The 144,179-nt window shown below is 39.3% G+C and overlaps 1 protein-coding gene across 2 annotated transcripts; it reads right to left on the bottom strand.

The window, feature by feature from the left end:
* Positions 1-37,218: 37,218 nt before the first annotated feature.
* On the bottom strand, positions 37,219-108,163 carry LOC148024856 (villin-4-like). Of its 2 annotated transcripts, none has more exons than XM_087694520.1 (22): positions 107,474-108,163; positions 107,268-107,361; positions 106,812-106,880; positions 106,431-106,658; positions 106,161-106,338; positions 105,939-106,071; positions 105,629-105,791; positions 105,408-105,540; positions 105,232-105,329; positions 105,001-105,156; positions 104,809-104,877; positions 104,160-104,228; positions 103,975-104,058; positions 62,725-62,853; positions 61,947-62,094; positions 61,725-61,735; positions 61,473-61,613; positions 61,264-61,389; positions 60,782-60,847; positions 60,297-60,714; positions 59,768-60,063; positions 37,219-37,487 (listed from the first exon to the last, which is right to left on the bottom strand). In XM_087694520.1, the coding sequence occupies exons 1-22, from the start codon at positions 107,521-107,523 to the stop codon at positions 37,374-37,376; spliced, it is 2,973 nt and encodes a 990-aa protein (XP_087550646.1). In that variant the 5' UTR covers positions 107,524-108,163; the 3' UTR covers positions 37,219-37,373. The 2 variants fall into 2 exon arrangements, with proteins under 2 accessions (XP_087550646.1, XP_087550645.1); XM_087694519.1 differs by having other exon boundaries at positions 60,297-60,708; positions 62,725-62,895.
* Positions 108,164-144,179: the final 36,016 nt, after the last annotated feature.

The following is a 144,179-nucleotide window of genomic DNA, read 5'->3' on the forward strand; positions in this document are numbered from 1 at the left end:
CAAGGGGTGGAGGCCATTGAAAGCTTGGAGCATGTAGAGGAGCCAACATCGGGTAACAATGATTGAAATACTGGAGTCCAAGAATTATTTGAGAATGAGGTGGACTCATCCTTTTGTGCTGACATGGCTATCGACCTTCCAGTGTATGTGGAGTTATGTCAGGAGATTGACATGGGACCATAGGGTACTGTATGTGGAGTTATGTCAGGAGATTGACATGGGACCATAGGGTACTTCATACTTGGAGCATTCACCTACTCAATTCATTGACAAATCGCTTATAAGGGTACATAAGATATGCATTTTAAGTAAGATCATTTTTTTAAGATTTATATTACTATGCTTCGTATGATTTATATTAATTATGCTAACATCAATTTTGGTCTGTGTGCAGGTGACCTTTGTGGATATTTAGATCATCACGATGAGTCGAGGGATGAGTGACGATGAGCTACAGGAAATCTTCACTCGTATGTCTCCAGATCAGATGGCGAGATTCAGGGATATGGCGGACTAGGAGTTGTCTCAGACACCATCAGACCGTTCTATTAGATCTACTTTGGTGCGCTCTGATGCTTCAGTTTCCAGCAGACGAGGTCGACTCTCCAGACTTGGGACAGACGGAGGGAGTAGTTCAGGGGGATGCTGCGGAGACATGGATGTAGTGAGCCTGTGATCGGCTCGGGATACAGGTGCTACTCCCCGCTCTCTGGCGGTTCGAGAGAGCGTAGCTCAGGTGGTTGTTGTGGAGGTACCGACGCAGTGTCTTCGTCTCGTCATTCTGTTGGAGTTGCGTTACCCGTAGGATTTGTCACACTTGTGAGGACGTCTACTCCAATCACTCCAACTTTTGCTCAGTCGTCCATAGGTGGCACCTCTATGGGTGCTACTCCGAGAGATTCTATCCCGGTAGGTATACTAGATGTACAGGGGTCTCCTGGATATGCCCAAGAATGTGGTCGCAGGTGGGAGAGGACCCATCTTAGGCATACCCCAGAGGGGTATGCCTACCTTGTAGATGATAGGTTAGGAGCCATCATCATGAATGATGAGGGAAAGAGGGTGATGGCTCGCATGAGAGAGTTGTGCCAACAAGTTTTTCGACACAACGTGTTGGTGGATCATTGGAAGAACATACTAAAGGGGAGCAAGGACTACATAGTAGCATCCTTGCATGAGGAGTTTCCGGTACCAGCCGTAGCAGATAGGTTTTTTCTACGGGCTGGATGATGGAGTGCATATGTGCATACATATCACACAGACGATCGAATGCACGTAAGGCACTCAAGAGTGGGGCTTCAAAGCCCGAGTGGCTAGATGCGGAAGGCGAGATGCGGAGGACTGGCGCCGACTCAGGGAGGAGGCTATAGATTCTCCAGGATGTTTGAAACAACAAAGCGAGGCGGCGAGGGCATAACTAGAGGCTGGAGTGGTCCATCATCTTGGGAGTGGCGGCCACAGGACATATCTTGAGGACTTTGTAAGTTTTTCTTTTGTTCTGCTTGTTTATTTTTTTGTAATATCCTTTGTAATGACAATCGTGTTTCTAACAGTTGTATTTTGTTTTCTTTGTAGCACTCCATTCTTCTCTCCTCGCTTTTCTTCTCTTTATCTCTCTCTCCCCTTTTCTTTTTTTCCCCTCTCTCCTCTCTTTTCCTTTTTTCTTTTCCTCTCTCTCTCTCTCTCTTAAATTTTATATTTTCTCTCTATAATTCTCTTTCTCTTTGTTCCCCCTTTTTCTCATCTTCTTTCTTTTTTGCTCTCTTTATATCTTTCTCTCGATTTCGCTCTGTCCTTATTTTTCTTTTCTTCTCTCTTTCTTTTTCAAGTTTTTTTCTATTGCTTACTTTTCTCTTTATATATTTTTATTCTCTATATTTTTTATCTTTCCTCTCTTCCCCTTTCTCTCTTATTTTCTCTCTCTTTCAAATTATATATTTCCCCTCTGTCTCTCTCTATAAGTTAAAAACTATATTAAAAATATTTAATTTAAAAAATACATTTCTTTTTCCTCTTTTCCCCAGCTCTCTTTGTCTTTTTCTCTTTCTTCTTATTTTTCTTTTAATCCTTATTCTTATTCTTCTCTCTCTCTCTCTCTCTCTCTCTCTCTCTCTCTCTCTCTCTCTCTCTCTCTCTCAAAGTGTGTAAAAAACAATGTCCAAAAAACTTTAAATTAAAAAATAGGATTTAAAAATATTTAATTAAAAGAAAATTTTAAATTAAAAAGTATAATCTAACACACACACATAGAGAGAGAGAGAGTTTTGATTCTCTCCTTTTCCCCCTCTCGAAAAATATTTAAATTAAAAACAACTTTTCTCTTTCCTCTTTTTTCCCATCTCTCTTTCTTCTTCTCTTTCTCTCTCCCCCCTCTCTCCTCTCTTTTCCTTCTCTCTCCCTCTCCTCTTTTTCTTATTCTCTTTCTCTTCATTCTCTTTTTAAAAATTTTCTCTTCTCTTTCTTTTAACTTTTATATTTCCTCTCTCTATAATTCTCTCTTTGTATTCAATCTCTCTCTCTCTCTCTCTCTCTCTCTCTCTCTCTCTCTCTCTCTCTCTCTCTCTCTCTCTCTCTCTTCTTATTTTTCTTTTCCTCTCTCTTTCTCTTTCAAGTTTTTTTCTTGCCATATATTTTTCTTCTCTCTATTATTCTCTTTCCTCTCTTACCCTTTCTCTCCCCTTATCTTCTCTCTTTTTCAATTTATATACTTCCTCTCTATCTCTCTCTCCAAGACAAAAACTATATAAAAAAGGGTTTAATTTAAAAAAGACCATTCTCTTTTCTCTTTCCCCCCTCTTTCTGTCTTTTTCTCATTCTTCTTTTTTTTCATCCTTATTCTTATTTTTATTATTCTCTCTCTCTCATTTTTCTTCTTCTCTCTCTCCTTTCAAAATGTGTGAAAAACAATGTCTAAAAAACTTTAAATCAAAAAATATTTTTAAAATATTTAATTAAAAGGAAAGTTTAAATTAAAAAGTATAATAAGAGAGAGAGAGAGAGAGAGAGAGAGAGAGAGAGAGAGAGGACCTAAGCCCTACACATGAGAGAGAGAGGGTGAGAAGAGAAATGTTTAATTTAGAAAAGACTATTCTCTTTCCTCTTTCCCCATTTTCTTCGTCTTTTTCTCTTTCTTCTTTTTCTTTTTTTAATCCTTCTTCTCTCTTTCTCTCTCTCTCTCTCTCTCTTTTCTCTCTCCTTATTCTATCACGCTCTTAGAATGTGTGAAAAAAATTACATTAAAAAATATTTCCAAAATATTTAATTAAAAAGTTTAAATTAAAAATTTTAATCTAATTGAGAGAGAGAACCTAGGCCCTACAGATGAGAGAGAAAGGGAGGAGAAGGGAGGAATTTAATTAAAAAGGGGAGGAGAGAGATAGAGATAAAGAGAGAGAGAGAACCTAGGCCTACATTGTGAGAGAGAAGGGAGGGGGGGAAGGGGCTTTTAATTTAAAAAAGGAGGGGGAAAAGAAAAGAGAGATTACACGTGAGAGAGAGGAAACGGGAGGGGATTTTAATTGAAAAAAGGGAGGTTTAAAAAAGGGGGTAGGTTTGGAAAGCCCTCGAAAGTTCGGGGCTTTTGGAATCTACAACCAAAATAATATAGTAGTAAGAAGTAAAATGAATATTTCCAGCGTTCAAAGTATTTTTTCCAATGATTTCAAGAGTGTAGAGCACTTTTTCTATGGTTTAGATTTTATTTCCAGAGTAGTAGAGTAACTAGCCAATAAGGGCTTATTTATCCTTACTATATATTAACAGGAGGTCGGGGGCTGGTGCCACGTGGCAGCCCCCAGCCTCCCCACAAACGATGGCAGGGGCGGGTGCCATGATAGCACCTGCCCGCCTCAACCTGCCTGCCTTGACGTGACTGCCTCAACCTACGCCTCAACCTCCTCCCGCCTGTGCGGCCTCGATCATCTACCTGGAAACCTCCTCAACTTACGCCTCGACCTGCTCCCGCCTGCGGCCTCAATCCTCGACCTGCCCCTGCTGCCCTCCTCAACCCTCCTCCTCGAGCCTCGACCCTCCTCGATCCTCCTTCTCTATATAAGGAGGTCCGTCCTTACTATCGAGAGCATGCCTGACGGAGGTCCGTACTTTGCAAACTGAATCAGGAGATTTCTGACCTTGCTCGACTGAGTTCCTCTGAAGAACGACACTAAGGTCGGAAGCCACCGGCAACTGAAGCAAAAAGAAACCTCTAATTTCAGCAAAAGGTACAAACACCAAGAACAGAGCAGAAAGGCCTTAATTTGTGTTCATATCAAAATTTGGAATGTATTAGGCCTTAATTTGTGTTCATATCAAAATTTGGAATGTATCTTTTACTATTCTAGGTTTGCTATACTTTTATATTGTTTGATTCTCATGGAAATAATAAATGCAAGGGAACATGAGAGAGAGAGAGAGAGAGAGAGAGAGAGAGAGAGAGAGAGCAAAAGAGGCAAAACTTTCATAGCCAACAAATGATATAGGAGGTTAGTAGATTTGTTCCTTTCTCAATGCTTCTTTGTGATACCTTCATGTAATAAGCTACCATAAAGTGGTCTTAAGTTCCTTACTAATAAAAAAGGGAAAAGAAAACTATAATGCATGGGAAAGAAGTGAGGAAATTAAAGTTTATTTAAGGGCAAGGGTTAGCATCTTGGGAGAGTAACCTTAGACCTTGGTTCGAGTTTCTTAAGGGCAAGTATTAGCATCTTAGGAGAGTATCAAAATTTTCTTCTTCTAATGATATAGCATTAGCATATAAAATTTTCTTCAACTAATGCTATAACTCCCGTACATGCACATCGTTTCAGTTATTAATGTACAGGAGTTATTGCATCAGTTATTAATGTACGTGAGTTATAGCATGGGAGTTCTTAATGTACAGGGGTATATGAAACGGTGGTTCTGTAGTCTATTGCACGGGAGTTATTAATGTAAGGATATCGTGTGTGTGTGTGTGTGTGTGTGTGTGTGTGTGTGTGTGTGTGTGTGTGTGTGTGTGTGTGTGTGTGTGTGTGTGTGTGTGTGTGTGTGTGTGTGTGTGTGTGTGTGTGTGTGTGTGTGTGTGTGTGTGTGTGTGTGTGTGTGTGTGTGTGTGCGTGCAAGTGCATGCGTGTGTATTGTGTGTATGCTATTGTGAAGAATGAGAGAGGGGGATGTATGTAGGCATGTTAATAATTAATGTGCATTATTACATTGCCAATGTTTATGATGCACTTAAATATATTTGACGTTACTCTCTAACATCATTTCCATTTTTCCATGCAGTTTTTGTACTTTTGCTTTCGTCATCAACTCTACTCTTTCATCGTCGTCAATACTTCTTAAGTGCATCTCTCTCTCTTTCTCTCTAAACTCTCTCTCTCTCTCTCTCTCTCTCTCACACACACACATAAAGTTATCATGTGTCTCATTTAAGTATTCATGTAGGCATCTCTCTCTCTCTCTCTCTCACTCTCTCTCTCTAAAAGTTATAAAAGTTAAAATTTAAATATTTTAATTTATTGCATGTTTAATTTTTTAATGTATGCATGTCATGTCTTTGATATGAAAGTGTGTTAATATTATTTCTTAATGTGTTTATGCGTGTTGTTAATTAATGTATTATGTGTGTCATTACATTGTTAAGGTGTATTACGTGTTTTTTTAATGTATGCATGTCATGTCTTTTGATATGAAAGTGTGTTAATATTATTTCTTAATGTGTTTATATGTGTTATTAATTAATGTGTGTTATGTGTTTTAGTATAAATGTGTGATAACGTTATTATGTTTGTGTTAATAGTATGTATTCATATGTATATATGTGCTAATAATTAATGTGTATTATGCATTTGAAAATGAATGTGTATTATTAAATAATGTATATTATGCGTGTTATTAATGTATGCATGTCATGTCTTTTGATATGAAAGTGTGTTAATATTATTTCTAATGTGTTTATGCGTGTTATTAATTAACGTGTGTATGTGTTTTAGTATAAATGTGTGATAACATTATTATGTTTGTGTTAATAGTATGTATTCATATGTATATATGTGCTAATAATTAATGTGTATTATACATTTAAAAATGAATGTATGTTATTGAATAATGTGTATTATGCATGTTATTAATGTATGCATGTCATGTCTTTTGATATGAAAGTGTGTTATGTGTGTCATTACATTGTTAAGTTGTATTACGTGTTTTAAGTGTGTTATTAATTAATGCGTGTTATGTGTTTTAGTATAAATGTGTGATAACGTTATTATGTTTGTGTTAATAGTATGTATTCATATGTATATATGTGCTAATAATTAATGTGTATTATGCATGTTATTAATGTATGCATGTCATGTCTTTTAATATGAAAGTGCGTTAATATTATTTCTTAATGTGTTTATGCGTGTTATTAATTAATGTGCTATGTGTGTCATTACATTGTCAAGGTGTATTACGTGTTTTAAGTGTTTGATTAATTAATGTGTGTATGTGTTTTAGTATAAACGTGTGTATTATGCGTGTTATTAATGTATGCATGTCATGTCTTTTGATATGAAAGTGTGTTAATATTATTTCTTAATGTGTTTATGCGTGTTATTAATTAATGCGTTATGTGTGTCATTACATTGTTAAGGTGTATTACGTATTTTAAGTGTTTGATTAATTAATGTGTGTATGTGTTTTAGTATAAATGTGTGATAACATTATTATGTTTGTGTTAATAATATGTATTCATATGTATATATGTGCTAATAATATTTTAATTAATATTTTGTTCATTTAAGTTTTAATTAATGCTTGAATACTTTAATAGTTTAATGCTTTTATGATGTCCCTCATGTGTGTATGGATATTCATGCTTTGATGTGGAGAAAAAGATGTGTCAAATATTTTCTCGACATAGTCTCATTGTGTCTCTCTCATGTATGCATAAATATTGTAATACTTTGGTGCGCCTAGGTCATGAAAGTATTCAATTACTTTTTAAATATATTCTCTCTCTCTCTCTCTCTCTCTCTCTCTCTCTCTCTCTCTCTCTCTCTCTCTCTCTCTCTCTCTCTCTCTCTCTCTCTCTCTCTCTCTCTCTCTCTCTCTCCCTCATCTCTTAATACTTTGTGTAACCATGGCAGTATGGAGCATGCTGAAACATCTGATGCAAGAAACAATGTCCATGTACCATGCATTGTTTTGTGTACTCCCAATGGACGAATGAATGTGCATAAAGCCAAAGACATGGCTAGGAGGAAGTCAGTACGGCGTGCCCTCAAACATGTCAAAGGACACAACACTTCCGTTGTATCCCTAAAGCTCCTGCATCGGTTGGGTGCAATTGAGAAGCAAATCAAGAGTTTAAACAAACGTCAAAGAGGTTCGAACTCCTTCTGTGAAAACTTTGGTGATTGCCTTCAAAGGATCGAAAAAATCCTGGCAGAAAAATATGAAGGAGGCTTGGCTGATGGGATAATGTTGCAAGACGAGATAGATGAAATAAAGGGCTATATAGGAGAAATCTATGAGTTGGTTCGCAAGCACTGGCCAGGGTGTGCTTTGGAAGACCATGCAAAAAAGTTGCGAGACCTTGCTAAGAGCAATAATCGTATAGAGGATGGAGTGTGTGAATTACTGGCTCAAAAGAATGCAAGCGTGCTTGCACCTGAGAGCATTTGCCTCAATGTGCATGTCACATCTCTAAAAGTTTGCCTCAATAGGTTCTCTGCAATGTTGAACCTATTGAATCGTCGCATGAGTTCATCATCCAATTCATAGTTCTCTTAGTATATCTAAGGATTTCAATAACTTTTTGTCGGATCCTTCGATAGATATGTCATTCTATTGTTGGGTTTGAGAATTTTCATGTGATTTGGACTTTTGTATCCCCCATGATAATGACATAATATGCTCTTTCAATTTATATTCTTGCACATGTAAGATTATATTGTTGCTTATGTGATGTTATAATCTTCAAATTTTATATTGAAATAGTGTTTAGAACAAATTTATCTTGAGGTATATCTTTGCTAAAGTCTTCCCTAAGAGATAAGAAGAAATTTTAGTACGCCTAGGTAAAAAAAGTATGCAATTACTAATATCAAAGTACCTTTTTCTTTTTATCTCGGGTTTTTCTCGACAATGGTACTTCCAACACATTCTGTGCCTAGAGATCGTGTATTATGTGCACGTAGGGAAATGCTCAAAATTACTAGACATAAACATAGGCACGTTGCAAGAGTTAGGATTGAATTACATGTTCGTGACCATGCAAGAGATATGTATGAACAACATCATGCAAATGGAAACTATATGGATGTTCAAATCCCAAATCAGCTATATCAAACCAATCAATTTCGCGCTGCATCTTGCTCTGCTGCTCATGATTTGGTATCCTTTCAGGTTCAGTTGTCTACCACAACTCGACAATACAATCCTAATGGTGGCTTGAGTGTGTGTAGGCAAATGCTTAATGTTACGAGAGCTGAACGTATGCACATGGCAATAGTTAGAACAGAATTACAACAATTGCATCATGCTACCATAGATAGAGATAGATACAATGGCATCCAAGCTACAAGTGTCCAAATGCCAGTTGCACCATTGTTGCCGTTGGAAGTTCAACCACCTCCTATTCGTCAAGGAGACAATGCAACTATCCACAATATAGATGTTGAGATGTTGGATAACCATGAATTGCTACCCTTCGGAGTGGGGGTACGTAGCACAAGTCGACAAAGAAATGGAAACACAAATAATCCAGATGGTGGATTAAGAAATTGTAGGCAAATGCTTGATGCTACTAGAGCTGAACGTAGACACAGGGCAAGAGCAAGAACGCAATTACAACAATTGCATCACACTACAACAAATACAATTGATATAAGTGCTCAAATGCCTGGTGCACCATTACTGTCCTTAGATGTTCAATTGCCTCGCATTATTCAAGAAGAGAATGAAGCTATCCATAATGCAAGTGCAAGTACTGAGATGGTACATGACCAGTACAGTACTCAAGCTCCTATATTTCTACCTCAAAATGGTGGATTTTGTTCAATTTTCCATGACATGCCACCTAATTTGGATATTCATCCATCAGTAACAATTTTGCTCTTCCAAAAACCAAATTTGCATGCAATTGGTACCCTTTGCAAGGTTTGTCACCATTACATGGCTAAGTTGTGGCACGATGAAACTAAAACAATGCGTACAACTTCGATTGGAAAGCATTGCTGTAGAGAAGGGAAAGTAATTTTGCCACCTCTACAGCAGCCACCACAACCTCTATGTAATTTGCTTGATGGCATACATCCACAAAGCAGAGAGTTAAAAAAAAATATATGTGCTTATAATAGCGCATTGGCTTTTGTTTCAATGGGTGCAAAAATTGATGAGCTTTTGCCTCAAAATGGAAATGGTTATACTTTTCGAGTTCATGGATCAATATATCACTGGATGGGTTCCCTATTGCCAAGTGAGGATGGACAACAAATACCAAAGTTTGAACAACTTTATATTTATGACACTGATCATGAGTTATTGAATCGCATGGGGGTTTTACTTGGGCGTTTGCCAGACTTACTACAAGAGCTTCAACAAATGAAGCATGATCACAATGCTTACGCACAGGCCTTTATAGCAGTTGGTGCAAGCTTGCAACGCAATCCATTAGTAGAAATAAGAATGCCCATTTTTCAAAATCGATCCACCTCTAGACGATATTCAGTTCCCATTGCAAGTGAGGTTGCTGCGATCATGCCTGGACAAGGTGAAGATGATACACTTGATCATCGTAGCATTCAAGTTTCCACATGACAAGGCCATTTGATTTATATTTTTAACTTACACAAGGCATATATGCCACTGTTATATGTTTTTCTTTTTCCAAATGGAGAGGATGGATGGCATACTAAAGTTCCATATGCATTTATGGATGCTCATATTAATGCCAATAATCTTGCAAATAAAGATTGTGTCACTCAAATGCAGTATTACACTTTTTGACTTCAGATTCGAGATGATACTAATGCATGTCTTTTGCGTGGTGGTTGCTTGCTACAACAATACATTGTCGATGCTTATTGTAGCATTGAACAATGTAGATTGGCTTGGTGTCGTCGTAATCAAGCAACATTGCGAGTTGAAATGTATAGGGGATTGGCTGATATGGTCAATGGTTCAGATGCAGTTGATACTAATATCGCTGGGATTGGTGTGGGCAGGAGAATAGTATTGCCATCTAGCTTTACAGGTGGACCAAGATTCATGTACCAATTATATCAAGATGCTATGGCAATTGTGCGTAGCAAAGGCAAATCTGATTTGTTTATCACCATGACATGCAATCCTAAGTGGTCTGAAATTACAGATGCTTTGATGCTTGGTCAAACTGCACATGATCGACCAGATTTAACTGCTAGAGTTTTTCATTTGAAACATAAGGACATGATGCAGTCGATAGTGAAAAAGGAGTTGTTTGGTAAAGTTGCTGGATATGTGTCCGTCATAGAATTCCAAAAGAGAGGCTTGCCTCATTCACATACGCTCTTGATATTAGAACCACGCTTTAAGCCACTAGAAGCACGTCATTATCATAGACTGGTGTGCGTTGAGCTACCTGATAAGGAAAGGTTTTCGGATTTGTATCGAATTATTACTAAATGTAACATACATGGTCCATGTGGTGAGTTCAATCCAAAAAGTACTTGCATGGTGGACGGAAAGTGTATAAAGGATTATCCAAAAAAGTTTATACATACAACTACAGTTGATAAAACTGGTTATCCTTTATACAGACATCGAGAGGATGGAAGGACTCGTAATGCTAATGGTAACCTCTTGGATAACCGATGGATAGTGCCTTACAATTCTTATTTGAGTTCCAAGTATAGTGCTCACATAAAGGTTGAGGTGTGCTCGACAATTGCAGCTGTCAAATATTTGTATAAATATGTATATAAGGGCCATGATCGAGCAACCATTCAGTTTACAAGTACGCGTGGTTCCGGATCCAATGATATTGACACAGAAAATATTGATGCACAAAATATTGATGAGATTAAGAGGTACTTAGATGCACGATATATTTCAGCTTTTGAAGCATGTTGGCGAATATTTGAATTCAAACTTCATGATGAGAAACCCAATATTCAACGATTGCAAATACATTTAGCTGGAGAGAATACTGTTTCCTTTTGTGACTCTGATAACATTTGTGATGTGGTGCAAAATGAAAATGCTCCAAAAACAACTCTCACAAAATGGTTTACATGCAATCGTTTGCACCCTGATGCTAACACAGTTCTCTATCAAGACTTTCCAATGTTTTGGGTTTGGAATGCACGCAAAAAAACGTGGACAAAGAGAAAGCAAGGAAACACATGTGGTCGAATATACTTTGTTTCACCTACGTGTGGAGAAAAATACTATTTGTACCTACTACTCACTATATGCAAGGGATGCACATCCTTTGAGGCATTGCGTACGGTTGATAATGTGGTATATTCAACTTTTAAGGAGGCTCGCATTGCAAAAGGAATGTTGGAAACAGATGATGAATGGCAAATGTGTTTGCGTGAAGCTGCATTGATGCAAACCGGTGCTCAATTAAGAAATTTGTTTGCATCCATCTTGGTATTTTGTTCGCCTCCCCGACCTGGGGCTCTATGGGAAGAGTTCTTAGGTCCGCTGACAGAGGATATAAAACATTGACTCTCCTTGCGAAATAGGCGAAATGTTGATATGCAAGATGAGGCCAATAATCATGCATTGATGCATATTCAAAAACTTTTAGATCAACATGGATGCAAATTGGCATAGTATCATGGATTGCCTGAGGTGACAATGCAAGAGTACACAAATCCTTTGATCCTTGATGAACAACTATGTGATAAGGTAGAACAAGAGAATACCTTCTTAACAATGCAAGCTTTGTTGAATGATGGACAAAGAAATTGTTTTATGACAATAATGAATGCTATTGATAGTGGTTTGGGTAACCATTTTTCTTAGATGGCCCAGGCGGTTCTGGAAAAACATTCCTATACAAATGTTTGCTTGCAAAGCTTCGCAATCAAGGTCGCATTGCAATAGCTACAGCATCCTCTGGTATTGCTGCATTGCTTTTGCCACATGGTCGTACTGCCCATTCAAAGTTCAAATTTCCATTGCAGGCAGATAATAATTCTACATGCAATATACCTGTTCAAAGTCACCCTGCAACACTGTTAAAAGAGGCAAGTCTTATTTTGTGGGATGAAGCTCCTATGTTGCATTGTAATACCTTTGAGGCACTGGACAGAACTTTAAAGGATATAATGCAGTGTGATATGCCATTTGGTGGTAAAGTTATTCTAATAGGTGGAGATTTTAGGCAAATATTACCTGTTGTACCAAAGGGTACCCATGAGGATATTGTCGGTGCTGCTATATGTTGTTCCAATTTGTGGCAATATTTCAATATTTTGAAACTTACACAGAATATGTGGGTCGCATCAGATTAGGATCAGTTTGTTGCATGGTTGCAAGACATTGGAGATGGAAAAGATTTGACACATACTAATAATATATTGCAAATTCCACCTGCATTGTTGTTAAAAGGAGGATCTATGCAAGACTTGATCAATTTTGTCTATTGTGAAATGAATTGTGTAATTGATTACAAAACATTCTTTAGTGGATGCGCCATTCTTGCACCTCGAAACAATGATGTGGAAATGATAAACAATCATGCATTGCAGCTGATGCCGGGAGAGGTTAAACAATACTACAGTGTTGATTTTGTGGATAGAACCGAGGAGAACTCATTCCTCTATTCTGTGGAATATCTAAATTCCCTTGACCTCGGTGGAGGTATTCCTCCTCATATCTTGCTGCTCAAAGTAAATGCTTCAATAATATTACTTAGGAACTTGAATCCTTCTAAAGGTTTATGCAATGGTACTAGGCTGGTATGCAAGGCTTTCAATAACAAGGTCATTAATGCAAAGATAATTACAGGGACCAATATTGGTGACAAAGTTTTTATCCCGAGGATAACTTTCATCCCAACTACACTGGGACTTCCTTTCTCAATGAAACGCTTGCAATTCCTAGTCCGTTTGGCGTTTGCAATGACAATCAACAAATCTCAAGGCCAAACGTTATCATGTTTGGGGATATATCTAAAAATCCCAGTCTTTACTCATGGTCAACTCTATGTTGCTTTCTCAAGAGTAAAGTCTCCGGACAGATTGAAAGTCTTGATTAATGAGAAAGAGGACATGGTAAATGGTACCATCAATATTGTATATAATGAAGTTTTACAGAAAGTATTGTAACCTCTATTTTTTCAAAAGTGTAATGTTTGTTCTCTCATATTATATTTGTATAATGTTTTTATTTCAATACAATCAAAGCCTTTTTTTCTTCTTTGTTCACATATCTATAAAATGTAGTGTTGTACTTTCTTATGCTCTTTTTCAGTAGTGAGTTCTTCGTCGATGAAAAGCAAGTTTGACTTATTTTCTCTGATTTAATACTTTAATGTTTTAATCATATCTCTTATGTATGGATAGATATTCATGATTTTATGTGGAGTTAAACGTATGCTTGTTTTACTATATGAGAACATTGTATTTAAATTATTTCTACCATAAAAAGTTATTTGAACTTTCTATCATATTATATTTGCATAAAATTTTTGGTGCAATATCATCAAAGTTTATTTATTCTTTTTTAATCGTATATTTTCAAAAAATGAACTATTTTACTATCTCCTGTTCTTTTTAAGTATTAAGGTTTTCAAAGAAAAGTAAGTTCAACTTTTTTTCTTTAACAAAAAATGAAATGTTTTAATCTCTCATGCTCTTTTGAAATATTATATTCCTTGAATAGAACCATGTTTGACTTATTTTCTATGAAATTTTGTTTGCATTTATACAAAAGTAAGTTTTGAGAAATTATCATGTATAAAGTTATTTTATACAATATGCATTACAAACTCTTTTTCTCTTCTAAATTGGTCTTTTAATTTCAATATTGTAAAGTCATTTTTTTTCCTTTTTAAAAAATTTAATCAATATTACTAATTTTGATTTTTTTAAATTTTATTGATAGATAGCCCAAACAGTATTTGAATATTATTGTGCCTCTCCTTATCAAATGAGACTTCAAGAAGCATTGTGAACTATTGCTACGGATGATATTATCCATAGAACTTTGGCTAGGGTAATCGAAAGATTACCCAATGATGGATTTACTAATGGAAACACTCCTTTATATGTAGACATTTTATATTTTGGATGGATCCAATGCTACTATATTGGATAAACAGATGTTGAGTACTTCATATCTCGGTCCCACACTAGACACACACCGAATGACTGGAGTAAATGGGAGTTTCAAGATTTATCATGTTTTGTAACTTTGCATCAGTTTCATCCAAATTTCGCCGACTGCTCTACTAATGTTAGAGCCAATCATATCACGTCCCCAAGTAATACTTACTCACCATTTTCATCAATGTTTTGCTTTATAAATTTAATATTGTTATTTCTAAAGTCTTTTTTTTTCGTTTTTAGATGTTGCAGCATAATCTGGGGCGGGGCGTGTCACAGCTTCGCCCACACATGTTCCCCGTGCTAGATCCACTGTTGATAATTTATCCAAGAAGAGAAAGCTTTCTTTTCGATAGTTGATTTTCGACAGTACAACTATCTTTTTGAAAACATTATATACTTTCTTTTCCATTTACCTGTTGTTATAGTTGGAATTCTTTCAGTGATATTTAAAAATCACTTTTGTTTTAGTTATATTTTTCAATTATTATGGTTGAGATAATCAATGTTATTGTATTGAATTGTTAGATTTTATAATGAAGTTTAAAAATTGCAAGACTATTTGATTCATTACTAAGTGGAAAAATGTGTGAACAAATTAAAACATTTGTGCTTCACATCCCAGCGCGAAGCGCCGGGCTGAGTCTAAGCGCAGAGCGCCTAGCTATTTCTAAATCTAGAGTGCAATGTACTTTTTATTTTCATCGATTTAGTTTATAATTCCAAAAATGTAGTCGACTGGCCAATCAAGAGGTCTTGTGTTCCTACTGTACGCTTGGGTTTTCTTTGATATTGCCACGTAGGTTTGGTGGCTCACCTTCAAGAGACCTGAAAATATGAGAGAGAGAGAGTTTCCATTATCTTGAAGATGAGGAGACCCTAGAGTGAACTTAGAACCCGATAGAGTTCTAAGATAGAAAAGATGATTACCAATTGACCCAACAAAACCCTAGACCAAGATCTTAACATAGGGGGATCAAAGGATAGTAAACCAGGGAATCCATCATTTGAAACTATAGTGAAATTTCTCTACCCTAATGCATAGTAATGGGGTCGTGCAAAGGGTATTCCTCATCCCCTGGGGAAATAATGGAAAATGATGCCAAGGCAAGAATGATCAAGAAGGGCGATGTTAGCGTCAAAGATGAGGACTCCACCTTAGCAGATGTCTCGAGAGCACTCGCCTTCAATTTTTTTTGTGCTTGTAAATCTAGGTTCAATGTCTGTGAAAGGAAATGAATGACCCAAGCTCACAACAGAAAATTGAATGATGAATCAGGTTGAACTCAAGGAGGGTGGGCCAAGCTACCCCCAACTGACTGCCAACCCTAGCCAAGGGGGTTCCAAATAACGGTGGTGGGAACGTGGACCAAACCCACCAGGAGAGGTCTCTCCATGGGTCAGTTTGAATGTAGGAGGATGCTTGGATGCCATGGGGGCTTTGGTTGTAAATTCCCTACTTTTGGGTCCTATTCAAACGATCGGTGTGACTCGAGATAGATTCTCGAGGCCCTGTTACTAGTGCTAGGGCGGATACTTGGAGAAAATAAGACGTATCCTTACGGATTGTGGAATCTGTCCTTTTTGGAGGAGACTTGTATTTCAGTTAAGATGATAATATAAGATTTACTTCCAAAGAACTTGCATGGATTGTTTTTGTGTTAGTGCCATAAGTTACGCAAACGAACCATATTTCCTAAAGGGCTTAATTAAGGAAACTGCTTTTAAATGTTCCACATAAATTGTGATAGGACCTAATTAGGAAACTAAAGAATGCCCATTGAGAGAAGCAGGTGGGCGAAGCCCTGATGGATCTATCCTACGACAGGGTGGTGGTCCCATAAAGCTGGGAGGCCTCTCACAAGGTTCTATAGATGAATGACCTTTAGATAATAGTAGATTAGAACCCGATTCATACCATTTTAGGGGACCGGAATGGGACTATGCCTTATGGGCAGAGAGGTTGAATGGTGCATCCCTCTCGTTTCCCATTCTCTTTGAACCACGTGCGGCATGGATCCACTTTGGCTTGGGTATCCCTGCAAAAAGTAGGATGCCCAAGATCTGATGCTAGCATGCTATCAAGAGACCTTAACCCCTAGGAACCTACATTTCAGGTCGATCCTTGTGGGTTCGGCCACAAACGTTCCATTGCGAAGCGGACTCGAGGAAACCTAGGCGACAAATCCTAGAACATTCCATGGGAATGCCGAGTAGCGACGCTTAGATTCGTTTCGCGATGGACCGCTAAAAATGTGCTTGGATAGCAGTTAGGCGGGCACGTTACATGACACATGAAGTGTGAATTTACACACACACATGTTGAGATGGCAAGCTCAACATGTGCGGATATTGATGATGGACCACTTAGCTAGATGGGTCCACATGTCTATACTTAGCACATCGGTGGTCATTATGATCCTTACATGGCCACTGACTTATCACTTATTATATTTAATTTGTTGCGCCTATCTAAGTTGGCATAGTTATAGCACCAGTCAGTTATATAGTTAGTTATACACTGTTTGCCTTAGTAGGCCACTTTTCTTTATGTTGGATCTTATCTATACTTTGTGCACATTGTATTGTGTATGAAAGCAGAAGAAGAAACTAGCAAGAAAACGTTTTGGCCTCCATCTCTCTTCTTATGTTCTTGAGTAAGCTTCCTCTTGTGTGTATGATATGCATTTGGTGCAGCAGCTCCAACAAGTCCCCCCCACCACGTGATTTGTGATATGGTATCAAAGCAACACCATTGAGAGAGGCTATTTTTGAAGGCTAAAGTGAAGGAGAAAAAACCAAGGATTGGAGTAATCAAGCAAAGGGTAAGAAGCTCTTCCATTCCTCCACTCTTTCTCTTGGATTTGGTGTGCAAGAAAAGCACTATACATTTTGCAAATAAGCCCATTAGCACTTTTTTGCTACTTTTTTTGCCATCTAGGACCATTTTGGGCCCCGTTTTGTATATAAATGAGTATGTTTTAAAAGTGAAAAACATTGTGGATACCTTATAACTACTAATGCAATGCTTGATGATGATGATGATTTGGTTTCATCTACTTTGGGTGGCCTTCATAATAAGAAGATTTAAAAATCATATTTCACTTTTGTGTATGTACGAAAGCCATTTCTAGTTTTTGATGAGTTGGTCTCTCTCATGATCACCAAAGAGATCAATACACAAGGTGAGTCATCTGAAAGAAGTGGTGAACATGTCCAAGAATTTCACTCAAGCTCAAGAAGGGAGCATGGCAGATCTTCTTCAAGAGGCCATGGTATGGAACATGCTAGTGATAAATAGCAACATAGGTTAAATCAACAATTTGGTGAAATGAAGGTTTTAGGAGGCCATGGAAACTTTAGAAGTAGGGGGAGCTCTAGAGAAAGAGGTAGATGATAAAACAGAGGTTCTGGAAATTCTAGTATTGTTTGTCATTATTGTAGCAAAACATGTCATATTTCAATCCATTGTTATGCTAAGAAGGATGATATCTGTAGTGGTAAATTGTAACAAGGAAATTGTGCATCGTCTTCATTACAAAATGAAGACAAAAATGAGCGTCTATTTATTATGCAGCAAATGATGAATGCTATTACAAGAAAGGAAACACATGATGATGTATGATACGTTGATTTAGGTATATCTAATCATATCACTAGCCATGCTGAATAGTTTGGAGAGATGCAAGATTTACAAAATCCGGGTTATTTGCAAACGAGTGATGATTCACTCCACCCAATTTCACATATTGAAAATTTTTCCTTGTCCTTGCATAATGGCCAACAAAGAGTCTCAAAGGTATTACATGTGCCATCAATCACAAAAAAATTAGTGTCCATTAGCCAAATGGTAGAGGAAGGGTTACACGTTCAATTTACTACAAAAGATTGCTTTGTAGAAGACTTTTATGATAAGTGCAGGTTGGTCACAAAAGGAAGTAGAGTTGGTCGCATATTCACTTTAGATATTGGAATTCCTGCTATGAATGATGTTATGTATGCTAAAGAAATAGGAGTGGTTGCAAACATTGAGATATGTAAATGTACAAAGGCTAAAATTAATACAATCCAAAGGTTTGGCTACAATGTTATTGCTTTTAGAGTTGCATAATTTCATAAAGTGTGTGAAGCATGTCAGTTTGCTAAGCAAGCAAAACAACCTTTTTTTCATGACAGAGATGTGAGCAAAAATACACTGGATGTTGTGCATATAGATGTTTGGGAGCCTACACTAAACATATCTCTTGGTGGCAACCCTAATGTCAATATTTTTTGCTAGAGAGTGTTACAAAACCTACATTGAAATGTCGTGTTCAATCTATAGGATGTGTTTGTAGCACCTAGGAGATGACATGCCATAAGTAAGAAACAAATGGAACCTCGAAGAACTGGTGTGTCATCAAGGCTCATGTGCATTCCTCCCTCTCTTTCTCTATGTGCTTGTGTTTTATACACATTCACAAACACATAGATCAATAGAGACAACCCCACCAATAGTCCTTCTCTCCCCCCCCCCTTTTTTTCACAAAGTTTACTTAGTTGTTTTGAATCATGACTTGAGATTTTATGATAGAAAAAAAAATGGAAGTTTTGCATTTATTTATACTCACTACTTTTTCTCATAATTGACAAGAGGAATGCATGTGTCAAATGACCTCTCTCTCTCTCTCTCTCTCTCTCTCTCTCTCTCTCTCTCTCTCTCTCTCTCTCTCTCTCTCTCTCTCTCTCTCTCTCTCTCTCTCTCTCTCTCTCTCTCTCTAGGAGGCCCAACACTAGTGACCGACCTCTCTCTCTCCCCCCTCTCTCTCTCTTTTTCTCTTAGATATTGCCTCAATAGGTAGAGGGTTGTAGCACACACATATTAATGGTTGACCATTCTCTTCATTTTATTTGTTTTATTTATGTCTTCCATGTTATTCTATTATTGTTTTCTATTCTACAATGCTAGAAAACATTAAGAAGATTCGTGACGTCCCACTTGATAAATGAGAGTAAGAGCTTTTTTAGATTTTTGAGCATGCAATTTGAGATTTGAGTTGTCACCTATATACATGAAAAAAATTGCATTTTTAAAACTTCTAACACATTATGGTTGTGTTGCATAGGAGATGTGGAATGAAAATCCACCTGACAAAATGTTGGATAGGGAAACTAGAGCTTAATGTCAAAAATATGGTGTAGCATGCAATGTGAGGTATCACCTACACACATTAGATCAAACATAAGCAACTTTGATAGCCATGAAATCAAAGCAAGACATGAAACTGTAGAGCAATACACTAACCTAGCAAGATGGGGATGAAGACTATAAGCTTGCATTGGAGAACTACTGTGGTTTCGTAGTAGCCATGACCTGTCCAGTGCCCATGCTCATGTTACTAGCAATAGATGCACCTATGCTTGCTACCTTTGACATCTTTCTCTAATGGCTCTCTTGAGTGTCTACTCTATTTGACAACCCATATTTTTTGTTAACTTTCACCACTTATAAAAGGAATAATCAAGAAAAAATACACCCATTTCCTCTATTCACTCTTGATGAGTATAACATATTTATAATTATCTCTATTAGGTGTATTATTAAGAAAAGGAATCCCTTTCCTCTTCATTTTTTATGAGTGAACTATATTTTATCATTGTAATGAAAATATTAATAGCAACATGTTTTTTAATTTTTGAAAACACTATTTCGGTGCAAAGCATTAACTTGCCCTCTATTTTCTTTTGAAATTTTATTTTACTTTTAAGGGGAAATTGAAAAATAATTTTTCATTCATGTTTTTAATGGAAAAATATTTTCTTATTCATGATATTTAGTTTTGGAGTACTATCTATCTTCCATGTAGGATAGGTGACATGTTTTGTATTTTTGACTCTATAGTAGTATACATTCTTCTTCTTCTTGTTCTCTTCTTTCACAAGTGCCATTATTTAGCAAGCTCTTCATTTGAAGCTTTTTAGGTGCTTCTTGAAGCTTTTTGGTCATCTCTTGGATTTTTTTGGTTATTTTATGGAGCTTTTTGTTTGATTATGTTATCACTTTGAGTTTAATTATTTTTCAATTACAAACTAATTAGATCAATTATGTTAGGATGTTGAATTGCAAACTAATTGCAAACTCTTGAATGCTTTGATCTCCAACAAAAAAATAGGTATGCAACTACTTCTAAAGCATGAAATTTTAGCATAATTTTATAAGTTTATGAAGTAATCCCAATTTAAGTGAGATCCAAAATCCATAGAGTCATACATCATTCCCAAGCATCATCAAGCCCCATGGTATTCACTACCAATATAAGGCATCATATTAAAAATAATGCAACTACAAATCATGTGAAATCATCATCGTGCATCTTTGTGCATGCTCTACCAAGGTTGCCACAACCTGAAAAAAATATCCCAACACATAGTCGAGATCCTTTGTGAATGTAGCAAGGAGCCACCTACAAAAGAAACCATTTAGTAACATCCATAACAAAAGCATGACGTATCTCAATGCAAAGTATAAACCAGCCTAAGAGTATATAGTGCACTTATAAAAATCTGGTGATCTTTCTGCACCCCCTCGAACCTCTACACCATTCACATAAGTGTGCTCAAATGATGTGCCCTAGAGGTATGTCTCTTAAGGAGGAAGCTACTAGAGGCAGGAAACTTGTATGGGCTAACCCTCTCACCAGCCTCTCTATCATATGAAGGGACACACATCCCTCGATAAAACAAGCCAATAGTAAGGTCCATGACCTTAGCAATACACAATCATCTTGTTAGCTACTTAAACTTTTATTTTAAAAAGTTACAGGTTTGTCTTCAACACACTTACCACCTCTCGAGTATCAAGGTATCTATATCCACCCTCACACACGAGAGTCCATGTGTGATGGAGCTTCAATCCAATGGCACAAGCTCCTCTAAGCACTTTTTCAAAGTGTTGTGCAAGTCCCAAAGTCACCAAGAACCCCTCATCTACCAAGAATCTATGGGCTAGGTCCATGACACCTTTGATAAACTAAACTAATGCAAGAACATATACCTTCTACCTCAAGGCCAACAACAAGAAAAGATGTAGGAAAATCTGCAAACAACAACTTAGCAACCTCATATGATGGAACACCATCACGCTGGTAAGAGTTGATGGTATTTCCCTCCATGAAGCGTTGAATAACAAAGCATAGGCAACATTACAATAGATGTGTATATAGAGGATGGTGAAAGATATACCCATCCAATGCAAAATTTTCGATTGATGTCACATCTACCAACAGAGCATCTACGATAGTTTGGTATTGAAATCCTATCATCAAAATAAAGTTTGCTTACAAATGTTGATGTTGGCTAAATGTTAAGCATAGAATGTAAAGCTAGAAATCTACATACATGTCTTGCATATAGCGAGACGTCTACAAGACTCTTATATAGGCTCTAATGAGACTGAGTCATGAATGACATAGCCCGAGAAGGTGTAGTATGTTGCAAAGATCCCTCAAAGTGACCCTTACTTTTTGGATTTTCTTTCCAAATGCTATGCATGTCAAAACCATCTTTTTTTCCTAAAGTTGTAAAGAAATATAGGAAAGAAAGCAAATTATTTAGTGTTTAATGTTTAAATTTTATTATCTTCAAAAAATAGAAAAAAATACTTTTAACATGACTCCAGTAATCCAAAAAATGTTACTTGATTCACCTTCTAATTCTTCATCCAATGAAACAACTTTCTCTTTGTGTTTAGACCTTCGCTTCGCTGTACAAACCTCATTTGATTCACTTATATCACCTAGGCAATGTAAAGCCAACAAAATAATACTTTAACAAATTGACTCGTCAAATGAAAATCCTAAACTCTATCATTCATGCAAATTGGCTTAACCTTGCCATGCTCTAGCGCATCATCTATCGTGGGGATATCCTTCTATTTTCTTATGGACTTTTCCTTCACTGTAGTATCAACAGTTGCATCACTAATGGTACCTACATAGTGTGAAGTCAATAAAATACAATATTGTATTCATGCAAATTAGAAACAAGGCTACTTGGATCAAACTAAAACTTTGCATTACATCTAATATACCCTTTGTCATGCTACCACCACAAACATGAGGGACCATGTCTATTGTATTGGACATTTATAATTTGCAAAAACAACAAAGTTAAGAAAATACACAAGTCTAAAAAGTTATGATAACTCTCATGTTAAACAAACACATTTTTAGAAACTACCATTTCCTTCATCCTCTTCTTTGTGCATAGAAATTACTCTATTTTGTTCCAGGAACCCTGCATATAAGGCAAGTACTACTAAAACAAATAGCTAAGAGCAAGAGTTACCACATATTTACTATGTTTGGCTCTCAAAGTACTTACTCTCTCTTAATTCAATCTCTTGCTGTGGAATGTCATCCAATGGATAGTTTATCCACCATGGACAAACATGCATTTCCCATTCCCACAGACCCCTCTCAAGCAGTGCTTTTGAGAACATACAATTTTCACATCTCAAGTCCATCCACTCCTCCATTAGAGGAGGGAGGCTTTCTAGTACCCCACTTTCACAATCATCTTTTCCAAAAACATAAGAACAAATAACAAAAGCACTCTTAAGCTAGAATACATTTGTACATATGCTATTTAGAAAATATGATTTCTTTATACTAGAAATACTTGTACACCACCCTCCTGCTTGATTCTATGAGCTCTAGAACCTTCTCAAAGTCTCCAACGTTCTTTATCTCACCAAAAATATTTTCAAATACCTTTAAAATATGTAAAAGTCTTTGGCTTTTTAAAAAAACATCAAAGCCTCCTAGAATCTCAGTGCCATCAACTTGTAAGCTCTTGATCAAATAAGGAGCATTCTCCAATCATATGAAACCAATATACCTCTTGCTTCATGTAGATGCGAAATCTCCTTACATTCGCAAAGTGTGACATAGTGGAGTCCTTTGCCTTTGTGACAATCATGATAAGTAAAATCTCCATTTTCCTAATATATTGGTTATTGAACAAAACATAACTTCAATATTGTTGAACCAAATTAAGTTCAATTCCAAAAAATAAGAGAACATTATTCCATGAGGAAAATATACCTCTCAGTAGCAATATTAGCACTACAAATGGCATACAATTTGTCCTTGGTAATAGTCATCATGTTCTTTTCATCCCAATTCAATGCAAACAAAACAAAAAAGAAATCATCTCCATGTGTAGGATTAGCTATTCTAAGGTACTTGTATCCTTTGTCCCTCAATTTATCTTGCTCTTTGTTTATGGATTGTTTTCTTTTTACCTCATAATTTGCCTCTAGCAAGGCAAGCTCCTTGAGGCATGCCTCCTCTTTGAATATGGTAGAGTTATAGTCATCCTAAATAAAAAACCAATACATTATTCTTAGTAACGGTTAAATTCAAGATACCACAATTTATTATGCTGAAAACTAAAATACTATACCAAATTTTTTACCTTTCACACCAAAAGAGATATTAGCAAACATGGGTTCTTGTACCATGAATCATTGCCATGGTTACTTTTTCCTTCAATTTCATACTCTATTTCAGCCCACCGTCTTTGAGAAGGTCTCATTCTTTCCAAAATGCTTTGTTTATTGGCGATGCCACACTTTTGGAACATGAAAATGTCATGGCCTAGGTTGGGTTTGTTGACATGTGCTCTTGTTACACTACAACATTGAAATTTGTCTTTAAATTTTAAGATTTACACATAAATAAAACCTAATCACATTCACATAACTAATAAATAAAACCTATTGACATTCACATGTAAATGAAACCTATTGGTATAAATAAAATCTCTTGAAATTCACAAATAAATTGTCTTTATATTTTGAGATTCACACATAAATAAAAACTATTGGCATTCACACATCATTGATAATCTATTAACCCATTTGAAAAAGTTAATAGTGATAAGTATACTTACGCATTTGATGTATCCAATGCTAACAATAGTTTTCCTTCTTTCTTCTTCTCCACTTGAATGAATTGACATACAACTCTAACATGTCGTCAAATATCTTCACTATAAACTACATACATCAAATAATAAAATAAATAATTAGTCAAAGAATGAAGTATCATCACAATAAACAAGAGAAAGCAAAACAATGCAAAGTTACCTTCCTTTATCCTCTTCATCCATGTCTTCAACCTATGATTACCATCCCATACCAAAACTTGTGTCCTCTTAAAATAGCCCACTCATCAATCAATTCATCTTCAAACCTTTGGTTAGCTTCTCTCCAAAGAGGGCCCCACTCTTCCAAATTTTGGGGAGATACATCCATTAGCTCACTAGTGGACCTTCTCAAAGAAACCAAAAATTTGCCCATTGTTTCCATATATGAAGCATTTACAAAATATGAAATCAACCATGTAGTAGAACTAGATGCAAGCCTTATAGCCTCATAGGGCACAAGTCTACACAAAGGGATAGGAGAAGGAGAAGTAGACCTCTTACAAAAAATGAGGTTAACACATTTGACATAAGCCTAAACTTGACACACTCTCCAATGTGTCTATCATGCTCACTCACCTCTTTCTTTTCTTTATCAGCAACATCCTCATTCACCACTTCATTTTTCTCATGTACAGTTTGCAAATCTAAAGACCTCCCTTGTGTTGTTTCACCAAACTCCGTGGTGGTAGTGTGGATGCTCATAAGATGAGCATGAATGTCATTGCTTGCTTCATCCATGATGCTATCCTCAAGCACTTCATCAATGAAATGATATTTTTTCCTTGATTTTCCACCCTTGTTATTTGGAGATTCAGAGGATGCTTCTTGATCAATACTTACTAGTCTATTGCATAGACCGGATCTTAACCTTGTAATTGGAGTATCTACAAAAAGAATTTGAAAATAGAATATAGCATTTATATGGAACATTAAAAGAGTTGCTTAACCATTAAGAATAGAATATGAAAATTTAAAAGAGTGATTGAATGACTTACTTGGATTGCCCCTTTTGCTTTGACCTCTCCTACCACCACCACGTGACCTCTAGCCAAGCTCAAAAGCACTCAAACAAACCATAAATCATTTTAAAAATGAAGACAACTTAACTAAATCACATGTTTTATTAATTAATCTCCACCAAAATATGACCTTTTGATGCAGACAACACAATTTAATATCATTTGTTATTTGGTTTTAATAAATGTATTAAATTTTGTTAATCATTTGAACCTCCTTATAACATTTTCATCCCCACACCCCCAAAGAGGGGATACTCCCAAACCCTTGTTCATGTTTGCATTGACACACACAATGCTGAGTGTCTAACAATTCCCAATCCATAAAAACCAAATCATGTAACATTTATTTCTTTAGAACGATTTGCATACGATTTAAAATTGGTTTAATTTTTCATGTCTTGGACTTGTGCAGTTTACACCCACTCTATATGGAGGGGGGGTGTAGGGGGGGCATCGACCCCCCTACTAGTGTTGTCAGGGGGTTTCCCCCGAAGCCAAAAATTCTATGTAACTTGGCTATATGAGAGGATTAAGGGCTGGTTTAGGGAGGAGCACTGGTTTAGGGAAGAGGGCCTGAGAGGGGGGTGGTTTAAGGAGGAGGGGTTGCTATCGCCTAGATATATGATGGTGATAGATGACCATTTTTAAACCCTCCAAAGCTGTTGCTCAGATTTGTAGACAACTTCAAGAGCATACGACCTCAAAAATGCTGCCTAGGGAACATGGTAGATAGAGAATGCCGCCTACAACCATGCCATGGTCTTACTATCTTTACAAGGCCTCCAACATAGAGGTCTCAAAATAGTTGTGCCTCCTTCCGCATTTACTTCTACATGAGAGCACTGGCTTGTTTTCCCCCTCTACCTCCTATGGCCACCACGGCCTCAAACCAACAACTCCTCGAACCACACCAACAACATCTTATTGAGGCTACCCCCTCCCTCTCCTCCTCCTCCCTCCAAAGGGGGATGTGCCCAATCCCCAATAGTTGTCTGTGTTGACACAGACAGCCCCGAGTGTCCCGAAGGTCTCCTCCCCTCCCATTTTTTCAGTTTACTGTCTCCTTCTCTCCCCTCCCATTTTTTCCCTCTTATTGTCTACCTCCTCTTCCATTTTTTTTAGCCATGGAGGAAAAATGAAACTTGAAATATAGATTTTTAGTCGGCCATGGGGATGGAGTGTGGAGCTTACCTGGTGAATTTGATGGAGAATGTTGGTCTTGTTTGAGCTTGTTGCAGGGGCTGCTCTCCTTCTTGCTTCTTCTCTATGTCTTCCAACTTGCAATGGGAGAGAAGAAGAGGGAAACAAAAGAGAAAAGGAAGAAGAAGATCAAGAAGGAGGAGGAGGAGGAGGAGGAGGAGGAGGAGGAAGTAATAAAACATAAGAAAAAAAAGAAGATATGTTTAAATTGTTACACACAACTTACAATGGCAAGAGGTAGATGCATATTGAACATCCATCGTGAGAGAATGTTTCTCTTGAACACCAAAAAATTATTTACTAAAATATGTAAATGATGACGATGCCTGAATATGACAAAATAAAACGTGCTAATAAAAATTTATGCTACATCATGACCTCAAAAACAATGTATAAATACTTGCCTTTTTTTTTTTGAAAATACATGATTTTTTAATTTAAAAATATTTAACTAAGTCTTGTAATTTTTCAATATGTAGACTTTTTTGAATGATTTGGTTCATTAATGGACTGATTCGCAACTTCAATCGTCACTAAGAACTTGCCGATGGAGTAATATCTCATTTAATCCATATTTGGTAGGGGTAATGGACTATTATTTCTACGTTCAAAGAAATTGATAAACAATAGGCATGCTATTAGATATAATATTTCACCTTCATATAGCTCCATTGTTTGTTGAGTTTCAAAACGTCTTTTGTGAGAGACGATGGTAGAAGTTACTCTTCAATGGTCAATCGACTCCCAATCATTGCAACATATTGTGCCCCTGAGGGATAGAAAGATTCTTGTAAGCTCTTATTTTCTTCAATCACTTCTATCCCCTGACTGGAAGCTGGTAGGTTTGCATGCTATTTTCCAACTTGACACTTACAGTGAAGAGATCGTAGTTCATGGCCAATCGGATATCAATGGTGCAAAGCAATTTTTTTCGATTCTTCTCTTTCATGTTGTTAGGGCTTGGATTCCACCATATATTTGCTATTTTATACCTTAGTATTCGTGTGCATGTAGGCTTGAAGGTTCAACATATGTAAAGCAACCTTTATCTTTTATGTGAGGTTTCACCTAAAATACAGACACCTGTCCTGGTGATCAGGCAGTTGTGTCTTTTGAAACCCTGGATAGTGCAAAAACATGGATATATCAAGACAGCACCAGATTCTTGTCGTTGATGTCTAATTTTGATAATAAGTTTCCTGCAACAATAGGATTGTTTTGGTAGACCGGTGTGTCTTGTGCTTCTGTTATGTCTCTGCGAAGGCATAACACATGTCAATATAAAATAGTACATTGTGATACCACTTTCACAATGGACCAAGGTGAAGGACTATACACTGTAGAAATTAGTAAACAAGCTCATTCAATTTCAGGACTTGTGGTAGACATTTCATCTGATTCCTTCGCAGAGACGTCATCTCAAACTTCTTCGCCACTTATAACAAATGCTTTTTGTGGGCCCGTATCAACTCCGGCTATTGACTTAGAGTTGGATGATAGACTTCATAGTTCTCATTCATTTCCACCAATAAAGAAAGAGATTTTATCTTGGATTTCTAACAACCCCAAAGGAAAGAAGTTGAATGATTTATTGTAGATGAGTGAAGGTCCTTTTTTGTTAGTGAGACTCCAAGAGAGTACACTGGTTTTATTGCTTTCGTTCTTTTGCCTACATATGGCACATCTTCAAACATGGATGGGATGCAGCAACAATATGATGGTCATGTCTAGACAAGACCCCATCCAACAAATATCTTCCCTTATGCTACTTCAAGAATTAGCCATTGCCTTGGAGATTTGCAATGTCATCGAGTCAATTTTCCTTAGTATAAGAGCAACAATCAACATAATAAAATGAATTTTCATGGTTATCTCAACAACACAGTGAGCAAGGGGCTACTTGCAAGTGATGAAAAACATTCAATCACTTGTCACTATTATAGTAAAGTTATCACTTGTTATGTAACTTATAATTGTAAATTTTACTACATTTTTCCAAAGGACACAAGCATGGAGAGATTGATGCTTCATGTAGGCACTCACACACACAATGTGCAACTAGGGACTTCAATGACCGCAATTAAAAAAATTAGATCTCTAGTTTACACGGTTTTGCAAGTGAATCAACACTATGGTGCTAGGAAGATTCAAATGATTGTAACAAAAAAAATTATCATTGAATCTTTGACAACTAATGGTTCAAAGGTGGAGGGAGAACGAGAGCTTACAAATTTTTTAGAGGAGTTGATGCCATTGGTTCAAAATCATAGGTTAGTTTTGGTTATTCAAGTTTGCAAACTATGGTTTGTAGCATTGTTATTGGTTTAACAAACTTCCTTTCGTTGAGGTTGCAGGTTCAATAGTATCGTGACATGCTAGAAAAAAAAAGAAACATGTGTTAATGGAGATGGCTTTGATAAAATTTTGGAGTTGAAGAAAAGATACATGTTTCCTTTTTTTCATGGCAATAGATTTCCAGGGCAAGGAGGGGTGGGTGAAAAAAGTTACATTCTCAAGATGTCTACTAAAGGACTTGGCTCTGGAGTGGAATTGGTAAATCGAATGTGACACTTAGGAAATGGAGACCTTTGCAAGTCCTGGGTTCACTTTGACTTTACACACAAAATAGATGACTGGGCAACAATGTCTTGTTCTGTGTACAATCCATGGTTTGTATCGGGAACCTTACTTGTTATCTCCTTGTTATCAATTTTCATTGACATATCTTAGTTGCTAATCCCTGTATTTTTTATTGCAGCTTGAAGGGGATCATGGGTGATTGATATTTGTGATACAAATGAAGAGGATACAAAAGCACAAATTCTCTTTTGGAGATGTCTTAATAATGTGATGCTCAAGTGTGGACACCCTCTTGCAGACTTTGGAAGTTTTATGGTGGATGAAGCAGGTGCAAATTGGATGGCAATCTGCACTGTTTTCAATGGGGGGCCTAAGAATGTGTTGGAAGGAAGAGAGAGATCGTGTTTGTTTCACTGGGAACAAAGCTTACAAAAGCACACAACAAAATATGTGCCTTCAAACCTTTAGAAGCATCACTTGAATTTATGTGAGAGGTGGCGCCTTTCAAAATCCATTGAAGTGGGCAAGAGGAATGCCATAGCTATACAAAATTTGTGGCAACCAATAGGACTATCTCTAGGGTAGTGTCATAGCATAGATGGATCAAATGGTGGGAGAATAGGATAGACCATTGGGCTAGTACTACATATGTAAATGTTTTTATTTGTTTCTATTTGTTACATGCACATGTACTCGTATCATTGGGGTGGGAATACCCAAGCACGAGAACAAAATAGACGTGTAAGAGGAATTGTTGACTTTCTTATTGGGTTGCAAGCTTCCTTGAGTCATTGGGAGAGGGCTTGTATTCCCGACACAAATCTTTCTGAGAGCATGCATACAAGTTGGTTGGCAGGGGAGGATGGAAAGAAGAAAATTGGTTTGTATGATGCATGCGTCACTGACTTGATCAACTCATATATTCAATGTTCAAGGCAACTGGCCTTCACAATTGGAAGATACTTTGGAAATGGTCCCGACAAGGATGCTCTTATTAATAGGGTGGTTGTAAGAAACACTCCTTCACCTACGTTCATAGCTCAAACAGTTCAAGGGGCAGTTCTTGGCACCCCCATGTACGGAGAGCCTTTCATTTCTCGGAACAAAGAAATAGTTCAAAGGAAAAGAAGAGCTCTAAATGGTTGTAGCTCTCATAAACCTAGCTATGCAATGGAGCCAAGGGATAGAAAACTAAAAGGACGACTAGGCAAGATAAATTTTCAAATAGAAATGACCAAGCTACAAAAGTAGGATTGGACCATGAGGTGCATGCAGTGCCAATTGAAATGGATCTCCCAACTAATATTGTCTCATAGGAGAAAATGCATAGAAGTTTATGGGCCATCTGGAGAATGCGCATTCATTGCAAAAGAAAATGCTTTGGTATTATAAATAGAAAGAAGTGCTGCAATCTGATAGAAAGTAGATCACCTAGGTTACTATGCCCTTCATTTTGGTCAGAGAGGGAATTTCAAGGTAAGCCTATTTCACAATGGTTCTGGTTTTGCAGTCATGATGTGGAGCATACATGGGATGTTGATAAACAAGTTAAGCATGCGCCCTTGTGACCAAGGATTTGGTCTATTGACAAGGGTACCAATGCTTCTACAAAGGAGATTTCAATTCTTATAAAAGGAGGTTTTGCATTCAAGCATGATGGCATTCCACTTACCCCCAAAAATACTATGACCAATGGGAGAGGACCACTTACCTCTTCAAGTGGCAAGCGAAGCAAAAAATGGAGACATGGTATTTCTAAGGATGTAGAAAGAAAATTTGCATTGGCCAAGGCATTGGATGTATTTTTCATGGAAGAGAAAGTAGTGGTGGAAAATGAGAAAGTCATATTTTATGTTATGTCAAAGCATTTGTATGAGGTGCATGTCAATCCCAAGCCCTTCTACACATGTCTTGACTTTCAAAAGAGAGAGTCCCTTCTTGGCTTACAATCACATGTATTATATCTACATTCGTGTGCTTGGGATGGACAAAAATCAACATATGATGATGCATCAACCTTTGCTAAAGAAAACTGATTTAAATTTTATGCTTGCTCTTTCCCGACACATAAAATGCAAATCAAAGACTTGAGAGTTTTATTTTGGCTATTGTTCAATGAGATGGGGACCATGCACTAGTGAATGGAAGATTTAAAGGGCATATGAAGAAGTGGAGGTGGACGTTCATTTTAGATATATGATGTGAAGGGACCACATATTTGGTATTTTTCTTTTTGAGCATAATGAGAACTCTAGTAAAAGTAGTCATTATTAATCTAGGACTAATTGTTCATTTGTGGAAATGATTGGACGAGGATCTAAAAGTGGAATTATTGATCATGCTTTTTTGATTCATTGAGAGGGCCATCTATTTGTAGGTTAGGGATCTCTTTATAAACTATGCTTATTTAGTATGCAAAGTAATTCTATTTTTCTTGATTTTGACGCTCCAACTTCATTTTTCTTACTTAAACGTTTTTTTTCTCAAGGTAATCTAGATCTTACTTCTCTGCTCCTATTATGAAAATTACGTAAGCTTATTGTTTACCTTTTGCTATGAAGAATACATCCATAAAGCTTGGTATTCACTAAGGGGGCTACCTATCTATAGTAGATGATGGATCCCATTATAAATAATGCTTGTTTTTTGTGCAAAGAAATTTCACTTTTCTTAGTTTTGATGCTCCAAGTTCATTTTTGCTAGTTGTGACAATTTTTTTCTCAAGGTAATCTTGATTTTGTTCCATAAAGCTTGTTGATCACTTTATTTTAATTCCCCTCAGAGGGTTATCTATATCCCTTCTAGATATATTAGAGTGAAAACTCCCTACAACCATTGCAAATATGAGAAGCTTTGGAGTGATTAGTAAAGAAGATGAGGAAGTTATTGACCTTTGTTGCTACCAAGTCCACATATCGATACTATATAATAGTTATATATAAGTGGCTTTCATAAATTTCCTAAATAGTTGCAACAAGCGAAATAAATATATTTTCCTATATTGAGTTCTTTTTGTGTTTTTTTAAGATTGACTCATTATTTTAGAGATTAGTTTGATTGATAAGGGTACTTTTTGAGATGTGTGGTAGAAACCCAATTTTATTCATTTTTCTCTCTTCGGTATTTTTTGAGAGTTTGAAAAAAAGGTCCCTTGAATAGCTTGTTTCATACAAATTTTCAATATGGGTAACAAGATTATCCCTCATAAAGTTACAAAATTTGTGAAAAAACTCTAAGTTTTGGCAAATACATTGAAAAACTCCAAGTTTTAGAAATTTTTGTGAAAAAACTCCAAATCGGGGGACTTTCTTTTTTAAATCACCTCCTCTTTCACTTATAAGAGGACTCAAGAATGAACTGAGGAGTAGTAAATTAAAGAGGAGCTTCCATTTCTTATGCTCCTTGGATCAAGAAGATCAAAGCTTCACCTTCAAAATTTAATCTACAACAAAGAAAGTGAGATATCAACACTCTTATATTCTCTTGTTTTCTTTTCTTGTTTGCTTATTTTCAACAGAGAATGAGTAGAGTAGGTAGAAGATAGAGGCATACAATGGAGACAAATCCATCCAATTGAGAGGTGGATGCACCAAAGGTAGTAAGCTCTTAAAATAATAAATTCATCCCATTAATATGTTAGAATATCAAGCTCTCGTTACTCTTCAATCAATCTATCTTTATGTGTGTGACCGACATTAGCTGGATACAGTTGTACATGTGTGTGACATTCAATAAGTCGGTGTAGTCAGTGACTTAACCACAGTTAGACTTGGTTAGTCATACCTATGTGTGTAAGTCTCTTTCAGTTTGTATGATGGAAGAATAATGGAAGAAGAATAACAATGAGCTAAGGCTCATCTTTCGCTCCACTCTGTCTCTCTCTCTCTCTTCCAACATGACATTAGAGCTTGAACGCCTAATCCTGGAGGCTTGGTACTGGCCATTTGACATCAAGGCATCAGATCTGAAGAAAACATCATCAAAGGAGACTGTGCCTGCAGTCCGTTTTTTTACAGAAGCTATATCTTGCTACAGAAATGGTTTTTGGAGAAATGGCATTCCTAGCTGCTTTGACGTGGTCTACAACTTTGTAGAAGATTTTTTTTTCAAATTTCTCACAAATTTTGAGATATTCAACACAGACCTGTGTAAACTCGCTATTTACTACAGTAAACAGCAAGTGATTCTAGGGCACTGGTGGCTTTCATCCTAACAATGAATATGCCCTTATTATCATCCATTTGAGCATAATATTGGAGTGTTAAATGCTCAGATTTGGAGATTATTTGCAGACTGGAAATAGTGAACTGGTTGATATCCTGAATTTGGAAACAATATACATATAGGGTTGAAGTATATGTGATGCTCATTTGCTATTGACAAATGCTTGGATCATACCACTTGAATGGTAGATGCTTTTTGGGATATTGTGAGTGTTGAAAGTCCAAAGTTTGGATTGATTTGTTGCTGGTTATACCAGGGTATTGACTGGTTATTATCTGCATGAAGGATACCTATCATCTTCACTTGACATACATGCAATATAATCTAACCGGTTGGACATGTATCAACTCCTACATAGAGTGGCAACTGAATGAGATGTTTTGGGGTTGTTTTGAGGTCTGAATACTCTTGTTTTAATAGAGAAAATACTGCTAGTTATAGCAGTGGGCTTGCTGTATTTGGTATTGCTACTTGCATACAGTACAAACATTGATACTTGTATAGACATACTTTGTTGTTGGGATGTTTTGCCACTACCATAGAATGTTTTGAACTGATTTGAGCTTGGTTTATGCTCACTTGACTGTGTTTTTTCATTGTTGGAATACAATTTACAGCAAGCAGGTTTTCAGGAAAACTGTCCCGAATTGTAGGAAATTGTCCTAAATAGTAGGAAACTAGTCCTGAACTGTAAGAAAAGGAGTCAAATACTTACAGGTTGTATACATCACTAAATACCTAAGCTACAACTATGGCAAATGCTCAGTGCACTAACAATATCACTCAAATTGTGGGAGAAAAGCTAGACAATTGCTTTATGGAAGTTCCGTATGAAGAATTTTTTGGTTAGCAGAGGTTATTGGGACTTATGTACATGTGATGAGGCTGGACCTAAAATGAATGAAAGGAATCTGACAAATGATCAGAAAATGGCTCATAAGCTATGGACTAAGAGAGCATGCAAGGTGTTACATTGATTTTCCTTATGTATATCAAATGCTATGGTTATACAGATTACTGGATGCAGTTCTCCAAAGGATGCATGGGACATACTCATGAAGAATTATGAAAATGTAACACATGCAAGACAGATTCAGCTAAAGCAACAATTCAATAACATGTCTAGAAATGGCAAAAGTATTCAGGTCTACACTACAGAGATCAAGAACATAGGGATGCATGGGACATACTCATGAAGAATTATGAAAATGTAACACATGCAAGACAGATTCAGCTAAAGCAACAGTTCAATAACATGTCTAGAAATGGAAAAAGTATTCAGGCCTACACTACAAAGATCAAGAACATAGCGGATCAGCTTGCCACCATTGAATCTTCAGTGTTTGAGGATGATATGATTGCAGTGACATTGAATGGACTTGGCAAAGAGTATAAAGCATTTGATACGTCTATTTCTGTGAGAGCTAAATCCCCTAATTGGGATGAGTTGATTGCTTTGCTACTGTATGAGGAAGTTAAGCTTGGGCTAAATACAGGTTTTAGTACGTCTCAAAGCAGAGATATTGTTCTTTACTCTAGCCAGTGTGGTAGAGGCGGCAGAGGTCGTGGCTCTTTTTGAGGTCGAGGAGACACTCGAAACACTTATGGACATCATTAGCACAATGCCTAGCATGGCACAAATACACATGGCCAACATGGATCTGGCGGCTTTAGAGGCAGGGGGAGATCACCCATGGTAGAGGTGGTGGATCTGGTTCATGGCAATCAAATGATCATTCCAACATGGACAAGGACTGTCATTATTGCGGTAGATACAGGCATATAGCCAAAGAATTTCATAAGAAGTGGGTTGACATGAAAGCCAAGGGTAGACAGCATGGAAATTATGCTTCATCTAGAGGGGTTCCTGATGATCAGGGTGATAGGTTGTTTACCATGCAACATGTGTCTAAGAATGCATCTAGGCAGAACAGAGATGAGAGATGGTACATTGATTCAAGGGCTTCAAATCATATGACACCCCATGTATGAGATGGTTGCAGGTTCACATGGTTATGTGTGTATTGGGGATGGCACCCAAGATGACATTCAGCATATAGGAATTGTTTCGTTGTTGATGCTCGATGGCAAGAAAAAGATCCTGTATGATGTACTACATATACCTACAATAACCAAGAGTCTTTTGTCAGTTGGACAAATGGTAGAACAGAATCCGCAATTGAGATTTAATTGAGATGGATGCTTTGTTGAAGAATATGGTAATGGCTACAAATTGATTACTAGAGGTCGAAGAGATGGCAAAATGTTTACTCTTGATGTGTCAATTCCAGAATTAAAAGCGGTCATGTTTGCACATGATGATGTGCTACACGGGATGTTGAGATATGGCATAAGTGGATTGGCCATATGAATGTACAAAAGCTGAAATCTATGCATCAAAAGGAGATTGTGCTTGGACTGCCTAAGTTCAAGTATCATGACTTTGGACATGTATGTGATGCATGTCAGTTTGGAAAGCAAGCACAGTTTCCATTTATGAGACATGTACGGAATAGCTCATGACCCTTGCAGTTGGTACATTCAGATGTATGGGGTTCATCTCATAATGCTTCATTTGGTGGTACTTGTTACCATATATCCTTCATTGATGATTTCAGCAAGTATACTTGGGTTTACATACTGAAATATAAGGATGATGTGTTTGATGCATTCAAGGACTTCAAGAAGCATAAATGTTAGTTGAGAAGAAAAGACGATGCTAGGTTGCATACATTTTGATTGGTATTATCATTTTGAGCTCAAATAACTGATAAAATAGTAAGTGATGACTAGGAGGTTGGAAATAATAACAAAAGAATAAGATAGGGCCTAGAAAAATTGCAAATAATTTTAGAAGTTATTTAAGGTCTCAATACCTCTTTGAATCGTATCTTTATTCAATTCCTACTCTTGAGACCAGCCTATCATTATATTTTAGAGTGTAATGATAATATCCCAATATTATCTAGCCATGTGAATACAATTAAAAATAAATTGCTATGAACCCATCAATTGGAGAATGGTTATTTAAAAATCCAAGCGTCAAATTCTATGAAACTTTAGTTAAAACATATTGTCTAATAGACCTACATGCACTAAATATCACACAAGCTAAATAATAAAATTTCATGCATGCATTTCAATATTTTAGGCAAGCTACGAAGGGCCAAGCCATTATGAGTGGATAAGAGAGCAACCAAAGGATTTAGGGTGCCCATCCCAAAAGGATGTATATAATGTGTAAAAATGAATAGAGAGCCACTCTCATGTGTGCAAACTTTTAAGCTCTTGATTCCATCTCTTCTTGCATACTTCCATTGTAGCCAAAGCTTGTGAGACAAAGATAATGAGTCTAGGTAGGAGAGAGAGAGAGAGAGAGAGAGAGAGAGAGAGAGAGAGAGAGAGAGAGAGAGAGAGAGAGAGAGAGAGAGAGAGAGAGAGAGAGAGAGAGTGTGTGTGTGTGTGTGTGTGTGTGTGTGTGTGTGTGTGTGTGTGTGTGTGTGTGTGTGTGTGTGTGTGTGTGTGTGTGTGTGTGTGTGTGTGTGTGTGTGTGTGTGTGTGTGTGAGGGACCAAGGTTGTGAAGCCTTCTTTTCTTTTCTTCTCTTGTTCTATTCTTGTGGTTATCATGCCATAACATGTGGTGTGTTAAGAAATCCATTGGTACCATGGGAGAAAGATAACGAGAGAGTGAGGGATTGGGAAGGAGAAGCTTGTGCTTCTCTATTGCCTCTCTACTTTCTTTGCTATGTGAGGTTTCAAATAGTTTGGATGTAGCACATTTGCATTTGAGAATAATACCATGCCCAAAAATTATTTGTCATTTAACATGTTAGATTTATAGAAAATTAATGTTTGGCCTAAAAAGTTCATGGTGAAAACTTTGTATAAGCGATTTGTAATAACAGCCCCTAATAGTACTAAGTAGTTAGAAAGGTTATAGAATCCATGTGAACCTCATGATAGTAATTAGTTAGAAAGGTTATAGAATCATGAATATACAAAGTGAGCTATCGAGTGCACCATTGTAGATTCTTGCAATGGCACATCCATTACAATCATTTGAGTGGAATTATATAAAATAATAATGTCTAATTTTTAAAACAAATCATGCAATAACTTGTATCTATCTTGTTTCCACTTTGGAAGTTTATAGAAAGTAACTCTATCCATGCGAAATACATCTTGAAACTCTTCATCTGTCAAGTAAGTCTGCAAACACAAAACTAGCAAAGTTAATGTTAACAACATCATATCATAAAGGTGTGGTAACACTTAGATAGGCTATAATTACTAAATCAAGTAGAGAGCTTGTACTTCATGCATTTAGTAACTAAATCTCCTAGGATACCTATACTTAATAAGTTGCATTGACTAACTTACTAAAAACATATAATCATGAATTAGATAGAGAGAAAGAGAGTGAGAGAGAGTTGCATTTGTAGTGTTTGCCTCATGCATTTTAACTATCTAGGATACATATTCCACCAATACAACTAGAGAGGGACTAAGAGAGTGAGAGGTCGCATGTCTTGCCACTTCCCTCATGCTTTTATAAATGCCAATGTGTCATCCCTTGAATTTAAAAGGGAGAAATTCAAGTGAAGCATTTTGGCCTCTTTGACTAAGAAGCTATACGGAAGATGAATATTGAATTGCTTAAGAAATTAAAATAAGACTAGAGATATTAACAATTGTTCTTTGAGAAAGGTAAGTGTACCAAAAATACTACAAAGAGTAGAGAGTTTCTAGCATTTTACGAGCCTTCATTTTTTTCCCCGTGCACTTGCATGCGCACATACACAAACACACATATAGTTGCTAGTTTATATCATGAATCAATAGTTGGGATCAATTTCGTTGTATATGTTCTACCCATTTCACACATACACATGCATATGCATGTAGGCGCGCGCACGTGCGCACGCACACACACACACACACACACACACACACTCTCTCTCTCTCTCTCTCTCTCTCTCTCTCTCTCTCTCTCTCTCTCTCTCTCTCTCTCTCTCTCTCTCTCTCTCTCTCTCTCTCTCTCTCTCTCTCTCTCTCTCTCTCTCTCTCTCTCTCACACATTACACTCCCTAATGGTAATATTATAGTTACACACATGGAATTAGATCCGAGAGATACCACCCTCATAGGTATGCGAGATGGATAGCGGTCTCCTAGTTATGCTCAAGAGCATGGTTGTAGGTGGGAAATGCTTCAATCATCATTATTTTCTTACACTTTGGACTTTCCCTTCTTCTTGCACTTGTCATCATACATTTTATGGCACTGTAGCCAAATATGACCCTGCTTCCCACGATAATGACAAGTCAATGCGGAGCTACACCCATGAGACTTACTACAAGACTATCCACATGACTGAGAAGAATAAGACTTCTGAGGGTCTCTCCCATGGCGGTCATTATCGCTCTTAGTATTATTACCTCTGACTATCAAAACATGGAAGCTATAGGAAGCATCAATATTATTTATGTTAACCTCTTCATTCAATAGTGCACCCTCTATATCTTGCAATTTCAGCCCATCAGCATGTATATTTGTAACATAGCAGTACAGAATGTGTCCTATGACTCTAGCAATGTAACCAAAGAACATGGGAGGAAGTCAATCTCTTGCGAATAAAAGTGGCTAAAAATAGAATGAAACTCATTTAAGTGGGTAAACATTGAAGTCCCCTCCTTCATACAAAGGTCCATGAGTTGCTTTAGGCAATACATATGAAAGGTAGGGCTTTGTTTGTCATAGACAGTACAAATCTTATCCCATAGCTACCAAGTACTTTGCTCTTCAAAGAAAACATTATAGCAAATCTACTTAGAGAGTGACAAAATGATTGTAGATTTACATAGCTCATCCAATTTAGCCCAATCCCCTACATTAAAAAATTTGGGCTTTACACCTTCATGTTTCAATGGCTTAATTTGCAATTTTCGCACCAAAAATTACCATATTTGTGCCTCCCAATAGTTGTTATTAGTGTCATATAGTTTGTGAATATTAAATATAGCATTGTCATTTGATCAACCAATCATCGTGCTAAGAAATGAAAGCACATGACAAGTAGATGGGCTACTATAAAGTACTGAAGATCGGCCCAAAGTCATAGCCAACACAAGGGCTACGCAAGAGAAGTTACCGAAATAGTGAGCTGTCTACTAATTGCAACCAATGAACTATCAAGACAAACTACTTACTCTCATAAACAATGCTAAAAACAATAATTACAACATGCTGAAATAAATGTAGTAGTAAATCCAAAACCAAGTGTGGAAAAATCAACTAAGAAAATCCAAAGTTCAACTACTAGGTATATCCTACAATTGGTAGTTGATTGAGCATGTGAACAATATCGAGAACTATCAAACTCAATGTGTTTGAGAGAGATACATCTAGTGGGCATAAATGTCATGCATGTAGTAGGTCTCAAGAATACCATAAGAGAACTTCCAAATGCATAACAGATTGGGCAAGGGTAATGAAGCTCAATACATAGCCAAGCAAGATGAATACATCACTGACAACACACCGACAAAGATAGGTGCTAACTCCAAAGCATGAATCAAATCATCCCACTAGACAATAATTGCATGCAAAGAGCATAGACATGAAATAAGTGTCCCACAATCTCAATGAAATGAGCTCAAGCTCAACTGCATAAATCCAAAGCTCAATGTAAACATCCAAGTGTCAAGTAGCTCCCACTAAAGCAAAACCGAATGGTAGATTAGTAGTCAAACTCAATACATGAAGTACATAAGCATTCGGAAGTTAATATGTATCAAGACTATACATCTAGGAGCAATATATATAGCCAATCCTCAAGCCCATATAACTAGGCGATCCACTAAAGCAACTAGAGCATGTAGCTTAATGCTCAAAATACATATAATCCAGCTCAAATCCAAATGCCAAAGCAAACCATAATCACATCCAAGCATGTAACTCAATGCTAAGCATCACTGTAAGCATTTAGCATAGCCAAATGACATCAATATATGATAGGCATAAAGCTTTTCATGTCAAAGCTTGTTGTCCAAAACTATATACAATAGTGAAAATGACTACTAAATGGAACCAATGCAAGCTCAAAGTTAAGCCAAGAGCACCTTAAGCCCGGGGGGTCCACTAGGGTTTACCGTATGGTACCACGTGAGTATAAGGGAGGGGGGTTATTTAAGGGAAGGAATGTACATTTTATAAGGTAAGGTCCCATAAATAAGGGGTAGATAAGGGGTATTCTCATATATTTCTTGCACGCAGGTGACGTCTCCTTATTACTACTAGTGAATCCCCCGTGACCTTAAGATATCATCCAAGCATACTCCAATGACCCAACATTAGTACATAGGCTATAGTAGCATCAATGAGTACAACAAATAGAGATATAGTTGTCCTTGGTTGATAATAACATGCTACCCTTGCTCATACAGGGAATGGCTAAAATATATCACCTCAATGTGGTGCTTAAATCCAAGTTTGCAATGTCAAGAGTCTTTACCCGATGCCCAAGAGTATTATTTAAGTACTAGAGGCCACACAAGAGAGTATGCAACTACTAGAAGTCCATGATAGGGTGCTAGAAAAGCATGCAAGCTGTGCTTGATGGGCTAGAGTGTGTGCTGGTTGGATTGGGCTCAAATGGAGCTAAACCAATGCTAAATGTAATCCTTAGAAGGTCTTGAAGTAAGATCAAACCACCTTGGAGCAAGTTGAGATTATAGCATACCTTGTGTAGAGGCGCAATCACCAAGACCCATGGATCGCTTATCGTTCAAGTGTTTCAAGCCAAGCACTAATGGCTACCTCTCACATAGCCGACACGCTTTCTCTCTCTACAAGTGTAGTGAGCTTACCTCCATGCCCGATCAAGTTGCCTCCTCTCCTGAGCACTCTGGTAGCTCCACAATCCAAGTGCAAGCTTCAAGCAAGCTCGATCCTCAAGCTCCACGCTCCATGCTCCATTACCGTGAGCAAGACAAGAGAAGAGAAAAGAAGAGAAGAAGAGAGGAGAAGATGGAGAGCTTCTCCACCACAGTCCCTCGCCCTCACACACTTGCTCCCTCACACTCTCACACTCCCTCTCTCAAGCATAAGCTCAAGCATAAGCTCAAGCAAGCAAGAAGAATAAGAAGAAGATAGCTACTTTTGGCCACACACAAGAATGAGCTTCTCGTTCACTTTTCAACTTTATATACAAAACCCTAAATCCCTTTTGGGCAGTCATCCCCTTATCCCCTTTTTTATATGGCCGATTATGGCCTAGACCCTTTTTTCCACTATCCTCCTATCTTCCTAGCTTCCTTCCTACCACCCATCTACTTTTACAATTTGCATGGGTCCGCCTCTTAAAATAAATCATGGTGTGCCTTGCACCCTTTTACAAAAGTATTGACTTGTGCTTTTTCTTGTGCGCCTTTCTCCTTAATTTAGGACTTTTCTCCACTTCTTGTGTTTCCATATTTTTCTTGGCAGCATACCTTCGTCTTCCGTTTCACTTTTGCCTTGGCCTTGTCTTTTACTTTAGATTTTTCAGATTTTCCACCTTGTTCGTCTAAGGGTTAACATTACCCCCCTCCTAGACGAGTGCCAGTCCCATGCACTCACCGTCGTAGATAGCAGGCTTTGGCATGCACCGAAGACGTGGGTGGAAGGGACTGATCGTTGAGATATTTGCAATCACACCTATTGCAGCCTCTTTGTATGAGGCAGTTCTGGGCTTAGGACATGCAGGCAGACTGAATCCCATATGCACAAAGAGGAAAACTGTAGCCATCCAACAACTACAAAGCATTGTACTAGACTACCACTTTTGATAGATGAACGAATACATGATGATACTTTTCTTTATCAGTTAGTGTCAATCTTGTACTTGTCAGTCCTACACAAAATTGTGTTTATGAGTCCAAGTCTCCAACTTCATTCGCATTCCTACCTTCAATGAAGCTTCCATGGCAGCCATAGCTAGCAGCACCCTGTTAGCTTGAAGCTTTCATATCTCTCTCCACAGGCCAAATATCTTTGAACTTCCTTCTGGAGAAGTGTTTCTCTACTTCTAGAGCTCCTCCTTGGCACCTCAATCATTGAGATTGGGCAACTATAGCTTCTGCATTGCCTCTTTTTAGAGTCGCTGCCATAATTGTGTCTGTGGGACAGTACCTACCTACCTCTGTTGGAGCAACCATATCTCATCAATCAGGCCATATCTCTTCCAAATTTATTCTCAAGAGATGTTCTTCAAGTCAAGGCGCAACTTCTTGGCACAAAAATCAAGGAGGTTGATGCACACCATGCCCGGTATTTGCATTTTTCCAAATTTGGGTGCAATTTTGACAACAACCACTTTGAAGGTTAGATCTCTCAACTCGGACAAAATGAGTACAAACCCTCTTAGGGTGAGTTAGATCCATTAGTGAGGATCCTCCATCTCAAAGGGTTTGAGCAAATCCGACCTGTGGAACTCATAGGAGCTCATTTACTAGTCGATGGTCCCTGTTTTAACAAGATAGCCATAGCCACTTACTGTCAAGCTTATTTTTCCTTCATTTTCTCTCTCCTGCCACTTAAACCAAGCCAAGGAAAGTCTAATCTAAAGTTTTCAGAAAGTATTCAACCATCAAATCAACAAGGAGGGGAAGCTATGAATATTTTTTTAAAATCATCAAGTCAAACTCAAGCAACAAACATCAAATTTCAAACTAGTATCTCTTGATACTTCACTGCCATTGCTTGTGTCTGTTGACACATATAAAGATCAACTCATTGCTGGTTATGCTCAACCATTTGAAGCTGATTTCCATCATGGGGATGACAAAAATCAAGTCTTTTATGAAGATGCTTCTCATGAAGAGTAACATTACTCTTATTGCTCAATTCAACTACATGGAATACTTGTTTATTCAGCTTGCAGGGATAGATGGATTTACTTGTTTTGAAGAGAAATCGATGAATTTATTTGAAGATTTTGAAGACATTTCTGCTGCCTCAAAGATGATGATACCTTTGCTTGGGGGGACATGGACATAAAGATTGATACAACTAGTGCAAGCAAAGTCAATGAAGAAGCAGATCAAGAGGACGAAAAGATCAAAGAGAAAAATAATAAGAAGAAGAAGCATAAAGATCATGAAGACTTTGAAGTGGCAAACAAAGTGAAGTACAAGTACAGGAAGCTAGACAAGAAGAACTGCAATGAATCGAAGATCTATGTCAAAAGTAATGCTAAAAACCGCAAGGGCCTCACAGTCCTTGCTCCTATTTTTTACTGACTTTTTTAGCCTTGTATTGCCTAGCCCAAATGTCTTTATCATAAGCTTGTAAACTCCTCATGTAGCCTTTGTACTACAACCTCTGGATGACCATCATGTTTGTGGTACCCACACTTAGCCTTTTATGCGACAGCCTCTAGTGTTTTGCCATGTTTATGGTATGCCCACACTTTACAGGTGTTACTTTCACGAAAGCCTCTATACACTTTATACTTTCTAGTTGTGATTGAGGAGGGGTGTTGAGATATTTGCAATCACACCTATTGTAGCCTCTTTGTATGAGGCAATTCTAGGCTTAGGACATGCAGGCAGACTGAATCCCATATGCACAGAGAGGAAAACTATAGCCTTCCAACAACTATAAAGCATTGTACTTGACTACCACTTTTGATAGATGAATGAATACATGATGATGCTTTTCTTTATCAGTTAGTGTCAATCTTGTACTTGTCAGTCCTACACAAGATTGTGTTTATGAGTCCAAGTCTCAATCTTGGAACCTAATTCACTTGTGTAACAGTTGGTCTCTCCTTGTCTATGTCAACATGATTCTTGTCTTCATCTTCCATCCTCCATAGCTCCTGCCATGCTCTAGATCTGCATATTTAACACTGATGTTGTTTGCCTTGAAGGAGTTTTGGTGGTGGTGCGGATGAAGGTGGTTGGTGGCACTTTGTTGGCCTGATTGGTTGGTGATAGGGTTGTTGAAGTTGGTGATAGGGCTGGTTTTTGTTGGGAGTTGCAGTCATGGGTTGGCATGTGTTGATGTTCTGGGGATTCTGTGGGTGACGATTCTTTGGTGGGCTTGTAGGATGATAAGGGATAAGAATTCAAAGTTGAGTGTTGATAAAGAGCTGATTGTACTTTCATTGGAGTCTTCAGTACCTGCAATTGAAAACCTCTCACATGGTCTCTCCCTAGGGATTAATGCTAGTCTTCTTATCATGCACAAGACGTAGTTTTATGAGTTTGGAAGACACGTTGAACTCTAAGCAAGATGAGAGTATTGTATTGTACTTGACGACCCAAACTATGTATAGATTGTGGTGCAGATATTATGTGAGTGCACGTGAATACTTAGATGGTACATAGTTAGAATACTACTAGTTAGGTTCCTCGTAGCAATGTGTGGATGAAGCGAGGGTTCAATGGGGTGGAAAAATTTGACGATGTTGAGAAAAAGTACACTTGAAGGCTTCTTGAGATATTAATTGTGCTTTTGACAATGCGATGTAGCATAATTGAGCACATTGACGTCGAGATTAGATTGTAGAGGCCAATATTAGATTTGATCGGGTAGTGGGGTCTTCAATGTCAGTGGTGGTCGATCGCCATTGTTGAGTATACCTAAAAAAAGAAAAAGAAAGTGCACTACTTGGGGGTGCATCTATCTCATTGTGTAGTGTTGCATGGTGTATGTGCTAGTAAAACTGGGAGTTGGGTCGAACCTCAGGGAAGCCTATTGTGTTGTCCCATACTTGAGGACCCAGTTTGTGTATAGGGGATGTGCTATGGGTGTTGCTTAGGGAGACCGATCTAACCATAGGTGAGCATAAACTCCCTAGGTGTGTCCTGCCCTTGATGTGCCCTAAGTGTGAAGTAAGGGGGTAGGAAGGGCTAGGGGGTTAGGCACGGAGCCGGGCACGGAGCCGACTAACCAAGGCCACCGAACATGCCTAACCTAAGGACCCCTAGGTATAGTGTTTGTGGCACTCTAATATACATGGAAAAGCTCATTGTTTCTTTCCTTTTTCTTTGTGCGAGTCTTTGTTTGTTTGCTATTTCTTTTTTTTTCTTTCTCTTTTTTTAATTTTGGAGATGCATTGGGAGGGGGCACGCTAGACATCATCTTGATACTCTACAGTAGTTACATTTCGAGGGGGCCTAAGAGATGTACCACAAGGAATGCATGGCTTGGCATGGATCCCTTTTCTCTTCTGACAGTAGTTGTTGTGGCCACGGAGGGGACTTGGTTCCTGCACTCGTTCTTTCCTTCGTTGATGTGATTTAGAGTCACGCCCTTCTTCGTGGACCAGCTCCACTGGCTCCTATTGAGGCGATTGCATTTGCTATTTTGGCTTCCCAAACCCCTAGTAAGGAGAGTTCTTGTGAGGTTCAACTAGTTGAGATTAGGAAAGCACATTGCTCCTCTACTCCTTAGCTAGCGTTATGCTTAGGTGTCATGGCATGGAGTCCATGTTGCAGTAATGTGTTAGCTTGTAGGCTAAATCTTTGATTCCATCTTCGTTAGAGTAATCTCCTCCTCCCTTTTGCCTTAGTCATTCTTCCTCCTCTTGTGGCATTTGCTTGCACTCTTCTTCTAGTCTCTTTGATTCCTCCTGCACCCTTTGTAGCTCTCTGTTTTCTTTGGAGGTGGATCGAGTTCTTAATATGGGAATTTTGAGAGTGTGATCTTTCCTCTCCCCTTGACTTAATATTTTTTTAGCCTTGCTGCTCATGGATTGTCCTCTCGCTTTCTTGTTGTTGAGATGGTTGGTCATTCTCCTTTGTATTAGTAACTCACTCCCCTTGTTGTTGTGATGTTCCTTGTGGACTTCGTCTCCCTCTTGTTCTTGGATTGGTGACAGCTCCCCCCAACACATCGCTCCTTGGGTGTTTCTGAGTCCTACTATTGGCTAAACCCAGGGTCTTCTCCACCATCACATGGCTCAACTCCACCTCTACTTGGTGAGCTTCTTCTCCTCTTCTTTGTCAAGATTGTGGGAGAGAAGGAAGGAGTCTCACTTGTAGCTTTCTTGCTTGCACAATGGGGGAATACACACAAGGGTGGAGGCTGAAAACAGCTTTCCTCTTCTTAGTTGTGTAAGCCAAAAAGAACTCTCATACAAAGAAATAGAAGAACCCTATATATGGGTCTCAAACCAAACTCAACTAACTAAGGTGGCATACTAACTGAGCCACGAACTAGAGTAGATAAGGATAGCTGTCATGTAGCTATTATTCATGGGCGGTGTACCAACCACATCTGCAACTGACACGTCGATGACATAAATGCACAACGGTCACCCTGGCATATCACGAGTGGAGCTCGATATCTCAACACTCCCCCTCGAGCTCAATCCCAATTCCTGCACACCAAACATGTCTCTGAACTTGCGCAGCTTCTCTGCGCCCAATGCCTTCGTGAATATGTCAGCTACCTGATCCTCTGTGCTGATATAAACTAGATCAATAAGACCTAGTAAAACCCTCTCCCGCACGTAGTGATAATGCACCTCAATGTGCTTTGTTCTAGCATGATAGACTGGGTTATTTGCCAAGTGTATACTACTCATGTTGTCACAATAAATGACAACTGGCCCATCTGTAGGCTGATGCATATCATAAAGTAGCTTATGCAACCAAGCTACCTCACATGCAGCCATTGCTGCGCCCCTGTACTCAGCCTCTGTGCTCGACAAGGCAACTGTAGGCTGTTTCTTGCTGTTCCAAGTGACTGCAGTACTCCCAAAAGAGAACACATATCCACTGGTAGATCGTCTATCAGAAATACTACCAGCCCAATCAGCATCAGTGTATCCATGCAACTGTATCTGAACCCCAGTCTCATAAAGTAGTCCATACTGCAATGTGGACTTCACATACTTGAGTATGCGTCTAGTCACATCCAAATGCGGTTTCCTTGGAGCCTGCATAAACTGACTTACCAGTCCAATAGCATAGCTCAAATCTGGCCTGGTAATAGTCATATAAATCAAGCTTCCTACTATGCGTCTATACATAGTAGGGTCTTCCAGAAGCTCACCTGCATTTGCGCTCAGCTTCACATTCTGCTTCAAAGAAACTGAAATAGGCTTACAGCCTGTCATCCCATATTTGGACAGCATGTCCAATCCATACTGCCTCTGCAAGAGCTGTATCCCACTTGGTGATCTAATCACCTCAATGCCCAAGAAATAACGTAGCTCTCCCAAATCCTAAATCTCAAACTTCTGCTTCAATACCATTTTCACATGAAGGATATCTTCATCACTGTCACCTGTCATAATCAAATCATCAACATAAATGACCAATAGCATAATACCTTTCTCTGTTTTTCTCACATAAAGTGAGAAGTCTGCCTTGGAAATTTGAAAGCCAATAGTGACAAGATATTATCTTGTCAGACCAGTTCAAGCCATACAATACTTTCTTCAACTTGCAAACAAACTCAGGATAAACATCATGCACATAACCTGGTGGTTGCTCCATATAGACCTCTTCTTGCAAATCACCATGCAAGAAGGCATTCTTTACATCCATCTGATGTAAAGACCATTCCTTTGATGCAGCCATAGCAATGACTGCTCTTACGGTTGCCATCCTTGCAACCGGACTGAATGTTTCTTCATAATCAATGCCATATGTTTGTGCATACCCCTTGACTACTAATCTTGCCTTGTATCTGTTCACAGAACCATCTGCATTGTGCTTCACCTTATAAACCCACTTACAGCCAATTGCATTCTTACCTTTAGGCAAAGGTACCAATTCCCATGTAGCATTTGCTTCCAAGGCATCCATTTCTTCATCCATGGCTTTCTCCCATTTTTCTTTTCCCATGGCTTGCTCAAAAGAAGTGGGTTCTGGTTCCTGTATCACTTTGACCATATATGCATAGTGAATGGCTGTAAATCCATCATATTTCAGCCTATCCACAGGATACCTAGCTCTGGTAGACCTGCGCAAAGTAGGTTCACTCCCAGGTGCTCTCAAAACATCCCTGGTCTTCCTTACTCCAGGTGTAACAATAGAAGGAATACCCAACTCATCATCAATGCTCTGTTCTGAGCCACTGGATTCACCATCCACATAAGAGTGACTTGCATTCACATCAAACATGGGCTGATCTACCTTCTCTTTTCCTTTTCGTGATACCTGCATACCACTATCTGCATTACATTGAGAAGATTCTCTTGATCTCAATCTGCCTGTCCATGGCGAAGAATGTGAACCACTGCTAGAGGACGCTCCAGGTCCACTAATATCTTGTGACTGCTGCTGTGAATTCTGTGCAGCATTACCATTTTGTGCATCTACATTATCAATCACATTTACTGGTTTATACCAGCTACTGATCTCATCAAAAACAACATCTTTGCTCACTGTAAACTTACAAGTAGAAGGGTTATAGCATCTATACCCTTTTTGCTGCAGAGAATAACCAATAAAGATGCACTTCTCAGCTTTTGGATCCAACTTGGATCTCAACTCATCTGGCACATGAACATAGGCAATGCAACCAAAAATCTTCAAATGAGAAATATCTGGTTTCCTACCAGTATACCTCTCCTCTGGAGTCATCCCATGTATTGCTGCAGTGGGAGTCCTGTTCATTATGTAGACTGTTGTAGCAACTGCTTCAGCCCAGTAAAAATCTGGCAAGTCTTTTTCGTTGAGCATGGCACGAGATACCTCTCCAATATGCCTGTTTTTCCTTTCTGCAATTCCATTTTGTTGTGGGGTATGACTGCATGAATATTGTTGCTTTATACCATGCTCCTATAGGAACCTTGCAAACTCATTTGAGAGGTACTCTCCCCCTCCATCTGACCTTAGGTATTTTATTTGCAGGCCTGTTTCTTTTTCAACCATAGCTTTAAGAGTTTTGAAATGCCCAAACACTTCACTTTTCTTTTTCATAAAATACACCCAAACTTTTCTGCTATAGTCATCAATAAAAGCGACAAAATAATGATAGCCTCTAAGAGATGCATCTTTAGTAGTCCACACATCAGAGTGGATTAATTCCAATGGCTTCTTACTCTCTTGAACATGTCTAGGAAATGGTTTCCTTTCCTGTTTTCCAGATTGGCAGGTTTCACATACCTTATGCATTTCTGCAACCTTGAATTTAGGCAATCCTGCAACAATATTTTGGGCCTGCATTGATTTAAGTCGCTGTACATTAACATGACCAATGCATTTATGCCAGATATCAATATCTGCAACTACACCGGTCCCATGTGCAAACATTGCTGCACTCAATTCAGGCATGTCTGCATCCAACGTAAACATTCTGCCCTTCTTCTTTCCTTTTGCTATCGAGCGACCTTTATTTTTTATATCCTCAACAAAGCATCCATGAGGATTAAATCTGACCTGCAAGCCCTGCTCAACCATTTGACCAACAGAAACCAGATTCTTGGTGATATTCGGGACATGAAATACATCGAATAGGTATTTCTTTTTCCCATCCTGCATAGACAAAGGAATTTTTCCAATCTGCACAATAGGATGTGCAGTATCATCACCAGTCTCCACAAATCCTGGTTTTTCCATTTTCCTTGCATCCTCCATCCATTCTGCATGACCTGTCATGTGGTTTGATGCACCTGAGTCAACATACCATACATCGTTGCTTTCTTCTGCACTTGTCACAGAATTGTTCATGTGCTGCACCATGAACAAATGCTCATTTCTATCATCACCCTGTCTACTAGAAGATGCATAATTCACTTGTTGCAATTTTCCATTCATGATGTCATTCTGCTTTTTATAGCAGTCTTTAGCCATATGGCCCATTTTGCCACAGTAGTAACATTCAACATTATTGTTTACATTTTGGCCTCTTTGCCATCCACCACGGCCTCTTTGGCTCCCCCTGCCTCTAGAGTTACCACGTCTTCCTCCATAGGACTGGTTTTCTTGAGTTTGCTGCATATTCTGATTTCTACCACGGCCTCCAGATTGGCCTCCTCTACCTCTGCCTCTACCTCTTCCAGCATTTGAGTAGAAGACAACTTCTTTTGAAGTTCCTCCTGAAGAAGATGCACCACCATTTCTCTGCTCCTTAGAAATTAGAAGAGCAAATAACTCCTCAAAATCAGGAAATCTTTCAAGGATGGAAATGGATGTTCGGAACTGTGCATAATCCTTTCCTAGACCATTCAAGGTCACAGAAACTAAATCATCATCTTCCACTGGCGACCCAATGGAAGCAGGTGCATCTGCAATCTTCTTCACCTTCATGTGGTAGTCATTGATGCTCATATTTTCTCTTTGCACATTATGCAACTCTTGCTTGAGCTGCATTTTTCTGGCTTGCGTATTTGTGCTATACATTTTTGACAAAGTATCCCATGCCTCCTTTGGCGTACTTGCATCCTGAATATGCACAATCATAGAGTCTGAAATGCTGATAGATAGCCAATACATAACTTTCCTGGCTCTCTCATGCCATGCTTTAAATGCCTGCATTTGCTGTTGATTGGAAACATCACGAAGAACTGGTTGTTCTTCATTTCCTGCAACAAATTCCCAATATCCTTTTCCCATAAGGAAATTTGCCATTCTAAACTTCAATGCTTGGAAGTTGTTCTTGTCAAGCTTTTCAGTGACAATCTGTGAGAGAGAATCAGACGCCATTACAGAACATTGCAAAAAATTCTATCACTGCACAGAACACAGCTTCAGCCTCACAAGGGAAAATCTGCAAAACTGTAGAACAGTGGTCGCACAGCATAAAACTGGGCCTTTTCCTGAGTGCGTGCAGAAAAGTTCTGCCTCCAAAACAGGCCCCGAAATGGCCTCAAATCAAAAAAACAGGGTCATCCAAGGCTAAAGCCCTATCCCGCAGCATATACTGCCCTCTTGCTTCACCGTGAAGGGCATCTCAACTTGAGACAATGCACTCTTGCAATTTCCGGTTGTGCTACCTGCAGAGTTTTGCTCCCAAAACAGAAAATGAAAGCAACACTGCTCCTCTTACCAGAACACCGCGAGCTTGGCTTGCTTTCTTGAGCTCCTTACCACGAACAAGGCTTTGATACCATGTCAAGATTGTGAGAGAGAAGGAAGGAGTCTCACTTGTAGCTTTCTTGCTTGCACAATGGGGGAATACACACAAGGGTGGAGGCTGAAAACAATTTTCCTCTTCTTAGTTGTGTAAGCCAAAAAGAACTCTCATACAAAGAAATAGAAGAACCCTATATATGGGTCTCAAACCAAACTCAACTAACTAAGGTGGCATACTAACTAAGCCACGAACTAGAGTAGATAAGGATAGCTGTCATGTAGCTATTATTCATGGGCGGTGTACCAACCGCATCTGCAACTGACACGTCGGTGACATAAATGCACAACGGTCACCCTCGCATATCACGAGTGGAGCTCGATATCTCAACATTCTTACCATCACCATGTCAAAATTTCTTTCGACATCGAATCTCCTTGGAAATTTTGTGCACTTGCTGTAATTGATAGCCTGCCCAACCTTCTCTTACATACTTCTATAGACTGTATTGGTCCAAGAGTTATTTTACGGTTGGCTCCTCCATGATGGCACCTTTTAAGTTTAGGGCAAGCTTGAATGTAAACTAGCTGAAACCCCTCGTTTTCACCATTAAGCCGTACTTTTCTTGCTCTTCCATCATGAACAGGAGCTTGCCACCTTAATCTTGCCCCGGATGTAGAGTTTGGCCAAGAAAGAGAGAGTATCCAATGAATGGGCTTTGGGGCATGCTCAAATGCAATGTGTGCTTTCTGTAGGGGCGACTTTCTCTTCTAGCAGCAGGGCTTCCATCATGGCTCTTTGTTCTTAGCATTTATGTCGCTTTCTCCATAATGGTTCTCTGTGGGGTTGGTGGTCTTGTGGTGACTTGGAATTGAACACTTTCGTACAGAAACATGTGTCGTCTTGCATTCGCTTGGCAACTCATGAGAGTACATGCAAGTCATATGCTTCAACCATAATGAACAGGTGCAACTCAAAGAGACACCACTTATCTGAATCCCATGGTGTTGACTTCGATGCATATCACCTATGCTTGATTATCATTGCTTGTGTGTGTATTAGCTTTGCTTTTTTGGTATTATCTATACACAGTCACAAAACTCATTGCTTATTTATGTACACATTTATGAATCCATGTCACTTTGTGAGGATAAAAGCCAATTGTAAAACTCAAGATTGTACTGGAGTGTGGCACATGCATCTAGGAATCGTGCTATCCTACTCAATAACAATATATATTTTGCAACATCGAGTAGCATGGTACCTTGTCTGAGTCTACTTGCAACATGTAGCTCCTCCTTAGTGATAATTTTATCAACCAGAGAGTTCTCTTGGCTAGTTCCGACTAAGTCCATACCCCGAACGGCAGTTAGTACTCGAAAGGAAGTTAGTGGTACATAGGTTGGATCTCTTTGAGACCGCCATTTGGCCAGTCGCTCCTCTGAGACTATCATAATCTGGGTTCCAAGTTCAGCCATTGTAGCGCGGTTTTCAAACCAACGTTTTTCAAATTGACTTCAATCCTCTGATTGTCGCTTTAGCTGCTCTATCTCAAAGAGATTTGGTTGGCAAAGAACTTCATTGAATGTCACAGTTAAGCATAGTTCATCGACTTCCTCGTCAGAGATGAGTTGCATGCGTTCATATAAGAGCTTGTCATAGTGCTCATTAAGATGTTCTTGCTCTTCCCAAGATAGCGGATATGACAAATATTCCTCAAGATGCTCCCTAGGGAATGTGCCCATGTCTGCAAGGACGTAAGCACGTGTGAATAATTTGAGTTTAGCCTCTAACTCAATCAAGCACTCTGTGACACTTCTATGTTCTATGAAGGCTTTCTCAGTTACTATCTCATGCAAGGTTCTGGGAGTTTCCCTAGGCTTTAGCATAACTGGGGGCTCGTGCCTAGATGAGCAAGATTAGTCAATGCTAGGATTTCTTATATCCTTAGGGTTTTCATGTTTCTCTTGAGGCTTTGCTACTATTGTGTCATGGTTCTCCTTGAATGTGACTAGTATAGTTTTATCCACCTGTTGTGACAGTGTTGTATCCACTCTTGATTGGTCAATGTAAGTTCTGTTGTTAGTGGATTGAGTGTTGCAAGAAATCATATGATGGTAGTGGTTGCTTTGACTTATCACAACACATAGATGTATCTAAGATTTCAATGTTGTTAGGAGAGATGGAAATGGGTTCATTCGTGGGTAGGATCGATGCTTTATTCCTCAACTCTTCAGCACTCTTGGTCTCAATCTTCTTGGCATCTACAACCACTTGCAATTGCCTTTATTTTGCTTCTTATCAGAGTGAGTGTTGCATTTAGAGTTGTTTTTCTCTTGCTCAGGAGGTTCAAGTGACTCTAGTGTAGAACCCAAGAGATGGATTAGGGTTCCTATCATGTAGGCTTGGATGAAACCAACTAAAGAAGTCAGGGTTGTATTGATGGGAAGCATAGAGATCTAGGATTGTGGGGTCTTGAGTGAGGCAAAAGACATATGCACTAACATCAAGCACCATGCTCCCTACTCCTAGCCTACTAGCCACATATAGATCTTTTTCTAGAAGCAGTTTATCATACAACAGATGTTTTTGGATAGTGGCAAAAAGCTGGACCTCATGGACCATTGCCAACACTCTTAATGAGGTTGGGGCAATGTACGTGGGATCATGTATTGATGTCCAAAGGGCTTTCCTTTGCTCAGTGAGTGTAATTAGTTGATGGCCAATTTTGGCTGCCAAACTTTGGTTGGAGTACCATTTCTGCACAAAAGTTACCTTGTCCTTTACCTTTTTGTTTGATTGCTTTCAGCTTTTCCTTATTTGTCTTGCATTGAGCAGTATAGAGTGAGGGTATCAAGGCAATTCCCTAGTTGTGCCTTTTGGGATATCCTTTATGACTTCTTTAGCGACATCTACATAGCGGGAGCAAACATGTTGTTGCCCAAGGGTTCGACTATGAGCTTTGTGTGCTCTGGTGTTGGTCTTCCAATGTCCACGTGAACGTATGCACGTGTGATGGCTGTCAACTTGTGATCAAGCTTCATTAGGCACTTCATCTCCGATTCATTAGTCAGATGCGCTATCTTTTTGGCCAAATATTTGAGAGATTTCTCCTCAAGCCTAGGCTTTAGGTGATTTGGAAGTGTTGGAGGTATCAAGGATGTTGGTTGCGACATCTCTTCCATAGGTGAATTGCTAAGGAGACATTCCGCAAGGGGCAGCATGGTCACAACCAAAGGCTGTGACTGCTGTGATTCCTGATTGGAAGTAGTCACAGCCAGTTCAGTGGACTAGCTACTGTTGATAGACTGCGGTGTCAAGTCCTTAAGCAGATTAGAAGTGGTTATGTCTTTTGCTGCCCTTTGCGCATTCACTTGTGCAGAACTAGTTAAGGTGGATTGCACAAGCATATCCTTAGGCTGAGAGCTAAGGCTAGTGTCATGTCTTGCATCTTGGACATTTGGAAGCTCAGATGGAGATAGAGATTGGAATTGAGAAGCTACACTTGACGACTGTTGTTGTGCTTCTTGTGTCCATTTAGGGAAAGAGGGTGTAGGAGATTTGGGACTCCTAGGTGGACTTGGCACTGTGGCTGAAAGATTTGCTCATGGCTATTAGACAATTCTACCATTTGCTTTATTGAGAAATTAGCCTTATCATGAGCAACATTGTACCTATGGTGCTCACTACCCTCTTGGGAAGTCAAAGGCTCCTTGGGCACTAGTGGCTTTTGTGTACACTCAACGGTTATATCTGGCATCCGCTTGTTAGGCATGCTAGGCTGAAGATCTACCTTTCGAATAATCATGTTTGGTTTCTTGATTTCAATCGTGAGGGGATCAATCACTCCAATGTTGTTGACTCGAGACTTGGATTTTCGTTTGGATTTCCTCCTACGCTTCTTCGCTTTTGATATGGTCTGGCCTTCAACTGACAAAGGTGGTTTAGCAAGGGGCTTTGGTACCCAAATCCATCGGTTACTTGCATAATACCTTTGAGCACGTAGCAATGCTTTGGATATCCATTGCAATGTTGTGCTGGCTCTCCATTGTACCTTCATCTATAAAGCTTGGGCTTCTTTTGTGGTCTTCTACGATATTGTAAGTCCAAAGCCTTATCCTTGGCATTGTCTCCTAACCTTCTTGTTTCAAGCATGGCCTCACTCACTAGTTCTCTCAGTTTAATATGCGCTTGTATCAACTCTTTCAACAAGTCCTTACTCTCATTACTAGGCTTGCCTGGTATGTCAGAATGTTCCTTGTCTTTCCCTCAAAGTTTGATGAGGTCACCTTTACTAAAGGTTGTGATTATCCTCACACCCGATAGTGTCAAGTGTATCCTCTGTGCTACATAATTGGCCTAACACTTTGTCACCCTTTTGAAGGGTCTTCCTAGGAGGGTTTCCTTTCCACAATTAGCACTACTTGGAGGAACATGGAATAGGATATGCAAGCTTTCCGTTTCAATAGTTACAAGGATTTCGCACTTCCCTATAAGTGCTTGTGGGTGTCCCCTATAAGGACTAAGAGTTGCATTAGTCGGTGTGAGCTCTAGTTGGCCTAGTAGAGTCCATGCTTCATAGGTCAAGATATTATAATCTGCTCCTTCATCAATGAGAGCATCGACACTATGCTTTGTTTTTGTGGTGAGTTTGACCCTAAGATAAGCAGGTGGTACTATATCTTCATCTTCTAGGTCTTGGCTTATCAATTCAAGCCTTCTAATACATGTCCTCAAGTCCCCAATTGCACAACCAGATGTGGATTCTCTATTAATCTCTTGGGTCATTTGTGCAGTATTGTTCAAGGTGCATCTATCATCAGGAGGACTGTCATGTCTAGTCATCCTCAGAATTGTAGCTTGATATTGTTGCATTCTACCTTGACTAGATGCAATCCAAATGCAACACATACGTGTTTTTATGGTGTGGCCTTTTTGCCCTTGTTGGTTAGATTGGCCCATTAAGATTCTAGGGTCTCTGCTTATTTTTGTTCGGGTATGGGATTTTGGTTGCTGTTTTGCAAGTGAGAATTTATGCTTGTGTAGAGTCATTACTACACTAGGATCTAATTTGGAGGACCTATCATGATGTGTGTTTTCTCTCCAGCCTATTTGGGGGAGGTGCGGAGGGGGGAGAGCCCCCTCTGTGCGGGTCCGAGGGGGATTGTCTCCCTAGCCCGCAAGGCCATTACGCTAAACACCATGCGCGATTTGAAGGTAGCCAAGTTTTGAAATATTTGCTCTAGATTTTAGTCCAATGATAGATCTATGATGTGCTTTTGACTCTATATGGTCTTTGGGTTGGTTTCAAGTTCTACATGTTAAAATTTGGAAAAAATCCAAATTTGGCCCAGCAGGTTTGAATTGCAGGGGCCAAATGTCTGATTCGGCCCATCTAAATGGCCGAGGGCCAAATGAGAAAGGGTCGAATGTAAATGGTCCAAATGTCAAATTCGGCTAGTCTGAATATGATGTCCAAGGGCCGAATGGCTAAAGGTAGTGGGCCGAATCGATCGGGCCGAGGGCCAAGTGGTTCATCTCCGATTGGGTTCAGGTCGAACGGCCGAAGGCCGAGTCAGGGGCTGAATGCAAAGTTGGTCAGAATGGTGAATTTAGCTGGGCTGAATGTCAAATTGTCCGAGTGGGATTGGGCCAAGTCCGCGGGTCGAGGGCCGAATTTTCATGTATCTGAGTAAGATGGGCTAAATGGTTGATTCGGCCAAGGCCAAGTCCTAAGCATCTGAATGGTGGTGGGCCGAATGGCCGAACATAAGAGGGCTAAGGGCCGATTCTAGGACTTGGCCCAGAATTGTCGTCACTTGGAAGGGCCAAATGCAGGGCAATTTTGGTCGATGCAACAATAAATCACTCGAATCACACGATTTAGGTCTAACCTATTACACACACCTCCAAATCAAAGCTATGGGTAGAGGGGAAGAGTTGTAGATACCTGGAATAGCAAATAAACTCCAAAATGCAAATCAACAAACAAATCAAACCTTCTTGCCCTGTTATGATAGCAAAAACCCGAATGCTTGTTTTCATTCTTTTTTCTTTGTTTTTTCCTGCCCTAATACATTCAAATCACAAAGCAAATTCTTGCACTACTCCAACATGCTTTTCCAAATCCAAAAAACCAAAAACTTACTTGCTAAGAAGATCAAATACCTCTTTAAACTCCCTCGCTTCCTACTTATCTACCTCAAGTATCGGTTCGGGGAAAACTCTACTTCAATGCTCGATTCGGAGTGCGCAAGCACTCAAGGCTTGAATCCCTTGGTCTCGGCAACAGAATGAAAATGTAAGGGCGAGCTCACGCTCAACTACCAAGACCCATGGACTGCCTATTGTTCAAGCGTTTCAAGCGGAGCACTACTGGCTACCTCTCACATAGCCGATGCGCTATCTCTCTATACAAGTGTAGTGAGCTTACCTCCATGCCTGATCAAGTAGTCTCTTCTCCCGAGCACTCCGGTAGCTCCACGATCCAAGTGCAAGCTTCAAGCAAGCTCGATCCTCAAGCTCCACGCTCAAAGCTCTATTACCGCAAGCAAGAGAAGAGAAGAGAAGAGAAGAGAAGAGAAGAGAAGAGAAGAGAAGAGAAGAGAAGAAGAGAGGAGAAGATGGAGAGCTTCTCCACCATGGTCCCTCACCCTCACACACTCACACACTCACACTCCCTCTCTCAGGCACAAGCACAAGCTCAAGCAAGCAAGCAAGAAGAAGAAGAAGAAGAAGAAGAATAGAGCTACTTTTGGCCATACACAAGAATTAGCTTCTCATTCACTTTTCAACTTTATATACAAAACCCTAAATCCCTTTTGGGCGGTCCTTCCTTTATTCCCTTTTTTACATGGCCAACTAGGCTCTTTTTCCCATTGTCCTCCTATCTCCCTAGCTTCCTTCCTATTGCCCATCTACTTTTACAATTTGCACAGGTGAGAGCTCGATGCTCTTAAAATAAATCATGGTGCACCTTGCGCTCTTTTACAAAAGTATTGACTTGTGCTTTTTTTTTGTGTGCCTTTCTCTTTGATTTAGGACTTTTTTGCACTTCTTGTGTTTCCATATTTTTCTTGGCGTGCCTTCGTCTTCTGTTTCACTTTTGCCTTAGCCTTGTCTTCTGCTTTAGATTTTTCGGATTTTCCACCTTGTTCGTCTAAGGGTTAACACCTTGAGAAGGGGAAACCAAAACCATGGTTGCCTTGAGGCAGTGAGTTGTAGGTAATGTCACACGCTGAAGCAATGGCGGGTGAAGCTTCTCAATGATAGCTCTAACGCTAGTTGAAGAGAGAAGCCCAAGTGAGAGCACAAGCAAGCGGAAGCACCGAGGTGTGAGCTAGAGAGAGAGAGAGAGAGAGAGAGAGAGAGAGAGAGAGAGAGAGAGAGAGAGAGAGAGAGAGAGAGAGAGAGAGAGAGAGAGGCGATACTCCAACAGTTACAATGTGTGACCCGACCTCTCTTATTCTATTTATCATTGAAAGAATAAAGAATAAAGTGACAATGATGGGCATTGCCACCTGTAGTGTACATGTGTGCGAGTACTGTATGTGTAGTGAATACATGGACAGCATAGGCATAGGTGCCTGTACCTCCAACACCCACAGATTGCAAAATCCTATTAAAGATATTCTATCTGAGAAAATTTAGTATTTCTAAGTGTGTGTTCATCCTAGAATTACACTAGGATAGGGGAGCTAATTTTAAAAATAGGAGCCATAAGGATGATAATTTTTTCTTTTGTGATAGTGGTCACCTTGAAAAAGAAAATGTTCTTATTAGAGGTGGTTGTCAAAACTTATTCTTTTCTTATAGCATGATTTTAAATATCTTTCTTCACGTGTTCGACTTGAAGCATTGCTTGGCCAAATATTTGTTGGAGAGAATGGTTGCCATGGATGCTCAAGCTCTAGCATAAGAGATTTGACTTTTATCCATCTTGATTGAAATATGACCCAGCTTTAAGTAGCTTTCATTTTATTGGGTCCTCTACCCTAAGCTAAGAGTTGAGTCATGCTTAGATAAAATTTACCTGTGAAAGTCCACATAATCAAGTTATCACTTGTGTGGATAATTGATTTTCACTTTGTCGACCTGAATATTAGAACTAGTAAGAGTTATACTCAGTTATGGGGTTGTATTTTGCACATATGGCATCACATGAATGGTCAATACATTCTCTTTCCTAGCTCAATACTCCTTCCCTTTTTGGCTCGGGACATTCTCTCTACTACTCAATGTGTTCTCTCTCCTTACTCAAAAGGAGGGTTCGCAAGTTATTGACTCAGTGCATCAAAGGTGAACTAACTTTAGCCAGAAGCCACACATAGAAGTTGTCATAACATGATGACATAGGTGTGTCCTTGCTCTAAAGGAAGGCTAGAGAGGAAGTCCATACGTAGGCTAGAGACTTGGCATTAGGTGAGAGCATTATAACTTTGCCAAAAACGAAGAAAGGGAAGACATTGGCCAACCTCTCGCTTTGTGCTGTCGATATGGAGCACGGGATCGGCAGAGGACACCTTCAAGCGCTCGTAAGGATAAGTTCTGCGCTCACTGTCTTCATCCTGGCGCATGGTATCAGCACGAACATGGTCCTTTTTCACGTCCTCTGTGTCAATGCTGCAGCTGCTAGCGGCATTATCTCTACCTGCAGGCTGATCCGGTTTCTCAGGGCTTTCGTTCTCCTCCGCCTCACTGATTTCTGGAAAGCTCGAAGGACTGTCGAGGTCGCAGTCCCTTCTCATCTCTGCATACCGTGACTTCGTACCTGGAATTAATGCATTAGATTTTTTGAGAAAAAACAGAGGCATGTATTCATGACTACGGTTGATCGTTCAAAGTAGGGCTGGAAGGAGGAGCAGGTGTGCTTGATGAATTACTGATACTAATGTAACGGGGCAACTAGGCATTAGAAACTATGCAGTAAACCAAGTGCACAGATGTGATGGTTCTAGAAGTTCGTGCGAGTATCTATTTCAAGGAGCTTTTGAACCTGATTACCTGGCCATGCAAAGGCAAACCTGTCACTGTATGATTCAAAAACAGAAGTTAAGGTCGCAATAGCCGGTGATACTGCAGAACGTGGAGTTCTTGACGATAGTGGTGTTTCACATGGCGGTCCTTCTCTCTTTGTCTCTTTATTCTTCAATGGATGGGCAGAGAACTTCACAATGGGAGTATTTGGTGGTGCTCCCCCTCCATTTTGAAGCTCAAATTGCTTAGATAGCGCAGACACGGCTGCTGATTTGCCACTTAAATGTCCGTGCCCTGGTTTCTTTCTAGGCGTTCGTATTCTTTCCAACGGTTGTGGAGGCTTGAATGCTCCGTTTGAACTCGGACTTAACTGCACCCTTTCCAGAACAGGTTGGCATTTTTCTTCTGACATATGTGACCAGCTTCTTGGTCTGTCTTCCTGTAACTTTTTCCAGAAATGTTAGCACTAGCCGATAATGAACATTTTAACTCAAAGGCATACTTATTCGTACATCTTTGGCATCTTCTGGTAGTTTCTCCAATGCTTGAAACTTCCTCTGGAAAGGGTTAAGGTGACACTGCATGTTCAAGGTGAGCTGAATGAGTTAGTCAATCAATATTTTTCTTCTTATTTGTCTCAAAAGGCTTGATAAATAGAGACAAAACATGATTTAATGATCAAATTTTCGCTGCTATGGTTTCATGACATGCTGAAGAGTCTAAACATTTTTTAGCTCTTCAAGTACAATAGTCTTGGTATCTATGAATCATTCTGCAATGCAACCAACTTAAAATTTGCTATTCATAGATTGATAAGAAGCATCCTAAGGGAGTCGAGTATTCAGTATATCCTATTTTGCCCAATTGATGCTTGGTGCACCTGAATCCTTCATAAAATATACATACAATATCATGCCAGTCTTAAGCAAATTGAGTAGAAGCTGAAGTTGTCAGGAAACAGAGGGTAGAGACCAAGGCGTAGAAGGTTGCTCACCATTGTGCGTGAAGAATTCCATGAGAAATGTGATGTGAAAAAGGGAGGCTCGCTTCCTTCCAGTATTTTATATATGGGAGTCTCCATTGAATGATCAGCATATTTTGTAGATTGTTCTAAGTATTGCTGCTATTTACAACTGATGTCAGTGCCGAATTAAACTTATTAATGACAGTAAACAGGATTTTAGTCAAGGTGACACATTTGACCTGCCCATATTCAAATGCCTTTAGTTTGTTTGTCGCTGGAACATCTTTGCCAACCCAAACAAAAACATCACAGTGGCAGTCTAGTATCAAGATTTCATCACTGAGTAAATCTTCTTGAGTGAAGTTGAACACTTCTTTCACCTATCACATGTGGCCTGTCAGACCAAATTTGCAAAGTGCTACAAGAGAAAGTCCAGCCAACCCATTGTAAGTCTAAAATCCTTAATTTTCGGTAATCTCTGTGTACTTTACCTTCACTTGGCCTGCAGGTTATTGGGAACCAGCGAGAGGTTGAACATGCAAAATGCAACAATTGTCAGCTTACAAGAAGTGGCCAGTGACATCTCTGAAGATTTCAAGTGCACTGTTGAGTGACATGTTCTTACTGAATGAAAAGTTCATGTGAATCTAAACAACTGTCAACTACTCATTGACAGAGTTTAATCAAAGATAAGCCACATACATTGATGTTACCTTTGGCCATGGTACAGCAGAAAAGTTGTGGATCTTTGGCAGTTTCTTTAGGCTCAGCATGACTAGGGTAAAACTTGTTGCCACCTAATGCATCCCAGAACATTTGCGATTCAGATCCCTCTTTCAAAGTGGTTGATGGCATACCAGGCTGACAGCAAATAAAAATTTCATTCAATAAATCTGTAGATGCATCAGAAAAGGTCTGGGATTCGCATTCTCTTGACTATAAAAGTTTGGACAAAGCTTTTTGGAATACAAGTGTTGATTTATTTATGGGATGAGTTCTTAGCTGGCATATGGATCTTGCCTTTTATCTGCAGAATGGTCATCACAGAAATGCCCTACCTTTCCGAAACAATTCTTTCATGAGAAGGAAAGACAACTAGGGATTCAAAGAAAGGTAGGGCATGTGTGGATGAGCTTTTGGAGACTGATTTGAACGAGGCAATTGTTTCTATGTGAAGGTGTGAGACTTGGGTGGATGTCTAATAGGCCAGGGCTTGCTTGACCACTGACTGTTGTGAGGACCCTCGGTCTCGGAAAAATGGATGCATCTTGATATTGCTTTAGGGACGGTCTTTTGGTGAGGGAGACAACTGTGACTATTAGCCTGGAAGCTGCATAGTTTTCAAAATGGTTGCATTGTTCACCAGTTAGATGGTATGCTTGTCTTAGAGTTAATTCAGTGCACCAAAGTTACAAGTATTTAAATTAACAAATATCACATATCACTGCTCTGTTTTTGAGAGGCTAGCTATATCATTGCAAGAAGGCTTACTTTCATGTGTTGTATCATGTTTTGTGTTGCTTGTTGGTTTCCCAATGTGCTGAATTTGCCATACCATGTAAAAAAGCTGTTACTCCTTTGCAAAACAAAGCAGCCACTTGAGTTTAAAGATGTTGCTACCTGTAGATATTGAGTAATAATTTGTTCATACCTTCGACGTATCTATATGCAAACGCAAAATCAACATAAATATGCCAACATTAAATATGTAAAAGGTTTGATGAGAATAAGAGTTGGTGTAAAGGTATGTACGGTGTTTAACTTTAACTTGGACTAGTTTAATATTGTGCTGGGTGTTGTGCTGTGGAGCTGTATAGCTTTATATACCACATTGCAACGAGAGAAATGGAAATGCTTTCAAGTGTGAGTGCCTAAAATAGAAGCAAAGAACACACACAATCAATATATATATATATATAAAACTCGGCATTTGGGTTATACCATTGGAATGTGGCTCTTGTGCTTGCTTGATTGGAGGTCTTCATATATTTATAATAAGCTTGTGTGTGAGAATCCTAGGGTTGGCCTCTACATGTGCAACTGAAAGTTGTGGTAACAATCATGATCAGCCTTTACTTCTTTGTCATTGTGAGAATTAGTGCAGCCCATCAACATTATGCTTTGGAAAAAGCAAGGAAATTGGTTGGGCGAACTATGGGAATCTTGGCAACAAGTTACTATACTGGGAGGTGTTGCCTCATTGGATATCAAAATTCATATGATAGCCTTGCGGTTTACCCTCTTACACGTCTTTGGATAGACATTGCCAGGTTTTTAGAGGATACTAGCATTTCACAAGGGTGAAGTACTTTTCATGTCTCATGGTGGAATGTTTAGAATTTGTTACAGCCTTTTCTTCTTATCCACTTGCTTGCCTTTTGGCAAGAGATTCTTTACTTCATTGTTTGGTAGCTCTTGATTTTAAAAAGGAAGCTAATTCCTTAAAAGTTGAGGTTTTTGTGACATCCAAGTTGCTCAATTGGCCTAACAAGCACATGCACAGGGATAAGTTCAATCAAATGGCAAGCTTGGGCTTGAAGGCTATTCAAGATGTTAGTTCATGTCAATCTAGGGCTTATTTTTTTGTTATATTCGTCAATGCTGTAAGGTGCCTTGAGGTTAGGGTGCTTTATTTGACCTTAGAGGATTGGCTTTGGAGGCATTGTTTGTTGCTTGTTTTTCAACCCTTATCCTTGTGGTTGGATTGGGATTTTGTAAAATTGAAGGATTTTCTATAATGGTTAGTCAATCAAAATTAGCATAAAATGGTTGAGGATAAGAGATGGGTCGTTGAGAAAGCAAATAAAGTTTAGCTTGTGTAATAGTAGAGCTAAATGGTGTGGCCACCCCTATTTTTCCCACTTCACGATCCCCTTATTTTGTTCATGTAGCATTGTGTTTTCATAGCCTTTTGGCATCATGAGTTTTTGGTTCTTGTCTTTGATCGTGCTTGGTTGGCTAGGAGGCTTGATGTAAATATTTCAATACATTAATTCTATTTTTTTCACAAACAAATAGATATGGAGAGAGAGAGAGAGAGAGAGAGAGAGAGAGTAAAGTGACATAAAGGACGAATCTGATACATCAGAGAGAGAGAGAGAGAGAGAGAGAGAGAGAGAGAAGAGAGAGTAAAGTGACATAAAGGACGAATCTGATACATCATTGTTGTAGTTTCGTTTTCATGTGCTAAGAGGTATAATCAAGATGTGAATATAAAATAGAACATCAAACTAAACTCACCCTGTATCACTTGGATGGAAAATCTATAATATATTAGGATTTCCACCTAGAAACTCGTAGATGCTTAAATGTTTTCCACTTTGGGTGTTTAGAACTCTATAATGATGGCCTATCTCGTCTTTAAACTATCCATTTTCCTCGCTCGTTATTTCACGTACTTTGTGGTTAGTTCATCGTTCATGTTCTTTAGTTTTGTGAGTGTGAGCTCATTGGCCATTCATATATTAGTTAGTGCCTTGTAATGAGTGGGTTTGTTTCATCATCTTATTTTTTTCTTATATGGTTATGTACCTCAAGACACCCTACGTTTCTTTAATCATGATTACTAGATCTTTAATATCAATGAATGGGATTTCTTGCTACACCTTTCTTTGCAAAATTTCATGTTTTGGAACATAAATGTCATTGTCTATTTCCTCTTCCTCTAGGACTTCAACCTTATTGCAAACCTCTTTTAGACTTCCTACATTGATGTCCTTGGCAATCCATTATTGTGCTATTTCTCTTCAGTTTGAGAGATGACTTCTTATACTAAACTTTGTATTTTTGATTTGGTAGTTTGTGCATGGTTAGTCGAGTTTGTGATTTCTTCTCTCTTTTGCAAATGATTAACCGAATCCTCCAATTTTTTAATCTATTTCTTTTTTTCTTGGAACTCTTTTGGTAGGCTTCTATTTTCTCTTTGTGGATGTTATATCATGTCCATCAGGTACTATTCTCCCAATGAGTCGACTTATTGAGGCGGGTATTGACGAGGGTGAGGTAAGTACTTCAAAGAAGCTCAACTTAATTGCCATCTTTGTGTGCAAGTGAAAATGGCTTGGCAAGATATCTTATGTGAGGAAGGTTATGTTGCTTGCCTTGTATGCAATTGAGACAAGGGTAGGCATGAATGTGCATGGCTAAAACTAGCCTTCCTTCTTCAAAAGGGTGATAAATAACCTAATTAAGCACTAATTACAACAATCATGAAATTTCACATATACTAAAGTACTAATGTTATCGAGATTAATTAGGGACAGTAGACATCTAATTTGGCCCCAAAAACTAGTTTCCCATGCGGTATTTCTTTTACTTCTATTACAATTGGATGACATACACTAATATTTGGCTCCAATTTCCTTGTTTTTGCAAAGTTTCTCTTTGCCTAGAGTGGATAACAAGCCTTCAAAGCAAGTTGCCACTTTTTTTTTTTTACAAGGGATCGACCTTCACTTTACACTTAGATGACAAATGTAGCATCAAATCCAAGTGTGATTGGCTAGACCTCTTGCATTCCTTGAATTTTTTCAAATTTTAGCACTACCATTCCATCTTCTAAAGCATGGGAATTGAGATAGTTAGTAAACACTAATTTCTACTTATAAATTAGAGTTTAGATAAATAAATTCTTCAATTCAACACTTCCAATTATTATATGGGTAAAATTTACTATAGAACTTTGGAAAATGGTTGGAGAATGAGATAGAAGGATGAGGAAAGAGAAAGTTTAGATTTCTATTGCCAAGAAATGGTTGAATTATCGATGATCTACCTCCTGATCAACCATAGTTGCCTATAGTCCAAGGACTCCAAAATGTTGTTGCTTCTTGCTAAAATGTGATTGTATTCCTATTCTTGGGTTCTATAGACTGTTGCCTACTATCCTTAGGCCTTTTGGTGGTTGCCATGGGCTAAAATCACATCTTGGTTCTGCTCCCAAATAGGGCCCTACCATAGTAGGAGCCTCTCCTCTTTTTCTCTCAACCTCCACAATGCTAGAATGAGACTCAACTAGCCTCCACCATCCTTCTCTTCACTTGTATGGGAAGACTTTGCCAAGTGGTAGCCTTCCAAATGGATTCTTGAATCATTTTATTTCTTTTTAAAAATAGTAAATTTGGAAATTACATTTAGCCTTTGTCCATACCTAGAAAATTAAATGTGTCCATCCATAATTAAATTGGTTAGACCAATTTGACTTGCTAGTGAACTTAGGTATTAATTAGCTCTATGTAATTACCATTAATTAATTAATACCTAGTTTCTAATCTCACCATTAATATTTAATGGCAAATTAAATACCCTAGGCCCAAATCGATCCCAAGTCACCACTAATACCTAACCAATATAACTTATTACAACTTTTGCCTTTGACATCCACTAATGTCTTGGGGTCTTAGGCCCATCAATGTGATCAACTAACTTACACATGACATGTGCACATTCAATTAATGTTTAAGCCAAATGCTAAGCAAAGTATAAAAGATTCACGTCCCCAAGCGATAGATCTCCCCCTTGAAATCATTGCAATCATACTTGATTGTACTTCAATGTGCCAAAAGCAAAGATACAATACTCGAATTTTCATAATGCATCATAGTAAAACAACATGGGCCACTATTGCGTAACCATGCTAAAAATTTCTATCTAACATAACCAAAACATAATGTATAAAGAGAATCTACATTACTACCAGAACCTCATGGAATGCATCTATCACTAAAATATCACAAGTGTTTTGACTAATCAACCATAGTAAAGCATAAACTAAGCGTAACCTTGATTAAATTATCAATGACATCAAATAACACTATGTTGTCCATGAAAACCAACTAAATACCATTGTTAATTCATGATCATCCACTAAAAACCAACACTATTAATAATCAATCTCTAATGATTATAAGCTGATGCAAATGTATGGTTTCGGAGCTATAGGTAAAAAACCATATCAATCTACATACCATATATAAAGAATGACTAATACATTGAATAGTGATCTCATGACAGATATACTATTAGTCAAACAGTACCTTGGATATTTGATGAATACATCTGAGGTCCACTATACACTAGAGCTATCCATCATTGGAGGAGTGGAAGTGCTACCTCTCCATTGAGCATTAGGTAATGCTCTTGACCCTTGCTCTAGTGAGCCTAGCTGAGCGGGATTTAAAATTGACTCTATTGGAAAGCCTCAAGAAGGTAAGGCTGCAACAACTAAAGATGGTTTGCCAAGTCACCCTCTTCTATCCATTTAGTGTTGATGATGAATAGTTTTGAAACTTCACCATTGAAACTTCACCAAATGCCTCCTCGAAACTTTACCTCTAGTCTTTTGCTCCTTATGTGCCAACATCTACTAAGGTGCCAAAATGTCATCTAGCTCCTCAAACATAGGCTAAACTTCAGTAGTAGATGTATCATTTGGCATATCACCATGAAAAGGCCTCAAGAAGCTCATATTATGTATCCACCAGTATGGAGGAAATTTCAACCTATATGCAACATCATTGATCTTCTTCGACAACTGAAAAGGCCCATAGTAACACATATTCAACTTTGGATACAATCTCCCTCTTCACTATCTAAGTAATTGTATCATCAGTGCCACTCAAACTCTTTAGCATCAAAACACCCGATGATTATGCCATGCTAATTCTCTTGAATGTTATGACTAGACCTCAAACAAAGTATGCTAGTATTTTAATGCTTGGACCTAGTAACTTGGATGCCTCATCCATTGGGCAAAAGGAACGAGAGGAAAAGAAAGAAGAGAGCTGAAGAAAAACTAATGCTCAAAACCACTAGTGCCACAATGATTATGAAAGGTAAGCACATTCTTGAAGCGAAAGTGGAAATATCTACTTTGAAAACAAAAGAGAAGGGGAGTACCAAAGTTGGAGAATACCCCAATGTTAAAACATAATAAACAAGGTGAGAAGCTAGGTGAAGGAGTCACAAGCACATCTCTAGGGATGCTAAACCAATAGTGGAAGTAGGAGCTACATGACTTGTCAACTATGAGTTTTCCCACTTCTCCTACTTACATGGGGTCAAAAGGAAATTCCATGCTAGACACATTTCATTTAAAGCCAAGGGGCACTAGAGTTAAAGATCAGCCAAGGCATGACCACTGGACAAAACTTGACGAATACCAAGTGCTAAGATTGAGATTGGATGCATATCCTTGCTACTATCTACTTGCCCTTCTTGGATGACTAACTGATGAAGGCAATATGGAAGGAAAAAAAGAAGCAACAAAAACATAGGGCGAAAACTTATCATCAATCTTGATTTGTATGATGACAAGAAGCATGCATATAACGTATGGCATGACCTAGAAAGAAAATAGAACTCATCATAATTTTGGAATTTCTAATGCAATCATAAAACTCCTTGAGGAGCTCTTGGAAGTTCACGAAGATACACAATCTAAACCTATTCTACAACTAGGCACTTCTTGAGAGGAGTCCTGATTCAAACAAACAAGCAATGACTAATGATGAGTTTTCAGATGTAGAAGATATGAGAGAGCACCTACACTGACTATGAATCATAGAGGGAGAAGCCTTAGCTAGAGCTTGAAATGATCAACTATGGCATTGATTGTGGGCAAGCAATAGAGAAAATTATTGTTGACTCCAAACCCAAGGAAATGCAAGCATTGCCCACCATCGATGGAGTAGTCAGAATGGATTGTGACAAGACATGGCTGGAATATCTAGAAGTGGTAGATTATGAGCAAGCCAAACTCAACAAAGATAAATCAATAGTGTCATATGAAATTGGGACCACTTCTGAGCTACGACTACCTAGAGAAACATCCTTATCTAGTGAAAACTCTAACTTTTGACTTTGAATCAAACACTAGCTCTAATAGTGACCCTAAAATTCCTTCATTATCTAAGACTCAAGGCACTAAAGGGGATCATCTAGTCCATTTGTGGTGCAAAAGGCAAAAGGAAGGGAGAAAAAAGACTACATAGATCTCTGATGTTGAGAAATAGAAAAAGCTGCAAGACATCCATAAATGCTTCACAAAGTTTAAAAAAGGAGATCGAATGGCGGTGTTGCTAGGCGCAAAATGGCAAGGAAAAACCAGCAAGCCAATCAAAGGATTGGCCAAAGTAAAGGAAGTCCATTTAAATAAAGAAGGTGAAAATCCTAGACCGGTCTTCATAGTTAACAACCTTACTAAGGTTGTCAACTAGGAAGACTAATCTTATAAGTCCCTTATGCGAAGGATGTGTTTGATTGGTCACTTGAGGAGCTTAAAGGGATAGATCCTAGCATAGTCACCCACAACATCCCCATGGTGCTAGATGCGATGCTAGAGTTAAACAATGCGCTTATGCAATGAATCCTAAGCATGCTCACATTGTCAAAGAGGAGATCGCAAGACAAACTCCTAAACACCTAATTCATTTATGAAATTGAGTACACGAACTAAGTTTCTCGTATCATCATCGTGCTGAAGAAGAATGGAAAAATCATAGTCTCCATGAACTATAAAAAAGTTAATGCCACACCAAAGAGAGATAATTATCCACTACTGTACATTGAGCACATGTTGGAGAGAGTTGCAGGAAAAGAGGCCTATAATTTCCTTGATGGATTTTCATGCTATAACCATGCAAGTTCATTCGAACAATGGGTACAAGATGGTTTTTGAAATTGACTGGGGAGTATTTGCATATATAGTGATGCCCTTTGGTATGATCAATGTTGCTACCATACTCCAATGACTCATGTGCAACATCTTCAAGGACATGCTCCAAAAATTGTTGGAGGTGTTCACGGACAATCTTTGTGTATACACAAATTGGATAGAATACCTAGAAAACCTTTGAGCTATCTTTGAATGTTGTAGGTAGTATAGTCTCTCCATGAACCCCTTGAGATGCCAATTATAGGTCAAATAAACATGATTTATTCTAGGGCACATAGTTTCTAAGAATCTCACTGCAATAATCTTTTCAAAGTTAAAATTATTGTCAAATTGCCACCTCCAACGAACTTACAAGAGAGTTCAATGTTTCCTTAGCCATATGGGATATTATTGAAGGTTTGTGCTAAATTATGTATTGATTGCTTGACCCTTGTACAAACTATTGATTGTTTTCAAATGGATTGTTGAATGTTAATGCACCTACAAGGCACTAGAAAAGGCTTTGACAACAACACAAATTTTACAAACCCTAGATAGGAACATGACCTTTCATGTGCACATTGGTGCTTCAAAGCTTATTTTGGGGGCAGTTTTGTGCTAGCATGAGGAACACAATCTAGACTATCCCATGAGCTTTGCTAGCCACCAACTCATAGATATTAAGAGGGACTACTCTACCATAGAGAGGGAGCGATTGGCAATGGTATTTTCCATAAATAAAATTTACAATTATTTATTAGCAACATTGTTTACTTTTTACGTGGACCATTAGGCCCTATTGTACCTTGTAAACAAGCCATGCAACACTACAGAACACATAGCTAGGTGGTTGTTTCTCCTTCTTGAATGTGATTTCTCAATTGTTGTGAGGAAATAAAAACATCACTACATGGACAATCATTTGTCTCGAGTGCCTAATGGAGACTCTACAGGGAAAGGCATCAGAGATAATCTCTTGGATGCACACCTATTTACAATTTCTAGAGAAGGCGATCTCTTTAAAGTAGACCTTGCTCATTGGATGGATGATGTTATTGAGATTTTAGAAAAAGAGATATCGGATCACCCAATTGAAAAGGTTTGACTTGTTCCTCTCATAATAAAAGTGCAATCCTCTTAGCTTTTAGTATTGGGCACTTGTACCAGCTAGGCCAAGATGGCTTGCTGATATAGCGTATCTATGAGCATGAGATGCATAAAGTTTTAGCTAAAGCACATGGAGGGGTTGTAGGAGGTCATTTTGGTAGAGATTCCATGGCCCAACATGTAATCTCAGTTGTGGTGACCCATCCTTTTTTGTGTTGTTGCTAAGTTTGTGAAACACTATGATGAATGCCAACATATGAAAGTGCAAATTAGAAAGGACAAGATGGAGCTTATACCAATAATAGCAGAACAACCCTTTAAAAAATGGGGAATAGATCTCATTAGGCCTATAAGTTCTGCAACTCAATATTCATAGGCTAAATACATTATTATTGTTGCAACAGTTAATTACCTAACCAAGTGGGTTGAGGCTAAAGCCATGCAAAAAAATGATGTAGCAAAATTATTATGAGAGTATATGATCTCTTGATTTGGCTGCTCCATTGAGATTATGAGTGATCGAGGCACACTTCATTAATGAGGTGATCACACACCTATTGTCCACCTTTATGATCATCCATCGAAAACCTTTTCTCTACTACCTCAAGTGAATGGCCAACAAGCTAAGGCCACAAACAAGACCCTAATCAATGTGGTAACCAAGATGGTCTCAGCTTCTCAAAGTGACTAGGACAACAAACTTATGGCAACATTTTGGGTGTATCGTGTAGCCTACAAGATTGCAATTGGTAAAACTCCATTTAAGATGATATATGGCACTAATACCATTATGCTAGTTGAATTATTTGCCCCAAGTTTAAGAGCGGATGTGCACAAGAGATGGAAGGTCAAGAAGGTTGGACCAACCGCCTAGGGAAGTTCAAATGATTATCCAAAACCATATTGCTAGCAATGCATGCTCTTATCTATGAGAAGGCTTGGTTTGATCACAAGCATGCCAAACAAAGAGATTTCCAAAAGGGTGACTTAGTATTACTTTGTTCCATTAAGGACCATAAATAAAAACTAAAGTTTAGGGTCCCAAGGTCTTTCCACATATAATCAATTAGTAGAACAAACAGTGTGGAACTTGAGATGCTTGAGGGAGAAGGCATAGGTTTTTTCAGTGACAATCGAGTCAAAAGATTCTATCCACAGGTGCATCCACTGCATGAACCCCCAATGGCACTATCGTTTATTACCATAAGGGTTGTTAGAATCACTTAGCTCTGCTACTTACCTTAGGATCAAGTTGACAGAAAAAAAGGCACACACAATCAATGCCCTGATTGATGAAGGTGTTGCCTCTGTAGCGTCATGACATACACTGACTAGATGAGCATTGGGCAACTTGTGCTAACTCCAACAATTGCAAAGGTGAATCCATATGGAGATATTCCTTACAAACTGTTGGGCCAAATCATATTGATCATTAAGACTGAAATTTTAACAACTATCTTTTACATGCTTCCTAACACCGAAGGAGTTTCTAGATGAGGTACTGTTGGGCCACCTATTTAAACAACAAACCAAGTGTGTCGTCAATTTCAAAATGTAACACATTCACCTAGAGCTACCCAACATCAAGATTATTACAAATTTTTGCAAGGGTGATCTTGCTTCACCCACGAAAGCAACACCACCAATGCCTTCAATATCTTTCAATGCATCTCCCATGGAGGGGAGTAATATTCTCCTCAAAGGATTACTTTAGGCTCAAGTAGCCCAATGCATACCAATCATCCTTACACCCCACCAAAAGTAGACTCCCAAGGCACCACATAAAAGGGAGAGGTCCTCATACTAACCACTCATGAAAATTAGCTCTCCACCACTGAGCAAGAAGGTGATGTTAACATCGCAGCCATAACCAAGCTAGATGGGTTCCTAAGTCCCTACTCAAGGCATAGGGTTACTATACATGTAACAAATGGATATGATTGCCGAAGGTCTCATGTACCACATTCACAACACCCCAACCATCGAATGATAGATGAATCCAATTTTCACAATTAGAAAGGACAGTCTCGCAATGACTAGGAATGAGCACTACACCTCAACTGGTCTACAAAAGGAAGGAAATGATTTTGTCACTGATTGATCTCACAAAGAATCCATACTCTAAACTCTATCAAGTGAATTGCAAGGAGCCATAGATTACTCTCCCATTTAGTTCAAATTGCCCCATAATCACACCATTTGTCCACTATTTGTGTGGTAAATCCAACAATTGCAAGTGTTGTGTCCAGTCTAAACTCTCAAACCAACCCACAAAGGTGTTTACAGGAAACTCATCTAACTCTAATGGCATACTTACTCTTTCTTATCAACCAAACTAGCCCAATGACTCTAACATCATACTTGCTCCTACTCAAACTATGGACAAAATCCAACCAGCTATTCTTATCAACCAAACTAGCCTAATGAAGCCAACCATGCCTACAACCCTCTTATAAGATACAATCTCTCTTAAAACTAGTTGCCTACATAGCCATGGATATTAATACCAACATAGTCACAGGTATTCGAAGGCTTGGTAACACCTTCACTTTGTTTGCTCATAACTATAAACGACTTCACTTAGGCCTCTTAGATGAGAGCAATGTAGAAGATGTGAAATCTCTACCTTACTTATAGGAGAAATTTGAATTCATATTCACTAAGGCCTCATAGATGAGAGCAATGCAGAAGATGTGAAATCTCTACCTTACTCATGGGAGAAATTTGAATTCATATTCACTAAGGCCTTGTTGTTGCTGATGAGCTTTAAAATGACACATGATTACCTCCTTCAAACATAGCTGCATTGAGACAACACTTGAGGATCTTGCCAATCTTAACCATCTAGCATAATCTAAGTCATTGTTCTTACAATGATGGCCTACATAATAAACATAGTGGGAATGAGTGGGCTGCCAAATCATGACCAACATCAAACATCATTGCTCTATAAAGACGTTTGAGTATGACACCAGTTACATTGCTCCAACTTTGTTTCATGCCCTTCCCTTAACTCATAATAGACCATTAGAAGATAATGTCATGCTACATCTGTACATGGACTAGATACTTAGCCTCTTGACACACCTTTTGCTCCGAAGTATGATGTTTTCTATACCAACCTTCTCACCCTTGGAGTTTGTAACACCATCACATGGAAGGAGCTCATGCCTATGATTTTGATGTAGAATGCATAATGTAAAGAGACTAGTATTGACAAAGCTGGAACCACTAGCCACGCTTTTGTAGCTAAGGACATCTTAAGGGGATGGTGATCATAAGTAGTAGAAAGGCAATAAACATAAGGAAGAGTTAACGACAAGAAGTCCAAGGGTGCCCACATTGTGGGAAAGGACACACCACAAAGAAAAATATTAGAAGAAGTACCTTATCTTTGGCCTGGAGCGAATAATGGTGCCAAAGACTTGAAGGCTACACTAGCCACAACTATAGAGTCCATCTTCATTCATCTCTATGGGATGGAAGACTTTGCTCTTGATTATTCCTCTATGGGGAAGCCTTGGCTTGTGGATAGTGATGTATCATCCCATACAACTTACCGTTAAGATTGGAGCCAAGTCCTACATGACAAAGGTGCAATATCACCATTGGTGACACTTCATCGATGCCAATTCGAGGAATGGCAAGATCCCACTTATTCCCAACAAACAGGTTTCTATAGCTGAAGTTCTTTATGTTCTAGACTTAAATTTCAACCAACTTTTTGTTCATGGACTTACATAGATGGGGATTTGTGTGGTCTTCACCCATGAGGTAGTGACTGCGGAGGATTTGACCACTAGAGATGTGATTTGGGTAGGTATCTAGGAGAGTGGGATATACAAGCTCATGACCCTGGCAATAGCTTATTTTTTAGCTTTTCCGTTACTTTGTCATGCTTGGCCCTAGCATATAAACTTTGATGGCATGTGCTTGGCATTGAGGAAGGTATCAACAAGGGCTTATCGGACTTCTCTTCAATTGCTTCCACCTTATGCCCTAGTGTTTGAGGGCCGAACAACATCACGAGCCTTTTTCTAAGGTGACTACTAGACACATCTACACCCTTAGAGTTGGTCCATGCTGACTTGTGCAACCCTATGAGAATAGCCTCCTTGGGCAAAGCCAAGTATCTTATGCTTGTCCTCGATAACTTCTCCAAATATGTGTGGCCTTATTTTCAAGAGTTTAAATGAAGCATTTTTCAACTTTTGTGAGTAGAAGGTGTTTGTGGAGAAACATACTATCTTTAAGGTGAGCCAATCTTAGAGGTAAGTTTACCTTGAAGAAGTTTGATAGGTTTTGTAGGCAACATGGGATCAAGATGGAGTTCTCTTATACAATCACACCATTGAAAAATGGGTGTAGTGGAGCAACAAAATTGGACGATGCACTGAGGGATTTCTCACACTCTTTGGATAGAGATAGTTTTTACAATGGTTCATATCCGCAATTGGTCACCTTGCATTGCATGATATGACACCCTATCAAGCTTTCTTTGGCAAGAAGCCATTCTTGTCCACTTTTGCATCTTTGGATGTGATGTCTATGTACATGTCAACAAGAAACATGGCAAAACTTGATGCTAATTCCAAGAAGCCATTCTTGTCCACTTTTGCATCTTGGGATGAGATGTTTATGTACATGTCAACAAGAAACATGGCAAAACTTGATGCCAATTCCAAGAACCACATCGTTGCTAGTTGATATTTATTTAACCAAAGGCTATAAGCTCTATGATCTCGAGACTAGCAAAATGGTGGTGAGTCAGGATGATGTGTTTGATAAGGATATGACCTCTGACTCTCCCTCGGCGATGCTTCTTCTTTAGGTGGATCTTTTTTGACTCCACCCCATCCTCCACCTTTGGAACCATCTCCACCTTCAAGGTTATCTCTTGCACCCCTTCCTCTTCAACACCCCACCTCCTTGTTCTTTGTCTCCCCCCTCCTCCAATGGCTTCTTCTTCTACCCCTTCCTTTCATGCACTTTGAGGGATATTGAGCCAATAGAGGGGGAACCTTCTTCATATCTCCATCCATTTAACAAACATGTGGCAAGGTTTGGGTCAATGTATCACTTCCTCTTGTAGCGTTCCACTACTTTTATCCTTTGCTTGGAGCATCATGTAAACTTTGTCAGGTCCAAGTCCCCTTGCCTTAGATGACCATCCTCCTCAAATCTTCAAAGTGAATTTTTGGTCTGTGGATAGTTAAAATGACCACTAGAAGGATGCCCCATCTAGAGAAGAGACTAAATTGTTAATCTAAAAAGGTGATTAACAAAGGTGCATTACAAACTTAAAAACCTTAATTATCTCTTTAAAAGAGCCTTGAAACAAAAAAATTGTCCGACTTTATGAGAGATCGGGAGAGTGTTTATGTCGAGTAAGCCAGCCAGCACCCAAGCTTTGGGAGGATCGACATCTATAAAAAGAAGTCTCCCTAACCACGTCAACCAATCGTTGTTTTGTAGATTGCTGGCATCCAATCTCCACTATTGGCTACACCCCTCCCTTGGTGGATACTTCAGTTCGTGGTGCAGCCAGCTCTTCATCTGAGGCATCCTTCCTAGCGCCTGTCGCCATCTTCTCCACCTTGTTCATGTGCTGCTGAGCCTTGCATTTGCTGCAACCAGCTACCGCCCTTTTCAGCCTGCACTACTCCATTGCCAAACAGTCACCAGAAGTGCAGCAGATAGCTGTGTTTAGAGCAGTCTACTACCACTCAGCTCGTCTTGCTTGTCTAGGAGCAGTCGCCAGCTGTCCGCCTTGCGTTTTCAGTTCACATTGCTGCCACTACATCCGATCAGCCCGATCTAGACTCCAGCTATGCGCTTACAGCTGCTAATTACTTCCAAAGGCCTCTTGGCACCTGTTGCAATTCAGGATCCATTCAAAGTACGACACTGTCCAACTTGTCTCTACTCTAGTCTATTATGAGACATGGAAGTTCCAGGTCTCATACTTACTCTTACATAGTGTATTTATTGGATTGAGCATCATACCATTATTCATTCATTCATCATTGTCTTTAAAGTACTCTTCACCTTGAGTTCTATTGTTATCACTTTGTGTTTTATCGAACACTTGCGTTTATCTTTAGTGCTTGAGTTTTTCTTTACATGGTAATAGAGCTAGGTACTCTTTGAAGAAACAAAAGCCTTGATTTGAAAGCTATTGTCAAGCTTTAGTGGCAAAGTCCTCTATGTATCGGATTTGGACTTATCTTCTTTTTGTCCATGGTTTGGACACAACTAGGTACTCATGTGGTCTTTACCCAGAAGCATGTGACCTTTGAGGATTCTTCTACAAGTTCTATTCTTTGGATAGGTACTGAGGAGGGTGGGCTTTATAATCTCCTTGCCCTTGTTACATGGACTTTACATAAGCTTGGGATACTTTGGAATGCTATTATGGGTACTTGAACTTCAACTCTATACGCAAGGCTTCTTCTTCTCGGAAGAAGTTAGTAGAGGTGTATGAGTTGACTATGATAAGTTTTTTTCTAATGTTTTTTCTAAGCTTTAGAAGGATCATGGCTTTTCGATGGAGTGTTTCAATTTGAATACACTATCTAAGAATGGTGTGGTGGAATTGGACCATGCTTGAGATTGTCCAACCAATGTTGGAGCATTGAAGTCTATCTTACTGTCTTTGGGGTAAAACGGTTGCTATGGTGGTGTATATCTGCAACAAGTCTCCTACTTCAGCATTGTCTCCAAAAGTTGCCACTTGGCAAAACTTGCCCATGTAAGTGGGAAAAACGTTTTTGGAGGCTAAGAGAGTCATTCCAGCCTTGTGCAAGCTGTGGAAGAGAGAGTAAGAGAGAGAGGAGGCTGCCATTATTTGTACAATAGTTGATAGGCTGTTTCCAACCATCAATAGAAAACCCTTTATGAGCTAATGACATGTCCGAAAGAGACTATGTAGACGGTGATAGCAGTTTGAGGGTTGTTTCAGCTGAGCAATATCATATTTGTTGTGTTCCATCAATGGAGATAGCTTTCATGGTTGTCTAGAGACGGCAGTTGATTTTTTTCATTTTCTCGTTATGGAAGTCTGAATTTTTTCTCTCCCCAACATTTTCTTTTATCCTCTAGCCTTTTCTCATCCTTTTCCAACAATCCCAATAGATTCAATTACTATTGGAGATGAAGATTTTGGTGAATCTCTATTGTAAACCTTAATTTATAGAGCAAAAATTAGGGTTTGATAGCCACCTTAGGAAGCCAGCTTAAAAATTGAAGTCTTAGAGACTTGAATTTCAGTTATTAAAACCCATGCAATTTCAAGAGATTCAAGTGGCCATTGAGCTAGTAAACATTTCGGGTTGAATTTGTTATCCAAGGAGTACAATTGAAGGCCAATCCTTCGAGCAAACTAAGAGTGGTAAATTGGTTTGAAGGCTCGCTGGTCATTTATGATAGCAAGATGCACTTGGAGAGTGGAGCAGATTGAATCTTAGTGTACTCCACCCATTTGCAATAAAAGATAAAGAAATACCATGAGACAGTAGTTTTTGGAGTTAGTAAGCTGTCCATCGTCTAAGATTAATTGGTAATATTTTCATTTTCAGTTTATGTGAATTTATGCTTTCTATAATTGTTGATTAATTAGGCCATTATCACCCTCTTCGAGAAAGAAAAGCTGGTTTCATCCCCTTGCCATCCACTCCACCCCTTCCCGGTTATCTATCGGGACCCCTTCTTCGTCTTTGATTCTCTCCATCCCCTCCTCCCTCCTTCCACTCCTATTCTACCCTTGATGTTTTCTTCTATTTCTTCTTTATTGAGTATTTCTACTCCTTCCCTATTTCCTTAGGTGTCTTCTGGAAAATTTGAGTAAGGAGCCCTCATCGTCTAAGGGGATGTCAAAAAGATGCATTGCAGGTACTAGAGGTCTCTTAATAGTCTATCACAATTCCTTAGTGATATTGATAGCCCATGGAGGATGCAGGAGTGACTCACTTTCTTGTGATCCCTTTCGGCCCACGTATTTTAGCTAAGCTATAGGCCTAGTGGGATAGTTCACTTTGTGTGAACTATGCTTTCATGTCATGGATTCTTAAGAATCATGAGTCTATTATAATTGATGAGGCTCTTGTATTAGAGGTTTGCCGCCATACTATGCAAGAGGAGCTTGATGCGATCAAGCGTAATTAGACTTGGGAGTTGATTTTGCATCTATGAGAGCAAAAAGTGATTGATGTGAAGTGGGTCTTTAAGACTCATTATCTGGCTAATGGCTTCTTGGACAAGTGTAAAGTTAGGCTTGCTGCCAAAACCAATGTCACCAAGTGGTGATACTTTTTACAGTTGCTTTTCTTATTTATTTATATAAATATTTTATTTTTCTTTTCTTTTGTCGTTGTTGCTTTTTATCCCCAGAGTTTTCTTGGAATAAGCGGGATCTTTGCATGGCCAGAAGAGGCAATCATTGGGACAAATTGGACTAATGGTTTGTCTGAGCCTTAGGACCAGTTCCATATTGAATGGGCATTGAAAAATAGAATGCTAGTGGTTTGGGACTGTGTGCTTAGCCATTGGAGATGGTGCAGGACAATGAGCCTGGCTAAGATAGAAGATGCACATGTGAGAATGCTCACGGAATAAAAGTCATTGTAACTGAGCCACATTACACTTTTGATGTGGTCGCAATGATATAAGTTGCACAGAATAACTCAAAAGAATGCAGGGATCACCATCCCTAAAATTTAGGGGGTTACTATTTTTGGACCCCAGAATTTGTTCATGTCATTGTCTTCGTTTTTACACGAGGATTAATTCTCTGGTTTGTGCCAATGTTAAATTTTGCACCAATCATGGAGAATTTTAGACCGGAAGGTTTAAACGGAAAAATTGTTACATGTATGCCATGTGGCACAAATTCTCAAAAGAGAGAGAGAGAGAGAGCATTAAAAAAAACGTAATAGGCATAAGAGGCAGATGGGAGAATGAAGTTTTGAGAAGCTGAGGGCAGATTGCTGCAAGAAAACCAGCCATGGAGAGTATTTCTACGTCTCTGACTCAAGCACGGAGGTAGACCTTGCTCCCTCTGATCACCTCTCTCTCTATTCTCAGAAGAAATGCTTTGCATGATGGATTGATTTCATCGAAGGTACAATTCTGTGTTTTTCTCTGCACATGCTGAATAAGAACAATGAACTCTGTTCATGCTGAATGAGAACAGTGAACTCTACATATGCTGAATTGAAAAAACAGTGAACTCTGCTCATGCTGAATAAGAACAGTGAACTCTGCACATGCTGAATCATAAGAACAGTGAACTCTATTCATGCTGAATAAGAACAGTGAACTCTGCACATGCTGAATCATAAGAACAGTGAATTCTGCACATGCTGGACAGTAAGAACAGTGAATTCTGCACATGCTGGACAATAAGGGATGTTGATCTGGACATGTTGTACTATTCCTATGCGGCTGGGATTTAATTAGAAGAGATGAAAACCAATTGTTCACAGGTTATATATTTTGGAACGTTACCATTTTTTTTGTAATTTTCTATATTTTAATTGATAAAGAAATATCGAGAGGGGCGCCGGTCTTCGGGGCCAATCTGGTGTTGAGCGAGGGAGAGAGATCTTTGTTTATGTGTGTGTATGTAAAGTCCAGGTGTTGATTGAAGGAATTACCGCTTTATGTGAGTCATAGACCTGTTGCAACCAATGACAAGTAGGTTTGGATTATTCAGAGAGATTTCCCACCTAGAGTCCACATGTCTACTATTCAGGCTAGTTTGGCTCTTATAGCCCATCACCATTTCCTATTTTTCAAATGGATGTAAAGTTTGCCTTCTTGAACCACATATTTGAGGAGATTTATATTTCACAGTCTCCTAGCTTTCTTATGCAAGGGAAGGAGGATTACGTCTACAAATTCGGGAAGGTTTTCTATGGCGTGAAGTAAGCTTAGGGCTTGGTACTAGAAGATTGATCAATTCTTCTTACACAGCAGCTTTCATCTATCAGATCACGACCCCAATCTTTATTATGAGGTTGTGATGAATGACAAGCGTATCTTAGTCATCTTGTATGTGAATGACTTGATTATCACAGGAAGTGACTCACGAGAGGTTGCTTGGAATCGAGAGATCTTGTGGCAGGAGTTTGACATGATGGACCTTGGGATCCTTCACTTCTTTCTTGGTTTTGGAGATCTATCAGATGGCATAGGGTATTTTTATCTCCCAACATAGGTATATCTCCAAGCTGCTTTTGAAGTTTGGTATGGCTTGTCCCATGGAGCATGAGTCCAAGTTGGTTACTATTGGAGATCCCCTTCTTGATGCTACCAGGTACATGTGTCTTTTTGGCTCATTAATCTGGCTCATCCATACTAGGCCAGACATCTCTTTTGTGGTGGCATTGTCGTCTTCTTTTATGAAGACTCCTCCTCAATCTCATTGGAGAACTACTTTAGAGGGCGAGTATTGTGCACTTTGTTCTACATCTCAGGAGGTAGTTTGGCTCCGGTTGTTAATTGGCGGAGATTGACTTTTAATAGATAGGATCCACATAGTTGTATGTGGATGACCAAAGTGCCTTAGCTTTGGTGAAGAACCTTGTGTTTCATGCTTGCACGAAGCACATAAAGGATCAATATCACTTTTGTAAATGCCCCGAACAACGTAGTATGCTTAACAATTATGATTTTCGCTTGTTTTCGAGATTTAATATAAAAGAGAATGAACACTTAAGCTAAAAATTAAAATTACTCACAAAATTACTGCCATGAAAATGTAAAAGTAATGGAGACAAGATTGAGGGTTGAAGATGGGCAATCCCCCCCCGAAGGAACATATTTCTGCTCGACCCAAGTCCCTTAGGGAAGAGCTCAGTTACAATCAACCTGAGAGTGAGGAGAAGTAATTCTCACTCTCATAAGATCATGCAAAGATGTACAAACACACATGCATTATCTATTATGCAATGATAAGAACTGATTTCTTTACAATATGAGAGAAGAAAGAGGAGAAATCAGCCTTTCTCCATCATTGATCAGCAGTACATGGATAGGGCTTGCTTCTTGTTGCTAAAATGGAAGAAAGAGCTTGAGAAGGAGGTGCTGTAATGAATTTACAGGCTTGCTGTCCTGTAAAACAGCAGTGATAGAAGAAGGAATATGGAGGAATTTGATAATGGAGAAGTGGGGGATGATGATGGGGATGGATGGGCCAGTTTCTGGCTATCTGTGGGTTCTGTACATGAGTTTACAGCAAAGACAAATGATGCTGAATGAAGATAAACGAGCTCTTATTTATAGGAGAGGGAAGAGCTAGTACAAAAGGGGAAAGTGGAGTAGCACAAGACAAGTGTCCAGCCACATGTCATGAGATGTGACAAGTGGTGGGACACTTGGAAACTTGTGTGACAAGTGTCTTGACACTTGTCTCTTCTCTATAGCCTTCCTTTTTGGGCTGAATACTGTTAAGAATAGAAACAACCAAATTTAGTAAGCACAGTCAGGGTACAGAAATTGCTATTTTTAGAATGACATCCCTATTTTTTAGGACTAGCATTTTTAGGCTAATTCGAGGCTCCTAAAATTTAGGGACCTCCTAAAATTTAGGGACCCCCCAATATGGATGTCATATGAAAGCTTTTTCCGTGTACATCGCAAAAACGGTATCAGAATCTTCATGTGACTTTCCTATGCAAAGAAATGTGCATTTCAAGCTTTTAGCCCACACATGCACATTGTACAAGCATTTCATAATCATGCCATCTTGTTGATTGTAATTGTCTGTTCTGGCGGATCTAGCCCACACTTCAAGGCATCAATCCTTTCTGTGTGCGAGTCTAACCCTGATATGCGTGAGTTCTGGTGTCACAGGTGCCCAATCGGGCCATATAGGTGAAAGTGTGAACTATCTTTTCTCTAACTCACCGCGTGGGTCCACCATAACCTGTGACCACTCATCAGTGGCCAGCTCCAATGCACTTTTCTTTATATATAATTAGTGCAAAGGAAACAAATTTAATAAATCATTATATAGACAAATTAATGAAAAAGGATACAAATTCTGTTTCTATAGAGTTGTAACAGTCCTCTGGCTTTTATTCAGTTGTCCTCAGCTGAAAAGCTTCTTGATATGGCTGAAGAATGTCTAGGTAATCCTTCATGAATTTTTCATCTACCCACTGTGCATCTGTTGTGGGTAGATTTTTGAATTTTAGTAAGAATTTTCGTGTCACGAGGCCACTTCTCGTGGTTCGATCCTTGTGAACAAAATCTGTTCAGGTTCCAAGAGTTGCTCTGTTTCTTCAACTTCTGGGGGATCTTCAGTAATGGGTTCCTTTGGTTCTGGTCCTATGTAAGGTTTTAGCAAACTTACATAAAAAGCATTGTGTATTTTTCAATGAGCAGGAAGCTCAAGTCGATAAGAAACTTCATTTATTTTCTCAATCACTTTGAAGGGTCCAAAGTATCTACTGGAGAGCTTTGGAAAAGATGAATTTTGACCGGAACCTTGTTTGAGCCTACTTTTATCAAACTTTAGCAAGACATATTGACATTTTTCAAAAGCCAAAGGTCTTCTTCGTTTATCTATTTGCTTCTTTTGTCGCTCTTGGGCAACTTTGATAGTGGCTCGAACTTGATCCATTGCTGTTTTTAAATCTCAAGCAAACTCATCAGCCAGCAAAAATCTTATCTTTAGTGTGAATAATTGGAGGAGGAATCACTTTACCTTGTACTATTTCATTTGGAGCTTTCCCTGTGGATGAGTGCACTGTATTGTTGTAAGCAAACTCCAATAATGGAAGATATTTCTCCCATTGTGACTTATGTTCACTAACATAAGCTTTCAACATATCCAAAAGAGTGAGATTCATCACCTCTGTTTGGCCGTCAGTTTGAGGATGAAAAGCTGAGGAGAACTTTAAAGTGGTTCTCAAATTCTCAAATAAAGCACGCCAAAAGTTACTTGTGAATTTGGAGTCTCTATCTGAAATGATCTCCGAAGGCATACCATGTTATCTGAAGATATGTTGAATGAAAAGTCTTGCAGCTTATGCGAATTTCAATGTTTTATGACATGGAATAAAATGTGATTGCTTGTTGAATCGATCAATTATGGCCCAAATCATATCACAATGGATCTTTGGGCACTGGAAGAGGTTGCAACAATCCTAGAGTCTTCTACCTATCATACTTGGATTTTTGGCATACTAGACAAGCCTCAATGAAGTTATGTGTATCTCTTCGTAATGTTGGCCAATAAAAGTAGCGCTCAATTGCACTTAGAGTGGTTGCCCTCCCCCTATGCCCTGCATAAGGGGGTTCATGACTTTCTTTAAGCACCTTTTGTCGAACAAGAGGAGTGACACAAAGGCGATTGTTCATGAGAAGGTAACCGTCTTTAATGGAATAATCTGGATGAGAACCTCCTTGCTGTAAATTTGACCAAATTGCTGCAAAATCAGTATCTTCATCGTTTGAAAATCTTCATGATGAGCCACTGTAATAGTTGCAATGCGAGGCACTCTAGAAAGTGCATTAGCAACTACATTTTGTTTCCCTGGAGTGTACATAATTTGAAAATGAAACATAGACAATAAATTTTTCCATCTTGCATGTTTCTCCTGCAAATGCTTTTGAGTCTTGAAATACTTCAAGCTCTGATAATCAGTTTTAATAAGGAATTCATTGCCTAGAAGATAATGTTTCCATATCTTCAAAGCATAAACCACTGCTAAGAGCTCCTTTTCATAAATGTCATACCTTTTCTCCACATCATTTAGACGGCGGCTTTCAAAGGCTACAGCATGGCCTTCTTGATTTAGCACTGCATCAATACAATCACCGCAAGCATTTGCTTCCACCACAAATGGTTTTACTAAATCTGGAATGATAAGAACAGGTCCAAAAGTAAGAGCTGTTTTCAGCCTTGTGAAGGCCGCTTTCTCTTTTTCCTTCCATTGGAAAGATGTCTTCTTCTTTGTAAGGTCATGAAGTGGAGAAGCCATATGTGCAAAATGCTTGATGAAGCGGCGGTAATAAGAGCATAAGCCAAGAAACGATCGCACCTCATGTACATCATGAAGATGAGGCCATTCTTGGATTATCTTGATCTTTTCAGGATTCATCTGAATTCCTTCAGAAGAAATGACATGCCCAAGGTAATTTATTTTATGCATGAAAAATTCACTCTTTTTACCATTTACCAAGAGTTGATTTTGTTGAAGTAATTGTAGAACAATCTCCAAGTGCGGATGATGCTCCTCTTCATTCTTGCTAAAGACAAGAATATCATCAAAGAAAGTACCGACATATTGTCGATGCTCTCTAAAGATGTGCTCCATCATTCGATTAAAGATGGCTAGTGCATTCGTTAATCCGAAAGGAACCACCAAGAATTCATAAAGACCGTATGAAGTGCGGAAAGCAGTTTTGTGTACATCTTGTGGTATTACCCTAATTTGATGATAACCACTCTTTAGATCAATGCGGCTGAAAACCTTTGAGCCTCCTAGACGATCCAAAATGTCGTTAATTCTAGGAATAGGAAACCGATTCTTCACAGTGATTTTGCTGAGGGCTCGATAATCAATGCGCATCCTGAATGTGCCATCTTTCTTTTGAACAAGAAGAACCGGTGAACAAAATGGTGAGCTACTTAGCCTAATTAGCCCACGGTTGAGTAGGTCTTCGACTTGCTTTCTGATTTCTTCTTGTTGAGGACGACTCACACGGTATGGTGCTATATTAGGAGGAGAACTGCTCGGAATAATATCAATATGATGGTCTTCTGGCCTTTCTGGGGGAAGCTAATAAGGAAGATCTTCCGAAAAACAATCTTTATACTTTTCCAAGAGCTGAAGTCGCTCTTGGTTTTCAGCATTCATATTATCTTTTACATCAGTGACATAAAGAAAACAACATTGAACACAATCCTTAATTGCTCTAGAGACTTGCATATGGCTTACCATAGGTATGGTGTCTCTAGAAACTCCAGCTTGGATCTCGTACTTCTTGCCTTTGTGGGTGAGTTCTACCTTCTTTTTCTGAGAGAAGATGGTTGAATCTACTCTATGATTCCAGGGCATGCCAAGAATCACATCGTAGCCTTGAATTTGAAACTTGAGCTTGCCAATGTAGGGTGTCACAGTCTTCACTGTGTCACCTTCATCGGCATTTAAAGCTTGGCAAACTTCTGCCGGAGTGTCCATCTCTTCATTCTTTAATCCAAGCTCTTTAGCTAATTGCAAGGAAATGACATTTTCATTCGCCCCAGGATCTATCAAGAATAGTGCTTGCTTACCTTGCAACTGTCCCCAAGCTTTTAATAATTTGCGCATCTCTGGAGTGTGAGTTGTGTTTGCAATTACATCACTGATAGCATTGATTTTCACTGGCGACTTAGGCTTGTTGTCAGAAACCTTGCTTTGTCCTTTGTTTGGACATTGCTTCGCTATGTGGCCTGTTTGTCCACATTTAAAGCACTTCCCTTCTTTCATGAAGCACTGCTTTTCTTCTTCGGAAAGTTGCTTTGCTTGTGGGTATAGATTGGAGCGAAATTGAGAAGCATTAGGAGGTGCATAGGGCTTCATCTTCTTTTGATTTGATGGCTGCTTTTGCTGCTGTTTTTGTCCTTCATTTGGGGCTGAATACTCTTCATCATCAGCTACTCTCTTCTTATCATTCTTTTGGAATGATTTGTTGCCATTGTGCTCCATTTCCCATGTCTCAGCATGGTCAATGAGTTCCCTGAGACTAGAACAATGATAATGATTAAGAGCAGTACGAAGTTTAAAATGCAAACCTCCTTGAAACTTCCTAAGCTTTTCTGAACTGTTGATCTTTTTGAAATGCTGGACCTTCAAAAGTAGCTCCCAAAATCTCTTGGTATAGCCACCAAGTGACTCATTTTTCCTTTGCCAAAGCCGATCCTATTCCATTTTTACATCTCTTTTGAAATTAACAGGAAGAAATTGGCTTTGTATCATGCGAACAAAGCACCGCCATGATTTTGGGGCAGCATGATCATATTCCAACCCCGTCCACCAAGTATGGGCTAAGCCGGTCAAATGTAAAGCTGCAAACTTAATCTTTTCTTTTTCTTTATACTTGTCACAACCATACAAAATTTGAAATTGACGAATAAACTTCAGAAGAAGATCAGGATTTCGAGAACCATTATACATACTGAACTTGATCTTCTTTTCAAGTTGAGATAGTGACTTAGTCTTCTTCTTCTTCTTCTTCTTATGCCTTCGTCCATGCCTGGATCTTGAGGTTGAAGATGATGAAGTGCTTGATGGGGATGAAGATGGAGACGAGGGTGAAGAATGTCGACGCCTTTGACGATGATGAGGTCTTCCACGAGAAGGGTGTGACTCTTCGTCACTAGAAGAGGGTCCATCAGAGTAGGTGCCAGATGACTTTGAAGAAGAGGATGAGCTTCAACGCGATCTCTTTCTTTGTCTTGAAGTAGAATGGAATTGCCACTTAGAAGTAGTTGGACTTTTTGATCGGCTCCTTTTATTGGTATGGCTTTGTCTCCTTGAAGCAGATGGGCTTCTTTCCTTGAATTCTTTGGGATTCTCAACTTTTTCTAGTTTGAGAAGTTGCTCACGAATTTGCTGATTCTCCTCTCTAAGACTTTGAATGGCTTGAAGGATAGCACTCGATTGATCCATTGAGACTCTAAGAAAAATATGCTCAAGCACTCAATGCAAGGGCTGAAAATAAACAAACTTATAATTGTAAGCACTATTAGTGTTGGGGTGAGGACCAAGCCAAAGCTCTGATACCACTGTAAACGCCCCGAACAACGTAGTATGCTTAACAATTATGATTTTCGCTTGTTTTCGAGATTTAATATAAAAGAGAATGAACACTTAAGCTAAAAATGAAAATTACTCACAAAATTACAGCCATGAAAATGTAAAAGTAATGGAGACAAGATTGAGGGTTGAAGATGGGCAACCCCTCCCCCCCCCGAAGGAACGTAATTCTGCTCAACCCAAGTCCCTTAGGGAAGAGCTCAGTTACAATCAACCTGAGAGTGAGGAGAAGTAATTCTCACTCTCACAAGATTATGCAAAGATGTACAAACACACATGCATTATCTATTATGCAATGATAAGAACTGATTTCTTTACAATATGAGAAAAGAAAGAGGAAAAATCAGCCTTTCTCCATCGTTGATCAGCAGTACATGGATAGGGCTTACTTCTTGTTGCTAAAATGGAAGAAAGAGCTCGAGAAGGAGGTGCTGTAATAAATTTACAGGCTTGCTGTCCTGTAAAACAGCAGTGATAGAAGAGGGAATATGGAGGAATTTGATAATGGAGAAGTGGGGGATGATGATGGGGATGGATGGGCCAGTTTCTGGCTATCTGTGGGTGCTGTATATGAGTTTACAGCAAAGAAAAATGATACTGAATGAAGAAAAACGAGCTCTTATTTATAGGAGAGGGAAGAGCTAGTACAAAAGGGGAAAGTGGAGTAGCACAAGACAAGTGTCCAGCCACATGTCATGAGATGTGACAAGTGGTGGGACACTTGGAAACTTGTGTGACAAGTGTCTTGACACTTGTCTCTTCTCTATGGCCTTCCTTTTTGGGCTGAATACTGTCAAGAATAGAAACAACCAAATTTAGTAAGCACAGTCAGGGTACAGAATTTGCTATTTTTAGAATGACATCCCTATTTTTTAGAACTAGCATTTTTAGGCTAATTCGAGGCTCCTAAAATTTAGGGACCTCCTAAAATTTAGGGACCCCCCAATATGGATGTCATATGAAAGCTTTTTCCGTGTACATCGCAAAAACGGTATCAGAATCTTCATGTGACTTTCCTATGCAAAGAAATGTGCATTTCAAGCTTTCAGCCCACACATGCACATTGTATAAGCATTTCATAATCATGCCATCTTGTTGATTGTAACTGTCTGTTCTGGCGGATCTAGCCCACACTTCAAGGCATCAATCCTTGGTCACAGGCGCCCAATCGGGCCATATAGGTGGAAGTGTGAACTATCTTTTCTCTAACCCACCGCGTGGGTCCACCATAACCTGTGATGACCACTCATCAGTGGCCAACTCCAATGCACTTTTCTTTATATATAATTAGTGCAAAGGAAACAAATTTAATAAATCATTATATAGACAAATTAATGAAAAAGGATACAAATTCTGTTTCTATAAAGTTGTAACAACTTTATTGGGGAGCGGATTGTGGATCGTGAGTCAGCAATGGCCTACTATCCCACAAAGGACAATGCAATGGATCTCTTCATAAAGCCTCTTCCACACACTTCTATGCTCTCTCATATGAGATTGTTGGGTCTTTAGACACTCCTACGATTTGAGAGGGGGTCTTAGCCTACCATTTTATTGAGTTAGTTTGTCGCCTCCTAGTTGTGAGCTTTGTCAAAGTCTGACAAAGACATTGGAGCTCTGACTATCTTTTCCACCAGTTTTGTGTGAATTTCTTTCTAAGTCAAAGTCAGTGTGTTCACAATGCATAGGCACCCACCTTTCCTTGCCCTACCGGAGGTTATGTGGTACTAGATAATCGATTGTGACCAGTCACTTCCGATTTGGGCTGGTTGACCAGTTTTTGAGCTAGCAGACTGCATATTTTTACTGGTTGTTTGTAGTAGGCCAGATTTGGGGGCAGCTGGCCATATATAACCCACACTTGGCTGAAGCAAATCATCTTCTTTTGTCTTTTGCAGGTTGCATACTTCATCTCCATTTCCAATGCTGCCATCATCTTCAGCCTGATCCGGTGCCCTCATTGACACTTTGGGCTACGTGCAGGGATTGATCAATCCATCATTGTATTCAGCTTTCTTTCCAAATTCAATGTAGACTTCTCTTCCATTCCTATGGTGTTTCTCTTCTTCTTTTCTCTCCGTGTTTGTGTTCCTCTTCCATTGCACACTCTCACAGAAGTAAGCATTGTGATCTTGGTTTCATAGGATGGATGAGTTCTTTAGAACTTATGACTATTGTTCGACCCCTTATGACCTGAACTTATATGTTAAACACTTTAGAGGGAATCAACTATCTACTACTTTATGTAGAGATGATCTTTTCATTACAGAATCAAATTCTATGACTTTGCTCTACATTGGAGGTGGTTGACATCAGTCGACTATCATAGTATGGGAGACCAACTAGAGCAAAGGTGGCTTTGGATGTCATTATATAGCTCAAATCTAGCGTCTTAGGAATCATAGACCTAGATAGCCAAAGCAAAGCATTATTGGCTAAGATCATTTTAAGGGGTCTTCTTCCAAGAGAGGAGCCTTGGGAAGAACTTTTGATAGGGAGGCTTCAAACTATTACACCTACACATGGAGGACCATGGCAACCCAACATTCACTAGATATTTTAGGAGATTAGAACTAGAGACATAGGAATGAGCTTTGCGGTTAGATTTGCAGCTGCAATTATCAGAGCATGGAGACGTTTTATTTGTCCTTTATCACCATCAACTCTAGCAGAAGAGAAGAAGAGGGAGCTTTTTCTCTACAATCACTATTTGAGATTAGAGTCAGGCCACACTCTTGGACAAAAGGACTTATCTATCCTACGGGAGGCTCTCTATATAGAGTGCTGCCTCAATGGGAGATTGGTTCTCAAGTCAAGAGCTATTGTATGTGATTTAGAGGTAGAAGCTACAAGGTCTTAAGGGACCCAAAGCTATGATGATTAAGGCTGTAAGACAGAGGGACTATCTCTTGATTGGAGGATGGATATAGACACTTCTTAGATCTTGGTTAGTATCTTCTCCAGAGGGGACATCCTTCCAGTAGCCATTGCAACTAAGTGAGATAGGATATTTACTTTTATGATCAAGGAGGATGGCCACCTTTAGTGAGAGGACTTGGACTAGACAAAGTTCAGAGGATGCTCCAGATTGAGGGTTCGAGTAGTGGCACATTGCGAGAGGAAGTGGGACATTGATCCAAACCTAGCCATTTGCTTGTTAGATGGATAGAGATATTGGGCTTATCAGAGGATGCCTCTCTAGGAATTACAAGGGGATTGAGGAGAGTGGATGTGGAGGGATATAAGCCATGTAGTGTGGCCTTAAAAATAAAAAGTAAGTTTCCAAAGCAATCGGTTTTGATGTTCCGAATTCGATATGAAAAGCTAGTGTTATAACTAAAATAGTCAAAAAATCTGCTAGTATTTTTGAGGGTATAACAAAATTCAAACTGGTATTTTAGAATTCTAGTTGGTGCAAATACACTAAAATGCCAATTTTTACTAGCCATTGCTTCTTTGGCCAAAACTTTGAAAGCAAGCTAGATGATGGATTTAGGCCTAGGAAGATATCCCTCTTCTTATGGCTATTAGCCCATAGGAGCTTAGCAATTGGCACTTGGCTTGAATATGGTAGGGACCAAGTGGGATGCACAAGATGTGAGGAGCCAGAGGAGACACAGAGATATTGCCTATGGGACTATCTCAGAGCTCAAGAGGTATGGAGGAGAGCCCTTAGAATGATATTCCACAACACAGCACAGACAATGGTCACATGGGGGATTGTAGCTTGGGTCACAGATAGAGGACTAGCATGTGGCTATGAGGATGTTCAAGGTAGCCTTTCTTTCTTCATTTGGACAACATCTAAGTAGAATCCCCACTCCGGACCACTTGGCAGGCGCAGTGGTGTGAGAGTGCGCAACAGAAGACACACACACACACACATAGAGGAAGTAGGAGATGAAGGAAGAATACTGCATTGACTGAAGAAGAATGCTGATACAATGATGGACTGATCAGTCCGTGCATGCAGCCCAAAGTGTTAGTGAGGGCACCAGATTAGGTTGATGACAATGGTAGCATAAAGCACGGAGAGTCGGAGTGTGCACTTGCAAAAGGAAAGAATGAAGACTAAAGAGAGAGTGTATCTGCAAAAGTGGGGGGCTAGCTATAAATAGCCATAAGTGACCAAATGTAGCCGACTTGCACCATTAGGTGCCAAAACAGTTGGCCAACCAACACTTAACGCTGGTTACTGAAGAAAAATGCCAAAAAAAATAGAGGAGACCTCAGAAAGATTCCAGATGGCAATGACAATGTTTGATGGGTGTAGGTAGATTGTGGAAAGTAGAAACTACCTAGGAATGCACACAAGAAGTTGACAAATAAAGAAAATGCACCTAAACTGGTAGAGCTTCTATGTCTTCATGAGACCCTGACAGGAGTTTACAACCAGGAGATGACAAACTAACATAACTAACATAGGCAGGCTAATGTCCCCTCTCAAACCCTGGAAGTGTTCGAAGATCTAACAACCTCACGTGATAAAGCATAGAAGCTTGGGGCAAAGGCTTCGTGAAGAGATGAGCAGCATTGTTCTTCGTGGGACAGTAGGCCATCACTAACTTGGAATCCACGATCCGCTCTCGAATATAGTGATACTAAATCTCAATGTGCTTCGTGAGAGCATGAAACACAAGGTCCTTTGCCAGAGCTAGAGCACTCTGGTTGTCCACACGTAGCTCCGTAGGTCCAGATTGAGAAAAGCCAATCTCTACCAACATATGGTGAAGCCAAACCGCCTCCATAGCTATAGAATATAATGCACAATACTTTGCCTCTATAGAAGAACGGTCACAATAGGCTACTTCTTGCTGCTCTACAAGATAATTCCCGATCCAAGGGAGAAGGCATAACCTGTAGTAGATCGACGTGAATCCATATCACCTGCCAAGTCAGAATCACTCCAACCAAAGAGAGTAACCCCCTCTCCATACATGATTGCATAGGATCAAGTCCTTTGTAAATAACGAAGAATGTGTAAAGCCGCTCTTCAATGCTCTTGAGTGGGAGTCTTCATGAAAGAAGATTGCAATGCCACAACAAAAGAAACATTTGGCCGAGTGTGAATAAGCTAGATGAGGGAGCCAATAAGACACTTGTAACAGGTGGTAAGGGGAGCTTTGGCTGCCAAAAATAGGGAGGGCTTTCAACCAAAGAAAGCCTCGTAGGGAGTCATGTCCTATAATGCAGAAGTCGGGGAACGATTGCATATGCGAATCGTAGTAGTCATCGCCTCTGCCCAAAGGGTATGAGGAAGACCTTGATGTTGCAACATTGATCGCGAATGCTGTGATCCTTGCAAATTTGAGAAAAGAGGTTAGAAGTAAACTCTTCATCATGATCTGCTTATATGCCACGAACTTTGAAGGTAGTTTGTCTCCACAAATATCTCCCACTTGCAGAAATGGGAGTATGCCTCGCTTTTGTGCTCCAGAAAATAAGGCCACACATAACAACTAAAGTTGTCTATAACCAACATCAAATACTTGGCCTTCCCAAGGGAGGTTGTGCCCATACGTCCGCAAAGGTCAGTATGAACCAAGTCAAGTGGAGTAAAAGCTCTCCGGGTGGCAACCTGGGGATGAGGCTGTTTATGTTGCTTGCCTTGCAAGAGCTAGGGCACAAAGTGTGAATAGGAGGGAAATCAGGAAGTCCCTCCACCATCTTCTTTCGGGAAGCTTGATATAAAGTGTTAAAATTTAGATGACCATAACGAGCATGCCAAAGCAGTCCAAGCTTGTGGGAAGACCTCTTGGCTAAGGCTGTGAGCATGTAAAGCCCACCCTCTTGAGATCTTGTCCAGAGAACGGCACCTGTAGAAGCGTCCTCCACTATCACCGCATCCTATATAAATACCACACACGTACCAAGTCGTGTAAGACTATGAATAGACAATAGTTTAAAACCTTAATTTTGGACATAGCAAACTTTGGCCGAAGAAGATTGCTTGTCTGGCAACAAAGGAATAGTTCCCACTCCTTGAACGGAAATGATAAGAGTTGCCACCAATGGTGATTGTGCCCCCTCTAGCACTCAAATCCTGAAGCCAATCCTGTATGTAGGTCATGTGAGAAGAGACCTCACTATCAGTAAGCCAAGGTTTCTCCTGAGTGGAAGCAGCAAGGGCTGTGTCCTCCTCTGTAAATACACGTACCAAGTCCCACTGTCATCACTAAGACATCCTTCATATTCTTCAAATCCTTCTCCTTTGGCTTCAAATGGGGGTACTTTTGCCAACACTTTGCTTTGGGATGAGTGCCCTTTCCATAGTGTGGGCACTTGGGCTTCTTCTCCTTCTTCTCATCCTTCTTGTCCTCTTTCTTCTTGTCCTTGGCCCATGCCGCCTTCTTCTTCCCTCCACCTGTACCCGCAGTAAATGCCTTTGGTGGAGCAAAAACCATTGGCCCCAACCTCTTTGAGTTGCTCGTCATGCTCTAAGACAAGTGATGAAAGCTCTTTCCATAACAGTGTCTCCGGAGTCCTTGATGTGATAAGGCTGGAGTAGAAGACATCCAACTGAGGAGATGGCAGCTGAGTGAGAAGGATCATAGCCATGTCTTCAAAGGATATCATTCGACCAAGAGAGGCAAACTCACCTCTCATGTCCTCCGTCTTCGTGACGTGCTCCTTCATAGAGGAGGAATCATTAAGATGGAGCATTTGCAACTTCTTCTCAAGGAAAATCTTGTGGACAAATGTCTTGTGTTGATACAAAGATGCAAGCTTCTTCCACACTTCCCTTGCATTCTTCAACTTGTGAACATACATAAGGACAGAATCCTGCAAACTCATAAAGAGAAAGGATTGGGCTTGAGAGTTGAGCCAATCCCACAAGGCTGCTTGGTCCATAGAAGTCCCATCTATTGGATCCTCCTTAGGATGGGGGATGGAATTTGAAATAAGAGCCCAAAGATCGAAGGTGTTGAGTATGCACTCCACCTTACATGACCACAACAAATAGTTCGAACAATTGAGTTGGTCTTCTTTGGGTAATGAAGGTAAGTCAGGCACTTGCATCGAGGGTATCAAGGATGGCATCTTCACTTTAGATGGAGCCTTCTATGATAGATGAATAGAAGGGGAACGGGTGTGAATAGGGGACTCCTCTTGCCGACTATAATCACAATAATTGCATCGCTTCTCTAAAGAGTGTCTAGAAAGAATCTTCTCCTCTGACTCATCAAAGCTCATGAACTGGTAAAAGACATCTTTGATCCTGCAATCACCCAAAAAGCTGTGTTTATCAAAGGAAGTAGTCGCCTGCACTAGGGGGTTGTTGCCTATGCCAGAGAGTTGGCGTCTGTACTAGAAAGTGCCGCTGTCAAAACGCAAATTTGCGTTTGTTGCAAAATGCAAAAAGCTAGAGCCACCTGATGTTTGGACAAGGTCGACTAGTCCTAGATGATATCACTTGGTCTCCGGAAGGGTCGATTAGGCTCTGGACCACTTGTATGCACTGTAAATGTAGACTGAAAATCTGCATTTTGAAGAATTGGGTTGCTCCTTTGCAATGAAAACTTGCTCTTTTGCAAGAAATCTCTAGATTTTGTTCTCACTTAGGCAATGATACCATGTGAGAGTGCTCAACGAAAGAGAAACACGAACACACACACACACACACACACACACACACACACACACACACACACACACATATATATGTATGTATGTATGTATGTATGTATGTAGAGAGAGAGAGAGAGAGAGAGAGAGAGAGAGAGAGAGAGAGAGAGAGAGAGAGAGAGACAGAGAGACAAAGAGAGGAATCAGAAGATGAAGGAAGAATACTGTATTGATTGAAGAAGAATGTTGATACGATGATGATGGACTGATCAGTCCTTGCATGCAGCCCAAAGCGTCAATGAGTGTACCAAATTAGGCTGATGACGATGGCAGCACCGAGCATGGAGAGTTGGAGTGTCGGAGTGTGCACTTGCAAACAGAAGACTGAAGATTGAAGAGTGTGTGTGTCTGCCAAGTGGGGGGGATTGGCTATAAATAGCCATAAATGCCTAAATCTGGCTGACCTGCACTAGTAGGTGCCAAAAAAGATGGCCAACCAACATTTAATGCTGGTCACTGAAGAAAAATGCTAGATAAAGTAGGGGAGACTGTGGACAAATCCTAGTTGACAATGACAATGTCTTGTAGGTGTAGGTAGACTGTGGAAAGTAGAACTAGCCTAGGAATGTGTTGGGATAAAGGCCCGTTTAGCCTTCCGTGTATAGTACACGCACATTATTTAGCTGTACATGTGAATGCACCCTTACATGTCCTAAGTATAAATACATTTTATTCTTTGTGTACCAACATATCGTTGGTACACTCGTATCAGATAGTACTTTCACTCTACTCTCTCTCACACCAGCCGTCACACTCTCATGCTCACTCCTCCTTGAACTTCTGCACATCCACAACTGAGCTCTAGCAACTGGTATCAGAGCATAGAGTGCACGCTTCCTGTGATCAAAGGTAGCTCGCAAACACCTCGAGGCAAAAGGAAGTCAGCCGAGCAAGAGTCTTGGGCTGTTAGCTCAGAGTGGGGCTGCAAATGAATTGCACATGACAGTCAATAGGTGTTAGCAACCCGACCAAGTTCGTTGTGTGTGACCAAGCAACAGGGCAGCAGTTGTTGCAACAATCGAGCGACAGGGCACAAGTTGGCAGACGACGCACGCAGCAAGGACCATCGTGGTCACTAGTCGGCAATTCGTCACGAGGACCAGGCGCTGGCAGGTGACGACCAGGTGCCAGTAGGTGATGACCAGGCATGACAGCCGTCACATGACGGGGCAGGGTCAACGGAAACCCTGCCTGGTTAGTTTTTTTTTAAATAATTTTTTTTCTTTAATCTTTTCAATTACCACTTGTCTTGGCGGGGGTTCACGCATTGGAGGCACAAATCTTAGATTTGTGCAAATTCGAGCCTGAAAATTTGGGGCTTTTCCCAGATTTGACCTCGTCTATGCCTGGCAGTGATATTCAAGTCCGAAATTGCAGACATTGCGTATGGTGACCTTAATTAAATTGGGGAGTTTACCAAATTTATCAAAATTTTGCTCTTTTGAGTAAAATTTCTTGACATTGGATCCTAGAAAATTGGGGCTTTTCATGTATTGATAAAATTTTGCTCAGCTGGGTCAGATTGGCTTATATTTATGCAATTTTGGGCCTGGAATTTTGGGGGTTTGTGCAAAATTTGGTAAATTTCTGCATTTTTACTTGTGTGGTGGCTGGTTCATGTACAAATAGCAGAGATTTATTACTGTTTGAGAAGGACAGCAGTGTGTTTGCTGGTTCAGCTTGTGCTTTTGTATTTCGGGGGCATTTACTCTTGTATTTGTGATAAAATGGCTGCAACTTCTTCTAGTTCAGACATCAAGAGTTTGATGGAAATCAAACGGTTTGATGGTCATGGCTTTGACCTTTGGAAAAACCGTATGCAGGGCATTTTATTCCTAAAGGATTGTGAGGATGCTTTGCAGGAAGATAAACCCACACTAATGTCTGATGCATTAAGATGGGTGTCACTGATGACATTTTGATAGACATTAAGGGTTCAGATACAGGTTATGCAATATGGGAGAAGCTAAAAACTACCTATGAGATCACCACACCTGTTAATCAGGTGCATTTAATGCGCAAGCTGGTAAATATGCGATTGGATGAGTCAAAGCCTGTAGCTGAGCACTTGAGTGCATTTACAAGGATTTTAAATCAGCTCAAGGATGCAAATTTGGACTTTGATGATAAATTGAGGGCGATCTTTTTGATCATGACATTGCCTAACTCTTGGGAGACCTTGGTGGTTTTTCTCAGCAATAACCCCAATCTCTCATATGATGGGGTGAGAGGCTCAATCTTGAATGAAAAAATTAGATGTATGTCTAGTGGAGAAGGCAACAACTCAGCTTATAATGTAAGAGGTAGGGCTGAAAAGAAAAATGCAAATGCAAGATAGAGAAACAGGAGCAAGAGCAAAGAAAAGGAAAAGAGTGACATTACTTGTTATCACTTTGATTGGGAAGGGCCACAAGAAACCTGATTGCAGGTATTACAAGAAGGAACAAGAGAGAAAGAAGAATGTAGGAGATAAAAAGGAGGATAAGACAGATGCATCTAAGGCAGCCAAAGGCAAGGAAAAGGCCAATGTGGCCTCTAGTGTGATCATAGAGGAGCTTTCAAATACAGAGGCTGATGTATTATGTGCAATTGATTATGATGCCCTTGTATGTCACATGTAGGATATGCAGATTACCAAGGCTGATGTGATTGATGTACTTTTGTTAGTTGATAATGGTGTCACTCAGACTTGGATTGTAGACTCTAGTACCTCTTTCCATGTAACTCCTTGCTTGGAGTGTTTTGCTATGTTCAATGCAGGTAGTTATGGAAAGGTGTATCTTGGAAATAACCATGCTTGCAGCATTGATGGGATTGGCAATGTACACTTGTCTTTAGACAATGGTCAAGAGCTTGTGTTGAAATATGTTAGATATGTGCTTGGCATTAAAAAGAGTACACTATTTGTTGGTCAGCTTGACTTGCATGGCTACACCACACTGTTTAGTGGTGGTCTGTGGAAAATGAAAAGGGGTTCCATGCTGATTGTAAAAGGAACCAAGAAGGGCACTTTGTATTGTTTGCACTGTAAAGCCTTGAATGGCAAGTTTCTTGCAATTGCTGAAATTTGCAGTCACTTGGAGTTATGGCATAAGAGATTAGGCCATATGAGCCAGAAAGGACTTGATGTCCTTACCTCTCTGAAGAGGGTTGATGGAAAAGGATCTAAACTTGACTTTTGTAATGAGTGTCAGTTTGGAAAGCAAAGAAAAATTTCCTTTTACTTTGGTGTCTCTCGTAAGTTCAATGTCTTGGACTAAGTGCATTCTGATGTATGTAGTATGCCTGTGAAAAAGAAAAGTCAAGTGTTTGCTGTTTTTAAAACTTTTCATGTATTTGTAACCACTCAGACAGGTGAAAAGCTGAAATGCTTGAGAACGGATAAAGGGGGTGAGTTCACATCAATTGAATTCAAGTCCTTTTGTGACTTGCATGGTATTAAGAGGGAGCTTACAGCCCCTTACAACCCTGGTGGCTGAGAGATATAATAGGACTTTATGTGAAAGAGTGCAGTGCATGTTGTCCACTGCTAATCTCCCTCATGAATTTTGGGGAGAGGCACTCAAAACCATGGTTCACATTTGCAACCGCTCTCCAAACAGGTCCTTAAATAATAGCATCCCTGAGGAGGTTTGGTTTGGCAAATCGGCCTCATATAACCATTTACGCATATTTGGATGTGATGCTTTTGTGCACGTTAGAGATGAGCTAAGGAACAAACTTGACCCAAAATCCACCAAAGGCATCTTCATGGGCTACGGTGATGAGGGTGAATTTGGCTACAAAGTGTGGTTACCTTAGTCCAAGAAAATTATTTGCAGTCGTAATGTTGTGTTTAATGAGGCAAAATTACTGAAAGGTACTTTAGCCTCAAATGAAGATATGAAAAAGGTCAAATTTCAAAGTTTGCAGCCACCTATTACTTCAGAAAATGAGCCTCATGGTGCTGCACCATAGGCTGAAATTGATGATCAGCCGGTTACTTTTGAGCCAGATGATGATGGACAGCAAATAGGAGCACAAGGAGGTCATGGACAGCAAGATAGACTTGCTGATTATGAAAATGGAGGTGCTGGTAATGAAAATGAATGTGCTGTACAGCATGAACACCATGCTGAAAATGGTTTACAACAGCCAATAAATGCTGAAAATAATATACCTCCAGATGTAGACCCAATTCCTGAAAATGTTGATCATTGGGTATGTAGGTCTCCACGGGTAAGAAGGCAACCACATAGGTTTGACCCCTCCTTGCATTATGTGATGCTTACAGATGAGGGTGAGTCTCTTACATACAAAGAGTCCAAGTCATGTAAATTCAAGAGTAAGTGGGAGCTAGCTATGCAGGAAGAGATTAAATCTCATATGCAAATGATACTTGGGATCTTGTGTCATTGCCCAAGGGAAGGAAGGCTCTTCCAAACAAATGGGCGGACAAAGTAAAGACAGTTGATGGGAAACCCAAGTACAAGGCAAGACTGGTTGCCAAAGGGTATGCACAGAAGGAAGGGATTGACTTCCAAGAGGTCTTCTCACGTGTTGTGGAGATGACTACTCTACGTGTGCTTTTTGCTCTCATTGCTGTATTGGACTTAGAGTTGTACCAAATGGATGTAAAAATAGCTTTCTTGCATGGTGACATTGATGAGGAAATCTACATGAAACAGTGTGAGGGCTTTATAGTTCCTGGAAAAGAACATATGGCGTGTAAACTAAAATGCAGCCATGCACACTTGGGGCAGCCAAGACTTGTTTTTCACGATGCAGGCAGGCAGCACCAGATGGTGATACATCCTCCATGGCTTCTTGCTCCCATCCCCCCTAGACCACTCTGAGAGTCTTGTACACTTGATATATCTGTGGCTCTGCATCAGCTCCAGCTAGTTTGTTGAGCATGAGCACTTCCTTGTATTCAGGTTTTTTTTGAATTAATATAATTAGCCACACTTTATTTACAAAAAAAAAAAAAAAAACGCAACCTGTATGGGCTGAAGCAAGCACCACGGCAGTGGCACAAAAAGTTTGACACTTTTATGCTATCTCATGGGTTTACATGCAGCCATGCAAATCATTGTTTGTACATGAAAAAGGATACAAATTGCAGCCCCATCATATTTTTTTTGTATGTGGATGATATGTTGCTAGCTAGGAAAAGAAAGACTAGCTTGGATGCTCTCAAAAATCAGTTGAAATTAGTTTTCTCCATGAAAGATTTGGGGAATGCATACCATATTTTGGGCATGAGGATTCGCAGAGATAGAATGCAGAAATTGCTGTTTTTATCTCAAGAAAAGTATATTGAAAATGTATTGGACAGATTTAACACGGTTGAAGCTAAGCCTTTTGGGGTACCCTTACCTCCTTATCTTAAGCTTAGTGAAGCTAATAGCCCAAAAGATGACGTGGAAGCAAATGCTGTGAAGGGAGTCCCCTATGCATCAACTTGTGGCTCTCTTATGTATGCTATGGTTGCTACTTGTCTAGACATTGCTCATGCAGTGGGAGTTGTTAGCAGGTTTATGTCAAATCCTGGCAAAACACATCGGGAAATTGATCTTAAGCTTAGTAAAGCTAACAGCCCAAAAGATGACGTGGAAGCAAATGCTGTGAAAGGAGTCCCCTATGCATCAGCTTGTGGCTCTCTTATGTATGCTATGGTTGCTACTTATCTAGACATTGCTCATACAGTGGGAGTTGTTAGCAAGTTTATGTCAAATCCTAGCAAAACACGTTGGGAGACTGTCAAGTGTATTCTTAGATACCTCAAGGGTACACAAAGAAAGTGTATTTGCTATGGGTAGGGTGCACTTAGTTTGCATGGTTATTGTGATGCAGACATGGCATGTAACTTGGACACTCAGAGGTCCACTAGTGGGTATATCTTTACAGTTGCTGGTGGGGCTATTTCTTGGTGTTCCAGGTTGCAGAACATCGTTGCACTGAGTGCCATTGAAGCTGAATACATATCAGCTACTGAAGCTTCTAAGGAAGCTATATGGTTGAGCAGACTTGTAGAGGAACTCAACATGTCTATGGGTACTGCAGTTTTGGGATATGATAGCCAGAGTGCTGTGTATCTAGCTAAAAATGCCATGTATCATTCACATACAAAACATATAGATGTGCGATATCACTTTATCAGACAAATTTTGGAAGATGGTCAAATCACATTGACCAAGATCAAAACACAAGACAACCCTGCAGATGTTCTCACTAAAAGTCTAAGCAAAGCTCAACATGAGCATTGCATATGACTAGTGGGAGTTGGTTAGAGGTTCACTTTGGACCTTTAAGTGGGAGGTTGTTGGGATAAAGACCCATTTAACCTTCCATGTATAGTACACGCACATTATTTAGCTGTACATGTGAATGCACCCTTACGTGCCCTAAGTATAAATACACTTTATTCTTTGTGTACCAACATATCGTTGGTACACTCATATCAGATATTACTTTCACTCTGCTCTCTCTCTCACCAGCCATCACACTCTCACGCTCACTCCAACTTTTGCACATCCACAGTTGAGCTCCAAAAGGAATGCAGATAGGAAGCCGACAAATAAAGAAAATGCACCTAAACTGCAAGAGCTATGTCTTTGTCAAACTCTGACAAGAGTTCACAATAAGACTGACATAACTAACGTAGGTAGGCTAACAAGTGGACCGAAGAACACTATTGTAGTAGCGATTGCTGGTAATATAGCTTGGTACATTTGTACTATGAGGTGAAGCCATGATACAGACCTTCAAAAACAGTCTTTGGAGGATTTAGACAGAGATCATGCACACTCTCCGCAGGAGCTGAGAGAGGATGGAGGGTGGCTTTGAGAGGATGAGGAGGAGGGAGACCTTCTTGCAGACCTGGGACTCTAGTATCTTTTTACATACTGCCCCTTGGATGGTTTGGCATTATAGCCCACCAGATTGGTTGTTCACACAACCATTGTATTTTTGATGTATTTAGGTACTCTTTATAGAGTTCCTTGCCATTTGTATTTTACTGAATCAGGTGGATTTTCTCCAACGTGTTAATAATAGGATTTTCTTTTCTTAGAAATAAAAATGTATACCATAGGCTGGTTGAAGACAAAAGATGCATCACAAAGAAAGCTACAAAGATGTGCTCATGCAGAGCTGTGGTCATAGCAATGGCAAGACAAATTGCTTCAGTTATGGAGTCCACAATTCATTATTAGGGAAAATATGTTGGTCTAGAAAATGTCAGATTGGTGGCCTCCTGACAAGGGCACCTCATGGTCATACTGATCGCAGTAGCTTATTGTTGTGACAAGTGGCTTCTATGATACCTACAGATGTCATCTGGGACAAGTTCCTTTGTAGGCTTTTTGTTCGCATGATCCCACTTAGTAGGACAAGTTGCTTCATCTGTTTGCAATGTGCATGATCCCCTTGCCGTTTCTGCTTAAAATAGAAATTAATGGCTGTAGAGTATATCATAGTGTTTTATTGCTCGTATTGTGGCATAGTAGCTTACTTGGTTGGTGTTCGAATATCATTTGTTCACCATGCGTTGCCAATTGACTGAGGCAAATTTGGCTAAGGGTAGTTTGAAGTACTACATGTCTAGGTGACCTGCATGTGGAATCTTGCTATACATTGATGAGTACTTAGATTTCTAAGATGCCCTTCTGGGGTGAAATGTCTCTGTGGAGACTCTTGGTGGGAGATGCTGCTAGGATTAGCAAAGAAGATTAGTTGAAGACTCTGCATATTTGATACTTGAATGGAGGCTTTTTTATCTAACAGAACACTCTAATGGAGACTAGTTTGCATCTTATTCAAGTCTCACCTAGTGGCCTATATGATGTTGTTCTCAGGCTGTAACTCAGCAGGGTGTGAAGCCCAAAAATTTGATGTTTACTTAAATTCCTAGAGGTCCTCTGGAAGAGGAGTAGGTTCCCAATTCATTTTTCTGTTGGAGGATTTATGGCACGTTTAGTTCACAAGGATACCTTTGTTTAGTCTCATTGGGAATGCCCTTGCATGCAGCAAGTCTTTAGGTATTGCTCCTATGGAAACTTCTTTCCTTGGGAGCAGCCTGATTTCCAAAGAAAAGATGTGCTATGGATTCAGGTTCCACTAAAATGATGGAGGAGCCTCGTTTTGAGGTTTACTGCTGTTATTCACATGGGACATACAAGGGTCCATGGCATACATGTTGCCAGGAGGTACAGCTGACTATTTTATTCTACAGCAACTACTATTACGACAAAAAGGAGAATGTGGGAGGGAGAAAGCATGGGTGAGTGTTTTATCATTTTTTTCAAAACAAGACTAACCATATGTTTGCATTTGTAAATGGTTGTGATGCAACAAACACAAAGCAAAGATGAGTAAAAGGTATGTCTGGCAGCTGATGGCATTTGCTCTATGTAAATTGGGTGGCAATGCTGTCTATGCAAATTCTAAAGATTCTGAATGATCTCTGTAACTACATTAGACTACACAATATGCTTTCTTTTAACCCCCAGTTTCTGTTCAGTATTGATAACAGATTGTGACATATAATCTGCCAGTTCTTGTTACCAGGGGTACTTGAATTGCCTGCCAGTTGCTGGGACCTGATTGCTGTACTTGAAACAACCTTGTGCTTTCAGTCGATTCATCACCCTGCAATTGCAATTGAAATGAAAAATGTTTCAAGGATGTATAGTGACACAAAAGTCATTTGCACTTATTAAAAGGTATGCACTTGAATATTGATGGCCTACCTTCATAATGAATAGATACTCGAATAGCGAGAGGAACAAATTTGGTTCCTTCCCTTCAAATATATGAACCTGTCATTTTGACTATAGAGAAAATTAGTCATAATCTTTATGGATGTGTGATCGTGTGCAAGCAGTTCAAATGCATCTTGTATAGGAAGCTAGCAATATCTTTCAGCTTGTTGAAAAGTTAATCATGTGGGGATGCATTACATACATTGTACAGGTGCATTATGCAGCTGACATTGGTTTGTCATGATAAACACTTCATGTTGTATACACTAAGAAGTGAGGGTCTTCATCACAGTTGTCTTGTGTAAATTCGGGAAACCTAATGAATGTCAAGGTGACCAAGCTTCGGTAATACTGAAGATAAAAGAAGGTAATAATTTGTCACAGGGATGAGGTAAGAATGTTCAGTTTTGAGATGGATGATGATTTGAGAGACTACACTTCAGCTAGCTGAAGCCCATTTCAAACATCAGTTATCAGACAGACATCCCAAATTGAAATGATGGCTGCTTGACATGTAAATAATGGTAGGGGTTGTCTTGGACGAGTCTGAAGGGAAAATTTGTTGCACAGGACGTATAACACCACACAATATTTCTCTCAAATGTAGTAGAAGGTAGATCAAGCGAGGATATCTCACCTCAATTTTTTTCCCTTGCAAAGAGCTTGCCATAACATTGGTATGTTGCAGGGTTGTTTTTCTTGTGTCCTGTTGCAAATAATGATTGTTATGCGGACTAGTACACATTCATCATTAGATTTTCATGTTGGTATTTGCTTGTGTATGTTATCTTTAGGCTTTGTCAGACATTTTTTGGTAAAGTGAAATTACCATAGTAACTTGGCGTCCAAACCATGAGAACACAAGATGATTGTTGCTTTTGTCTTCTAAATACGAGTATAGTATGACGTAGGCATTATTGCTGTAAAATTTTCCATGTTCTCTTGGAGGGATACTGTCTTTCATCAGCCCATGTACACACCAAACCTGGATTGCATAGAGTAGATTAATAAAGTGAACTCGTCAATCACATGATTTTGTTTCATGTGTGTTAGACTTGACCTGAAGCTTGCCATCGTTGTTTAGAAGGAGATTTTGCTTCTTTGCCTGGCTTTCCTTGGTCAAGCCTTGGACATTAAGACCTTTGTGCCTCAATACAGCTGTGGTGCACCAAACTAGAGCTTTAGCATCTGTGTGTAGTTGTCGATGCCCTATGAAACCATTCACTGCATACATACCTCCAACCCTTGCCTGCTCAGTAGTAGGAGCTGGCCAAGCTTCAAATTTTGACCTGAATTCTGGAGGCTCCAGGTTCTCTATGGTACAAGTAAGATGAGCTCGATGTGGGTGCTTGCAGTTTGCAATCATCTCCTGTATGTAACAGCTATTTAGGATGGAAGCCACGAGTTTGCCATGACTTCTGAAATTTGCACCCTAGTCTGTGAAGATGTCTCCTTACCTCTGCAATTAAAACCGCTTGTTTTCTTTCTTCAAGAGATGCATCCAGGCCAGCCCATGTAAACCATTCATCACCACTTTGGAGCACATAACATTTGTTTGAACACAGTTTTTGCTTCTGCAAAGACTTTCTTCCCACTTCTTTTGCCTGGGTTTCATGGATACTTGACAATTGCATCGTAGGGCAAAGGTTTTAAAATTGAAAAAACAAGTTTTTGGAACTCTGTTTCTGCATGTTCTTATGTTTAAAGCCGTTTGAAAAGCAGTAACTTGCATAAACAAATCTGTTTGCTACAATGGAAACTTCTTACCAAAAGAGCATTGGTTCACTAGTTTCAGTTTCAAAGCTGCCTTGATCATCATCCATTCTCCGGAAAAGAGGAGCATATCCACCAAAAAGACCCCAGAAATCTCCATTATCATCAGACACCAATCTGCCATCCTCTGAAGAACCCAACGCACAGAAAGTTGCATGTCTACTCAATGTGTGAATGTATAACATGGCAAAGGCTACTTTTGAAGGTTATAATTACCAACTATCGCAATGGGACGCTTCTCTCTAAGAATATTCATGTTCAAGTACTGGACAACATCCAAAGCTTTTGCCCGCTCATAGTCGTCTGTGTTGGAACCATTGAATTGGAAGATCTTAAAAAGAGTAACAAGTATAAACACACTGTCATGTGTAAGTGAAGATCGAGCAAATAGAACCTGCAGAACACATTCAAAAGTGCCTTGAGTAGAATGAACACAGATCCATGTTAAGGATTAGTGAGCCATTGCACTGCAGGCTATCATCCTACCTCTTTGACGCGGACCACATGTCGCCCTTTGCACATGAACAACCGTGCATCATGTGGACCTCTGACAGTCAATGGAAGGTCATTTTCCTCGAATGCAACAAAGCAAGGATAGAAATAAGAGAGAAACCTGTCTGTTTCAAAGCCTTGCACTTCTTTATATTGCAATCCTTGAGCTCCAAGGCTCATGCATAATTCCACAGCCTTGACAGCTGCTGCTGTTGCCTCTTTCTGATGCATCAACATATTCAATACTTTACTCAAACAAACACAAACTTGCAAGTTTGAGAGGATCATTAATGAGTAGCAAATGAAGTAATCTAATGAAGTTTGTAATGTTCACATCCCACGTTACCAGTACGACCTGTGTGGTGAAGCACTCACCTGAGGAGTCCTTTTTCCGAGCCAGTAGTGGATATGGTATTGGAAGACACCATTCTTTGTTGTTTGAGTCTGGACAAGCCACAAAAGACAATGAAGGCTGAAGTTAAGTTAGGATGCCAGGATGCTGTCACACGATGACACTGTATAACCAAGCTGTCGCAAGCCAATGTAATAAGAAAATTGTAGGAAGGTAGATAGCTAAATGGGCTAAGTTTTTAAAGGTTGGATGGCTTTTGTTACAAGGTGAACCAGCAGAAACCCTTTGGCATAATAATGAAGTAATGAATGCATTAAAAGGGCTGCCACATACTGCAAACTACTAATTATGAGTGGATTTATTAAAAGTTAGCCTTGTTGAAGAGAGAGGAGAATCACAAAATAAATAAAATACAGAACAAATTGTTGCTTAGTAAAGAGACTGGTATTTCAAAACTAGTTTGTTGTTGAGAGGTGTACATGCAAAACAACGTATGAATGCTTGGAATTGAAGCAGCCAGATTGTGTCGTTGCCACTGCTTTTGAATTTTCGATTCTCCAGACGTCTATGCCACTGATAATGAAAACGCTAAGGAAAGCCTAAATGTTACTGTAATCAAGCACACCTACCGCTGAAGCTCACATTAAGCAAAAACCGATTATAGTTAATTCCAAAGAAAGGATACGTCCTGTGACCAACCCCTTGAAATGCACGATCCAAAGCCTTCCAGGCCATGTTTTGCTGGCTTGCTGGAGTGTTGTTCCGTTAGTAGTTCAAAACAATACGTCAGCTCTGCTCTGCTACTGCTATATTCTCAGAAATTGTACCTCTTAACACTGATGTCAGTCCTATTAATGATATTCTTTTCCTGAGTTGTGCTGCTCCTGCTGTTGCCTGCAAATCAGAGAGATGTCTTCACAACAAATTACTGCTCTGGTCACTGCTTCTGGTCAGCTGGTCACTCCATTGAGAAGTTTCAAAGGATAGTACGCAGCTCAGGCAACTGTGGGTAGCTGCGGCATCGTGCAGCTGATCATGGTTTGTTTTGGTTGAAGGGGGTTGGTGGTTGACGCACATGCGAGACCCACTTGAGCAAATGAAAAGCACAGTCCGAGAGAGAGAGAGAGAGAGAGAGAGAGAGAGAGAGCCTCTGTGTGTGTGTGTGTGTGTGTGATAACCTCCTTGCTGGGCCCGGCCGGCCACGGACACAAATATACGTAAGCTGCTGCTGCTGCCGCATATGAGAGAGAGAGAGAGAGAGAGAGAGAGAGAGAGAGAGAGAGAGAGAGAGAGAGAGAGAGAGCCTCTGTGTGTATGTGTAATACCCTCCTTGCTGAACCCGGACCACGGGAGCACACAATTTTACGTAATCTGCTGCTGCCGCATGAGAGAGAGAGAGAGAGAGAGAGAGATTGATGAACAAATTAAGAATCTTTCACCGCCCATCAATCATCGGTGTAGGGCGGTTGACCTTTTTGTGATAGCACAGTGAGATCAGTATCAGTCTGTTGAGTGTTGTGTACTGTATTCCAACACTCTCAGGAACCCCATGCCCTTCTCTGCAGCATGCATGTGCATGTTCTTGTCGGGCAAATTCCATGCCCAACGTGGGCTTTGAGTTGATGTGACTTATGTTACTACTCACGCTTCTCTATCTTGTGCAGATCAGAAGGATCACATGGATTGTCATTTTCATCTGAACGATGCTAGAGTGACAAAAGGTGAAAATCCACACCTTTTTCACACTAAAGTGGTTATCTCTGTTTGCAATTCGCTGCCTATCCTACTCGGTGTACATCGCTTTTTTAAACCTTGGATAAGACACGTCTCCGAATGCCCACAAGGGGGATCCTTTTTGCTTTTTCCCAGCAGACGAATCGCAAAGCTTAATCACACTAGACTGGCCTCCTCAATAACCCAATCAAGGAGGAAGTCCCAACCGAGTGCTCGAGTGGGCAAGAGGCCAAACTTACAAGAACACCCCAAACATGATTGGAACCCACAACCTCATAATTATGCGCTCAAATGTTAATTGTTGGATCATCACCTTCGAGACTGCGTGAAGAACTTTTGAAATTAGATTCTATCCTTACATTTAGTGTGCTTGAACATTTTGCTTGATCAATGCAATCTTGATTCTAAGCATTTTGCTTGATCAATGTAATCTTCATCCTAATTTGGTTCACTGGTGACATAATTTTTGCTCTTAAAGTTTATCTCAAATCAAGTCTTTTTTTCACTGTGCTTGGCTCATAAGACCATGTATATAAATGGCTAATCAAGCAATCATGAGCATAGCTTGGCTTGTGACAACTAGTTACCACAAAATACTAGCTAACACACACAAATTGATTTGTGATTTGAATGGAGATTTATATCAAATTACCATAAATATCATTTCTTGGGAAATGGAATGAAGCAAAGCAATGCCTTCAAAATACATTTTACAGGTGATCTAATGTCGTGTTTTTTGTTAACAATATTTGTGCTTGGTCTTAGACAATAACTTCTCAAGGTTAAATGTGGAATTACGGTTTAGGGTGGTGAAATATGAAATTAAATAGCACAAAAAGAAGTAGCCTAGAAACTCAATATATGTCAAAACCAATTGTCCCTTTGTATTGAGACAAACTCTTTTAAATTCTCACAACTTACAATCGCTAGAATAAGTTGCCATAATTTATTTTATTGATTCACCTCGATGTAACCTTTTATTTATCAATCTATTTTTGTTCAAGCTTTCCATAATATATTATATTGTACTTAAAGTCCATTTAGCTAGTGTAAGTACAGGAAACTTGGTATTGAATTTGTGTCTAGTTCAATTAACAAGTAAATTAGTGTTGTCCAATATTATCACCTTCACTGTTGTTGGGGTGTGAAGGGGTTGAGGGAGAGGGATGTGACTACTCTCGTACTCTGCATTTGCATGGTTTTGCTAAAACTTTGATAATGGAATAATGTCCTCTTTCACTTTTATCATTTTTCTTTGGATTATATGCTAATGTCAATTCCAATTTAATTCTCAATCTATAGAAGAATTCTCTAGCTTCATAGGCATCAAGCTCTCCTCTATTTGCAATAGTGACTTTTTCAACAGATCCATACTTGCAAAATACATCCTCTAGATGAAACTTGCAAACTGTATTGGTGGTTTTTGTTTTCAAAGCTTAGCCTTCAACTTGGTTAGTTAGGTCCTCTCATGCAAGCACTATGTATGTCATTCGCCACAAACCTAAAGGCATAGTTACAAGATCAACAACCCACTCATAATGCATAGAAAGGAGATATGTAGGATGCAAACCGTCTCTGTGCCTCACTGAAGAGTACATTTGGCACGTCTTGCAAGACTCCACAAAGTGAGATACATCCCTATACATAGCCTTCCACCAATAATGCTCCTTATCTTCTCAAAAGTTGTCCTTACATCCTTGTGACTAACTCATAATCTTTCATGAAAGTCTTTCATAATCTACAATTGCATAGCCCTATCACAAACTACCCATAGCGGGGAAAATTTCTTCTTCTTTGGATGCTTTCACCAAAAAGCATTCTTCAAGAAATAACCATACTCTTACCTTCTGATTCTTTTAGATTTTGCAACTGTCCATTTATCTCTTTCAACCAAGGTGCTCAAATATTGGCCAATCTATAACCATTCACATTCGTACATTCTTTTGCAAAAGCCTCCAATGAAGATACATGACACTCATAATCAACAAAAGTGGGTGAAATTTCAACCTCATCATCATCTAATAACAAACTTTATTCATTTTCATACATGGCTTTGGATAATATGCTTGCCACTAGATTCATATTTTGTGCAATATGTCAAAACTCTGGATTCATTGATTTGATGTATGCAATCCATCTTAACATAGCTCTATCGCAAGTCGAACAACTGGTAAACATTCCTAATAGGGGCAAACCATGTGTCACCACTATCATTGGTGCTCCAATGAGATATACTTTATCATACTTTAGGATTGTCACAATTCCCCATAACTCTCTCTTTACATGCAAATATATTTTGTCTCTCATTCAATACCTTTGCTCCAAACCTGATTGCATATGTGTTATCCTAATCATCACTTGTCCAATAGACCAAACAAGTGATATTAATTGGATTAGTATCAACAATAATAATAATAGGTCTTTCACCTATGTAATCTACTTTTCGTAGAGTAGGAGCAATCCTCAATAACTTCTTCAATTTTCTCATGGCCTTCATGTGTTTCATGTCCCAATAGAGCTTCTAACCCTTTCTCAACAACTAGTGTAGATCATCTGCAATATTAGCAAAGTGGAGTATCCAAATCAAGTAAAACAAAAAAGTATCTAAAAACCTTCTCACTTCAAACAAAAAATTAGAACAAGTCTCTTCAATCTTTTCTATGGCATCCACTTTCATTGGGGATGGCCTTTTTCCATAAGGTCCACATATATGACCAACTATCAATACTTTATTCACTCCAAAAATTGTTTTTTGACTTGAAAGTGTCAGATTTACTTCTTTAAGCATGGTCCATATCCTTTCACAGTCGAGAACATGAGTTGCTATAAACTTTTTGCATCCCCGTTTATCCACTTCCCCATCCTTCTCTTCTTCTACACACCCTTTTATGGGTACATCATCTAGGAAAGGCATAGTCAAATGTGGAATATAATCTCTGAGCACTTTGTTCATGGCATTCATCCCTATACCATAATCTATGATGGCTCTCCAACAGACTATCTCTTTCTTTTGATAATATCTATAATCTCCTCATGAAACTCCCTCTTGGCAGCAATGCCAAGTATTTCTCTCATAGTAAATCTAACTTTACTATTCAAGATGCACAACTGTAAAGTCTTCTTTAGATATGTGGTAGTCTCTATATTAGAATGCAACTTGTAACTTGGTGGTTTGCCTTTCAACTTTTGATCCTATTTTTTTCCCCTTTTCTCTTTTTGAACATCCTCCATGACATGTTTTGGTGTAGACTTAGTAGGAGGTGTAGACTACTCGCACTGAGTCTTGCCACCCCCTCCAGTTACCCTATTTGAAGTCTCTAGATTGTATATTCCCTTTTTCTTGTCTTCAACAATAACATTTGTGTTATGTGTCTTCTCTTGGAACTTGATTTCAGCAGAGCTTCCGTAGCACTCGATTTCAATAGAGCTTCTGCAACCCTTGCATATTCTCTTCTCCTCTTGGATGCATGCAAAGTGAGTCTTCCTTTACCTCCCCTACACCCAAGGAGAGCCTTCTCTTTTATAGGCTTTCAAGAGCTTCCCTCCTTGGAGAGAGACTTGAGTTGATCTTCATGCAAGATGTGGTTCTTCCATGACCTACTCTGGAGCCATAATTTCGAGATATCTCTCTGTGCGTTGTTCGAATGAAAAAACATCAAACAAAAAAGCTGTAGATCTCGTTGTTTTCAATAACCTACGTGACCCGTTTTAATAAGAGTCCACACGTGAATCCCATCTAGTCTTTTCCTTGATATTCCTCCCTACATTATTTTACTTTGTTTTAGGGATCTTCCCCTTATCCACACTTAGCATGGCATGAGTCCAAATTTTAGCTTTCCTCCCTAAACTAGCAATACTGTTTGAAGCTTCTTCTATCAAGTGTCCATAGGTTGCAGCATCCACTATTGCATAGGCATTTTGCACACATAAATCATCAAGAATCTTTTGCGTACCTCCCTTTCAAAATTTTGTATCAAGAAGCAATCCTATCTCACTAGCATGAATCTTGCCTTCCTTTCAAATGAATTAGATTCTTGTGAAAGCCTCTCTATAAAAATCACAATCTCTGTGATCATGATCTGAACTATCATAGCAAATACATCTATAGATAAATCCTTTCCTAGGTGGAGTGAAGCCATCATCAATTACGTTAGCCTTTGAAGGAACAATAGAAGGCACTATTTGTGATTGCCTTAGGATTGGCTCTATTCATGTGATGAGCTGGCAATAGCCATATGCATAGTGAATCTCTCCCTTCTTCTTTATCTTTTCACTAATTTAGAAACAACTTCCTAGACATCATTCCACTTTGTCTTAAGACCTTGCTTTTTTGTATCATCTTCCAAGGGTTTTTCCAATTTAATCTAGTAATGGCAGATCTACAACCTACAAGAATAAAATACTCTTCTCTATCTCTAGAGTAAGTCCATTGGTCATAACATTATTTCAATTCCCTCTACAAGTTTGGAGTAGAAAGCCCTTTGGTAGATTTTGCAATCCACTGAAGAAAAGATATTTTTGTAACTTTGTCAGCATCTTCAATGTATATCCATCTTTTAGGGCTATCGTCAAGTCAACCCAGGTCCATTAGGGGTCCATCCATGCTCTGTATAAATTGCATTGGTTCGAGTTCATAGCTCATATCCATCTTTTAGGGCTATCGTCAAATCAACCTAGATCCATCAGGGGTCCATCCATGCTCTATATAAATTGCATTGGTTTGAGTTCATAGCGCATAAGCCACAACGTGTTAAAATATTGCAATATCTCATTAGCTAGAACACTGGCCATCTTTAGTTTCTCTACACAGATAAGTAGAAACTTGGATATATTCCCTCCATCAAATTTCTTCCAACTCTGCAATTACTTCCTACAAAGCTTTGGCAATTGCCTCTTCATGCTTGATCATCTCATAAGTATGCATGAAATCCTTGATATCTCTTACTCCAACAATCTCTTTAGTTTGGCCTTCCATCTTTCAATTCTAGAGTCCTGTCACATTGGGTTCACCAAATTTTGAAGGGGGGGGGGGGGGGGGAGAGGGGTAAGAGGGGGGAGTGGGAAAATGTCATGCCTAAAACCGTTGGGGTCTTGAGAATATGATTTGATATATGAGAGATAAGAAATTGTAAGAAACTAAAGTAAGCAAGAGAAATCAAACTAAATCCTATATTACTAGCAAAGATCTTTTGCTTTAATATCTGTACAACATCACTATCACTTTCAGATTTACAATCCTATGGCCAAGATAGTACCTCAGCTAAGTAATACTTCTAAGTCAATAGTTCAGACCCACACACTTTAGTCCAAAAATCTTTTAGTGACTGTATTATGTAAATCTCCACATAAACAATGCAAATAGGACCTCAAAATAGCCCTAGTATAATCCTATGATACACTTGAAACAAAATAGCTGAAAGAACTATAAATTTCCTAAGCAAAAAGCTTCATAATCCTTGTATTTTTAGCATAAAATCTCTACATATTCACCTATATTAACAGAAAAAGAGAGATCCAAATCTATCCACCACAAAAACCCTCTCTTCAGGTAAATTCCATATTCATGAATTTGGGAATCTTTGGATTCCCATTTTCAAATAGTTAAAAAGTGAAGCTTGAATAACCTATTCATAAGTATTGCAAACCCTTTTCATATGACACTCATTGGAAAACACTTTTCAAATGGAAGCTGCAGAGCTATTGAACATAAAATTTGGAGCAATAGTTTTCAAGTTATGATAAAAATAAAGTTTTGACCATGAGTCCCAAATTTATGGGAGATTTCCAAACCCACAAATATTATGTTGATACTCAACATGCAAGATATAGTACCTGAATCAATGCAAAATCCTTTGCAAACTTTAATCGTAGCACTTCAATCCTACAAATCCATATATAATAGCAATATCACAGTCCTCAATCTCCCCTAGGTCTATATCAAAAATCCTACGTTTGGCCTTGCTAAGTTTCTTATGTTTGATTTCCCACAAAGATCATGTGATTGATTGGACTTCTTGCTATGATTTTTTCCCCTAGCTAAAGGTGCAAGGAATAGTCCAATTGCACCACAACCACTTAGATGTCCAAAAAGGGGTAAATGACATATTTTGTGTTAACTGACATGTGAAATAACTTTAAAACTCCTAAATACAACACTAGTAGATTAAGTACAACTCTCATGAACATTGACAGACACATCCCATAGACATACACATGAAATTCTAGAATGAATAGAGATCTTATTCAACCCATAGACACAAAGTGTCATGGCCCAGTTTAGTTTTCCTTATGGTATAGTGAAGAGTTTGGGCAATATTTTTCCTTATGATACAAACTAAAAAACAAGTGTGATTAGAGTACACATGAGCAATGTCATGTGGGTTGTTTAGCTTGAATGGTATAAAAGGTAGAGTTTCATGTATAGAGAAACTATACAACCTTTTGTAATATAAATTGAGTATTCTTTCTTATTTAAGCTCCTGCAAAGTGTATGGACTACCCTTGTTTCCCAATGCTTCCAATATTCCTCAATATCCTCATGCAACATTTGACATGATACTTTCTATTGCCAACAAATGGTCATGACTACCCTTGTTGCCCAATGAGTGCCCAATGCTTCCAATATTCCTCAATAACCTCATGCAATATTTGACATGATGCTTAGTATTGCCATCAAACAGTCAGTGACTACCCTTGTTGCCCAATTCCAATACTCCTCACCATCGTCATGCAATATTTGACATGATGCTTACTATTGGGCTAAGTCATGATATGCAAACCTTTAAAAAAAGTAATTATCATTGTGCAAAATAAGTGCTAGCACTTCTCACTGTTTGAAATGATATCACACATGTATCTCTATGTTCAATTGTGCTAGCTATGTTGTTGAATGATTTGCTCCATCACATGGCCCTTAGAGATGACATGGTCTCAAAGTAGATCACCTTTAACTTGTCTCCACATGCATCTTACCCTAGTAGAACAAAGTTATTATTCACAATGTTTTTTATTTGTTAACAAGGACATATGATGTTTATAGAAAAGATGTTGTGGTAGAAGAGAAATATGATTTATCATTGCTTTACAAATGTTGTTTTGGTCAATAGTTTATGGTTAATCACAATCAGTGTAGTATTCTATGTGCACTAAGTTCACCCATCTTGTGAATCTTTGTCATATTCACGAATCAGCCATCAAATTGAGTCAATATCCCCTCATCTCCATATGGTGGGGTAGGGGCAAGGTCATGATTGGTCTCATATCAAGGATGGGGTTCTTGAGGTGGTGGGTTTAAGACAAGGATGAAGAAGGCTACATTTTCAAGAAATATGTAAGAACTCCTCTTGCTTCTACTTATCCAATGGATGAAGAAGGTGGTGGGGTTTAAGATAGGGATAAAGAAGGTCGTCCCATATGAGGCATCTTCAAGCAAGCTATAAGAACTCCTCTTGCTTCTACTCCATCCAATGGATGTAACACCTCCAAGCATGGTGGTCCTACTACCCTGATGGGGAATGAGTCTTCCTTCTTTTTTGCTTAGTCCTAGCCATGTAGAAACAAAATGATATTTTTATAAGCTAATATTAATTTACATGGGGTTAAGGTCTTAAAATTCAAAGGAAACTTTTAGTAGTTTAAAGTACCTACAATTATTTTTATCTTAAAATAGGCAAAGTTGAAAAGTCCTAAGCCAAAATATTGACATCAATACAACAACAATCCAACATGAGCCTTCTCTCCCTCGAGCAGGTCATCATTCTTGATGATGACATGCTACCACACCCTTCTTCCAATCATCTCCCTTTAAAGTTATTTATGCCTCCCCCATTACTCCTATTGTGTATTGTAGAAGAAACATTTCCTCATTTATTTGGCCAACTTAGTCATGAAAACGATGGATGAGCATCTCAACTTATGCATTTCTCTCTACATTTTCACCTCCATAATGTGTAGTCAAGATATATATTCTCTTCTCTTGATAGTAGTATTTTTTATTCCTTAAGTATTAAACTTACATAGAAAAGACTTGTTCTCAAAACAATGTAGCCCATTCCATGTAAAATACATGCTAAGATAAAAAGCATAATGTGAGTAAAATAGAAAAGGTATTAAATTAACTTCACATACCATGTGTTGTGTTACATTGACTTTAGCCCAAGGTGTAACAAGGTGTGACCCAAGATACATTTGTGCTTGATTAGGACTTCCCAAAATGTTGTGTGATTCATGGCATTTTTAATATTTTTATTGACAAATGACCTCTAAAAATTTTCCCGTGTGATTCTCAGCATATTCCTCATAAACTTTGTGATCTATGGTAATTGGAGAAACCTTCTTTCAATGTTCTCATAATTAATTATTACTTTTTCTAGTGTGACCACCTAGGAATCAAATTTCTTTGGTTTCACATATAGAAATTTTGCACCAGACATCGTACAAAACTCCAAACATAGTATTAAAGCATTACTTTGTCTTTTCCTTCACATACATTTAGTTGTTTCCAAGGGTCCTCTTGCATGCCCATGTAGGCATAATCTAAATGGAAGATATCAAAGCAAGTTGAAGCTTAGATATTGAAGACCATAGCAAAGGGTCGCAAAGTTTCATGGCACTTGAAGGGGATACATTCAAGATAGGCATCATGGTAGAGGTTTGCATATGACTTGAAGTGTAAAAGAGGGACTTTAATGACTATATTTGGGAGCCTTTGGAAGGGCTAAAGGGAATTGTATGTTGGGGGGGAAGATTATTGACATGGGAAAATTTGGCACAAAAAAATACAGGGATAGGTGGGTGCATGATTAAGAGGAGAAGGGGGGCTTGTGGCTACTGAATACTCAAGATTCTTGATGATATCTCAGGGCTAAATCTCCTTCACACCTTCATGCATGGTATGTGGCTAAAGAGAGGAGTTTTAGGACTATTATGGAGGGTTTCCAAGTAGCCAAGAACAAGGCATGAGTGATGTAGCTATTCTTCTTCAATCTTCACAAGAAATTCCTTAGATGATTACTAAAGAAAAGGATTGAATATTCCCTATCCTTTAGTGATGAGTTTTGGATATCATAGGAGGGATTTGAAGATTCTTCAGACTGTAAATAATAGGGTACGGTAGTAAAAATAATAGTGCACCTTGCTATCCATAGAGTTTTGAGCTCTAACAATGATTCTAGGGTCATCTCTTGGGTACATATCACTCCCTACCATTGGAGAATGCTTTGTCCTTATTTGAAAACAAGTTTAGGGGGATTTGGAGCAACATATGAGTCATTATTTATTGCTATAATAAATAGTAAATTCAAGGTTGAAGTGATATTTTGGTGCCTATGCAAGGATTTGACAGGGTTCAATGCTTCCTATTGCTTGGTATAGTGACCAAATGGTAGGAGGTACCTCATGCCATATAGATGCATGAATGAAACATGAATTTTGAAGCCCATGTGAATGGTTAGAGCTTATGTACAGCAAGGATTTGATCGATGCCATGATATTTTTTGAGTTTTATTGACTCAAAGGGTTTGGGCAATTGTCCCATCATAAGGGTTTGTTCTATTACTTGTAGTGCATGCATCGGTCTTGACGTGTTGTACAAAATATCAATCAAGAGGTTCTAATTTGTCTTTAGTTGGTATGTTTGGAATTTAGTAATTCATAAGTTGTCTTTATATTCTTTCACCCCCTACTCTCTACATCCCTTTTGTCCTAAACCCTTGGGGTTAGGCCTTCAACCTTACACACTCCAACTTTGGTTACATGTCTCATTTAAATAGTGAGATTGCATTCATGTGTCATGACAAGTGATCGACAGAAATAATGAGAGTTGTTCATGCCTTGACAAGAGTATGCCAAGAAGTATGAGATATGTAAAGTCTGCCAAGTGTGTGACAGTGGAGACATGAGCTATTGATGACCTGTCAAGTCCTTTGGCTGCAAAGTTTGTGCAAAAGAAGTGATCAATAGAGTTAGAATGCTAGTTTGACTAAAGAAAATTTGAATGTCCATTATCAAGTGTCGTAGAGACAAGTCCAAGTAATCATGCAACTATCCATACTCAAGAGTAAATGGCAAAGGAGAGGATTAGCCTTCTAGCCCTGTCTTGGAAGAAAAAAAGATGCCAATTTTTAGTGTTTAAAGGGAGTAGAGTGCATGGATTTGGAGGTGCCATCAGTGCTATGTTGGATCTAAAGCAATCTCCCCATAACAAGCATGAACCATGGGCAGTAAACACTAAAGAGAGAGGAAGCCATCAAAGCTTGATGTGGGAGAGTTTTTTGATGCGTTTAATGGGATGAAATAGAGCAGGTCACTATTCTAATTCAGGGAATTTCAAGGTAGTAACACAAATGTTTTATTAGTTTGATTGAGTTTGTTTAGTTATACAGAGAAGAGTTCATTAAGAGTCATAGTGTATTGCATAAAATTATTATTAAGAGAACTTGTTAGAGTTTTCTTTAATCTCATTCACATAATTTCTTAACACACTCTCTCCCTACTCTCTACATCCCTTCTGTCCTAAACACCTGCCTTCAACCCTATATGCTTCGATATCAGGAGGCCAAGATTTGAAGAAATGAAAAAGGCACTTGGGAGGACCCACACATCTCGAATAACATTAAGGGGCCCACAACAAAATTTATTCATATCTTGCCACCTTGGTGATTGTTTTGAACATTTTTTGACCTTGGACTAGGCTTTTGGGCCATTTTAGACGGCACAATAGTACCATCAGTTTTATTTAACTATCCACCCAAAATGTTTTGTCACTGTAAAGTGAGTTTCACATCTAGAATGGCTCAAAAGCTACATGGGATGGAAAAAAGGTACTCAAAATGAATAATATGAGACCAATTTATGAAGAAGTGGAGTGGTAATTGACTGAAACAATGTAATAAGACTATTTTAAAACACAACGATGGGCTTCCCCTTGCATTGTGCTCACCTTACTCTAGCACTACGTGATTGGTAGAGCTAGCCCAAGTCCCCTCCTCATGGAATCCACCTTTGGTCATCTGTATCTAAGTTATTGATAAAATATGAGAGATGTAAAAATGTATCATTTCCATTGAAATAGAAAACAAAGAAAACAAAGAAGACAATGAATGAAAAGTAGAAGTGAGAATAGAAAATCACATGAAAATTTTTGGGATAAGAGACAATTCATTGAATACATGAGAGTTTCAAGAAAAAGATAGGGATACTAAAATAGAGGGAGAGTATTTTGGTGAAATAATTGAGGATTTTAAGAAAATGATAGGAATGATGCAAGGCTATGCATGACTTACAAAAAATGTCACCATCTAGCCTCTTAAATTGTTCAAGAGTTGAAGGAAGAAGCCTAACTGGAAGCATGAGTAAGGGGAAGTAAGAGAGGTGTAAGCTATGGTGGATAGAGCAAGAGAGCAAGAGAGAGAGAATCAAGATGTGGGAACTCCAATAGTCACAATGTGTGATCGACCTTTCCTTTATTCAAATGTTAGTAAAAGAATAAAGAATGAAGTGACAATGATAGGCACCCCCTGGCATGCAGTGTGTAGGTGTGGGTATTTCCAATGAAAGGTAAGAAGGATTGAAGCTTGCATGTGAGAGCTATGGCGAGAGAGCAAGAGCAAGAGCAAGAAAGAGAGAGACAAGAAATGGGAACTCCAACAACCACAATGTGTGGCCGGGCCTTCCTTTATTCAAACTGTCACTAAAAGAATAAAGAATAAGTGACTGTGAGACAGACGCTCACCACCTGCAGTGTGCAGTGGCAAATATTGTCAGTGTAGTAATATACAGGTGGCTAGGCAGAGGCGCCTTTACCCCCCAACAACCTCCCACTTAAAGGTGAATCTACCCCAGTGAGAGAGAAAAAAGAAAAGACAGTACAACATGTACACATGTACAACAGGATGAGGAAAACGACGTCATCTCATCCAATGTCTATCAATCTCCTGAGGAAGGCAAAGCGGTCGATAGTGAGGCTTTTCATGAGTAAGTCTGCAAGATTCTGCTCAGTCGGAATCTTGACAAGGTCAACAGACTTGTCCTCAACGACCTCACTAATGAAGTGATACCTCACCTCAATATGTTTCGTCTTCACATGGAAGATCGGATTCTTGGCCAACTGAATGGCACTCATAGAATCCAAATGAAATGTAGGCATAACACCTGTCATACCAAGGTCTGCAATCAAACGGCCTAACCAGATAGCCTCCTTGCAAGCCTTTATGGCTACAATATACTCGGCCTCTACAGTAGAAAGGGTAGTACACTTCTGTGCCCTGGACATCCAAGACATAGCCCCTCCAGCATAAGTGAACACATAGCCAGAAGTGGACTTCCTACTATCTGCATGTCCTACATAATCAGAGTCAATGTACCCCATGACTCCTGTATCCTGGCTGCCATAACAAAGACACATTTGCTGTGCCTTTCAAGTACCTCATGATATACGGCATCCCAATGTTTCTTGCCAGGTGTAGCCATATAACGTGCCACAACCCCAACTGCAAAAGCAATATCTGGAAGGGTGGCTATCATGGCATACATAAGACTGCCCATGGCTGATGCATAGCGAATCTTGGCCATCTTAGCCCTCTGCTTATCTGTCTATGGACAATCAGCCTGTGAAACCTTCACATGAGAAGGTAATGGACAGCCAATAGGCTTAACATCTTGCATGTGGAAGCACTCAAGGACTTTATGTACATACTCCCTCTGTGATAGATAGAGGAGTCCCTGAGATCTATCACACGTGATGCGCATACCAAGTATATGAGAGGCCTATCCCATATCTTTTATCTCAAAGCTCTTCTTGAGCTAAGCCTTAAGAGCATCGAGCTCATGATGAGCTGTCCCTGCTAAAAGCATCTCATCCACATAGAGTACCAAAATCAGTAAAGAACCATCACAGGCTTTCTTCTGTACAAGCACGGATCCATAGAACAGCGGTTATAGCCCTGCGACTGCATGAATGCATTGAACTTATGGTACCATTCCCTAGGTGCCTACTTCACACCATATAGACTCTTCTTTAGCTTGCACACTAGGTGTTCCGTGCCAGGATCTGCAAAGCCCTTAGGCTGCTCCATGTAAATCTCATCATGCAAGTCCCCATGTAAAAAAGCCGTCTTGACATCCATCTGGTACAAGTCCAGGTCAAGCTGTGCAACCAAGACCAAGACTAAGAATAGGGCGGTCATCTTGACCACAGGAGAAAAGACTTCATCAAAGTCAACACCATGCTCCTACTTAAAACCCTTAGCAACCAATCGAGCCTTGTATGCCGGCTTGGGGTGTCCAGGGGTACTTTTCAGCTTGTACACCCACTTCCATGGAAAAGCCTTCTTACCCTGAGGCAAGGAAACCAAATCCTAAGTCTTATTCTTATGCAATGAGTCAAGCTCAGACTGTATAGCCCTCTTCCAAGAGTGATAATCACCTTTACGCATAGCCTCATCATAAGTAAGAGGCTCTCCTGCATCTGTAACCAATACATAATCCATAGAGGGTGCAAAACGGCCAGGAGGTCGTCTATCTCTAGTAGAACGCCTCAAGCCACGCTCTGCTGCTTGACCAACATCCTGCCTAGCATCAGCATGTCTAACATTTGGGCTATGAGCATCAGGTGATGCTGCGCGGTGTCTACCTGGCCGTGGAGCAGGCTAAACGTGTGCAGGTGGCTCCTCTTGTTGAAAGATAACTCTGCATACCTCAACCACTTTCTCAGACTGCATGTGCATTTTGTCCTCATGAAAGATGACATCATGGCTACGGATCACTTTCCGCGCATGCGGATCCCATAGACGATAACCCATCTCTCCTGCATCTCCATAGCCAATGAAAATGCATTTGATACTCTTAGGATCCAACTTATTGCATTTGTCCTTGGGTACATTGACTTGGACCTCGACTTCTTAGAGTCCCTACCCTTGTGATCATTATCATGCTTGCCATGTCTGCCACCTCTAACGGTCAATGCATGTGAAGAGTGGGAAGTATCATTGTTTCTCCTGTTGATTTCCTTAGTCAATAAAGCACTCTCAACATCTTTGATTTTCAGCCCATCAAGCTTGTTCGTGTATATGGCAGTACGTAATAAATCCCATGATTCAGGAAGGGTGCCAAGCAGAAATAACAGGTGCAAGTTATCATTGAACTCAATACCCTGTGACAACAGATTCTTCATGATAGCATGAAACTGATTGAAATGAGATGATAGGGATGACCCCTCCTTCATGCGAAGGTCCATTAACTGCTTCAACCAATACATCTGTGATGCAGGACTCTGCTGTGTATAGAGCTTCTAAATCTTCTCCCATAAATCCCATGCACTCTGATTCTCATCTTCACAACATTATGATGGACCTCTTCTGAGAGTAAAAAAATAATGGTAGACTTGCATGGCTCATCAACTTCCATCCAAACATCATCATTCATATCCTCAGGTTTGACATCTTTGAAACGCAAGGGTTTAATCTACAACTTTTGCACCAAAACCTGCCATATTTGGGACTTCCAATACCCATAGTTGGTACCATCCAACTTGGCAATGTTAAAGAAGCTGTGTCTTTCAAATGACCAGCCATACTGTTCCAAATCAATGCAAAAAGGTAAAATTGTAGGTTGCTGTAATTAACAAAAAATGCACTAAAACCATTGCTAAAATTGGCCGAAAGAGTGGATTTTACCAAGAGAAGTACCTGTCCACCAAATATGACCAAGATAACATCAAATAGTAAGCATTACCCTCATAGAAGTGCTCAAAATCTATAGATTTTAGTTTGATGTAATAAATGACAGATTTCAGTAAATGAGAGCTAACTGTGCTAGAAGCGGATCCCAAGTCAATCATATACTGCCAAGACCATAACCAGCATCATGCGGGCATAACATAGTTATATGACAGTCGATAAGCATGAATCCAACAACCAAACATGTCATGAAATATCTGCGAGTGAGTAGGCACACCCCCAGTCAACGAAGCAAAGGGTGCATGCCACTACTAAGACTTGACACAAGTAGGTGTCAGCTCACAAGGAAAGGGACTCAAGTCAAAGAGTTGCTCATAAGCATCAGAAGAAGGAACCAAGACATATGAACCATACATCATCCCAAAGGGTAATAAATCCCAAATAGTCTCAAAAGCTCAAATAGCATAGACCACCTGCTCAATGCCTGTCAAGCATCCAAAGACGCTCCCACTGGCACAAAGGCCGTAAATATCAAGCAACAAAGCTTGAACAAATCATGTACAAGAACCAGTGACGAGTGTCCAAGATCAAGTATCAATGAGACATCTCGGACATGGAGATGGTGTAACATCCATATGTAGCATCCATAGACATCAAGTATATCCCAAAATAAACTCTGGAAAGCCAATAAATCTCCAAAATATGCTCAAGACAAGCGAATGTCAAGCCCAAGTAAAGCTCCAATAGCATCCAAGCTCAAACAATGTAACTGACATAGGTAGGTGACATGAGCATAAGTGCATGTCCAAAGTGGTCAAGCATAGACTAATAAGTGCCAAGATACATCCAAGATAAATATCCAAATGCTATAGAAAGTAGAGCTTAAGCTCAACCAATGATTAAGAAGCAATGTCGAAATCTTTTCCAATCCTCGATGGTCAATACATCAATGTACATCTCCAAGACATGACCAAATAGCATAGGCATAAGCATACATGAGTAGAAGAGCTTCAATCCAACTGTTTACATCAGACATTCACTGCTCCAAACTGAGTATTTCAGGCCTCAAATCAGTACCAAAATGATGGCAATTCATTAACATAGCATCTCCATATAGATAGACATCATCCTGGCATTAATATGCATCAAGTGATCAATCCCGGTAAGCATAGACTTCAAGAGATAAGTGCTGCCATGTTTTGGCAAGATCTGGGACTATTCAAAACAGTCAATGGCTGAGCTAAATCAGCTCCAAATGCGTCTCACATAAGAGGCATAACATCCACAAGTGATCCAATATCAATAAACATCAATAGAAGCATCACATAAGCCATAGGCATATAAATACATACTGTCTCAGACCTGAAATCTATTGCAAAATATTCTATCATCAGAATTTGGAAAATTTGACATCACCATCGCATCGGGAGCATGCCAAAACCCCAACTTAGACTCTTACCTTGCTTGAATGCCCGAGATATGACAAAAAGAGTGATTTTTCAGCCATTTTTGTAAACATGCGCAAATAAAACGTGAGCATGCTGCTGTACTTGAGGGGCCAAATCAAGGTGGGTAGGGGATAAGCAAGAGCCCAATGAAGGCCTACACAAGCCTAGGACAAGTCCAAGCAAGAGGTGAAGAGAACAAGCTTCAATGATGGAAGCTATGGCTGCCTCTTCATGAAACCCTACTGTTCATGTCAAAGAATGGCTGAGAACTGAGTGAGAAGCAAGCTCTCATACCTTGTGTAGATGCCAGGGAAGGTTGAGAAGTGCTCATGAAGGACCTGCTCTGATACCATTTGAAAGGTGAGAATGATCGAAGCTTGCAGGCGAGAGCTATGGCAGGAGAGCAAGAGCAAGAAAGAGAGAGACAAGAAATGGAAACTCCAACAACCACAATGTGTGGCCGGGCCTTCCTTTTATTCAAACTGTCACTAAAAGAATAAAGAATAAGTGACTGTGATGGGCACTTGCCACACCTACAGTGTGTAGTGGTGGTGGGTACTATCAGTGTAGTAATACACGGGCGGCTAGGCGGAGGCGCCTTTACCCCTAATGGTCAATGTAGTAATACATGGGCGGCTAGGCACATGCGCCTTTACCCCCAAAAACCTCCCACTTAAAGGTGAATGTCCCTCGAGTGAAGAGGGAATAAGAAAGAAAAAGTGACAAAGTATAATGTGTACATAGAGTACAATAGGATGAGGAATAGAGGTCATCTCATCTGATGCCCATCAACTTCCTAAGGAAGGCAAAACACTTTGCTGAGAGACTTTTCGTAAGCAGATTTGCAAGATTTTGGTCAATTGAGATCTTGACAAGGTCATTAGACTTATCCTCAATGACCTCTCTGATAAAGTGGTACACTGCCTCAATGTGCTTTATCTTCACATGGAAGACCGAATTCTTGGCTAATTGGATAGCACTCATAGAATCTAAATGTAGTGTAGGAACCATGTCAATCATACCAAGGTCTCACGGCCTAACGAGAGAGCCTCCTTGCAATCCTTAGTGGCTGCAACATTATTAGCCTCTATTGTAGGGAGAGTCATACATTTCTATACCCTAGACATCCAAGACACATCACCCCCCAGTAAAGGCAAACATATAGCTAGAGGGGTGGATTTTTTACAATCTCCATGTCCTGCATAATCAGAGTTGGTGTACCCCACGACTCCTGTATCTTGGCCATTATAACATATGCACATATCTAATATGCACTTCAGGTACCTCATGATACCCTTGATGGCATCCATCAAATTGCCCACTAGAGATGCATAAGGGATCTTGGCTATCTTCGCCTTTTGCTCATCAGACATTGTGGACATCGTCCTGGCTCACATTCACATGAGAAGGCAAAGGATAGCCAATAGGCTTAAGATCCTACATACAAAGTTGCTCAAGGACCTTTTGGATATATTCCTTTTGTAACAAGTAAGAAGCCCTCAAGAGTGGTCACGCATAATGCGCATCCCTAGAATATGTGAGGCTTGTCCCATGTCTTTCATCCCAATGCTCTTCTTGAGCTAACTTTTCAGAGCATTCAACTCATCATAGGAGCTCTACCAACAATCAACATGTCATCCACATAGAGTGCCAAAATCAAAAGGCTTCCATCACGAGTCTTCTTTTATATAAACACGGATCCATATCATTGCATGTATAGTGATGTGAATGCATAAAAGCATCAAACTTGTGGTACCATTCCCTAGGTACTAGCTTAAGGCCATAAAGGCTCTTTCTCAATCCGCACACTAGGTGTTCCTAGACTTTTTCCTCAAAGCCCTTAGGCTACTACATATAAATCTCATCATGCAAGTCCCAATATAAGAAAGTTGTCTTAACATCCATATGATAAAGGCCCAAATCTAACTGAGCAATCAATGCTAGTATAGGCATAGGGTAGTCATCTTGACTATAGAAGAAAAGATTTCCTCAAAGTCAACACCATGCTCCTGTTTAAAACCCTTAGCAACCAACCTAGCCTTATAGATAGGCTTGGGGCGTCTATGGGTGCTCTTCAACTTCTATACCCACTTGCATGGTAATGCATGCTTTTCACTAGGCAAAGGAACCAACTCCCATGTATGATTTTTTTGTAAAGAGTCAAACTCTGACTACATGGCCCTCTCCCAAGAGTGACTATCACGACAATGCATGGCCTCATCATAAGTGAGAGGTTCACTTACGTCTGTCACCATCATGTAATCAACAGAGGGCTCAAACCACTCTTCAGGAGGACGTTTGGCTCTAGCAGAGAGTCTCAACGTAGGCTGAGGAGCTTGCACATTTTATCTAACATCATGGTCATGGGCTACTAGAGCATCAGCTGTCTACTGCTACTGCATGCTATCTAGCTGGCTGTATGGGAGCAAGAGGCTCCTCCTGAAAGATAACCCTACGTATCTAAACTATTTTCTTAGGCTGCTTATGCATCTTTTCCTTATGAAAAACTACATCATGGCTATAGATGACTTTCCAAACCTGTGGATCCCATACATGATAGCCCATCTCACCTACATCCCCATAACTAAGAAAGATGCATTTCACGGACTTAGGATCCAGCTTTATGCACTTGTCCTTGGGTACATGACAGAAAGCCTCACAACCAAAGACACACAAATGATTATATAAGGGAGGTTTTCTTGACCACACCTCCTCTACAACCTGAAGGTTAATAAAACTGCACCAAAGAGATCGATTGATCAAGTGTACAATGGCAGTAGTCACTCCCTCAGTCCAAAATTGTTGTGGTATGCTTGCCTAGCTAAGCATAATACAAACCCTTTCCTCTATGCCCTATTTATGCGCTCACTTATACCATTTGGGGTGGGGTGTACGGGGCAGTCAACTAACGCTTGATACCCCTTTCATCTTCACAAAATTGCTCAAAGGCTTTTGAGACATACTCACCTCCATTATTTGACCATAGACATTTTGGCCTATATCGAGACTGGTTCTCAACCAATGCAAGCCAACGCTAAAAGTTAGCCAATGTCAAGATTGTGGGAGAGAAGGAAGGAGTCTCACTTGTAGCTTTCTTGCTTGCACAATGGGGGAATATGCACAAGGGTGGAGGCTGAAAACAGTTTTCCTCTTCTTAGTTGTGTAAACAAAAAGAACTCTAGTATATAGAAATAGAAGAACCCCTATATATGGGTCTCAAACCAAACTCAACTAACTAAGGTGGCATACTAACTGAGCCACGAAATAGAGTAGATAAGGATAGCTGTCATCTAGCTATTATTCATGGGCGGTGTACCAACCGCATCTACAACTGACAAGTCGGTGACATAAATGCACAACGGTCACCCTGGCATATCACGAGTGGAGCTCGATATCTCAACACTCCCCCTCGAGCTCAATCCCAATTCCTGCACACCAAGTAGGTCTCTGAACTTGCGCAGCTTCTCTATGCCCAATGCCTTCGTGAATATGCCAGCTACCTGATCCTCTGTGCTGACATAAACTAGATCAATAAGACCTAGTAAAACCCTCTCCCGCACATAGTGATAATGCACCTCAATGTGCTTTGTTCTAGCATGATAGGCTGGGTTATTTGCCAAGTGTATACTACTCATGTTGTCACAATAAATGACAACTGGCCCATCTGAAGTCTGATGCATATCATAAAGTAGCTTATGCAACCAAGCTACCTCACATGCATCCATTGTTGCGCCCCTGTACTCAGCCTCTATGCTCGACAAGGCAACTGTAGGCTGTTTCTTGTTGCTCCAAGTGACTGCGGCACTCCCAAAAGAGAACACATATCCACTGGTAGATCGTCTATCAGAAATACTACCAGCCCAATCAACATCAGTGTATCTATGCAACTGTATCTGAACCCCAGTCTCATAAAATAGTCCATACTGTAGTGTGGACTTCACATACCTGAGTATGCGTCTAGCCGCATCCAAATGCGGTTTCCTTGGAGCCTGCATAAACTGACTTACCAATCCAACAACATAGCTCAAATCTGACCTGGTAATAGTCATATAAATTAAACTTCCTACTATGCGTCTGTACATAGTAGGATCTTCCAGAAGCTCACCTGCATCTGCGCTCAGCTTCACATTCTGCTCCAAAGGAACTGAAATAGGCTTACAGCCTGTCATCCCATATTTGGACAGCATGTCCAATCCATACTGCCTCTGCAAGAGCTGTATCCCACTTGGTGATCTAATCACCTCAATGCCCAACGCAGCTCTCATAAATCCTTCATCTCAAACTTATGCTTCAATAGCATTTTCACATGAAGGATATCTTCATCACTGTCCCCTGTCATAATCAAATCATCAACATAAATGACAAGTAGCATAATACCTTTCTCTGTTTTTCTCACATAAAGTGAGAAATCTGCCTTGGAAATCTGAAAGCCAATAGTGACAAGATACTGTCCTATCTTGTCAGACCATGCTCTAGGTGCTTGCTTCAAGCCATACAATGCTTTCTTCAACCTGCAAACAAACTCAGGATGAACATTATGCACATAACCTGGTGGCTGCTCCATATAGACCTCTTCTTGCAAATCACCATGCAAGAAGGCATTCTTTACATCCATCTGATGTAAAGACCATTCCTTTGATGCAGCCATAGCAATGACTGCTCTTACGGTTGCCATCCTTGCAACCGGACTGAATGTTTCTTTATAATCAATGCCATATGTTTGTGCATACCCCTTGACTACTAATCTTGCCTTGTATCTATTCACAGAACCATCTGCATTGTGCTTCACCTTATAAACCGACTTACAGCCAATTGCATTCTTACCTTTAGGCAAAGGTATCAATTTCCATGTAGCATTTGCTTCCAAGGCATCCATTTCTTCATCCATGGCTTTCTCCCATTTTTCTTTTTCCATGGCTTGCTCAAAAGAAGTGGGTTCTGGTTCCTGTATCACTTTGACCATATATGCATAGTGAATGGCTGTAAATCCATCATATTTCAGCCTATCCACAGGATACCTAGCTCTGGTAGACCTGCGCAAAGTAGGTTCACTCCCAGGTGCTCTCAAAACATCCCTGGTCTTCCTTACTCCAGGTGTAACAATAGAAGGAATAGCCAACTCATCATCAATGCTCTGTTCTGAGCCACTGGATTCACCATCCACATAAGAGTGACCTGCATTCACATCAAACATGGGCTGATCTACCTTCTCTTTTCCTTTTCGTGATACCTGCATACCACTATCTGCATTGCTTTGAGAAGATTCTCCTGATCTCAATCTGCCTGTCCATGGCAAAGAATGTGAACCACTGCTGGAGGACGCTCCAGGTCCACTAATATCCTGTGACTGCTGCTGTGAATTCTGTGCAGCATTACCATTTGTGCATCTACATTATCAATCACATTTACTGGCTTATACCAGCTACTCATCTCATCAAAAACAATATCTCTACTCACTGTAAACTTACGAGTAGAAGGGTTATAGCATCTATACCCTTTCTACTGCAAAGAGTAACCAATAAAGATGCACTTCTCAGCTTTTGGATCCAACTTGGATCTCAACTCATCTGGCACATGAACATAGGCAATGCAACAAAAAATCTTCAAATGAGAAATATCTGGTTTCCTACCAGTATACCTCTCCTTCGGAGTCATCCCATGTATTGATGCAGTGGGAGTCCTGTTCATTATATAGACTGCTGTAGCAACTGCCTCAGCCCAATAAAAATCTGGCAGGTCTTTTTCATTGAGCATGGCACGAGATACCTCTCCAATATGCCTGTTTTTCCTTTCTATAATTCCATTTTGTTGTGGGGTATGACTGCATGAATATTGCTGCTTTATGCCATGCTCCTGCAGGAACCTTGCAAACTCATTTGAGAGGTACTCTCCCCCTCCATCTGACCTTAGGCATTTTATTTGCAGGCCTGTTTCTTTTTCAACCATAGCTTTAAGAGTTTTGAAATGCCCAAAAACTTCACTTTTCTTTTTCATAAAATACACCCAAACTTTTCTGCTATAGTCATCAATAAAAGTGACAAAATAATGACAGCCTCCAAGAGATGCAGCTTTAGTAGTCCACACATCAGAGTGGATTAATTCCAATGGCTTCTTACTCTCTTGAACATGTCTAGGAAATGGTTTCCTTGCCTGTTTTCCAAATTGACAGGCTTCACATACCTTATGCATTTCTACAACCTTGAATTTAGGCAATCCTGCAACAATATTTTGGGCCTGCATTGATTTAAGTCGCTGTACATTAACATGACCAATGCGTTTATGCCAGATATCAATATCTGCAACTACACCGGTCCCATGTGCAAACATTGCTGCACTCAATTCAAGCATGTCTGCATCCAACGTAAACATTCTGCCCTTCTTCTTTCCTTTTGCTATCAAGCGACCTTTATTTTTCATATCCTCAACAAAGCATCCATGAGGATTAAATCTGACCTGCAAGCCCTGCTCAACCATTTGACCAACAGAAACCGGATTCTTGGTGATATTTGGGACATGAAATACATCGGACATGTATTTCTTTTTCCCATCCTGCATAGACAAAGGAATTTTTCCAATCTGCACAATAGGATGTGCAGTATCATCACCAGTCTCCACAAATCCTGGTTTTTCCATTTTCCTTGCATCCTCCATCCATTCTGCATGACCTGTCATGTGGTTTGATGCACCTGAGTCAACATACCACACATCGTTGCTTTCTTCTGCACTTGTCATAGAATTGTTCATGTGCTGCACCATAAACAAATGCTCATTTCTGTCATCACCCTGTCTACTAGAAGATGCATAATTCCCTTGTTGCAATTTTCCATTCATGATGTCATTCTACTTTTTATAGTAGTTTTTAGCCATATGACCCATTTTACCATAGTAGTAGCATTCAACATTACTGTTTGCATTTTGGTCTCTTTGCCATCCACCACGACCTCTTTGGCTCCCCCTGCCTCTAGAGTTACCACGTCCTCCTCCATAGGACTGGTTTTCTTGAGTTTGCTGCATATTCTGATCTCTACCACGGCCTCCAGATCGGCCTCCTCTACCTCTGCCTCTACCTCTTCCAGCATTTGAGTAGAAGACAGCTTCTTTTGAAGTTTCTCTTGAAGAAGATGCACCACCATTTCTCTGCTCCTCAGAAATTAGAAGAGCAATCAACTCCTCAAAATCAGGAAATCTATCACGAACTGAAATGGATGTCCGAAACTGTGCATAATCCTTTCCTAGACCATTCAAGGTCACAGAAACTAAATCATCATCTTCCACTGGCGACCCAATGGAAGCAAGTGCATCTGCAATCTTCTTCACCTTCATGTGGTAGTCATTAATGCTCATACTTTCTCTTTGCACATTATGCAACTCTTGCTTGAGCTGCATTTTCCTGGCTTGCGTATTTGTGCTATACATTTTTGACAAAGTATCCCATGCCTCCTTTGGCGTACTTGCATCCTGAATATGCACAATCATAGAGTCTGAAATACTGATAGACAACCAGTACATAACTTTTCTGGCTCTCTCATGCCATGCTTTAAATGCCTGCATTTGCTGTTGATTGGGAACATCAGGAAGAACTGGTTCTTCTTCATTTCCTGCAACAAATTCCCAATATCCTTTTCCCATAAGTAAATTCGTCATTCTAAACTTCCATGCTTGGAAGTTGTTCTTGTCAAGCTTTTCAGTGACAATCTGTGAAAGAGAATCAGACGCCATTACAGAACACTGCAAAAAATTCTGTCACTGCAAAGACCACAGCTTCAGCCTCACAAGGGCAAATCTGCAAAACTGACGAAAGTGGTATTTGACCACACAGTCACTTCCTAGTGACGATTTTGCATCAACAGGCAACAAGGATGATTTTGTAACTCCCAATGTCTCTTCGCACAGGCATACGATGCAATTTCTACAGTAACTTTTCACCGACCTGTAGAACAGTGGGGTCGCATAGTATAAAACTGGGCCTTTTTCTAGAGTGCGTGCAGAAAACTTCCGCCTCCAAAACAGGCCCCGAAATGGCCTCAAATCAAAAAAACAGGGTCGCTAAGGGCTAAAGCCCTTGCCCGCAGCATATACTGCCCTCTTGCTTCACCGCGAAGGGCATCTCAACCTGCGACAATGCACTCTTGCACTTTCCTGCTGTGCTACCTGCAGAGACTTGCTCCCAAACAGAAAAATGAAAGCAACGCTAGTCCTCTTATCAGAACACCACGAACTTGGCTTGCTTTCTTGAGCTCCTTACCACGAACAAGGCTCTGATACCATGTCAAGATTGTGGGAGAGAAGGAAGGAGTCTCACTTGTAGCTTTCTTGCTTGCACAATGGGGGAATACACATAAGGGTGGAGGCTGAAAACAGTTTTCCTCTTCTTAGTTGTGTAAGCAAAAAGAACTCTAGTACATAGAAATAGAAGAACCCTATATATGGGTCTCAAATCAAACTCAACTAACTAAGGTGGCATACTAACTGAGCCACGAACTAGAGTAGATAAGGATAGCTATCATGTAGCTATTATTCATGGGCGGTGTACCAACCGCATCTGCAACAACTGACAAGTCGGTGACATAAATGCACAACGGTCACCCTGGCATATCATGAGTGGAGCTCGATATCTCAACAGCCAAAACATCGGATTTTATCTTTATGGGATATGCCCAGACCTTATGTGAGTAATCATTAATGAATGTGACAAATTACTTTGCACCTTCCAATGACTAATAGGGCATAGGTTCACAGATATCAGAATGAACAAGAGCCAAAGGCTCACCCATGTGCAGAGTGCTAGACTTCTTATGCATATTATGTGTCAGCCTACCATATAAACAATGATCACATGACTCAAAACACTTATAGTCAAGAGACGGAAGATACTACAAATGAGTAAGCATTTTCATTCTCTTTAAGGACATGTGCCCAAGGCGATGATGCCAAAGAGATATATGTGGAATTGTAGCCATAGACAAAACATGAGCTATAGATCTAGATACAACCAAGGGATATAAAGAGCTAGACTTGGCACCACGTGCCAAAACAAGGTTCCTACATGTGACCCTCATCATTGAGTGTGGCAACAGAGGATGAGACTCTTCATGAGAGCTGGTATACATGTCGAACATTATGCAAAAAGTAAACATACTACTTGAACCAAGCTGTAGACGAATATCACCAATACCAACTATCTGCAATGCTAAGTGATTCCCCAAATGGACAGATCTAGTCATCCTACGATGGGAGTGGAACCACCCTCTATGAGGGGTCACATGAAAGGAAGCCCCTGAATCCATCAACCAACACTGAGTAAAACCAAGCAGGACATTAGATAGTTGTGACTCATCCAAAGAAGAAGCTACAAGTATGTAATCATCATTGGAGTCAAGTTGCTGCACTACATTGATCTCTTCAATCTTAACATTGGACTTAGCGTAAGGACAATGATGTGATCATCAGACTTGTCATGCACTTTCCCTTTGCCCTTTTCCTTGTGCTTGTCATTGCACATTTAATGGCACTGCAACGCTTGGTATGTCCTAATTTCCCACAATAATGCCATGATCCGTCAAAACATAGGTCAGACATGAAAATGGTAGGTTCACATGAAAAAAGGTCAAAAACACATGCAAAAGGAATCAAAATTTGATTCGAGGGAATTTGTGAGTCAAAATAGAGTGTAATGAAAAGGAAAGATGTTGGGGTGGAAGTGCTTGATAGGACTATTGGATCAAAATGTGGTTCTAGTGGCCAGGGGACATGATCACACAAAAAAGTGGTAAAAATATGTAAGAAAACACAATAAAAAATTAATAACAAGAAATTCATATGCCAGAATGGGGGGTAGGAGGGGAGAGAGAAAAAAGAAAAAATGTCTGATTTGATGAGTCAGAGAGGGCTAATAAGTCAGAACACAGTTTTGATGAAAATAAAACACATTCACATGAAAATAATAAAAATGCAATTGAAAAATACTCGCAATCATGCAAAAATCATCAACGACTAATCCATGTGTTAAAATGAAAGGCTGTCAAAAGGGGAAATGTCCAAGGGAAACACAACGTTGAGACTGGTACGTCAAAACTCCATTTCAATGGAAAAAAAAAGTGTTCACATGGAAACTAAACACATTTACTTATAAAATCCTTTAAAAAAATTTAACTTATGAATAGTTGCTTGAAATAGAGGGCTATCAAAGGAAAAACAAGATTGTGACATCATTTCATTTTTAATGAAAACACACAAAAGAAGAAAATTGTAAAAAGAAAAGAGAAAAACCCTCGAGTTCGGGGTATAACATTGTGTATGGATAAGGATCCCAACATGGTCTAGAAAAGAAACATTCTCAATTGGTGAAGTGTAAATGATATTTCCATGGTTTTATACAAGATGGACACGTAGGGATACATCCCCACACTTATTACCTTACCAGATTAGGTGAAGATGACCAATAGGGCCTATGCACTGATACAAAACTAGGCCCAGACATCCCAACACTTAAGATATAACATACATACATATATGCAGTAGTAGAGTTAAATACTTGGCATGTTTTACTAGTTGTCAAGAAGAATAGTCATTGGTGCACATTGAGGGATCGAAGTTGACTGCAAGAGATACCACAACTCGGTATAGCATGCTCCAATAATAGTAAGGACCATGCAATAACACCCACGAAGGTAGTGTTGTTGATGAACAACATCAGTTTGTCATTGATAAAGAATATAGCACTCAACTCAATAGTCACTCATGTTGGAATGATAGATCAGTCTCTCGCCCAATGGCTCATATCACCCAAAGAGGGATAATAGGAACCCATAACTCACACTCGGTTTAGAAATAGACAAGATTGAGAGGCTCATAGGAAGTATGCTAGTGTATGCAATTGATGGCACATTTGTGTGGCCCAACCTGATTGGCATAGGTGTAAGAAAAAATGCAAGGGATGCTTCTAGTGCAGTGCACAGAATAGAGTGATGTGTCTTGTTATGGTGGTAGAGGCCTGTCGCATATATGTAGAGGGAAATGGGAGCATACCTAATCATCAATTGTTGTAACGTCCATCAATCCTGACCTCTTTGTTTTGGTGGAAATAGAAGGTTAGTCATGCTCCATCCCCCTCTGTCTCATGCTCTATTGGGGATAGATATAGGAGGGTAGTCCGATTTCTGACACCCATTAATGTAATCTTTATTGTCACTTGTGGTGGGAAGGTTGTATGCCTTGTGCACAATTGATGGTACAATTGTACATCCCACCTTGTGCCAGCATATAGTGTAATAAGGAAGGCCAAGGAGCCTTATAGTGCCATGCACAGAACAGAATGTGCTTTGTGCATTGAGAGGCTCAACCCATGCGTGCAACACTTCGTTCATGCAACTCACCTCATTGATTGAAGGAAAAAAGATTGGTCACTTGCCCCACCCTCTATCTCACGCTCTTTGTGATAGATACATAGGGCAACTATACTTACATTTCCATCTAGTTAGGATGAAATCTCACATCACTCTGAATGGTTGTCGATGAAGATGAGCTTCGGCTTGTCAAGAACATCAAATTTGCTGAAGAAAAGACATACCTAGGGAGGTAACCAATAAAGTAAAAACTGGATTGTATGAAGATCTTTGGTTTGTTATAGGAATTGTATCTTGGAAAAAGCATCAGGAAAGGTAATGTATCTAGAGTGTAGGGTGTCATCGACTTTTCCATAGCCAACTTTCCATCCAAGGGTGTTTGGCACCTTGTTTTGGAGTGAGGCCTGTTAGGATAAAAAAATTTATTCCTTTTCTCCCATAGTTGTGTGTGTATATTTTGTTTTTCCAAATTTTTTCTCCCTATTCTTGAGGGTGTTTCTATCTTTTCTCAAAGAGTAGGTCAACATGGTAGGGAGCCAAAGGTCTTTTTTTTTCATAATCTATACTTTTTTCTTTTTTTTCAAAGGTAAGAATACTAGTGTTCAGAACTAGCTATGCCACATCTATTGGATTGGAAAGCAAGGTGACAGATTTCGAGTTGGAGGTGGAATAGAGGGTACAAAAGAAATTGTCTGCTTCGTTAAAAATAGACATGATGATGACTATCAAAAGCAACATGTCAAGAATTAAGAAGCAACCGTAAAGGGACATAGGAGGTATCTACTATGATTGTCAAGATCCCCAAGGAGGAAAATATTTCATTAGGTGATAGCCGTGGATCAAGAAGGAATCATTAGAGGCATCTACAACTTGTATCTACACAGAGCCATAAGGGTTGACTACAAGTACCTTGTAAGGGCCCATCCAATGCTATTGAAGCTTTCCAAGAAACTTGCCAAAGCATGAATCATAGGCCATGACAAGGTCACCTTCTTTAAATTCTTTCTATTTAATGAAGTTGTCATGGTAAAATTAGCATCAAGTCTATGTGGCTTCCATGCACTATAGGGCCATCCTCTGTATTTAGTCCAAACATTCAAAGTGCAAGAGGTAGCACTATAGGGACTCATCACCTTCTAGCTGCTTTGTGATGGCCACTCACAGAGAGGGAAACTTCAGCTCAACACAAAAGAAGGCTTCTATACCATGGACCAACTAGAAAGGCATCTGCCATGTTATGGCCTTTTGGGAGGTCCTGTATGCCTACAGGGTGTCTATAAGTCGATCATCTTAGTCATGGCGATATGCGACAATTATCAATATTAGGATCAAATAGAGAATGTGATTGTTGACTTTAACTTAGCCATTGGATTTGAGGTAATAGGGTGTGGACTTACAATGGCAGATCTTGTAAATCTATATTAGCTCTTCCATGTTCTTGTTTAGAAAATTAGTATCTCTATCACTTACAAGCTCTAGGGCACTACGAAAGTGAGTAATAATGTTCTCATACATGAATAGAGCCACGTTATTACCACCATCTAGCTTGAGAGCTTTGACTTCACACCACTTCATCACATAATCAGTACATACCATAATGTATTTATTCTAGTTTCTTTTGGTTGGAGGATTGATTGGGCCCACAAAGTCAATGCCCCATTCCTCAAAATGGCTTCAAGGGAAGGATAGACTATAACATCATTATGTTGGTTTTTGTGGGCTTTCCCATACAGGCAACATCACAAAGCTTATAATAATATGTTAACCCCGATGCGATACGAAAAAAAGAAAATTCAAAATAAGGAATAATGCGAAAAAATGTAGCATGGCAAACAAATAAGAGAGCAAAGGCCAAAAGCGCAAAAGGTCAAGAGGAAGGTGAAGGTGCATTTTAAAATGCAAAGGCATCACCAAAATATTGTAAAAGAGCGCCAGGCTCCCTCTTGTGCAAATGGTAAAATCTAGACGGGCATCTAGGAAATTGTACATCTCATGACCTGCTACATCATCCAGAAGAGAACCAATAAAAGGAATGGGGAAGGGATCAGTGATAGTAGTTGCATTTAATTTTATGTAATCCACACAAACTCTGATCTTTCCATTCTTCTTTGGCACTATAACAATAGGAGATAGCCAAATAACCCCATTAACCGGTTTGATAAACCCAACTCTCAAAAGCTTGTCAATTTCTTCCTTGACCCGTTTGGCATAATTAGGATTCATTCTATACGTCTTTTGAAAAATAGGCTTAGCATCCTTTTTCAAGTTTATCATGTGTTGACACACAACTAGATCAAATCCTTTCATATCTGTATAATCCCAAGCAAAAATATCTTGAAACTCTCTGCACAATTGAATTAGATCCTGCTTGAAATTATCTTCCACAAAATACTAACCTTGAGGGGTTTAGGCTCTCCTTCTATATTCAGGTTAACCTCTTGAACCTCATCTTCAACCACTCTTGCCAATCTTCTTATTGTATGCTCATATCTTAGTTTAGCCTCAACAATAGCTTTCTGCCCTTCTTCATCCAATGTACCAGAACTGTCCATACCAGTTTGCTTTTTGTCAGGTATTTCTTGTTGAGAAACTTTAGGATAAGTTGTACTATGGTCATGAATTAATTTATTCTACTCATTTCTAGACCTGTCATGAAATATACTCCTCCTAATCTTCAGGAATACCTTCCAAATTCTGCCATGATTGATTTTGTACTACAGTTTGAACAATTTGCTATTGTTGGACTACATTTCTAGCCATATTGGGCTGCTTTTGATACTCTTATATAATACTATCAGCATCTATTTCAAAAACTGGAACCACAAAAGGATTTTGTTGAAGAAATAATTCCTCCTCATCATCTTCCACTTCATCTGCAAGGTTAATAGTTTGGGCTACTACAGGTCTAGAGGAACTCTTCAAAATAACCTTATTCACTATGGATAACCTGATTTCCTTAAGTCCTCTTGGGATGCACACATACTCATTTCCCCAATCATGTTTGAGTTTAGCTAGTCTGAACTATGGTCTCCCCAAAAGTATTGTATAGGAATCCCCAATTTTTGGCATTCTCAAGACCACAAAATTGACCCTAAACTTCACGCCAGCTACTCGAATATGTTGATTTCTAAGAATACCCAAAGGCTGTAACCTCCTTTGGTTTGCCATCTAGACCAGAAATGGGGCTAGTAATAACTCCTCTTGCTTAGTTGCCAAATATGTATGTTCAGGAAGTATGTTAACTCTTGAACCTCCATCCAAGAGAACATAATCATACTTACTATTTGCATACTCAACCTGAATGGTAGGTACTTGATAATCCACCACTTCTTGTTGGGTTGGTATCACTGCTTTTTGGTCTTGGCTGATCCTGATTTCTTCTTTTTCTTGTTATGCCTCCTCCTATTATAGTTATCCTAATCAGAGTCACTTGAATCATCATCTGAATCTAAGCTGTAATCACTAACCTCATCATCACTATTTATGTCTAAATCTGATTCTGAATCTGTATTAGAATCTATGACCAAGAGTCCACATCTTTACTGTTCTTAGATCTAGAGGTACCAAGTCTTTTTTCCACTCTCATAGCTTTCCTAATCAAGTATCATTCTGACCCATCTCAACATTGGCAATGGGATTCTGAATCTTACCTCTTAAGCCCTTCATAAAGTAGGTGATCTGCATTTCCACTAAAGGAGTATCATCAGCATCCAGTTTGTTCAACAAGTTCCTCAATTTCTGGGCATAGTCCTCCACTAACATAGTCTTTTGTTTGATCTTCCTTAAAATATCTCCCAGAGTTTTGTCCTAAATTTTATTTTTAAAGCATCATATGAGTTGAAGGCTACCACACCATAACTAGCAAACCAGTCCATAGCCTTTCCTTGGAAGGTGGCAGCAAACTATTACTTTTTTACTTGATCCCCATACATTTGGTTGAATCCACTTGCTGTCCACCTACTCTCAAACTGGGCCTCATGATAATCAGGGTCTTCTTTTTTCTTTCTAGAAAACTTAGAGGCTCTAACCTTTGGGTTAAAAATATGATTTGGATTCATTATGTTTGGCTTATGAGGCCTTCACAATGGCGGTAAAGGATTAAATTTTAAAGACTTCTTAGATTGAAGGGCTATACCTCTTAGTAAAACTAATCTCCCAAGCACTATATGTTGTAGTCTTTTGAGTGCCTGCTTAGGAGGAGTTTCTTGATCATTAGGTGGTAATGATGGTTCCTCATCTTCCAAAACATTAGGTGAAACTTCAGGAGTCAGAGTTGGAAAAGATTCTTCAAAACTAGTAGGAGAATTATAAATGGTTGCTGTATCCCTAGAGGGACCCACATCTTGATGATCACCCTGACTACAAGGTACAACATGTTCTTCATTTTGCCTACCTAATGCTGCAACAACCTCTGCATCATTAAGAAAAACTTCTTGGTGTTGCTACCTTGCAAATGCCTCCCTTAATTCTCATGATCTACTCTTGGTAAGAATAGGGTTGGATTGATAAGAGTAATTACTTGACATAAATGCTGCCCATAAAAGACACCTGATACATTGTAAATGCCATCAGCATTCGTGTTGCATAAATCTCTCAAGAATTGATTCTAGATCTGCACCTAAATCAACAAATTATTTTCCTGAGACCGGCAAGGATCGCCAAAGTGTTATGGCTTCTTAGATTGCCATAACAATTAAGACACATTATTCTGACTGAAAACACCATAGTATTGCATAAAACTTCGTGAATAAATTTGCAACTATTGATACCATATAACATTCAAGAAATGTATCCAAACATGGAGTACATATCATATTCAGCAATATAGAACTGTTGTCCATCAAATATTACACTGGTTACTATCACCATAGCCATCATTAGTTGAATAACTTGAAAGAGAACAACATTAATACTTAGGGAACAACCAAAGAACAATAGGATTAAACATAAGTTACCATCTCAAGGCACTGTCTCCCATCGTATTTCGTTCTTGATCATACAACAACTCATTAGGGGAGTTTTGAGGTCTCGAAAATGCCTTTTAGGATGTGGAGAGAGAGTGCTCTAGACCAATAAGAGCAAAGCCTTCGTAACGGAACTTCTATTTAAAAAAAATAAAAACTCATTTTACAAAAACATATAAATATAATAATATTACAAATTTTTATTTTTATTATCTATTTTTAGTCTCTTATATTCGTGATTATGACATCTTTTGCATTATTGGCATAGAGTCTTGGCTACTTTTATTTAATGATGTATCTAGATTAATGATAATGACTGATGTAATCAAAATTCAAATTAGTGAAAAGCATGGCACTCAGTTTTTTCCCTCCTTTCTTTTATTCCTCTATTGTTTTTCCCTCTGTTATGGTAGCCTAGTCCTCTCTCTCTCTCTCTCTCTCTCTCTCTCTCTCTCTCTCTGTGCATGTCTCTCTCTCTTCTACCATGGATACAGAAATTTGACCTTCAACAAGGCGTCCAAGCTCCCAAATCACATCCATATCAGTGTTTAACTCATTCCAAACTGATGGAATATGGATTCCTACTATCCTTAGCAAAGGGAGTTGGATCACCATGCAACAAGCAAAACGTGGAAAAAGTCAAAGACATGAGAGCTCGTTTATCTTTGTTTGGAAGGGCAGAATATGAGATTTTAAGCTTGGAGCAAATAAGAATAGCATCAAAGAGGTACTAGTGCAACATGTGTTCATGCATAGAGAGCCGTGTTTGAAACCTGGATCTTCAAAGCTTCCAATGCATAGACCAAGTTGTAAGAATTTGATTCTTAAAGTTTTTCCTTTCTTAAACATGGTTTAGGTTTTTCCATTATAATATTTTTTTGTCTTGTAGATATCTATCCCTCTAATCTTGAGGAATGGCAACCAGTGGAGTCTATTATTGATGTTGTTGATGTTATACATGGTTCAATTGGAGAAGAAATGTATAGAGGCAGAAAGAAGACAGAGCTTGCAGAGAATGGAATATTCTTTTATGACCATTCTTATGTTATTCCTATGCGGCGTTGCCAATGGGGATCAATAAACCTCATTCCTTTGCCAGATTTTTCAAGCTTTGAGTGGCCTTTGCCAAGTCCAGCTACTAGTGAGGGCTATAGATGTAAGATATTTTCTGAGATCCAAAAAGCACTAAAATCTAATATCTCAAGTAGGCTAAGCAAAGTTACTTTGTTTATGCCTATTAATATATTTATTGATTTCTTCTCTAATATGGAGATAATAATAACAAAAACCATGCTTTCAGTGAAGAGACTATATATGATCATATCATACAATTTGTTGATGAAGGATGGGATACAAGGACAGAAGGAAAAATTATATGTAAGATAGATCAAGACTTTATAGCTTGTAAATATATGATTGCTACTCAAAATTTTATCCTTAGCTTTTACTATAGTCGATGGCATTTTGTTGGTAGTAGTCTAGTTGCTTTAGACCAGAATCTTAATGATTTCAGCAAAGATCCTGTAGTGGATCTTGATATTTGGTTCAACGAGGATATTATTGCAATCTTAAAGATCAGAAAATCATGTACGCTATATCAAGTGAGGATGGATTTACAAAATGAAGACATTGAACTACCATGCTCCTTTGTATTCCAACTTGATAAGAAACGAATAAGTTTTCACATCATATTATATCTACTTAGATGTATATCAAGATCTCACTTCCTAACTAACAAACATTTGTAATTTATTTTTTACAGATATCGAAAAGGAGAGAAAATAATATACACTGCAAGGACATTCAAGAAAAGATATCTTTACTATCAATATAAAATATATGTACAAATTTTGTAGCAGATGTCTATCTGCCATCTCTATGAGATATTCAAGGGCTGAAGGAAAAATTTCTATATATGAAGGCTTACAAGGCGATATGGCAAAGCTATTTCTTTTTTGGAGAACTATCCTTTCTAGAAGTCCTTTTGCCTTTCTTTGATGTCTTGGGTATAGAAGGTGTGGGTAAAGGTGTTGAAGTTGTGGCTTCACTTTTTGTGGTTATAGGCACCGCATCTCCTTCATGGTGCAAATCCCCACTAATCTCTGTTGTTGGTTGTATACAATTGACCATTATATACTTCAAGAGCTTTGCTTTGACATACCAAACATGCTCAGATGCATAGTAATCCTTCAAAAACTGTCACACATTTATAGAAAAAAGAGTTTTAGTTCATTATTGTTCTTACAATAGACTATATTTTTATCATCAATGGACTATTTGCAATGAATATCTATCTTAAAGTTTAGCATCTTTCATATTACCTTTACATGTTTATTATCATTAAGATAAACAAAGTTAACCATTCTTCTAGCATTTGCAATCACCCTCCAGCCACCACAAGAATGGCTATCATCCTGATGAGGACACTGCAACCACCAACACAAAGTAAAACTATAAAGAGGACAGATGGTAGTTCATAGAATAAACTTATGTTTCAATTATTTTAATCAATAACTTACCGCAACTTGTCTATATTGCATTGTTGCAAGCAAATCAGACGGCATAGGGGGCATTTTCTCTAACTCTTCAATTAATCTTTTTGCACCTCTATATATAAAATATATTGAAATTCAGAGTACTTACAAAAAAAAAGAATTGAAATATCAAGGAGCCCTTGGATAATATAACTTAAAATTTAGCATTTCCATGGCTTCCTTTCATAGAGTTGATTAAAAAACATTGCTTATCCACACAGTCTATTGCAATCAAGCTCCAATGAGAACTGAAAGCAATCATATCTCAACAAATTAGTAGGATAAAATCTCAAAAACTCTAATAGAATATTGAATCGCTTACTTTTCATTATATGGAATTATAAGGAGCTCCAAAGTATCGAAGTCAATCAGATTGAACCATTGCTCAACAAAACTTGTATCAAGCTCGTTCCTCATAAAGAATGAGATAGATGGATCAAGAACCTCAATTTTTTGTTGCATATCCAAAGGAAACTCATGCATTACACACTTAGAAAAGGCATAGAAATAGTGAGTATAAATAAGAAAAATCTTATTGTTAAAAAAATATCAAAAAGTAGAAGTAATTATGGGTGGATATACCTTAGGCTAGCAAGAATAATATTGTCATTTATTTCTCTTCTTTTATCCTTAAGAATCTGAACACATGCAGCATTAAAGGAGATAATCTCAGTTCTTTTGCCTAAGTCAC

The sequence above is a fragment of the Lygodium microphyllum genome, chromosome 15 (genome assembly GCF_053477565.2).
Source record: "Lygodium microphyllum isolate KBCC chromosome 15, Lygodium_microphyllum_v1.1.10, whole genome shotgun sequence".
Taxonomy (NCBI): Eukaryota; Viridiplantae; Streptophyta; class Polypodiopsida; order Schizaeales; family Lygodiaceae; genus Lygodium; species Lygodium microphyllum.

Coding starts and splice junctions, on each gene's coding strand:
- LOC148024856 (XM_087694519.1), bottom strand. CDS start 107,523: ATGGCCTGGAAGGCTTTGGATCGTGCATTTCAAGGGGTTGGTCACAGG. Junction 105,330..105,407: donor TGAGCAGGCAAGGGTTGGAG/GTATGTATGCAG, acceptor GGTGCACCACAG/CTGTATTGAGGCACAAAGGT. Junction 60,848..61,263: donor GGAATTCTTCACGCACAATG/GTGAGCAACCTT, acceptor TTGAACATGCAG/TGTCACCTTAACCCTTTCCA.